General features: G+C 33.6%; 8 protein-coding genes across 9 annotated transcripts; 3 read left to right on the forward strand and 5 right to left on the reverse strand.

Moving 5' to 3' along the window:
* Positions 1-10,932: 10,932 nt before the first annotated feature.
* LOC129946130 (BTB/POZ domain-containing protein KCTD5) lies at positions 10,933-25,940 on the forward strand. The gene is made up of 5 exons (XM_056056184.1): positions 10,933-11,265; positions 15,677-15,862; positions 16,048-16,113; positions 19,461-19,651; positions 24,390-25,940. Exons 1-5 carry the CDS (start codon positions 11,071-11,073, stop codon positions 24,400-24,402), a joined length of 651 nt encoding a protein of 216 aa, XP_055912159.1. The 5' UTR covers positions 10,933-11,070; the 3' UTR covers positions 24,403-25,940.
* A 6,075-nt stretch (positions 25,941-32,015) lies between these two features.
* LOC129947077 (ras-related protein Rab-39B) lies at positions 32,016-40,156 on the reverse strand. The gene is made up of 2 exons (XM_056057510.1): positions 39,496-40,156; positions 32,016-33,053 (listed from the first exon to the last, which is right to left on the reverse strand). Exons 1-2 carry the CDS (start codon positions 39,601-39,603, stop codon positions 32,505-32,507), a joined length of 657 nt encoding a protein of 218 aa, XP_055913485.1. The 5' UTR covers positions 39,604-40,156; the 3' UTR covers positions 32,016-32,504.
* Positions 40,157-48,783: 8,627 nt separating this feature from the next.
* Positions 48,784-49,659, forward strand: LOC129945462 (protein C19orf12 homolog). The gene is made up of 2 exons (XM_056055229.1): positions 48,784-49,153; positions 49,273-49,659. Exons 1-2 carry the CDS (start codon positions 48,952-48,954, stop codon positions 49,491-49,493), a joined length of 423 nt encoding a protein of 140 aa, XP_055911204.1. The 5' UTR covers positions 48,784-48,951; the 3' UTR covers positions 49,494-49,659.
* On the reverse strand, positions 49,578-53,165 carry LOC129945461 (vacuolar protein sorting-associated protein 18 homolog). 2 transcript variants are annotated; one of them, XM_056055226.1, is made up of 6 exons: positions 52,797-53,165; positions 52,433-52,743; positions 52,260-52,307; positions 50,422-52,114; positions 50,207-50,358; positions 49,578-50,141 (listed from the first exon to the last, which is right to left on the reverse strand). In XM_056055226.1, the coding sequence occupies exons 1-6, from the start codon at positions 53,038-53,040 to the stop codon at positions 49,677-49,679; spliced, it is 2,913 nt and encodes a 970-aa protein (XP_055911201.1). In that variant the 5' UTR covers positions 53,041-53,165; the 3' UTR covers positions 49,578-49,676. The 2 variants fall into 2 exon arrangements, with proteins under 2 accessions (XP_055911201.1, XP_055911203.1); XM_056055228.1 differs by lacking the exon at positions 52,260-52,307.
* A 3,705-nt stretch (positions 53,166-56,870) lies between these two features.
* Positions 56,871-82,988, reverse strand: LOC129946075 (dynein regulatory complex subunit 4). Its single transcript, XM_056056102.1, has 5 exons — positions 82,849-82,988; positions 78,580-78,616; positions 64,846-65,010; positions 64,290-64,593; positions 56,871-57,981 (listed from the first exon to the last, which is right to left on the reverse strand). Exons 1-5 carry the CDS (start codon positions 82,849-82,851, stop codon positions 57,072-57,074), a joined length of 1,419 nt encoding a protein of 472 aa, XP_055912077.1. The 5' UTR covers positions 82,852-82,988; the 3' UTR covers positions 56,871-57,071.
* A 1,021-nt stretch (positions 82,989-84,009) lies between these two features.
* Positions 84,010-87,261, reverse strand: LOC129946074 (uncharacterized). The gene is made up of 2 exons (XM_056056101.1): positions 85,004-87,261; positions 84,010-84,685 (listed from the first exon to the last, which is right to left on the reverse strand). Exons 1-2 carry the CDS (start codon positions 87,138-87,140, stop codon positions 84,333-84,335), a joined length of 2,490 nt encoding a protein of 829 aa, XP_055912076.1. The 5' UTR covers positions 87,141-87,261; the 3' UTR covers positions 84,010-84,332.
* LOC129944822 (uncharacterized) lies at positions 87,142-89,597 on the reverse strand. Its single transcript, XM_056054483.1, has 3 exons — positions 89,402-89,597; positions 87,250-89,332; positions 87,142-87,196 (listed from the first exon to the last, which is right to left on the reverse strand). Exons 1-3 carry the CDS (start codon positions 89,595-89,597, stop codon positions 87,142-87,144), a joined length of 2,334 nt encoding a protein of 777 aa, XP_055910458.1.
* A 16,389-nt stretch (positions 89,598-105,986) lies between these two features.
* On the forward strand, positions 105,987-107,315 carry LOC129946076 (uncharacterized). The gene is made up of 3 exons (XM_056056103.1): positions 105,987-106,110; positions 106,177-106,632; positions 106,918-107,315. Exons 1-3 carry the CDS (start codon positions 106,000-106,002, stop codon positions 107,236-107,238), a joined length of 888 nt encoding a protein of 295 aa, XP_055912078.1. The 5' UTR covers positions 105,987-105,999; the 3' UTR covers positions 107,239-107,315.
* The last annotated feature ends 4,258 nt before the right edge of the window (positions 107,316-111,573 follow it).

Genomic DNA, 111,573 nt, shown 5'->3' on the forward strand with positions numbered 1-111,573 from the left:
AATGGAGTCTTCGGAGATTAAGAAGAACCAAGCCTCATGAGCTTATGGTCTAAAAAAACATGGGAAAGTATTAAAAGTTTAAACTTCCCACAAGGTGATTGTACAAAGTTAAGAAAGAAAAATCTATATTCGATCCTTCAAGATTGGTCCTGATGAAGAGGTGGTTTTTGTGGTTAAGAGTCCCACACTACTTGGTGTCGAATACTGCAAAGTGTCTGTCAAAAAAAAAAAAAGTTTTTTTGATTTATAAAAAAAAAGTTATTTAGATTTTTTTCCAAACATATATTTATTTGGTATCGCATTACCATATATAATATTAAATATAATTCAAGTCTCTAGCGTTATTGGTTCTTGAGATTTCTAGGGTTAACCAAATTTTTCACCTTTTTTTAAATTGCTATGGTAAAAAAAACCGTCCACGTAATTTTTTGAAAGTCCTTTCTGCATTATTATCTGTATAACAAAATTTATTTGAAGTCGATAACTCTTCTGGTTCTTGACATATGGACGACTAAAAAAACGTCGCGAACGTACGTTATGTATTTCAATTAGTCATTAGTTTAACAAAACTGTCTTTTTTTTCTTTTAACTTTTGCTATTTTTGGAACTTTTATATTCTTGAAATTCATGTTTAAATCTCAATTCTAGAATATCCAAAGGAAATTCGTCTCAAAAACTACAATTCTTCAATTTATTAGGATTTTAAAAATTGTTATTATTAGATAATCACTTACTTACACTTTTAATTTGCGTCAAATAAAATAAGATAGAATTAAAGAAGAATTTCAAGGTAGCTTAAAATCAAATTGTCGATCTTTTATTCAAGATGCTTTTCAAAAACCTCAATATTATAGCTTTTTTTCAAAAAAGCATTTTATTCAAATAATTTAAATTAAAGCGTTATCCGTTTTGTGGTTTCAAAAGTATGGGGCTGGATTCCGACATTTGTCAAAGTAAGTGTCTAAACCATTTTTTTTTGTCAGTTGAAAGTTTGACATTTACGAAAATGGATCGCTTAATTATAGCTAAATGCATACAAATTGAATAAAACCTATTACAAAAATGGTAATTTTGCCATAGCTCGTGCTTTAAGGGGAGATTATTAATTGTCAAACTATTCAAGCAATTAAAAAAATATTGAAGAAATTTGAAGAGACTAGATTGGGAACAGATATTGTAAGGCTTTGGCATCATCGTTTAGCTCGTTTCACTGAAAATATCGATGCTGTAAGGGAAAGTGTTGGCGGGTCTTCGGGTGTGTCGATTCCTCACCGTTCTCAGGAATAAGGACTGTCTTAGGGCGTATTATGGCGTATTTTGCATTTGGATCTACACCTACTTCCAACATCCCTATAAAGTCCAACTCACACAACACATGAATCCAGCTGACCATTCACAACGTCGTCATAGATATGTCGAAAGGGTGCTTAAACAACAGGCGAGGCGGTGGGTGGCGAGTTTTTGAACACAATTGTCTTCAGCCACGAAGCACTTTTCTCACTAGGTGTTTATGTTAATAAACAAAACTGTCGTATTTGGGGTTCTGAGAATACTTAAGTAATTAAAAAGAAAGGACATTACATCCAAAAAAAAGTCACTGTTCGGTGCGCCCTTTGATCCGAAGGTGTGATTGGACCTTACTTCTTCGACCACTGTTACCGTCAATTCAGAGCGTTATGGTCATACGATAACCGACTGTTTTTGCATTCTATTAAATAATAAGACCTAAAGAATATGTGGTTTCAACTGGACGGTGCCACATGCCACACAATTAGGGTTTTATTGCAAGAAACATTTCCTGGCAGCGTAATTTCTTGTTGTCACAATATCAACTGGTCACCAAGATCATGCGATTTAACACTCTGGAATTTCTTGTGGGACCAAGCGAAAGACCTAGCTTTTGCAGATAAACCTTTAACTCTTGAGCACTTAAAAACCAACATTCGTTAAGTTATGGCTGAGATACTTCTACTAGATATGTGTCAAAAAGGGATAGAAAATTACCTCAAAAGAATCGGTGCTTGCAACAATTCGCGTGGTGGTCATTAATATGATGTAGGGCTCATAATGTCAACGTTCAAACTTTATAAATAAAAAAGAATTATTTTACTTTTAAAACCGCAAAATCCTGTTTGATATTTTTTTTAAATTAAAAAACTTATAAAATTATATGTTTTTTTAGTTTTTAATAGGTAGGTAAATTCATTTTATATAAATATTTCTTCTCTCGAAAAATGTTTTAGTGGTTCCTAAATCTCTACCACCTTGGTACATGTACGAGGAATTTCGAAAATCCCTCACCTTTAAAAAAGAATAATCTGAATATTTAAATATTCCTTTAATTTAAAAAAAAAAATATTTCCGTTGATAACACCTTCACATACCCGCAGGCACCTCTGCCTTTAAAAATGGGTAACTCCCCTTAAATCCATATTCATTCAACTAAAAAAAATCAAGCAAGGATATTTATTTCGTCTGCCTCAAGAACAGGTATAGTATTATTGGTACAGATATCGATTTTTGATTCTATCTAGCATTTATATTTTATTTAAGTCCAGCTATATACATACACATATTTATTTTTTGCTATTGAAAGGGGTGTTGCATTCTTGGTGACGACATTATCCTGTTGTATGGAATTCAATTTACAAAATTCCTTACAATCCTGTTGGGTGTTGATTTTTCTATTCCCTTAGAATAAAATGAAATAAGGAAAAAAAAGAAAACTTTTAACAAGGACACTCCAGCACGTTTTGTAAGGCAAAATTTTTAGCTGATATGGACATTGCTTATGTTTAGTGGATATGGATATATAGGTATATCTATATAGAGAGAAAAATGTATATAAAATTCCTTTTCAATGCTCGTTCGTAGATATTTTAATGATTATCAGATATGAAATAATTTAAGAAGGTCAATTGAATTATTCAAACAAGGAAAAGTTTATTGGTTTTGTTGAATTAAAATATTTCAAAAACAAACATAACACAATATGACAACTTGATTAAATTCGATTTTTAATTAAATGATTAGAAAAATTCAAATCATTGTAAAATGCCATTAACAATGGAAAAGAATATCACCAATTCGAAAACATTTGCTTCTGATAACTTCACTAATCAGAAACATCGGATGAAGTGTGGCGTACGGACCTCCACATGCTAACACACCATCAATAAAAATAATTTACTTAATCCCGGAACGCATTTTAGTTTTAACACAATTTTGAAATGACCAGAGTGTCATGCAACGCGGCTCTTCTAACCAAAGTAAAGCACCGTAAGAAATTATTTATTTTATTTGTTAGCTGTCTGGCGGTAAAAAAGGCTGGTATTCTGGTTTCGACTGCGACCGCATCACTTTACCACATTGGCACATCCCAGAAAAAGAATTGTATTTTTAAAGTAAATTCCTTTATTTTTGTACTGTAAATTAGGTAATAGAATAAATTAAATAAATTAAAGTTTTGTTCACCAAAAGGAGAGAAGAGGATTATTTTTGGTTGGGCACAAAAGCCCAAAGAAGTATCGCTTTATGTTTAGAAATTATACAAACCAGTGGAGAAGTTGGTGAGCACATGTAGCCCTGGAACTTGGCGATATTTTGTCTGAAATTCATGATTCACTACTTATTTTAACGGTTATTGAAAGCATTAATGAAAAATGACTATATAACAAAAGAAAAAGAATTTGAGACACCACGAAAAATGTTTTCGTCTTTCATATTTCGATATAAAATTCACTAGGGAACGCATTGAAGTAGAGGTACGGTTAATAAAGAGTGAAAGACGTCGTGCGTACCTCGAAAAAGTCGTGTACAACTTTGAGCCGGGTTATATTATACTATATTGCTGCTGTTCGCGATAGTTTGGCTGAAGAGCCGTTCATCTCAACTCTTCATCGTGCAAAACAATTGCATCTCTCAAGCTCATCTTAGATGAACATTATGCATACCAACTTACATTTACATGCTCACAAGGTGCAATTGACTCAAGAATTTAAGTCTCCTGACCATTTCAAGCGTCGCGTCGTCCATAGTCAGATTGGTGGCTAGAAAGGGGAACACCAGTGAATGACCAATTTTTGAAGACAATCATCTTCAGTGATGAGACACATTTTCATCTTAGTGGATTCGCCAATAAGCAAGCACAAATATCGCATTTGGGCGAATGATAATCCAAGAGTGATTTTCGAAAAAAAAACAATGGACCCACAAAGAAATGGGGTGGCAGCATCATCGGCAGTATTTTTGTCGAAAATGAGGCTGGTCAGGCAGCTATCATGAGATGATAAAGAGCTTTTTAAGCACCGAATTGGAAGAAATGGACTTAGACGGTATGTGGTTTCAACAGAACCGTACCAAACAGCTAACGAATTATGCCTCTTACTTACTTACTTAAGGTGGCGCTACATTCCAGTGTGAACTAGGGCCTCACCCAATAACAGATGTCTCCAGCTTCGCGCTCCAAGTTGGGTGAGGTCACTTTCCACTTGTGCGCTTCACTTCCGCAGTCTTCCTATACGGTTCTGTCCCTGTGGGTGTGGATTCGAAGACTTTTCGGGCCGAAGCATTGGTTTCCATGTGCTCTACGTGACCCAACCATCTTAGTCGTTGGATTTTTACCCTTATGGCTAAGTTCCACCTTCTAATCCACTCCCCTTCGATGCATACGGGACCGTAGATCACACGAAAAACTTTTCTCTCGAAACGACCCAAGGTGCTTTCCCACTTTTGTCATAGTAAATGGTTCTGCACCGTATAGCAGGACGGGGATGATAAGGGTCTTACTTATCGACACTTTTGTCCTCAAGATAGGACTTTGCCACTCAATTGCTTTCTTAGCAAAGAAACAGCGGTTACCAAGAGTTATTCTTTGTTTGATCTCAGCGATGGTGTTGTTTTCTGCGTTTACAGCGGAACCTAAGGTAGACGAAGTCCTTTCTTGAACAGCATGTACTTTGTTTAAGTCTCAGCATCATCGAAAATTATCTTTAAATCCTTCTGTCACAAATAAAAGTATAGATTGATTGCGAGCAAGAAGTATAAGAGCAACTTGCACAAAACCAATGTTTTAGTTAGGAGTGAACACAGTATTTTTAAATTGAGTGAAAATCTGAAAAAACAAACGTTCCTGCAGTTGTTGTTGTACAAATTTGGAAAAAGCACCAATATTATTTCCTATAATTTTTGGGTTTTTGTCTATGGTTTCGAACATTAACTTTCTATATAAAGGGAATATCCCTGAACGTAGAATAAGTGGAGGAAATTTAATTTCCTAAATTCAAAATAATTATAGATAACGAAACATAAATAATATGATTGCTTTCAATAGTTTTAAGCTTTTGCATTTAAGCTTTTTTATAACATAATTACATGACTGCTATAAAAAGACATGAAAAGCAGTTCTTCTAAATCTATGTTCTGTCGTGATGAAAAGTTGGATATGGCAACACTATTTTTCAAAGCTATTCGCAAAATATAAAATATGTAAACCATAATAATATATTGTGTAAAGTTTTATTTGTTATAAAGGGTGATTTTTTAAAAACTATAGCAAAGTTTTTCAAAAAAAAAACACAATGCGTCAACTGAAGCGGGATTGTCTGTATAGACATGAACTTTGATATAAGACCAAACAAATAGTCTAAAGGCGTTAAATCGCAAGAACTACGAGGCCAATTGACCTTCCCCGAACGTGAAATAAAATGTTCACCGAACTCGCCTCTCAATAATCCATTGTTGCGCCAGCTGTGTAGCATGTAGCACTGTCTTGTTGAAACCACATGACATGCAAGTAAAGCTCTTGCGTTTTGAACAAAAAAAGTTGGATATCATCTCACGGTAGCGCTCACCATTCACAGTTACGTTACAATTCGCATCATCTTTGAAGATGTACGGTCCAATGATGCCACCTGCCCAAAAACCGTACCAATCTCTGGATGCATTTGTAGCTCGACAATTCTGCTTATTTAAGTACCCATTGAGCCAAAAATGAGCTTCGTCCCTGAACATAATTTTTCGTTAAAAAAGTTTTCCTTTTTCACAGAGTACGCATTTTGATAATAGAATTCAATAATTTGCAAGCGTTGTTCGTTTGTAAGACGGTTAATGGTAAATTATAGACCAAACTGAAGATGCTTGAAAGTAAAATAAAACACGAAACGTGCGTCAGCTGTTTAAACCAGTGTTACCTAAAATGCAATAGCTTAAAATCACCCCAGAACATAAGTTCCTGCACGAAACAAAATGCGTTCTTCGCTGAACTCCGTCAAAAAGCCAGTGAAGAATTTATAGGGACCAAGCCTTTCACTACGGTGAACTTCAGACGAGGGGGTTATAGGCTTCCATTGTTCCTAGTAACATTATCGCCCAAAGTAAGATTAAGAGTTTGTGGGAAATTACACGTCTCGACTATCAATCTATACGTTGGGAAACATTGAAAAGGCACAGTGTCATTCTACAATTCTTCTGAGCTGGGGCAAGTGCTCTGAAACTCACATCAGAGGAGAATGCAAGCTTGAGGATTTAACCCAAAAGTTCAAATGTTCACACTGTGTGGAAACCAAAGGCAATCTGCTTATTATAGGGGCTGTCCTAAGTTTCAACTTACTAATCAAAAACAGACCAGTCAAAAAGCTGAAGAAATTCGAACAGTTCGATAGGCTCTCATATATAAATTCGCAGATCTCAAATTGTCCCTAATGGTCTCAGGGAATGGGAACACTAGACAAACTCCACCAACAGTTGCCCCCATGTTCCATGTGCCTAAGGCACCACAGGTGTAGACTGACATTGTAGCCTTGTTGTTAAGCATTCAAGGCCAACTAAGGGGACCGCAAAGTCAGATAAAGGAGTAAGGCAAAAGAGAAGATTATCTCTACTCTTTGTTGCCTGGTCTGGGACAATTTAGATCATAATGGGCGTGCTGGTGGAGACGCGTCTAAAAGTCTTCTCTGCGAATGTGGATTCATTGATAAGGATATAATGTGTTTATGGCTAGCGAAACCAAATTAAACCATAAACATAAATTGATTCAAATCAAAACATGAAGATTGGGGATACGATTATAGTAATGCCAAAGGTAACCATCTTTTTAATTTGATGAATCTTTTCAGCTTTGAATATTCCGTCGACCCGCTGGCTCCTTTAGGATCTTTTAATAATAATTACAGACAAAGTTAGTAAACATCTTCGACACTGCTTACGAACAGTCTAGTACAATATTGATCACTGTAATGCAGATTCCAAACGAACGAGTGGAGTTGGGGGTATAAGCAAAGCACTCTTATAATTACAGTAAAATTTGCTGCCTTATTTCCCAAATGTCTTAACGAGAGATTTTCAAAAAATACAAAAATTGACATTGACATTTATAAAAGATGGATGAAAATTTAATTCAGTGACCCGAGTAGAGTATGTTTAATAAAATCAACAAGATATTCAGGAAAAAGAATTATAATGACCTTTCGGGTCTGAAACTCTAAAGAACTGAAGAGAACAGAGACGTAAAAACTTATGGCAGCGCAAATAGATTCAGAAGAAGCCATCTTTGACGATGACTTTTACATAATTGAAGATAAGAAGGAAAAGGTTGAGGCACTGGGAGCTGAAATGACACAATGAGACGATCTGAGAAGAACCGCGGTTTAATGCAGTTCAATGACGATTCCTTGGGAAATGTCATGATCGCAGAACAAACGGAAACAATTACCTTGTTAGTGACGAAGATCGAGCTGCAGGTGTCGATGGTATATCCAACGTTGAACTAGGACATTTATACCACATTCTTCAATAATGCACTGAATAATGCATATCCAGTGCAGTGGTGGTTCATCCTCTCCCTAAAAAGGGAAATGATAACTCCAACCAAGCATCAGTAAAGTTTTCGAGAAGTTCATTAATAGGGTTCAGACTAAGAAGGCTGCGTAAAGGCAATGTAACTTCTACTACAAAACCTAGTGGCTAGCTGTTGCAGTTTTATTTTTTACTTAACTTGTGTAAGACTATCAACGTTATATTTTCCACTGGATCTACAACCTTTCCTAACTGACAAGCAAATTTAACTTTTCTGGAAATTTTTCATGGACAAGTCTGAATCTAACAATCATCACAAACAAGGTTGTTGTTGATAACAAACGTCATCGACATCAATATTTTTCCAATTTCAATCATGAAAACCAATAATCAATTTAACTTAACATTCTATATTTTCCCAGCTCCAAAAACAACAATTCGGCTTATTAAAGTTGCTTCTGACTTGAAAAAGGGTCGTATCAATAAGATGATTTGATTTTTCAATCAAAATCCGAATCATTACGATGTATTTCGAGGAACCTATGTCTTTATGCAAAAAATGATGTTATCTTTATACATAGAACCTACCGAATTATCATTGTTTTCCTCCGTAGCCGTAATATGTCGCTGTAGGTTTTATATACAAAGATTAAGTGAAACAAACCGCTAGAGCTAATGTCACTAGGTGCCACCCCCGTAGAGTCTATGGATGATAGAATATAGTTTATTATACAAAGGTGTTATGTCGGGTAAAGCACTAACCATGATGCCACAGGCTATGGTTCGTTGCCCAATTTTAAAAGTCACAATGACATTTGGTTTAGTTTACCAAAAAAAAAATTGTATAATTTTAGTCCTTGGATAATCCTTGGAAATCTTTAAGCAAATTGTGTAAGTCCATATATTACAAAATTTGACAGTTCATTACCAAATGGTAAACTTATACAGCCAAATTAATAATAAACGCTTATTCCACTTTTATTTCGCGAGTTTACTAAACCAAGGAATGACAGTTAAGCTGTATGTTAAAATGTTCAATGAATAAAACCAAATTATACGTGGAATAGTAAAGTGACGCTAACCAAAAATCTTTTAGGAAAATCTACTACAATAAATATGATTCCTGTTTCTTAATTCGAAATTTCCACCAAGTTCCGCAAAATGGGGTTCTTTTTGTATGGGTTTTGATTGCAAATTATAATATTTTATAAACACACCTAAGAATTCTCTTGTTTATATGTGTCTGCTTAAACTATTATCATATTTCAATTGTTTGGATTGTGTCTGTTTTTTCCCCCTTTTATGTCCCTATTCAGGTCATCTTCAACCATCGCAATAAGTTTCCTCATATTCCTCTTGGAACACACATTTTTTTCCTGAAATCCTCCTCGCTTAAAGCACTTGTGCTCGATCATACCTGGTTTTGCATAGTTTTCTGTTTCTATTAGTTGATGGCTGATTGTCCAATAATTGGAAAACTCGGCAAATTTAACACATATTATTAAAACAAAATTGAATATTCCCTTATTTTTTTATTCCAGAATAAATTTGAAACATTTGAATCTTTTTCCTTCACATAACCACCTTATTCGGCGATTTAACTTAGTAAACGTCACTTATAGGGAATTTTGTTTTATTCATAACATGCACCTTAGTTTATGGAATAAGACCATACTCTTGCTATTCCACGTTTATTAAGTTATTGATAACCCCGTAATAGTTAAATCGAGTGCAAGCACATACGTCAAACAAATCCTTATTAATAAAATTTGTTTTAACCAGTTTAGTTACGCCCTGCTTATGTCAAATATAATATCAAAAAAATGACCAATATAAGCCTTTCTCTTTCATTCTTTTTTTGAAATATCAAAATGACATTTAAATACTGAAACGGCTTTAATAATCCTAGGAACCAATTTTAGCATATTCCGTCTATAATTATCATATGTTTATTTTATTTAAAAAGAATAAATAAAAAAGACATTGTAAAGTCGTCATAACTTAAAGCAGTAGATAAAACTAGTTAATACAAATTTCTGATATTTCTGACTTTTCAAATCTTCAAAAATCAACCACTTATTTGAAAACCATTAAGGCCCAACTATAATAGGCATAAGTAAACGTGAGAATACAAAGAATCTCAATACGAGTGAACATAATGGAGTCTAGCTCCGTTTCGTTCAGTTTTTCTCAGTTTCGTTAACTTAAGCAAACCTAAAGGCCCAACTATAATAGGCATAAGCAAACATAAGCTTATGTCAAAAACCCAACGATAATTCACTTAAGTTAGGGAAATTACTGCATAGCCATAATGCAATTTTGCTCACGTATCTAAATGTCAGATTTTACTTATGCGGCGAGCGACTGGGATCGCTCTTGCTTAAGTGTGCTTAAGTTAACGAAACTGAGAAAAATTGAACGAAACGGAGCTAGACTCCATTATGTTCACTCGTATTGAGATTCTTTGTATTCGCACGTTTACTTATGCGCGCATATGCTAGCTTATGCCTATTATAGTTGGGCCTTTAGTCTTAAGCACTATTCACATGAGCACGACCAACGACCAACGAATATTCGTCGATTTTGACATTTCTTTCAAATGAGAGTTTTTAATTCGTAGCGAATGAAGTTTGACAAGGAGCCACAGCCAAACACTATTAACACTGAAACATAAACAAGAATGATTTTTTTAGGTTAAGTACGCGCGATTATTTTATTCGTTGCAAGTGTGGATAATGTGGAACGCGAATAAAGTTTGACAGTTCGTATCAACTATAATTTTTTTCGCGACTAATAAATTTGTTTTCTCAAATTTATTAATATACGTATCATAAATCAAATAGACACTAAATTGCTATCGTTTTGTTAAGAATTTGTCTTCAAACGTATATAAACTCACATTTTGTAAGTCATTCGCCGTTCGTTGGTCGATCTCATGTGAATGCTGCTTAAGGGGGCCTAATATCGATAACGATTTTATTTTCACAATTCACTCAGCACCATCTGACAGTTTGGTTTTTTCCTTTCACTATTCATTATATTTCATATTACATGCTAGAATGAAACAACTATACACTTGAATCATTAAAATTTATTTTCCTCTTACAATTTTGCATTTCGTTTTCGTTTTTCGTTTTGCTTATGGATTTGGATTTGGTTTTTCTTTGAGTCTGAGAGTCTGACATCGCGTACAATTTATTAGATTATATTAAAATAGGTTTTTAATTTTAATTTATAAGTTTAAGCACAAGCAGTTGTTTAACAATTGAGCATTTAATGTCCAAAATGACTACCGTAAATATAAACTCAAGAAAAAGTCCAAACATCCTAAAGAAACAAGGCACCGACCAGTGGGTTAAGCTAAATGTTGGTGGGACATATTTCCTAACAACCAAAACCACATTATCCCGTGATCCAAATTCGTTCCTGTCGCGTTTAATTCAAGAAGATTGTGATTTAATATCCGATCGGGTATGTGTGTGTCAAGTGCTTTTTCAACAAATTTATATTTATTTATTTATTCAGTAGCTATATTTTGAATCGCCCCTCTTTAACCTGACCTGGCACTCTTTTTGATCCCTTCCTTTATTTTTAATATTGCAATCGGTATCATCGTTGTTCTTTGAGTGGGTGTGATTATTTGATGATTTTTCATTTATTGTTCCTCTCTATTTTCTGTGGAAGAATATTTATATTAAATTGTTTATTAGTCAACATAGGTTCCGACTTTTAAAAAACCATTAACCCTCTTTAAATTGAAGGAATCCTGGAAGTCAGCATAAAGCCAGTAAGAGTAAAAGTGTTTGTTTTAACTTGAGCTGTATAGTTGATATATCAAATTGAAGCCTTGCAGACCAATAACTACAATAATAGGTGTAGGTATATGCCTAGATACAGGTCGATGTTATTTCTTCTATTTTTTAGTACAAGGTGCCCCAAGTGCTCCAGTTTTAATGTAGGTTATACAAAAATCTATTGTTTTTTTTTGCTTTTTTTGTTGTGTTTCAAATTTTGTGAGTGTATCAATTTGTAAACAAAATAAAACTCAAATAAATACATAGCTAAAAGTAGATAGGTACACAAATTTATAGGAATTTAAGATACCAAAATAATCCACAAATTGATTGATTAAGTAAATTATATTTGACTAATGTTGATAAGATTTGTATTGTATGTTAAATGAATGAATCAGGTATTGTCTTCTCTTCAAAATCAAATCAAACAATTAGTAATAATATCAATATAACTATGTATGTGCTTATTTAACAATGTTTGTTAATAATCAGGGTACTTTATTAGCGTCATAAATTGGTAGAAAATGACTATTAACAAATATGTACAATAAAATATTATTTGGTAATCGCAAAGAGTGAGCCAAATACAAGATTCTCTTAAAAAATGCAATACAATTTTTGATTTGATTATCACAAAAAGCGCATATTCCATTAATTGCGGATCAAAACACGGTTTACAAAGACCTTGTTGATGTTTTTAGTAACAAGATAACAGTACAAGTGGTGAAGTGGTTAATGCGTAGGAATGTCATGATGTTGGACTCAATCCCATCAAAAACTCTTATCACGGGCAATGCTACATGCTTTCTCAAATCAGCTGTTCAGATTCGGCTTAAAACTGTAGGTCCCCTCCATCCCTAACAACATTACTCGCACACAAAAATAGTTGAGATTAGTAAGTTTCTAGTCCCTAGTTCTCAACGGATTGTTGCTCCACTTTGTTTATCTGTTGTTGATAATTTCACGCTGTAAGATTGTAGCTCCAAGGCAGCCAACTGTTGGAATTTTGTGAGCAAAATATCTATTGTGTCACTGGCTGTATGGTGAGCTTCTCTTCAAATTCTTTGACTAAAACTTAGTTCAAAGCCTGATTTTCACTCTCTGTGGATGCATTGGTTTTTTAAAAATAACGTGCAGGTTTTCAGAGTCCTAGATGTGGCAATTGTGGAAGTAAACACAGACGCCGAGATTAAAATCCAACTCATAAGAACGTTATCTAATTCAAGATGATTTGAGGCACAAACTGAGACGTTAACGAAGCTGATTTGAGGCACAAACTGAGAAGCGTTAACGAAGTGAATAGACCCACGGTCAAAATAATAACAACTTAAGCTTCAGATCGTTTAAAGTTAAACCTAAAAAAAGAGATTAAAGAATGATTCATTACTCGAAACCGGTAGGGAGGTTTGTTAGATGTTCAAAAGCCCATCTTGAATGCCGCATATTTTTTTTTTTATAAGCGTACACTCAAGGGGATAATATTAGCCTTATTATGTAGACACAGTGTGAGAAGCGCGCGATCGAGGAGATAGAGGGATGTCACAACAGGAATGAGGTTCGTAAATTTTACTAAAAGGTAAAAAAAAAACCTCCCAATGGTACCAGCCACGAACCGAAGCCTGTAAAGACGATCAGGGGAACATCGTAGTAGAATCGCAGTCGATGCTGAGAATATGGAAAGATCACTTCTCCAAATTATATAACGGCGATGACGAACCGAATTCCGCTGTAAGGGAGATAGAACCACTCAACCTCGGCGACGCAGGTCAACAATTCCGCCTACCCGACCTTGACGAAGTGAAGATTGCTATATCTTATATATAACTTAAGTCAAACAAAGCTGCTGGAGCTGACGGCATCGCTGCCGAACTATTCAAAGCAGCAGGCGATGACTTGGTACGGAGCATGCACCAACTCTTCTGCAAAATATGGTCGGAAGAAAACATGCCCGATGAGTGGAATCTCAACATAGTGTGGCCGATACATAAGAAAGGAGACCCTCTAAACTGCGCCAACTACAGAGGCATCAGTCTCCTTAACATTGCGTATAAGATCCTCTCTGCCGTATTATGTGAACGTCTGAAGTAATTCGTCAACAACCTGATTGGTCCTTATCAGTGTGGCTTCAGACCAGGGAAGTCCACTATCGACCATATATACACTACGTCAGATCTTGGAAAAAACCCAGGAGCTTCAAATCGATACCCACCATCTCTTTATCGATTTTAAAGCCGCGTATGACACCATCTATAGGGAAGAGCTCTACCGAGCAATGTCCAGTTTTGGCATCCCTGTCAAACTTATCCGTTTGTGCAGAATGACGATGGAGAATGTACGCTGCTCTATCAAGGTCGGAAAAGATCTTACCGATGCATTTGATGTTAAAAAAGGTTTTAGACAAGGCGATGCACTGTCATGCGACTTCCTCAACATCGTTCTGGAAAGAATTGTGTAAAACTCAACCGTCAACACTAGAGGCACAATCTTCCAAAGGTCCATCCAATTACTCGGATACGCAAATAATATTGACATAATTGGGAGATCAAAGCGTGATGTCAGTTGAGCGTTTTTGAGCATTGCGACGGAAGCGAAGAAGATGGGTTTAGTGGTCAATGAGGGCTGTCATCAAAAAAGGACACTAAACGACGACGTCTTGGACAAAACGTCACCATGGACAGCTATAACTTTGAAGTAGTTAAGGACTTTGTCTACCTAGGCACCGCAATTAAATATACAGGCAACGACACCAGCGCTGAAATCAAACGAAGAATAACTCTTGCAAGTCGCTGCTTCATTGGACTTAGAAGGCAATTGAGAAGTAAAGTCCTCTCTCGAGCATCTAAAATTACCATCTATAAGACACTCATCATCCCGGTTCTCATTTATGGCGCTGAGGCCTGGACCCTGTCAAAGAAAGATGAGAGCGTCTTAGGATGCTTCGAGAGAAAAATTCTTCGGGTGATTTTTGATCCCGTACGCATAGATGGAGAATGGGGGAGAAAATATAACGACAAACTGTACGGGCTGTAGACCTTGTCAAGGCAATATAAGAACATTTTAGGACGCTATATTTTGGTTTGGGATTTTTGGTCCCTTCTTAATGGATGCTGAGTGGAGAGGAGGAGAGGAGAGTTAAAGATACAACGATGAGCTTTATGGGCTGTACAGCGACACTGACGTGGTTAAAAGAATAAAAGTCCAACAACTTAGATAGGTGGGTCATGAAGAGTGAATGAACATCAACGCTTCAGCTCTTTGGGTTTTCAAATCCAATCCCGAGGGACGACGCAGTAGAGGAGGACCATGACTTGTGTGGCACACGTAGGTGGGAGACCACCTCAATCAACTTGGCGCGCGAAACTGGAGACGGCTGGCTAAAGACGCATGTTGGTTGAAGAACAGGTCCTTCTCGGACTGTACCATCCCCTTAAGTAAGTAAATAACCTCAACGTCAGGAGCTCGGCACATTGCCAAAATATTGCAGTATACCAAGGCCCATGTTGGACAGCTCTTTCAGGAATGATGGAATATCTTCTAAAAGTATTAACAAAATATGTCTTGTATGGAAATGTGCCTAAGTATATGCGAAAAATCGTTAAACATGGTGAACCTAGTAGCTCCTTATCTTTAAGAGGCTCCCTATGTTAAGGGGTACTTATACAAAAAAAATTGGATTGAAATACCATGCTGGGTTGCGCAAATAAGATAATGCCCAAACCCCGAAAAACAAATGCAACAAAGCTAAAGATTGTTCTGGAGTTAATGTCTTAACTGGCCTCTTCAATAACCTGTAAACTCGAATAAGATCCTTTGCCGCCAATATTTATGTTTGGTTTTGATTGATTCTACAAAATCTACATGTAAAGCCTTAGGTTCTTATTATTTGTTAAAACCAAAAGTAAACGATAGAATTTGTCCTTCCTTTTTTTCTATGAACTTGTCAAGTTGTGACACAAACTTAATAAATTTTACTCCAGTTCATGGTTGCATTGGTTTTAACCCACACCACATTCTATAGAACTTTACACATCTATACATTTTATTAATCTTTATTATTTGTGTTTATTTTTTGTTTTTATTATTTGTAGGACGAAACAGGAGCATACTTGATTGATAGAGATCCAAAATACTTTGCACCAGTGCTGAATTACTTACGCCATGGAAAACTGGTACTTGATGGTGTCTCAGAAGAGGGTGTCCTTGAAGAGGCTGAATTCTATAACGTAACCCAACTGATAGCTTTATTAAAGGAATGCATTAATCATAGAGATCAGGTATGTTCAAATACGCACCCCCACCATACTTGTTCGAGGCTGCGGCGCGGCCGGCGGCGGCGGTCGCCCGTATTTTTTTGCTTGTGTATACCTACGATTACGATACGATAAAACTAATAAGATTTTGTTTACAAATTCAAATTGAATTATTTTGATATGGCATTCTGTATAAATTTATTTTGCAGAGACCGCATATGGACAAGAAGCGTGTATACAGAGTTTTGCAATGCCGTGAGCACGAACTGACACAGGTATTTGTTTTTTTCTTTTTTGTATTTTTCATTCTTTATTTATTTGTTCTTTATTATTTATTATTTGCTTTAATTTTTGTGTACAATGTGTGCACATTCCGTTTTGATTGAATGGATGGTTCTTTTTAGTCGCACATTGTTCCAATTATTATTGTTTTTTTTTTTTCAATTTTATTTTTAAATGCAAAATTAATAACAAAAGAATTATAATTTTATTGAAACAAAGAACATTTATATTTATATTCATACGATGAATTCTGAAGGCAGTTCACGTTCTTATGTTCTGTGAATTTTATCAATTAAAAAGGTAATGTGCAAAGTAATTAATATGATGATGATGAGTCGCGAGATTAATGAGAAAGCGAAATTCTTGAGTTTTGAATAATACTCTGAACTTCTTTTTCAAATATTTTTGTTTGGTATTCATGTCAGATAATGGTTAACCTTGACTAATTTCGATTTTGTCTTGGTAGATAATGACAAGCTTTGGAAAGATAACTCATTTGTCAAAAACAGCCACTGTTCGTAGAGGAACTGATTTGTAAGATAAATTTACTTCGAATCCCTTAGACCAAAAATTTAACGTGAGCTAAACAAAATACTAGAAATGTAATGTTAAGGCCACCAATCGAAAGTCATCAGATTGATTGTTAGCCTGGATCTGTTGCTTTTAGACCCGATATCTTGAAATTGCGTATACAACATCATTGTCTAGATGAGCTATACTCAACCTGCGGCCCTCGAGCTTATAAAAGTTGTCCCGCAGTGTGGTTTAATAAATTTTTAAAATATCGAGTGACTGCAGGAAAATGTGAGAAAAATATATCCTTTTGAGTTTTCACATTGGAAGCAACACTAGAACGTACATCAGCGGAAAAGTGGACATCGTGTGTTTTCAAAAAAATATTTTAGATGTAACTCCTTTCAACGCCATGAAAAGTTTTCACAACTAAATAAAAAACAGATGTCGCTGAGTATTCCTTACTTTTCTTGCCATTGCGAAATTGAATTGGAGTCATTTTATTCAAATTTTGAACGGAAAATTCATAAACATAGCAGTCCAGACATAGGAAACTATTTTGCCAACATACCTAGTTTTGATGATTAGGTACTTACATTTTGAATTTCAGTTAGTGCGGTTGCAGTGAATTTTTGTAAATAAAGAATAATGGCAGGAATTTCTTCGAAACTAAAACGAAATATATCTGATGAAAATAGATCATTTTAAGAACGAATGGGTTTTGAACAGAATATTTTGTTATGCCAAGCATTTTAAAAAAGTATAATATTGGTCGTCATTTTAACACAAATCTTAAGTCCCAAGTGCCACAATAACTCTTAAGTTTATTAATTTGAAGCTGTAATGTAAGGGGGTTGTCCGTTAAAATCACTAAATCATCTTCATAAAGGAGTGTTTTAATGTGTGTATCTCCTACTATGACTGCGACCGGCAAGTTTTCAGATACATCGTCAATGAATAGGGCGAACAAAATAGGACTGAGAACGCAACCTTGTGGAACTCCAGTTTCAGTAACAAAAAATTCTGACTTATTACTACCATTCCAAACTGCAGCTGAAGTGTTCGCAATTAGTTTTTTGTAAACATTGAGGAATTTCGTAGAAACACCTATCAAGCTAAGCTTGTATATAAGTGAGTTTCTGTTGACAGAAACAGAAAAATGCTCTTGCATTTTGGGCAGAAAAAAAGTTGGATATCATCTCACGGTAGCGCTCACCATTCACAGTTACGCTAAGATTCGCATCATCTTTGAACAAGTACGGTCCAATGATGCCACCAGCCCATAAACCGTACCAAACTGTAATTTATTCTGGATGCATCGGTAGCTTTGCAATGCTTCAGGCTGATATTCACTCCAAAATCAACAATTCTGCTTATTTACGTACCCATTGAGCTTCGTCAACGAGCTTGTCGCTGAACACCATAAAATGGAATAAGCACGCGATGAACGATCTATGGTTAAATCAGAGACCAAACTGAAGATGTTTGACAGTGAAACAAACCAGTAAACCAGTGTTGCCAAAAAGATAATAGTTAAAAAATAACCATTTATTAAAGGCCCATTTGCTGAAACGAAACTTACAATACATATTTATATTCCACTTAATCCTTATGTTGTATTTTTTCCTCTAAGTAAACTGTCATAAAAGAGCTCATGTGTTACTTAAGATTAGTTTCAGCCCTGAGGCCCTGAGTTAAGTCTAAGGATCACTGAATTCCTTTAGAATTCCTAGAAATACATCCTAGTATAAAACTAGCTTTAGCTAATATAAAGTCAATATAAAGGTCTTTTTATTTATCTGTTCTGCAAAGAGATCTGTCATCAATTTTATAAGAATGAAATATGGTTACGAAAAAAATTAACTGATTTTTTATTTTTACTTTGAGAGATTCAAAAAAAAATACTGTACCACTTACTAAGTCCATTAAGGTCTTCGATATAAAATTATTGAATACAATTCAAAATATTGAAATAAATGCCTAAATTTTCTAGCTTTCGCATCATAATTTTGTGGTTAACTCGATCAGAGGCTTTGTGGCGAAGGCCATGTTTACATGTTATTTATAACATTACATTGTGACCCAGTTTCAAAACTGACCGTGTTTTTTTAAGAGAAGAAGAAGAATTAACATCCGAGATTTTGTTATTTTAATACCTTATACTTTTTTTCTTTGGTTCCACTTAGAAAGGCATGGTTAATGTCAATGCTCCAAAATCGATTTAAGGCTTTAAAGATAGAATTTGTGAAGTTGTCGAGGAAATACAATTGCAAATGTGCCTATTGGCCATACAAAAATGATACTGTGCTCCAATCATATTCATTTGGTGTAAAAAATTCGGCTACAAAGTTAGTGGAGAAAGATTTTGACGTTTCAGAATCAGCTGCTCAATAAAGACACACGACTTCAAAATGAAAGAAATCGTTCAGTATTTAAATAAAAATGTAAATAATTCAAATTGTGTCTTAGATTTGGTTTTATTGAATTTAAAAACACAAAAGATAAGTTAAAGTTATCAAATCAAAAAAGTTTCTTATTTTATATATTTACTTTTATCAATAATAAGGCAGTTCCAGGTTGGCTAGCATTCACAAAGCTAGTTGAGTTTTTACTACGTAGCCACTAGCTTTGTGAATGCGACCAATGTTATACTCTCCTCTTTATTATAAAATTAAACTTCTTATTCGAACGCCATGTACTGTACATTTCTTTTTAATAACGTTTAAAAGTAAAATCAATTGTTTTCGATTTAATATTAAAACAGCTTTAATCAATTACAAAACATATTTTTTAATGCGCTCAATATTTTTCTTGTATTTTATTTTAGATGATATCAACTCTCTCAGATGGTTGGCGATTTGAACAATTGATAAATGTTGGCATGCAATATCCCAACTATAGTCCTTTCGAAAACAATGAGTATCTATGTGTTGTTTCGAAGGACTGTCTAACGCCAGCCGGACGTGAATTGGAATTAAATGACAGAGCTAAAGTTCTACAACAAAAAGGCTCTAGAATGTAAGAATACATTTAAAATTTAATTCTATTTATTATTATTTTCTATATAAATTTAATTTAATCTTAAGGTTAATTTAACGATAAAATTAACATTAAAAAAATAAGACAAACACAAAACTGAAACAATAATAAATGAAAGTATTTTCAAAATTTACTTTTCTATAAAATAAATATAAAAACTATAATTAAAAATATTTCGAAAACGTGATTTAAAAAAAAAAAAAAATAAAAATAGAAAATATCTTTACCCGACTTAAACCGGCATGTATTTATATTTTTATTGTAGATTTTTATTTATTATCGCGATTTATAAGACAAACAAACAAAAAAAAAAGAATATTTATATATATAACAAGAAAAACATAGAAGTGGAATTGAAAAATCACATCCCACTACCCACCGACCAAAATAAGTATGGTTTGGAAAACAAGGTGGGCTATATTTAATATATAATTTAGATAATACAAGCAACAACAACAAAAAGAAAATAATATTTATATCGGAATAAATAATTTAAAATAAGTAAATAAAACAAAATATTTATATATATACATTAAATAGGGAAATTATAAATTAATTAATTAACACAACCGTTAAAAACAAACAAAAAATAATTAGAAATTATAAACAAAAACTGCGCACAAATCGACGTACATACATTTATTTTATTTTTTACAAATCATTCTCATGTATAATATTCAAATTTCTAACATGCAGCATTACCATTCAATAAATTTGTTACAATTAATTAAATTTTGACACTTTTGTTATTTTTGAACTTTCACTTAAAAAGAAAAATATCCAATCTTCTTTTTGGATGCATATTGTTTTTTTTTTGCATTTTATTTAATGAAAATACAGAAAACTTGTTTGCAATTTGTTGAAGCTTAGAAAGACACTTAACGGTTGTACAATCAAATTAATTCTTCTGTTGGATTAAGATTTACTCTTAGCATATTTAAGCTTCATCATTCGTTTGATATTTTTTTTTACTGAAGATGAATGGAAACCAACCTTAGATAAACGAGTATTCACAGCGAATAGGTTTTAAAGGAAAGGCATTAACCATTCTTGTAGTACGGTAAAAGAACTTATCTGCATTGTTCACAGTGCGAGCGTTAATCTGTTTAAGAGGAGGAATGAAACTAGAGCTTAAAGAGCATAGTCCGTTTTTAATAATGGTTAAAAATAATGAAGTGGAAAGGCAATAACCATTCTTGTAGTACGGTAAAAGAAGTTATCTGCATAGTTCACAGTGAGAGCGTAAAACTGTTTAAGAGAAGGAATGAAACTAGAGTTTAAAGAGCATAGTCTATTTTTAATAATGGTTAAAAAGAATGAAGTGGAAAGGCATTAACTATTCTTGTGTACGGTAAAAGAACTTATCTGCATTGTTCAGAGTGAGAGCGTTAAACTGTTTAAGAGGAGGAATGAAACTAGAGCTTAAAGAGCATATTCCGGTTTTAATAATGGTTAAAAAGAATGAAGTGGAAAGGCATTAACTATTCTTGTTGTACGGTAAAAGAACTTATCTACATAGTTCAGAGTGAGAGTGTTAAACTGTTTAAGAGAAGGAATGAAACTAGAGCTTAAAGAGCGTAGTCTGGTTCCAATAATGGTTAAAAAGAATGAAGTGGAAAGAGATGAACCATTATTGTTGTACGGTAAAAGAACTTATCTGCGTTGTTCACAGTGCGAGCGGTAAACTGTTTAAGAGGAGGAATGAAACTAGAGCATAGTACGCTTTTAATAATGGTTAAAAAGAATGAAGTGGAAAGGCATTAACCATTCTTGTAGTACGGTATCTGCATTGTTTAAAAGAAGGAATGAAACTAGAACTTAAAGAGCATAGTCTGTTTTCAATAATGGTTAGAAAGAATGAAGCAAGAAACATAATGACGATGTTCGAGTGATTTATTTGATGTTATTATTGTCACCAACCATTTTGAAAGCTTTTTTAGATATAACATAGATATAGATATATATTACACGATAAAGTAAATAACCTGAGCACTGAAAACATATAATCGTATATTTTGTAGATTGTAGTGAATTTAGAAGGAAAGAAAGACAAATTTCTTGCAGCGTTGAAAAAAACCCCTCTCGTTCCTTTTGGCAAAATCGCTATTTTTCCTGATTTTTTTTAAGAACAAATGACAACATTGCATATGAACCTTAGTCAACATAAAGGAATAATGTGATTTCATTTATATGCGTTCGAGTTCCCGAAATTTGTCTCGATTTTCTCTGTGAGTTTGCTTGTTTTCAAGAATCATTTTAAGGCCAGAAAGCATATACGCTGACTGAGAGTTCTAGCAAAAGAAGGCCAGGTTAAAGAAACAAATTCTTCGTCATGTGTCTTAAGGATTTTCCAATAATAGATTTCATTTTGATATTTTTAATAGAAACCAATATATGTTCATTTCAATATATTTGTCCTCGATAACTTCACGAATTCCATCTTAAAGGTGTTGAATCGATTTTGAAGCACTGACATGAATCTTATCTTATGGGTAGGCGCAAAAAAATAAATCTACATGTGTTCCATCACTGGACCTCGTTGGCTAATTGTAATAACACCTTCAAGAAAAATAACGTTCAGCCTCATGGTGAAAGATAGAGAGTCGTTTCAACATCAAACGTAACAATTTATATCAAATGGACATATTTTATTCGCTGGACCTCGTTGGCCAATACTTGATTTTTTTTAATGAAAGTCCTGATACCTTGTTATTAATTGGTTTCAAAGATCGACCAAGAATCCATAAATCTGGGATAAAATCAATATACGGATTACAGCAGCAATAAACATGTCCCAACTATTTAAATTTTCCCACCACTTTTAATACTGCCGGACACATGTACTTTTACACAATATCAATACATTTTTGAAGCGTGTATAGCTCCATATTTAGTTATTGCGTAGTTTTTATTTGTTAAATTTTAAAAGATGAAAGCTTAAAAATTCACTGCTGTCAAAATAGCGGGAGTTTCAAAATGAAATCTCTTATAGAAAAACCCCATAAAGTATGCAAGTTAACCTGGTATTCCTGCTACATAAACTTTTGAAGACAAAGAAAATATTTCTCATAAATGTTGTTTCTACGTACCTTTCTCGACCCTTTTTGTCCATTTAAAAGACAAAGGGACAATCTAGAAGGCTTATTTATGTTGATCATAAAGATCTGACATAGAAACTATCTAACGATGCAGGAAAAAAATCCCTACAAACATGTATTAGCTCCGATATTCGGCCCTTGTTGTTGTTCTCGAATTACTGCCAAGGAAAACAAATAATTTTTTATTTGGTGGGGCGTTTGCATTTTTGTCAACACGATTATGTAAGGATAGATTAAAGTGACTGTCCGTGATGTAGAAGGACACACTTGGGCCAATTGTTGGTGTATTTTGATACCACATGAATCTTGGTGCCTTCTTTTAAGCTCAATGAAACCAATTGAAGTTACGTATGAAAGATGAATGACTATATTATGATAGTGTTTTTGTGAACGTTATAGAAAATTCTTGAAGGTAGTGCTTACGCTTTTGAGCGATAGCAGAGCATGCAAAGAGGAGGTACACGATTATTTTAAAATAGACATATTGAGCAGTTTCCAGTTATGACACAATTTATCAAGCTTCTATGCAATTTGCTTGGAAATATCAAGCACCATAAGCGCTTTGAATCTAAGGTAGGTGATGTTTTTCCTCAGTTTTTACGGAGTAAAATCTCTTAGGTCTTAATTTTTTAAACATGATATTCAGCAGAGAATTTCCACTGCTTACAAAATTCTCTAAGAAATAGCTTTGAGCTTAAAAATTGCTATATGTTATTTTTGCACAATTTGTGTTAGTCACTTCAGCCCTATTCTGCTTTACGTTTACTCCAGATCGTTCCAAAATTAAATATAAACTTTGTTATAACGAAAGTTTTCCAATTCGTATACTACTTAAAATTTAACAAATACAATATAGTCCAGCAAAAAAGGATGTCACCTTGGCATGAGAGATAGTAAGCTGGTAATTCTCTAATAACTCCGAAACAGTTAAGCGTATGAAAAAATGATTAAAATAAACATTTTAAGCAAATTGTTTGCTTCATAATTTTGCTAAACGTGTTACCACCATAAGGCCTTTAGACATGGGTTTCGCGACTTTTGGAAGTCCATAAGATGACGACGTGGACACGAGATCCTATATTACTTTAAACACAATGCTCAGAAAACCAAAAAGATGGTATATAAACATTTTCAACTTTCTATCTCTCATTCCGATGTTGACGCCTTTTTTGGCCTTAAATTACTGGACTGATGTTGATAAAAGTTGGCATTCGAAATAATCATTCGAATCGGAAAACAGAATAGTTCTGAAATCTAACGAATGTAAACCAAAAGGAATCAAAACCAGGATTTAAAAACACTAAAGTGATATTTTTGCGCATATGATGCACTCTTTTATGGCACCCCTTTTTATGTTTAATTCAATCTTATACTACCTTTTTGAATTTAAAATTTAAGTACAAACAAATGTTCAATCAATTTTAACAACAAATTATAATGTATATGTATGAATTTGTATTTTAAACAAAATTAAAAAAAACACTCATTCCTCATAAATAATGATTGACAAAACTCATCATCAAAGAATCATAATATCAAACTATTATTCATTTCATTCGAAAAATTATTAAAATTGTTTATTGTTTTTTTAACTATATTTTCTTTGTTTTTTTTTGCAGTCTTGGAATTTAAACATTTACAAAATGTTATTCACAATAATTTTTTTCGCAACTATACACAAAAATACATAAATAATATTAATTATATAAGAGAGTACTATTATTGTCATCATAAAAATTCTTATTATTTAATTTTCTAACAAAATATAAAGATTAAAACCAACACGACAAAAATGTTAAAAAACAAAAAAAATATAAATTTAAATTAACAACAAAACAAAACAAAATGCTTACAACATAGTAACAAATTTCATGTTTAAGTGCAACTTGTAAGGCATCTTAAACAAAATTGCAAATTTGAATTTGTTGATTAAAAATTAAGTTAAAATTCATATCTATTTAAATTTGTTATGAAAAACAATCAAAATGTAATTCATTTATCAAGATTTATGTAAACATTTTTGTTTATAATTTGGACATTTATTTAAAACACAAGACAAGTCAAAAATTGTCTTAATTTATCATTATAAATATTATTATGTATATCGACTCTGGAATTAATGAAGCATTTTTTTTAGTAATAATTTAAACAGGTATAGTAATATAAATAAATTAACAATTTTTCTTAAACAAAAAAAGAAGTATACAACAAAAACTTGACACAAAATATATTTAACAAAATAAGGAAAATAAGGAGACGAACATAAATTGTTCAATGCAACTTACAATTTGTAAGAAAGTTCATTATTATGTTAAGTTATAAATTAATATTATTATATTTATACAATAACCAAATATTATATTCTGTCACTTTTCACTAATGTGAAAACAAAATAAATCATACTCACTTTCACTTCACATTCATTTTTACACACTCAAAAATCACAAACAATCACTCATCAACACGTTCACAAAAGTTAAAACACAAAACATTTAAAAAATTCGTAGGAGGATCAAATTTAAAATTTAGTATTAAAATTAAGTAACAACAAAAAATTTAAATTTAATAAATAAACAATTCTTGTACACATACGATTTGTTAAATGTGAATAAACAACAAAAAAAATAATAATAAATAAAGTACCGAAAAAACATAAAATAAAATTAAGACCCATTTACTGAAACTTAACGTTGACATTTTATGTAGGGAGTAAGTCATTCGAAATCGACAGCGTTTTTGGGATAAGAAATAAGATCTTAGAAGAGGCTTTAAGTTGCACTTAAATTACTAATATATGTAAGTGCCGATCAGTAAGCGGGTCTAATTCTCATACTCTTAAAATATTTTAAAATGAACAAAATTATAGCAAAACAAAAAGAAATTATTTCACAACAATAAAAACTTTAAACTATTTAAACAATTAAATTAAAACAAAAAAAAGAAAATAATAAAGAAATCGAACCTGGTGCTCCAAGCTTTCGATCATTCGCTGCTGATTGAAAAAATATGTTGTGGTGCAAGCGTTGTATTTCTTTTAACCATCGCAATTTAGGGCACTCATTATAAAAAGTGTTATAATAACAAAAACTATACAACAACAAACAAAATATATACACATACATTTTTCCTACGGACCTTAACCAAATAAATTTAAACTTAAAAAACAAAAACATATTCAAAAAAAATTAAGAAAAAAAATATATAAATAAAATTGAAAAGTATAAAGTTACGAGAGCTTGTAAAACTAAAAAATACAAAATAATACACAATCATGTGAAATTAGTAAATGAAATGAAGTTTTCTAAAATAAAAAAAAAATAAAAACAAAATAAAATTGATTTGCTTGTTTTTACTTATCAAGGCTTTTTCTACAAGAGGTTTCATTTTGAATAGCCCGCTATTTCCACAGCTTGACATCTAACAAGTGAAAACTTCTTACTTTACTTTAGCTGGCACTACAGAGTGTAGCGTGAGGTGTTTCTAGGCTTCAAGTATTAGATTCTGCCATCTTACTTGATCTCTAGCATGCTGTCTCCTATTTTGAATCCAAAGCCGGCGTGTATTAATTCTTCGTCTGCTTCTTCTTTTAGAAAATATCGAGAGTTTTTTTTTCACATTTTGAACATCTGTGCACAGATAGATGGATTCTTTGACCATCTCGAAGTTATACCTATCGGTCACGTTTTGAATAACTCTGTTGTGGGAAACGACGCTATTTGATGACAGCAATAACTTCGTGACAAGACCCATTTTGTGCGTTTCATAGTCGATACTGGAAAAGGAATCCGGTAACTTGAAACCAGTTTCAAGACATCCGTTTTAATTCAAGTACAGTGCATTACTGTCCTTACAGCTTGAAAAGTAGAATGAATGAATCACCTAATTTGGGATGACTATATGAATATTGCACCCATGCTAAATCAAACACTTAGTGCAGTGTACCCATAGAGAACGGGTATTCACAAATAGGTATTCATAAAAAAAGTATACACTACACTGAGTGCACTAAATATTCGTTTACTTCCTTCTGTTTCAAGTCAAGTTCATAAATGATAGATTTGTGAGAAATGGCTGTTAAGAAAGGCAACGGAATAAGACATAATTTATAATATTAGAAATTTATGAATGTAAAAAAAAAAAAACAAATAAACTTCATTTTTTTGTTCAGTTTCTTGAAAAAAATCTTTTAGGTTATTACACATTTCAATTTTATTTATGTTACAATGTAAAAACATTATTTGGTTAACTAAAATTGGGTCGGATCCAAATTGACTTCGTTTTTCCGAAATAAGCATTCTAGCTGAAGAAAATATTCGTTCAGAGGCAGCACTACTTGCCGGTGTAGCTAATATTTTGCAGCTGACTTTAAACAAAAGTGGAAATTCAATTTTGTGTAAATGCCACCACTGCAAAACATCAAATTCTTCGTAAAAATTACGTTCACATTTTCATATGCCAGTAGTTCATTGTTAATTTTATCATTAGAATTAACAGTTTCTACTGGTTGAATAAAGTCTTTCAACAAATCATTACCATCTATTAGGTAATCCAACTCTTCATTTAACAATCGTTCAATGATTTGAGAATCCGGTTCAGAAATTTCACTTGCATAATTTTGCATAATTTTTTAGCATTCATCCTTAATAATCTTTTTTTTCGGCCTCATCAAATTGGATTAACTTGTTAGTGGAAGGGAAAAGAAAAAGACCAATTTTATGAATTTTTGTCAAGTTTTGTAAAACAATGGTACCCAAAAAGGTGCTTAATTTTGATTTGAAATTTTTTATTACATCTAAATCTTCAGGATTAACAGCACATATTTTTTTTTAAACGATGGATATGAACGATTGTTAGATGAAGAGTCGGATAGTTTTCACCTTCTAACACTTTTGACGTTTCCTCAAAGGACCTTAAAATTTTAACTAAGCCACTTATGTGACTTAAATTAATATTATTAATTTTTTGTAATTCATTTTTTTCCCGCAAAATATTTGTGATTTCGATCCAATTTTTTTCTATGGAAAGCAATAAATAATAAATTGTATTAAATTTAGTACACACATAACTTTTTAAGGATGTGTGAAGAGAACAATTTACACCCAATTTTTAAAATATTTTACAAGTTTAGTGCAAATATTACATATCTCAGCTATTTCAGGGATTTCTTTTATACTTTTTTCTATTATATTGTGTAGTAAATGATTAATGCAAAAAATATGATCAAATGTACGGAGTGCAGCAATCATATTTGACCCCCTGTCAGTCAACAGTATGGCCTTGTGGTTTAAATTTAATTCAAATTCACTTAAAAGTGTTGTGATTTTCAAATAAATGTTTTGTCATGAAATTTCAATGGAATGTTCGGTTGCACTTTAGACAATTTTAGAAATAATCACCGTTACATGATACGCCCTTCATAGATTTTAAACCCAACAGTCTGGAAATCAATTTTCCTTCATTGACATAGTGAATTGTCAATGATAAGTATGCAGTTCTTAAGTAATTATCTGTCCAAACGTCCGACGTAAGTCCATATCCAATATTTTGTACACTTATTATATCAGACCTCACAACTTTTAAGTATTTATTGTATACATTTTGAATATTGCGTGAATATGTTGTAGGGTGTGGTAATAATTTGCCGATGTTAACATTTTGTCCATATTTTGCACCAATAGAAATTAAAAACTCAGAGACATTTTTAAACCACAATCCGTTACAATATTAAACGGTCGGCAGTTTTCTATTGTCCATTCCGTTATCAACAATACACTTTTTTCTTATCTTCAGAGTCTACTTGTTTTGTTTTTTCTGTTTTGTTATCAGATTTTTATTTTTTCAAAATGTAACATTTGTGTTTTACTAAGTTGGATGTACTTTTAGAGTTAATTTTGTGCACCGAAAAACAATTTTTTCACGCCGGTTTCATTTTTTATTGTTTCGAATACATCCCATACCTTACTTCGGCCTCTTTTATTATTAATATTAAATTCACCATTGATAATTTTTGATTTGATAACGAAATTCTTCAACAAACCACTAACACTGGGCATTGAGACATCGGAGTCGTTTGTTATATCCTAGTTAAATATCAAACTTTAATACAAATAGAAACATTCTATAAAAACATTAACTTACATCAGTAATTTCCATTTTATTATTTTTCTGTAACTCTACTTTACCTACATAACCAAACTAAAGCTAGAAGCCAACTAAGCTTTGTAATCGAATTATTTGGTCCACTCAGTATATTCAGTGTATTTTCAACAGTTATAAGTTATAACAATTAACATTGCACACGATTTGCTCACAGTGCACTCATTTTGCCATCAGGTGATCGGGCATTGTACAGTTACTGTCTGTGATGTGGTATTCTATTTCACTGTACACTTTATTGATAATGCAATGAATATGAATACACTGAAGCACTGCACAAGTTTAGAGAGAGCAATTGAATGCATCCATGCAGGCCTCTGGTAGATATCTGTTGAGTTCCTACTAATTTTGACGGAGCAGCGAGCATTGTCCAACGTCATTGTGGTAAGGTGCATCAGCTTGGCAGGAATACCAAAACTCGATATGGCACGGTATAGCTCTTCCCTGTTGACATTGTCATAGACTGCTTTGAAATTGACGAGGTGGCGATGTGTATCGATTGATGTGGCATTCTTGGATTTTCTCCAGGATTTGAGGTAAAGTGTAGATTTAATAGATGATAGATTTTCATTCATCAGTAAATGGCCTAAGTCGTTCACATAATACACTAGGCAGGATTTTGTATTCGATATTTAAAAGGCTTAAAGCTCTATCGTTAATTATTTTTCGGCTACAAGTTGGTGTATGCTTCTTACCAAAAGTTCCGGCTGTGCTCATCAACACTAAAAGCTTAATTCGACTTCAGACTGGTAATAGCTATCTTGATCTCATTTAAGTTGGGTGGGTAGAACTCCTCATCAGATGGATTTATTGAGTCTGCTGGTCTAAAATAGTTTTTTTTTTTCAGATCTTAAGCAAACACCAGTGGTAGGGTTAATAATTAGTTGGCAAAGACTGTGGTAGTCTTACAACATTGAATTTTCTCCCTGTCGTTGGTGCTCCCCGGTGGGCCTCCATAGTTATTCGCACGCGCAATTTAGCACCAACAAGGAAGTGATCTAAATCCACGTGGCTGATCTATAAGTGCGAACGCGAAGTATGTTAGAGGAGTGCCTTCCATGGATAGCTTCATGATCAATTTAGTTACATGTACGATTATCAAGAGACTGCCAAATGCCCTTGTGGATATCTGGTCGTATTGGGCATTTGTCAACACCAAGTACTCTCTGCTACATAGTCGATAAGCCTGATTCCGTTTTTACTTTTTCAGATATGATGTCGTGTGGACTATGTCTTCCGGTTGACCTATCAAGTATGACTTCCTTAACAATTTTGGCATTAAGACCTCCAAGCAGTACCTTTATATTGTTTTTGGGAAATTGCTCAAACATTTTGGCAAGGCGCTCGAAAAATTGTTGTGTGGCCTCAAGTGATGGAATTTGACGTCTTTTAACAACATACTAATTTTTAAATTAAGAAAATGTTAAAATAATCCCTTCGAACCATTTTTATAATAAAATGTTTAACAGTAACTTCATCAAAAAATTTAGAAAGCAAAATTTAACTCATTTGTGGTATTATACTGTTTTCTTGACTTATCTGCACTTTATCCAAACTTAAACGTTCTTTTTAATGGTCAACAGAGTATAGGGACCTTTCGATTAATAACGCATTTCGACCTTTGGTCCACTTTTTCACAATCCAAACGGTATGAATATACACATTTGCTACAAATCTTGTAAAATAATAAAGAAATGCTGAAATACCTTTTTTATACAATCTAGAGTCGGTGATAGCAACATTTATTGCACAACGGGCTTTATCAAAATTGAATTTATTTCATCAGAAATAACTAATCGATTCCACTAGTTTTTCCACATCAAAAAATGATCAGCTCGTCGACATACATATTTTATTTCACGGAAATAATTACATCATAAATTTAGCATAAGCTGAAACTTAAAGAAGCTCGGCTGCTGACGTGCTACGGCAAGTTCAGCTTCCATGCTTCTTTTGTAGCCTAACCGGAGACGATTCTTTAGTATAAGAGGTTGGATGATTTCCGATTCTCTAAAATATTGCAATGTCTCTTTAATTTGGATTAGATTTTCAGAAATTGAAACAAATAATATTTATGATAATTTCAATAGCAATTCGATATTGAATACTTCGACGAACTGTGCCGATGTGAAAAAATATATTAAGGCTCTATCTAATTTTTACAATGTTTAAAATTGAATTTTATGTCTTGAAGTGTAAGTAGTTTTAAACAGGTATTACCGATGCATTCCACATGAACTTTGAAAAAGCACTGGATTCAAGTATATGATCGGGAGTGTATAATCAGGCATATCACGAATTCCATTCCAAGTTTCCGATTGCGAGGGCATTTGTGATAGGGCTGCTTCATATTCAGCACACACAGAATATAATTTTTTGAAAATCCTAAGTCAATCTCGCACTTTTGAGTTTTATATTCTTTAAAACCGCAGTAATGCACAGAAATGCCATGCACTGTTGGTTGATTCACTTTATTCCACTTATTTCATTAATTCTTAATTTTTAAGCTAAAGTTTCTCTATCTAATATTTTGTTTGCTTTGTGAAAAAGTTTTAAAAATATTTAAATGTATACTTTTCCAACAAAGTAAGTATTGGAACAAGAAATTATTAAAAAAAACTGGGTTGCGCAACGGTCCGTGCAGAACTAGGGCTTAGTGACTTACAACTCTTAACCATTCTTGTGTGCGAGTAATGTTGTCAGGGGGGAGGGGACTTACAGTGTTTTTAAGACGAATCCAAACGGCCAATTTGATAAAGCACTTATCATGACAAGCCTTACTCTTGGAGAATTGTTCAATTCCTCGCAAGTGGCAGTTCGTGAAAAAACCTTTAATGGCACGGGCAGGGACCCAAGACCTCTTGCATGACAGTCTAACGCACTAACCATCATGCCACGAGTACGATAAGATGATATAAAAAATTAATCGGCCTTATAAACAAATATTTTCCTACACGACAGAGCCTTCGATTAAAAAGAATAGATCAACGTACATTTTATCCTCTTAACAATAAAATAACACAAATTTTGTTTGATATATTACAAATATTTTATTGAACCAATAAAGACAATGGAAAATTATTTATTTTATTGTGTATTTCTGTAAATGAATTTATATCCTGTTATGAATATTTACAAATTAGTAAAGAGCACACAAAATCAATGATTTTCAATATCATTAAATTATTTTGTGTTATTTTTTTAACTATAAAAAACTACAAACAAATAATAAATGTTTTAAAATTTAACCTTTTCACTGGTTTTCATCTGAAAAAAAAAAAAACAAAAAAATAAAAAATTCTAAATTAACTAAAACTAAAAAAACATCTGTTTTATGTTAATTATGTCCAAAACACTTCAATCACAAACAAAACTACATAATTCCAATTAAAAATTAAGGACTACATTAAATGGTAGAGCCCCCAAAAATAGGGATATCAACAATTAAAAAATTAATTACTCGTAGTACTTTATTTTGTTTTTAAACTTTTTTTGTTATTACTTTTTTTTGTTTCTTTTTTAATAGTAAAACTTGGTTTAAAATTTTAATTTTATTATAATTAGCCCTACGAAACATATCAACAACACGAAGATTTTTCAGGCTCCGCCACAACCAAATTAAAGTCCAAACTACTGGGTCGTGCGAAACCAGTCTTAATGCCATCCCAGCCGTCTTCGACTTTGTATTCGCCCGAACGAATGCGTGAGTAAACTTCTTGTGTTACCATGCGAAATGCTTCTTCAACATTAACACCACTCCGTGCTGAAGTTTCGACAAAATGCAGTCCGTGTTGTTTAGCAAATGCTTGAGCCTCTTCTGTACTGACTTCGCGATGGCTTCCTGCATTAACTAAATCGAGTTTACAACCGACCAATGCAAAAACTGGCCGATGTGGCTCAATATGTCGTTGTGCTTCCATCATCCATAGCGGGATGTGTTCGAAGCTGGCATGATTTGTTATGTCGTACACAAGGAGTACGCCAACTGAATTGCGATAGTAGGATTTTGTAATTGACCGGAAGCGCTCTTGGCCGGCGGTGTCCCAAAGTTGGAGTTTAATTTGTGTGCCGTCCTTCATTTCAATCAATCTGGCAAAAAAGTCAACACCAACTGTTGGATCGGAGAGCTAAAAAGAAACAAAAAAAACATAAGTCATTAGTTTGGGTTCGATGGAGGTGTTGGAGAAAGTGGAATATTGTTTAATTTCGACTATATGTAATTTATGAAATTGTAATTATTCATTAGTTGGAATTTGAAAAACGCGTCTAACAGCTTGTTTATTAACCCTCATTAAACATTTGCATCTCTTTAAATTCAAAATCTTATCATGTATTTTTAGGCTGCTTCTGTTAAAGGGCCTTGCATACGAATATGAGACTTGTTGTGGAGAAAAGACGATTCTCTATATACACAAAAACTGTCTTCAAGGAAATATTGTCAAAAAAACTCGTAAGTCATTGGGACTTATGCTAAAGCATGGCACCATAGAGAAAAACAATCATATATGGTTTAACATCAATTCTGACAAAGCAAAATCAGGCCAAAAATGTATGCTCACAAAAAATTATTTTCTCTAACATTGTTTAACATTGTTACCATGCATTTTAAGCTTGAAGTAGAGGAGAAGGGGACAATTTTCTTGCCATGTTGAAGTTCCTGCTTTACCAACATCACCCCCAGGCAATGATTAGTTTATCCCTATATACGTAACTTAGCTAAAATTGCAAGGGTGAAGTTTCCTGACTCTTCAGGATAGGTTACGGAGATAAGCACTCTTCGTAACTGAACTCCATTCTAGTATGGAAACCGAAATTACTCTTCGAATAATTAATAATAACTCGTTGACTACTTTTGGCTATTGTTCCCGGACAAAGATTAGTTTCTGGAATGTAAAGACGCTTCTAGACTCAGGAAGTGAATGTCCGCACAATGCCAGATTCCTCCAATTAGAGAGAGAATCTATACGGTACAGGATAGATATCTTAGGGTTAATCAAAGTGCGATGGTTGGGATCGAGCAAACACAAATCACCGACACGTAAAACTGTACTCTGGTCATGATCCAGGAAACGCTCGAGAAGCTAGAGTTGGGTTACTCCTTCCAAAAACGGAAACCAGAAGCCTTATTTCGTGGAAGCCCCTTGGGGATACGCTTATCAAAGCTAGGTTTCAGAGTAGAGTACGCACCGACGGAGCTCGCATCTGATCAAGAAAAAGAATGCTTTTTCAGTCAACTAGACAACACTCCTCGCTGAGATTTTATTTTGGTTATGGGTACCTCAATGCTAAGGTTGGCAGTAACAATAACGGGTTAAGGCATGTGATAATGGTGAGAGGTTCATTGACTTCTGCAACGCCAATGGCCTTGTGATTGGTGGCACTATGTTTGAATTAAAACTGTGTCATAAAATTAGCTGTGTCTCTTGGATGTCCGAAACAGAATAGGCGCCGACATGGAACTTGCCCGTGACCACTACTTAATGGTAGCTACCTTTGACTACGTCATCATCATCAGGTCCTCTAACCCCGTATGGGGCATAGGGCGTCAACAAAACGTCTCCATCCTTCTCGACCTGCAGCTAGATACCTTAACTATGGCCACGTCTTTCCCTGGGAGTTAGCTTCCGATAGCACTGCAGATTTCCATGTTGTTTTTGGTCTTCCAACCTGCTGTGACCCCTGAGGATTCCATTCAAAGGACTGCTTTGCAATAACATCGTTTGGTTTCCTCAGTGTGTGACCAATCCATTGCCGCTTTCTGTTGTCGATGTCCAATCGCCTCTAACCTGTCCTACGCCACAATTCCTGGTTAGATATTTTTTGTGGCCAGCGAATTTTCAGGATGTGACGCAGACAGAGGTTCACAAAAGCTTGAGATTTTCTGGAGATGTCGGCCGAGACTTTCCATGTTTCACAAGCATATAATAGCACGGATTTCACATTGGATTCGAAGAATCTCAGTTTAGTGCGTAAGGAGACTTGACTGGATTTACAAATTTGGGACAGGGCACCAAAGGCATCGCGAGCTTTATTTATTCTGCTTTTTACGTCCAGATCCGCACCACCATTTGCTGATACAATACTTCCGAGGTAATTAAATTGTTCGACCTCAACAACGGGCGTGTCATGCAGAATAATACGATGTTGTGTTGGGGGGCCTGTTAGCATTATTTTTGTCTTTTTGCTATTTATTTTAAGACCGCACGATTCTCCTTTCACCCGTAAAGTTTCACACATCTCGTTCAGCCCACTGATGTTATTTGCCATGAGACATATATCGTCAGCATAGTCTAAATGGCTAAGCCTTTCAAATGTTCTCCATTGAATACGTTGCCTCTCAGTTGTACCGACCCTGGCCGTCAGAACATCATCTATCGCTAGCAGAAAAAGAATTGGCGATAAAACATCCCCTTGTCTCACACCCTGACGCACTTCGAAAGAGTCGGATAGCTGCCCATTATGCAACACGAAACCCCTTGCATTGTTGTAGGACTCCTTTATAATGGCAACAATTTTTGGCGAAATTCCTCTCCCAAGAAGTGATCTCCATATACATTCTCGGTTAACTCGGTCATAGGCCTTCTCAAAATCAAACAAACATGAGGTTTAGCGGTGTTTGAAATTCTGCAGACTGCTCAAGAATAATGCGTAAGGTGTTGATATGGTCAACGCACGACCGACCGCTGCAGAAGCCACACTGATTCCTCTTGAGTGTAGTCTCAATTCTAGCGTTTATCCGTTCGAGGATTAAAGTTGAAGTTGCAGTTTTTGCGATCACCTTTTTTTGGTACCTTAAAAATCACTTCCATTCCCTGGGAAAGGTTTTGTTTTCCCAAACAGTTTGTATAAGCGGATGCAAGATACTAGCTTCTGTGGCAGGATCAGCTTTCAGGAATTCCGCTGGTACTCCGTCAAGCCCGGGTGTTTTGTTGTTTTTGAGGAGATTAATCGCTGTTTCAATTTCCGCTACTGAAGGGAGTTCGATGTCAATACCCCTGCATGATCTGCGCATCTCGTTAAGTTGGGGCACTTCAGCACTCTGTTCAATGGGGTCCTCATTTAACAGGGTACAAAAGTGATCCTTCCACCTGCGAAGTTGATCTTCAATTGATACCAATAGTGTGCCATCCACATCCATTACAGGATGATTAATGATGTTTTTTTTTCCCGACAACTTCTTTGGCTATTTGGTACAATTCTCGGATATCTCCTCTTCGTATAGCGTTTTCAACATTATCACCGAGTCCATCTATCCTTACCCTCCTGTCACGTCTCACACAATGATAGACCCTCTTGTGTGCAATCCGATATTCGTCTCGCAATTCATCCTTTCGTTGCGGCGTTTATTTGCAGCTTCAACGATTTACGAACCTCGATTTTTTCCCAGGTGTCTTGGGATATCCAAGACTAACTAACTCTCGTACGCCTAGGTACAGTCTCAGATCCAGCCTCCATAAAAACACTTCTAATTTCACCCCACATCTCGTCAACATCTGAGTCAAAACTCGCATTTAATGACGAAGCTTGTAGTTAATGGTGTTGAAATAGCTACGACTTGGGATCACTTAAAGCATTCGTACTGAATTTTGGATTTCTTGCTGCATTCTGCGATTGTCTAAATACAGCCGCGGTTTTTAATTTGGGACTCATGACGACCAAATGGTGGTCGCTTCCCACATCGGCATTTCGTATATTTCGGGCATCACACATAGACTTCCTACATCGCTGCTGAATCATCATGTGATCAATTTGATTTTCGGTATGACCATCTGGGTGCACCTATGTGACTTTGTTGCACGTCTTATGTTTAAATACAGTCCCACCGATTACAAGACGATTTGCGTTACAAAAGTCGACAAGCATGTCCATTTCATTACGTGACCCCAAACCATTTTTTCCCATAACTCGTTCCAGACCTTAATTGTCTGCACTACCTTGAGCGTTGAGGTCTCCCATGACGATTATGATATCGGCTCTCGGAACACTGCTGTAAACCGAGTTAAGATGAGTGTAAAACGCGGTTTTGTCTTTTTCGGTCGCTTCATAACACTGAACGATTGTCATTATTCTTTCAGATATTGGCGCCCAGGAAATAAGAATGCGCCTAGCTACTTCGTTCAACATAATTCCAACACCATGCAGCCTTTGACCACCCTCTCTTTCATCCTCTCCGGAATACAGCATTCTCGTTTGTCCAGTGTCAGATCTGTATTCAGCTCATTTCTAACGGAATATCATGAGCCTCCAAATTCAACATCGCCAGTCTAAAGGATGCCACGACTCGTCAACAAATAAGGGAAATGCTGTGAAAAATGTTTTCATTTCAGGTGCTGACAGAATAGTCGGTCGGAAAAAGGAAGCAACAACACTTGGCTTTCAGAAGAATTTTGGGCACGGGCATATGAAAAAGGCAGAGGTTCAACGCAGCAACAGCATGTCCGGTGGATGAGCAAGTTAAAAGATGGAAAGAACACTTTTCCTCGGTTTTAAACCGAGTTTTTGCAAACAACGTGTAAGCGATAGATGATTACTGAATTTTGTGTACATCAATTAAAAAACTCGCTTAACTCATTCTCTACAGAAAAACACCAGTATTCCCTTGACATATGATCACTAGCTCCAGAGTCTAATTTAAACTTAATTTGTGTACCAAGATCTTTCATTCCTCTTGATTGGTTACGATCTGACATCAAACAGATGCCCTTCGTATTTTTGTAGCATCTTTGATTCGGCCCAACGTCATTTTTCCGACAGTCTTTTGATAAGTGCCCTATCTTGTTACACTTAAAGCATTTACCTTCAAACTTAAAGGTTTTCTTTGGGTATTTCTTCCCAGCGAACGCCGATTTTTCATGAAAAACTTCACCTTCCCTATCTTCTAATTTCGCTTCTTCCAAAAGTAACCTATCTTTGACAATACCAAACGTAAGTTCTCCACCCGTTAAGTTTTGTAAGGCAGTAGCTAACGGATCGAACTTTTCAGAGAGTGTTAGGAAGAATTGAGCCAACATATCGCTTTCGTCTAGTGATGCTCCAGACATCTTCAGTTGCCTTTCCAAGTTTTCAAAAATCATGATGTGGTTAGCTACTGAATCACCATCATTCATACGAAGCTTCATTAGCTGCTTCTGTACCAAAAGTTGGTTAACAACCGATTTTCTTGCAAAAGATGATTGAAGGCATTCCCACATCTCTTTAGCAGTATTCTTTTCACGGATATAACTTAAGCTGTCGTCTCTTCTAGAAAATTCTTCATATCCTGCATTAGTAGCCTCAACGACTTTCGTTAAAACATTAGCCAAATTAAGCGAGTCCAGATGTGTTCGAACTCTGAACTGATAATCAAGGAATCCGCTTCCATTGAATTGCGGAATTCTACAAAATGGCTCTTTTGACTCGCCCATAAACCTATAGAGTCTGCTGGTTTTACAAACAGATATAATATATTTATTTATATAACAAAGAAAGATGTTGTTCAACAACGTTTGATATCGGAATTTAGAAAATTTGTGACAACTAATTTTCTCATAATATTAAATATTAAAAAACGATTGCTTATGTTTTTCAATAGATTAAATATTCAAGTAATGAAATTTCATATAGTGTCATTATATTTTAGTACCCTTGCAGTTATCGACAATACATCAAACTACGCCAAGAAAAGTTGTTTTATGTTTGATATTTGTAAAAAAAACTACTCCCTCACTTCAGCTTGTTCCAAATTCTTAGAAATCACAAACATCTCAAATATTGTGTAATTAACCAAATTAGTAATAAATAAAATAGCAAAAAGTCCTTAAAAAGCAATTATTGAAAGACTACAAAAATACGAGATTGTCTCATGAAATATGGACAAATGTACACAATAGACTAACGTCTTAGCAACATAATGAAATTGAATGAGAAGGTAACCAAATATAATTGTTGGCGCCTAAGAGCAATTATTATGATACATTTTCAGAACTACATTACTAAGGTCAAAAAATGTTAATGACTCAGTTTTTGTTCAACAATATGCACATAATTGTTTTTCTTTTGAGTCATAAACATTAACCATAGCTACTTAAAACTCATTATCAGATGATAACGTTTATAAAGTCCTATTGATGACAACTTAACAATTATGATAATTAATAAAACATCTAGTATTATAACTATCCTTGATTCACGTTTTAATATTCATATTTTTTTATTTGCAGTCGTTCTCAGAACAAAAACGCAAACCTATCACATACCAATTACATACGCATATCTCACTATACGAGGGTAAGCTTACTATCAATAAAGTTATTTGTTTACAAATTGATTTGTGAACTTTAGTTAGTGGGTATGTATGTCATCGACATCGAATCGACAATGTAAATTAAATTAAAATATAGAGCGTGCCTTATCAACAACAAACTCATGCGATGAGACGTTCATGAACCTTTTTTTTATTATTATTTGATATTTTCTTCGTAAATTATATAAAGCCTTTGTTTTATTTTATTGTTTCATTGTTTTAAAATAAAATAAATTGTATTTATTTAAAATATTACAAAACAACAACATAACAAAATTGAGAATTACCTCAGCAAATTTTCCATCTGTGAAAAATTTAAGCAACGAACTCTTCCCGACTGTGCTATCACCAATCAGGATCAAACGAAATTGATAATCGAAAATAGGCTCAACCATGGTCTCCAATTTGCAGAGATTAGTAGCTTCTTCGGTGTTTGATGAAATTTGTTTTTAAAAAAGAAAAGGAATTCGTCTTTTTATTTATAGAAGAAGATGCACTTTGGAATTTTTGTAGGAATTTGTGTTTTTCTTGTCCGATTTATTTTTGATTGAGTAAACTTTTGTTTTTCTTTCTTTAATTCTCTTTATTTTTTCGTTGATTTGTCGCTTTGAATAATTGTTTTTGTGTTTTTTCTTCTATAATTCGAACCAACGACGCAAAATGTTGTAATGACAATAAATTGATTTACATTTTCTTATTAGAATTTATAGATTCTGGATTTGGATTTCAATAATTTTTATAAAAATGACTCGAGAGAACACTTGTTGGCTTCTTTTATTATTGAATTCAATTGATTTAGTTTTTAAAACGAATAAGAAAGATTATTTCTATAAAAAAATTGTTTTAGTTTAATTCTTGCATCAAAACACTTTTATTTTTCTTTGCAAATTACTTTTGTTTTTCTACGGTGGAGATGCATCAAATATGAATAGACCCGGATTAGGAAGAAAAAAAGTGGTTGGCCTCTAGAGAAATGTCATGAAACGTCAAATAGAAATAGATATGTTCCACATTTAATACATTTTTGAATACCATGGTATATTCACAATAGTCTTCGGTTATATTAGGCGATTTTGCACGTACATTTTTTTTGAATAAAGATAAAATTTCATTTCAGTTCCTTCGTTTAATTGAAATTCGTTTCTAATTTTTGTTTTTCTAGATCACATTCTGAAATTATCTGCTACAATTGATTTAGCTAAAAAATATGTTTTTTTATCGAATTAATATTTTATTTTTTCATCGAATTTGAAAAAAAAATCGAAATTAGAATGGACAAAAACTAATAGTGCATGGAATAAATGTACTTAGTTTTAAATAAAGAGTGATTTGTTAGCTATTCTCTTTTTGGCAACGCTTGTTTAAACAGCTGACGCACTTTTCGTGTTTTGTTTCACTGTCAAACATCTTCAGTTTGGTCTATAATTTAACCATGAATCGTCTTCATCGCGCGCTTCTTCCAAAAAATTATGTTCAGCGACAAAGCTTATGTTTGGCTAAGTAAATAAGTAGAATTATCTATTTTGGAGCAAATATCAGCCAGAAGCATTGCAAGAGCTACCAATGCATCCAGAAAAATCCGCAGTTTGGTTTATGAGCTGGTAGCATCATTGGACCCTATTTATTAAAGAAGATGATGCGAATGGTAAAGTAACTATGAATGGTGAATGCTTCCGTGAAATGATATACAACTTTTCTTTGCCCAAAATGCAAGAGCTTGACTTGCATGACATGTGGTTTCAACAAAACTGTGCCAACTGCCACTTATTATTATTGAGAGGCGAATGCGGTGAACATTTTATTTCACGTTCGGGACTTAACGCCTTTAGACTATTTTTTTGTGGGGCTATGTTAAGGCCCACTTCAATTCACGCATTGGAAGACAACATTGTAGCATTTATTTGTGAGATACCGGCCGTAATGTTGGAAAGAATATGACAAAATTAGCTTTAGCGGATGGAACATTTCCATGAAATAATCTTCAAACATTAAATTATATGGACCGTACTATAGATTCAAATAAAGATTTCGTGCGTTTTACTGAATTATATGTTTTTTTTTAACAAACTTCTTATAGCTTTGAAAAAATCCCCCTTATCACTTAATTGAATAAAGAAACTAACATTTTATAATTTGCCCTGACCCTATGGTATACCATATTCTATAACATAACATAATACTAATAAATGTTTTTGAACTATTCTTTCCATTTATCTTCACTACCCGCACGCTCATTTATTTAATTTGCTTAATCGAAAGAAAGGAAAGCTGATTATTCAAAATTTATGAATCATATTCTTGAACGCGGGAATGATTCTATGGGACCAATCCATTTTCGTACTCGTATTGTGGCGAAAGTTCGTAAAGATCTCAACATTCATAAATCGGCTGTTGCGAATGGTACCCCCGCTATTATTCTCAAGAGGTGTTCTTCCACGCCGGCACAACCACTGAGTAAGCTTATTCATTTGTCCTATTCTCCTGGGCTCGTTCCGAGTAGTTGGAAAACTGCATTTGTTCAGCCAATCCCAAAAAGAGGCTAATCTTCTTCTCCCACAAATTACCGACCGATAGCACTAACGTCCCTCTTTCTAAGGTCATGGAAACACTGATTAACTATCAGCTTAAGAAATATCTTGAAGAACGGAGGCTTCTTAATGACCGGCAATACGTCTTTCGTATCAATAGGTAAACTGATGATCTCATGGTTCATCTCGCCGAACAGTGGAACAAATCTTTACATTGTTTTGGAGAAATTAAGATTATTGCACTTGATATTTTTAAGGCATTTGATAAAGTCTGGCATCTTTCTCTTTAATCGAAAATGTGTGCTTTTGGTATTGACGAATCTCTTCTTCGTTGGATTATAAATTTTCTTTCGAAATATTCAATACACGTTGTTTTGGATGAATTCAAGCATGAAACCCATAAAATAAATGCTGATGTGCCCCAAGGGCCCCGTTTTGTCTCCTGACTTTTTTTTCATTTTTATAAAAAAGATCTCCTGTCTGCTACTTCTAATCCAATATTGTATCGCTGACGAGAGCACTCTTAGCTCTTCATATTTGTTTCCAGGCTCACAACCCTCCTCTCCGGATGTGGAACCGCAACGGCAAAATATGATAAGCTCATTAAATTCCGATCTACACATCATTGTACAATGGGGAATAAAAAACGCTGTGGAATTTAATGGTTCGAACACATGATGCTGTTTTGTATCGTTAAAGCGAGGTACATAAGGTACAGGTACATACCGTACATTAAAGTACGGTGCTACCAAAATTACTTGGAATACAAAAAAAATATTAAAGCTGACCAACTGCAAGTGTCCTACGACCATACAAGGATACATTTTCTTATGAAACTGCAATAATGGTGTCAGATAGATGTTGCAAAATTGCAGAATGCAGTCAATTTTGCAAAACGTGCAAAAATGGCGCATCAAAACAATCAAACTAAATGAAACAAAATAGAAGCAAATACATTTTACAAGCAAAAAATAAATAATCAGCCCTATCATGAATTCCATCGTTATCGGAAATTTTTACGAATCCCGAAAAACTGTATCATGAAATCCGTTCGTAATGCAAAATTGTATGAGATTTTCCACTACGAACGGATTTCATGATACAGTTTTTCGGGATTCGTAAAAATGTCTCATTACGATGGAATTCATGATAGGGCTGAATGTACTAACTACTATAGACAGTACACAGAAGATCTTAATTTCATACTGCCAAATCCTTGAAATGATTTTTAATGCAAAGCTTAACTAGAAAAAGCAAAACTGGAAATACAGAAGAATGTAGAATAGGAAAGAGATCTGCCCAGAAAACAAAAATTCTTTGTCGATCATTTAAAAATTAGTCCTGACTAGCCGATGGTTTTAGTGCGGTAAAAGTCCCACACTACTCGGTACCGATTCTTTCCGAGTCGTCGCCTGGATAAACTATTGTCGTATGTGCAAACTTGAGGTTTTGAGATTTGAATGCAGTTTTTTCAATTTTTCTGTAAAAATCTCTGAAATCGTTTTTTCGATATCTGTCCTAGTTTCCGAGATAATCAACTTGCGTTTTGTAGTATGTGTATAGGTTTTAATCGTTTTAGTAGTTAATTGTCGTATGTGCACCAAAATGCTGCAACAACAATTCAATCTCATACAAAATCTGTCATTTTTTCGTTCGGTAAACAATTGTCGTACGTATGCAGAATATTGATAACAACACTGCCAATTTGTTATACGATTTGGAAAACGTTTTTACATTACCAAGAATGTATACTTCCAACTTTTGTTATAAAAGATAACTTTCCGTTTATAACCTAACTGGAACGCTTATTATACCTGGCTTTGATAAAATTACATACTGTGTTTTATGGAATAAGACTGTAAGCGGGCGATCTGGAAATGATATCGCAAGTGCACTCATAAAAATTTTGGACAAAGTTCTTTATGTTTACCGAAATATAAAAAAAATTATTTTGTGGAGTGATTCATGTGTTCCACAAAATAGGAACAAAATCACTTCAACTGCCATCCTTCAATTTATTCATGACTGTCAGAATTCGGTTGAAGAAGTCATACAAAAATTTTCTGAGCCACGGCATTCTAGTTTGCAGGAAGTTGATTGTGTGCATAGTGTCATCGAAAAATATTTAAGAAATATTGAAATACCAAGCCAAGTGACTCTAATTCGACTTTTTAAAAAAACTTATTTTTCTAACGTGACATTAATAATATTACAAATGAATCAAAAAGATTTTAAAATCTATGCCTTGAAATCGGTTAACCTAGTTTTTAAACAATTAAAGTATTTTCAAAGCAAATCTCTTATCTAAAACAAAGATGGTTTATATAAATAGGGATTAAAATTTCATTCAAAGACTTAACTTACATCTACTACAATTTATCCCAACAAGAAAAAGGACGCTTTTCAAAGAAATGCAGATGGAACGACAATATAAAAGCTTTTATCGGGCTATTTTAAAATTTAAAAAAATTTTACCTGATACCTGTACTGAATTATAAATTAAAAATATTTATTATAATAATATATTATTTTTTTGTTAAAGTTTAAAAATTGAATTTTGCTGTGAACTAAATGTGATTTTTTAATTTTTTCGTTAAAACCATAAAATATATATTTTATGTATTGAATTAAATGTTTATTTACTTTTTTAAGAATTAAAAGTTTAAGTTTTTTTTATTGAAAGTACCTATCAAAATAAATTTTTAACTTTTTATAAGAAAAAGGTTTTACTCTGTTTTTTTTTTTTTCATATGTAATATATTTTCAGTGTGTCGTATTTTAACACTTTTGTCGTATTGGACTTGATTATTTTTTGTCGTATTTGTCATAATTTTGTCGTATGTGTTTGAATGACAAATAATTTTGGTGAAACCGTTACATACGACAACGGCATATTGGAGAAAATCGCCTAATATTTGTTTCTGCATTGTTATATTAAAATAATTGAAACCTTTGTATATTGATTTGAATAGTATTATCATGAAACACAAAATTTTGGTACGAAAGGCGGACCATGGGGGCGCTTCCTATACGAAAATTATGTGTGGAATCTAAGAGCGACTGGAAGTATAAAAATATTGAAATAAATAAAAAAAATAAATTACTCAAATGTAAACAAAAATCAGTCGTTGCCAACGTTACCTGAGATTTGTTTTATTCATACTTATCAATGTATAGAAGGTATGCATATACAATACATTTAGTTGTATGTGTTTTAGATTTGTTAGCAGAAAATTGTATTCATTTGATTTTAGATTTTGTATTTTTGTGAAATCTGAAAATTTAAAAGCAACGTTTTCAAATTTTAGTTTTGATACAATGCTACGTTGCCATATTTCGAATTTTTCCATAGCAAATACATTTGATGTAGGTATTTTTTAAATTTGTTTTTTTTTTTTTATTATTGTAATGTGGGTAGTGGGTGGGTTGGGTAGGTATGTAGAAAAGTAAGTATTAACCCTAAAAAGATAATCATATTTTTTAGTGCGTGAAAGATAATCATACGTCTTAGAGACGTATTGCACTTATTAAGCGCGTTTAAAGATGACAATTGATTTTTCATCATTATTTTGTATTTTAATTCATTTTAATTGGGTTATTTTAAGTAAAATGATTCAATAATTAAGTACAAAAGAAGTAAAATTTGAGCAAAATTTATAAAAAATCTGAACCACCTTTGAAAACAGAACGAATAAAATTCTTTATTTTTTTAAGAAACCTTTGAGTTGACTTTGAGTCTTAATATTTGGTAAATTAGTTCATTGAGGGGTAAGCTAACTATAAAAAAAAGTTTTAGTAATTTTTGAAAAAAAAAGTTTTTTCTCCATATACTTTTGTTCAGTGCACAAAAGTTTCATAAAAGATAATCATACGGCTCCCAGACGTATAACATAGTCATTACTGGCCCTTATGCATCTTCAGCGTAAATTTTAAGATGCACCATGCAAGCTCTGACCTAGTCCTGAGCAAATATAAAAAACTAATGTAATACGGCTTATAATTGAAAAGATATAACAATTTTTCCCCGCGCCATACGTCCCGCAGACGTAGATTATCTTTCTAGGGTTAAGGAGGTTGGTGTGTATTAAGATGAATTGTAAGGACTTAAGTCGTTTCATATTTGGAGTTAAGTCATGACTCAAGCTAGAATAAAACAATCAACTTAAAGGGCCAACGCGTTGAGTCTATGACGTCATAAAAACATATAAATATTCTGTGTCAACGCACGCACTGTCAACGTTCACAGCGTCAATGCTTAAGATGTTGAATATCACACGATTAGAAAAAATAATATTTATTTAAGCCAACGTTATTTTTATTTTTTTTTCATATTAGGGTGTCAAAGAATGTTAAAATTGGTACAGTGTAAGCATATTCATATCTATTGTGTAGTTTTAATTGTAGATCTACAAATGACGTCTTTTTTACGTCAAAGAGCCAACGCGTTGACCGTTTACGTTGACCTTCTAATGGTAGCATCAGACTTTTTTCTAAACAGCTGTGTTAGAATTGGAAAAAGAGAATTTATGCATGTTTACCTATTTTAAAACATATTTTCTATATTTATAGTTTTGGAGTTAAAATAGGTACATGAATAAGTACGACAGTATTTATTTAGGTTGGCAGGTTGTTGCGTAGACAAAAATGTAGGGAAGTTTCTAGGGAATAATTTTGTTAAATTAATGTATTAAACCAAAAAGGTATTACTATTCTTCTCACCCTCATTTTGGTAGTTTTAAAAAACGGACAAATGGCTAAAGATTACTACACTATCTTCTTCTTGCTTATTGCGTTCTTAGGAAAAAGGTCAAATGGTTTTGGTTTGTCAGGTGTAATTAATTATTTAAGTTATCTCGTTTTAAAAATGACATTCTAATTTTAAGGAATTTAATTAAGGAATAAAGATAAAAAACCTTAACATTGAAGAAATACACATCAAATTTCAAATCAAAATTAAATAAATTTTTTATTTCCAACAAAATCTTTGTCAATTTTAATCTTCACCTCAATTACTATTGATTCATTTCCACGGTGCTAACATCAAATTAACTAAAAAGAGTTTTTAAATAAGTGACCATTAAAGCTGTTATTTTAACATGAGTATATTTTCAATGTAGCGGCTTGGACGCAACTCGCACTGATAACTTCCCATTCCGATTAACTACTTAACTGTTGGATTTTAATAAAAATTATGTAAATGTGGCAAATAATATTTTCTGTGAGATAAAACTAATTTAAAGCCAATGTTTTTAATTTTTGAAAATGTATTTGAGTTAAAAGTACATTTTTACCAAGTATCAGTATTGTTTTTTTTTATATTTTGTACAAAAACTGTCAATTAAATTTTTCTCATAATTTTACCAGATGTCAAAAACATTATTTTTTGTTACATAAAATTGTTTTGGAGATAAAATCATTTTTTGTTCGTATAATTTTCTAGGCGAACAATATTTTGTTTTTCAGTTTTTTTGATTTATAAAAAACGTTAATTAGAATTTTTCAAAAAATATATTTCTTTGGTATCGTCGTGAGATATTTAGGGTTAATCAAAATATTTACCCTTTTTTCAAGTTACTATGTCAAAAAACCACCCATGCAATTTTCTTGAGAGCCCTTTTTGCATCTTTCTTTATTATCTGTCGGTATAACAATATTTATTTGAAGTCGATATCTCTGATTCTTGAGCAATGGATGACGAAAAAAGTTCCCAAACTTACGGATGCACGAACTGTATATACGTACACGCACAGACAACTCTCTAAAAATCTTTTATTTCGACTCTAGGGAACTTGAACGTCGAGAAATGTCAAAATTTTGAATTTGACAAATCGGACTCATTACAATACTTCCTATGTTAAGTTAAAAATGTTCGCACTATTATTAGCATGGTTGAAAAATATTTGTCTCATTTGAAAATGATTAGAAAAAAATAGGGAAAACCTTAATTTTTCTAATTGGCAACCACAAAATGTTTGTATTCTAATTTTTCTTCTATTTTTTGTCCTGTGTGTTTTTTTAAATGATTTCATTGCCAATCAACCAATCAAACAATCAAAATAACAAATTATACAAAATATAAATAATAAATTATAACAAAAATTTATTTTCATTGACTCCCTCGAACTTTCGCTGAATTTGTATACATTCTTCTCTATCTTCTGTTTTTTCTAATAATCTGGAAATTTATTATTTTATTTGGAATTCTCGCTCTTTTTTACTCCCACCCCAATACATTCCACATGCAAAACATGTGGAACGAATTGTTTAGGAAGTCGTAAGAAGATGTCAGGTCGAGCGTTTCTTCTTCATGATAGTACTATTCAATTATATATACAAAGTTGAAACATTATTCAATTCACAAATGTTTCTGCATATATCATGTAATTTTCAATAAAATCCACCGTCGGGTTTTCGGGAAAAAAATTACATTTTCCCAAAAATAGTCGAATGTAACATACGACAATAGTTTATCCAGGCGACGGAGTGTTTTTTGAAGATCTTAACAAACAATTACTAAAATTGTAATCGTTGGATTTTATATTCGCTTACCGTTAAACTGGGTGTAATTTTTCTTATATTATAATATAATATACTATAATTTTATCTCAGTATCATGATTATCTTATCGGTTTTCTAAATTTTTAGTTATCTAAGCAGCTTGTAACACCCTTGAAGTATTAAATAGCTTTATAGATTTAAGGCATAAACGAAAACTGAATTAAAAGCAAATTTGGATTTCTTTAATATTTGAAAAATGTGCTTATGTTTCGTTTTTTACAGAATTTCTCACTTTGTTAGGAAGACGAACAATGTTGTATGTTCATTTTTTGTTACACTCCTGAGAATATAGAAATCTCCGATGTCTTAGAATTATTAAACGTGCCAAATGTGAACACAGCCTTGACTCCACTTTTTGACAACTAGAAAAAAGTACTTTTTTAATTGTCATTTCCCTTAGAGTTATACAAGAAGACAGCACTGCATATTAAAATTCAAAATCTGATAAAAAAAAGAGAGAGAAGAAGAAAAAAGGGCCTTTCCCGTTTAGCGAAACATTTTAGAGCCCATAGAGGACAGTGAGCCAGTGACAGATGTGTTTTGAGAATTACGATTCAGATTGCCAAAAAAATAACTTGTTCAAAGTACAAAAATTATCACAAAATCGGAAGTGAAATACCGTGAATTCTTAACAATAAAAAAACAAAAGCCATCATCATGCCAATTAACAATAGAGAACTAATGAGGGCAATTGCTCTTGTCTCGGACAATGCAAATGTCCGAGTGTCTGTAAAACAATCTGGAAAAGGTGCATTTGTTTGCGGAGCTATGTGCATGGCAGGAGGACTGCTATTGGGACCTCCTGGCCTAGCAATTGGTGGAACCCTCGGAGGATTAACTGCATTCAAGATGTCATCAGGTGAATGTGCCTAGATTAAGCAAGGCTGACGTGTTTTTGCGTCATTCGCTGTGTGAAACATTTGTATAAAAATAGAAATATAGCAAAATTATGATTTGTTTGTTTTGTCTTTTTTCTAGGCACTTTCAGACCTATTGGTGAAATACTCATGAACGATCTGACGGAGCAGCAACAAGAACAACTCGTTCAACATGTCCAAGCTGCCGTAGCCGATGTTGGTGTCTCAGATTTGGCGCTCTTAATACCTCTGCTGGCCAGAAACACCGACATCCAGACCGCCGTTCTGAGAACAGTCACTTCCTTTGTGACGAACGAACTTCGTATGCAAATCATTGACTGATCCGAAGTCTTTTTAGGTGCGATACTAAATTTCCTCAAGTAATTGGGAACATACATTTTTTTTGGAAACATAAACAAGTGCAACTTATAGTGTAAGGTTTTCTATGTATTTTAATAAATATGTTTGTATTTTTAGGCTTAGATAATTATGATAATAACGACAAACATTTTGTTTTTGTTTAACTTATTCCCAATCGACATTGACTTGTTCCCAATCCTCTACGAATGGCTGATCGATAGTATCGATCATGACCCCACAATACAGGCAATCGGAGGCAAGGATGTTTTCGATCTCAGTTTTGATCTTCTCACGGCTTAGACGTTGTTGGTTGGTTCGTTCGGCTATAGCAATCGATGTGGTTAGAATATTTTCCAGCTGTTGCTTCAAACTGGACAGACGACGACTTTGCTCGGATGTGAGCATTGGAATGATTTGTTTCTCTAAGCAGTCGCCGTGAAATTTGTGTCCACAGGGGAACACAAAGAACGGCTTGAGAAGAAGATACGACTCACAAATGGCACACGGCTCTTGAGCACCAATGCGAACCGATCGATTGCGGAGTCCCTGCAGATCGCTGCGAACACGTTGAGCCTGTTTGAAAGATTCTGTCATGTCGGCTTGGAGGGCTTGAATTTGTTCATTGTAGTTCTGTTGCGGAGATAAATTGTTTTGAAAATTAAGTTGACCACCATTTTGTTAAATAATCTATTTACCTTTAAAGCAGTGCAAATGGCTTCCTTGAAGTCGTCGATTTTTTCGAAATCTGAAAAGAAAGGCAGAAGGTCTTCGATTCGCAGCAGTTCACATTCTTTTAGAAGTTCTAGAGCTTTCTTTACATCGTTCGTTCCTCGAATATCGTGCTGAGCTGTAGGCATTTAAAATAGAAACAATTGCCAACGTATTCCTTCTCCAACAACAATCAACTTACCAATTCTCAACCATAGCTTTCTCCTGGTCTCCTCATCCGCAGGTTTCGAAGCAGTTACTTTAGCCTGTTGAATGTTAAATGTCAATGCCAATTCCACCGCTGCTTCCCACATCTCCAGAAGGCACTGAAGAAAAACACAAGCATTCTTTGCCTCGTGCTCCAAGCAAACCCGCAACGCATACTTGACTTCGTAGTGGACCAATGTTATATCAGTTCCCTCATTCTCCAGATACTTGTCCAACTTTTCGGGTTTGTATTGGGCGTATAAGCGTAACAAGTAATTGTGTAACGCCTGTTTTTGCTCTCCCAAGGAATAGACGGCGTATTCAAGATACTTGATGATTTCTTCAATATGCACCTGACTGTCCAAGCAGATTAGCGTGGGTATCAATCGTTCCAAATTTAGTTTCTTTCCCTGTGCCATGAGAGCAGCTACGGTTTCTTGGGGTAGTTCCTCCATTAGAATTGGTGCGTATTTGTAAAACATCTCTGGACTTCTTTGAGTTCTTAGAACGCTCAAAGCTTGAGGAAATTTCTGTTGGTTAATATGCTGATTGATGACTGATTCATAGTCGTGATTCACAGCGGCCAACATTGAAAGATTGTGACTGTCGCCATGGGAAGCCATCAGGTCATATATCACCGAGCGATTGTTGCGAATACACTTGTCCACTCGAGGTGTTTGCAGGAAACTATCGAACTCCGATTGCCAGTCCTGCTTCTTTTGCTCATCCAGACCTGGCCAGGAGATTTCGGTGAGGTATAGTTCCACCAACCACACAACCAACATGGTTATCTGGGTAAGATCCTCGTTGCGCAGTTTGTCAAGGCGATTCTTCACGTAAGTCATCAAAGGACGTTTGTCTTCTAACGAGAGGAACTTGAGACAAATCTGTTCGAAGTTTATTTTCGTATTTGAATATATCTCCGCACTGCGGAGGTACTCCTTTTGGTCGAAGGAAACTTCTGCTTTTCGCGCCAGCACTATGTCCATTTGAGCTGGGTTCTCCGCATTCTGCTCGGCTAAATCGTACATACCCTTCTGCAAGTACAACTGCCATAGGTTCCGTTTCTCGTGGGTGACCCGATAGTGGAATATTTGTTTGGGGGTGTAAGCGTAAATGGAACCATTGAACGGATCCATCACGATGTCCAGCAACTTACCAAACTGATCCGAGAAATACTCTTCATAAACGGGCTCTTGGTTGAGCAAGCACACGCCGGTTATGTGGTCGGGATAGAGAAGCAACGCATGGAACTGTGTGAGCATGATGGTTTTTGGGACGAGCTGTTTGCGTTCCTCCACCGAGAGTGGCTTCAAATCTTGAGAGAACGGAATGTTCTCTTTGCCGAGAATGAAATTATCTTGCGTAAGGTCCTTGGAAAGCTCACCAAATCGGATGCCGTTGCCATTTAACCAAGCATACCGAGTTGGCCACTGAGATTCTACGTGAAATCCAAGAACCGAGTATTTCAAGTCGGTTTTAATCTCTTCCGCGAGTTGAGCTCGCATGCCATTGACGTAGGCATTGAAAATGGTCTGAAGCGAGAACTTATCGTCGATTGTTTCGTGGAAGCCATACAAACAGTCTGGCGTAGCAGCTAGAACCACATACTTGCTTGAACCGGGAACTCGAAAGAAATCCAACCCATTGATGGGATACTTCATGCGACCCAGGCCAAGGTCATAGATCTGTTGGACAAATTTTAAATGAATTAGCAAGCATCTAGAAGTTGTGTCATGGTGGGTATTTTTAAGAAGCGGTGTGAATGAGCAAATCAAGAAGAAATTGTTGTGTGTGTTTCAGAAAAGAAAGGGGATAATCATAGCCATTTACCAGTCCATCCAGTTCCCTCAGGCCGTAGAGGGGAATGTATGAAGGCAGCTAATTGATTTAATTTAAGGTCAACATGTTTTTTTTTTTAAAATTACAAGATGAAAAAATTATGAATATGGAACGATGATAGATAAATGCATCAATCATTATTTAAAAAAAAAGATTTTGTTTACCTGTTTTCGATACGATCTGTCGCCATCTTGATTGAGATCGATTTCAAAAATTAATCCTCTACTGGTTCCAATTAAAATTGGCCCAGTTGAGGATTCGTCACCTTGATAGACATTGAATCCGACGGCGGTGACTTCGTGGTCTTTGAGTTTTTCGATTCTCTTCACTTTGTTTGTTTTGCCATTTACATAAATCAATTCCGGCGAAAGTCCTGGAGTCTTTGAGGCTAGCGTTATAAGCAAGTGTTGTCCGGTGTGGTCGAGGAACATCTTGGTAATCGTATGTCCATTTGAGTATTTGTCCAATGGGATTTCTGGGAGCGAATGTTATTAGTGAGTTCAAAAATAAAGTGTCATTAATACGAACCTATTGGTGGAGATGCCTTCGGAAGCTGATACTTGAGGAGAACCTGCTGTGAGACGAGGCAGTAGAGCCAGTTGTGAGAGACGGTTAGGTGCGTTATATCGGAGTATGATTGAGGAATATTTAGAAGCATCTTACGCTTCGTAAAGATGGGTTGTTCCTCCTGCATTCTATAAGTAATATAACCCGAGCTGGGCGGATCATTGGAACTGCTGAGGAACTTCGCTTTGGACTCAGGCTGACTCATTTTTTATGTAGAATCAAGAACTGAGGGAGAGTATTGCAAAAGGAATACGCTTATTTCTCGTAAATGTTTAATGATAATATTTTTGCTGCTTAAATTATTCACTTCTTTTAGTTTTTGATGTTTCCTTTCTTCTTATCTTTTAACTTTTCCAACAACAACAACAACAATAACATATATCTGAAGCTGTCATTTGTCAAATATTGAAATACGCACTGCCATCTGACGGTTATAAATTAAATGTTCGGAACGGAAATGTGGAATAAAAGCGACCGTTAAATTTGAAAATAACCTCTAAAGATGGAAGCTGAATCTTTAAACAACCATACAAATACAAAAACTTGGTATGCTTTGAATCTTTAGCAAAATAGTAAAAAGTTAATAAGGATATTAAGAGTAACTAAAAGTTAAATAAATGTCAAAGTTAAAATCATTAATATAAGAGGGTCATAAAACATAAAATTATTTATAACAATAAAATTATCTTAAATATTGTTTGAGTTCAGGCAGACATGTTTTTTTTGTTTTTATTATCTAAAGAAGTTTTCCTTGTTTAGCTCCGAAAAGGGTTCTTAACGGAGGAATTATTTATTTCCTTATTATTTTTGAAACACAGCTACTGAATGCTTTGTGAATTTACTTTTCATTACCCGTGTTTTTTTGGCATTCTATAAATAGTTTAGTAGAGAATTCCCAATAAAACGCATCGGCAGTACCAAGATTTTTGTATTAAAAAATTGGTACAACTGAACACAAATAAGAAAAATCGAATTGACAGTTTTTTTTAAAAAAAATTAAAAACCTAAAAAAAATTTAATAAAAGTTGGTAAAAAATTGACTTTCGACTCAAATAGCGTTTCAAAAATTAAAATTATTGGCTTTTGTTAAATTTTTTTTAGGTTTTTAATTTTTTGTAAAAAAAACTGTCAATTCGATTTTTCTCAAAATTTTATCAAATGTCAAAAACATTATTCTTCGTTGCACAGTTTTGGAGATGAAATCATATTTTAGTCGTAAAATTTTGGAGGTGACAATTTTTTTTTCAGTTTTTTTTTTATTTATAAAAAAACCGTTAAATGGATTTTTTTTCAAAAAATATATTTCCTTGACATCACGTTACAATATATATAAAATTTAATTCAAGTCTCTGGCGTTTTTGGTTCGTAAGATATTTAGGGTTAACCAAAATTTTCACCTTTTTTTCAAACTGCTATGGTAAAAAAACCACATACGCAATTTTCTTGAGAACCCTTTCTGCATCTTTATGCCTTATTATCAGACATCTTTCTAAAAATCTTTTATCGCGACTATAAGGACCTGGAAACGTCGAGAAATGTCAAAATTTTCAATTTGACAAATCGGACCCATTACAATGACTTCCTATGGGAAGTTAATAATATCAACAGTAACAGATTGTTTTATCCAATTGAAAATACATGATTCCAAATGCACAACTACTCAACGAACACAGCCATCGAGGTACAAATGCAATATCAATAGTACCAACATTTCAGAAAGAAATCACATTTGATCCATTCGAGACTCGTATAAATGTCAAAAACCCATCCGTAGTACGATTCTACTTTAACTTTTATCGGTAGTATTCATACTGCTTAAATTGTTTTTGTTATTCGTGTAAAATCCTATTATACTATTGGTAAATTTTCCAACAAAACACGGTTAATTATAATCAAATAAGCATTCATTTTCATTCGGATGCTTGTGTCCAGCATTTATCTCGGACATTTTTTTTATTTGACAGTTCGGGCCCTGCTCTGAACAAAAAAAGACCCTTTAAATAAAAGCAATTCATTTCGTGATTTCAAGCTGTTAGTTATGAAATTTGTAATTTGAAGTGTCATGATATTAGATTGATTTTCCGTTTTCTTACCATTTTTGTGTTGGCCTTTTAAGATATTAACTTGGACGATATGTGGTTAAAACAAGACGGACAAATAATTTACCTTATCTTCAGCAATTTCTGTTGAAATAAAAATAAAAAGCTGACTTTTCTTTACAAAGCATTTTTGTTTAATTTGTTTTTCTGATCTTCTAGATCTTAGAAACACAATCTGACCTATTTTCCTTTTTACACCACTTACTGTTATGGTGGAGTTCACATAAGCATTAAATATAAGTTCAGTAAGATATTTGTAATTCATTTGTAAATACAACCGTTTTTAGAAATTTTAGTCTTTCTTCAATATTTTCAAGATGCATACAAAAAACGGTCTTTAAATATTTTTGCCTTATTTCTTTATCCCTTTATAAACATACAACAATAGACAACAAAAAAAAAAAAACAAAAATTAAAATTGAAGCATCGTCAAAATGAGCAACATCAAAAGAGTTTCAAGTTGGTCCAAGTTATTCTGAAATTATATTGGGATGTCAAAGCAAGGTAATCTTGTTACTTAGGAGTTTTGACATTCTTAAATATGTTTGACATATACATCTTGATGAACGTATGACAGATTCAAACGATTTACATTCACATTCTTCAAACATGCTGTCAAATATCACTTTCCATTTTAATTTGACCGATCAGTAAAATATGAACATTTTTTTTATTAAATTAAATAAATTTGTGTTTGCCACGTTATTTTCTAAAACAATCTTTAAATGCTCCTGAAATATCTCTTTGCCAGTAAAAATAGTCTACATTTGAAATGAGATTTACTTCAGGTTTGAAAAACTTGAGTTTATGAATATTTTATTTTTAAATATGCATATTTGATAAACCGTTTAGTAAATTAAATTACATTTGTCAAAATTATTTGACACTATAAATATGCAAAACGCACTCTAAGCAAAAACTGCTCTGCACGTTATCTGAACACTAAGAAACATAATTTCTTCAAATCTAGAAATAAAACAATATCGTCACCGAATTTCTCCATTTAAAAACTGACATTGAATTTTTTAACAATTAAATTTGATATTTACCCAAATATTTATCACAAAAAGTACGTTATTTGCTATCTTTAATCGCCATTTAAGTTTGGTTTTAAGATTGTTAATACACGCTCACACGCTTGAATTTTTTTATTGAGATTAGGTTTTAAGTGAAAACGCTTGGTTTTAATTTTCCGAGCTCTTTACCTGTGCTTGGACAACTTTGATGCTCGAAATTGACTGAACAAAAAAGGAACACAATTTTGAGTTTGGCATTTCAAATTCTGGTCAGAACTTAAAAGAAAAACGCAAAACATATCTAATTTTCTAATAGGGACTTCATAACTTTGAATTTTTATTACTGAACGCACCCTTTCACTTATCATCGAACTGTCATTTTCAATTTATACAGTAAACTCAAGACTTCTATCGTGGTGCAGAAAACACAATTTGTATGAATTTCTGAGTTTGGATTAAAGCCAATGGACCACTCGAAGGGACACTAAGTACTTTTTCCGATTGAACAAGTTGTCTAGTCCTAATTGGAAAACACTTTCAATAAGTTCAACATTTCATTTATCAAAAATCTATAAATTGACAGATAAAAACCCACAAGCAATTTAAAAAAAATAACTGTCAATTTTAATTAATATGACCGGACATTTCCTATTTAGGACTTCATAATACTGATTTAAACCATTTTATTCTTTCTTTAAAAATCTTTGTGGTACATCTTTTTTTCAAATATAAAATTTACTTTCTCTTACTCTTGTCGGAAATTCTTGTAAAAAAGAACACGACTGCTCCTTCTAATGCACTTCCTTATTTCTCTGCCTAGCAGACATAATCGTTCATTTAAATCAAATCAAAAGCAGTGTCTGAGAAACAAAGAAAACACACACAAAAAGAATTTCGCAAGAAAGAGAAAAACGAAAGGATAAAAAAAAGTCGACTACAAAAATTTATTTCATATACTTTATCCTCTCACATTCATAGTTTCACAACCAGACAATCAGGCTCTTTGCCATCGTCCTTATTCCACCCACTTCCTGTCACAGTTCCACTACCACATCCAAAAAACCCGACCATAGACCAATATAATAGTTAAAAGTCCACAGCATTCACACTTCATCTGGCTGTTATTGATTTTTTGCCACTAGCCCAGCAGGACCTGAGCCAAATTTTATCTTGCCCGCGGTCCGTAATGGCTCAAAGCCCAATTCATCTCTTGGTATTCCGAATTGTACCAATTTAGCTTCGTACGTTGCTAGTAAATCATCGTGTGCCTTGCACACCCGTGCCAACTCATAATGCAGCTCCTGGATAGTGTTGTTCTTTACCTTAAGCAAACTGTCAATCTTTTGTTTCATATTATCCGGGCTCAAACCTGAGGCAGCAAAGGTTTCATTGAGTAAAGCTTCGCGTTTTTCGGCATCATTCTCAAGTTGTGCTATCTTACGTTCGAGAATGACATTTCGAAGACTAGTCTTTTGCTGAAGTTCGACAACCACTTCTTCAAATTTCGACTTTAGTTTTTCGCGTTCTTCGACAAGCGTATCGTTGCGCAGAATTAAAGCCTCGGATTCCCATTTCAGTTGAGTCAGTTGTTTTTCAGCATTGACATTTCGAGTCTTTAGCCTTGACAGTTGGTGGCGATCTCTGTCATAGTGTTCGAGCTTGCGACGCATATCGACTAATTCAGAACGGGCTTTGCTCAGAGGCTCTACGAGTTTTTTGTTCTCTGATAATGTTTCGGAATAAAGTCGTTCACTTCGTTCAGATTGTTTTCGGAGTTCTTCCATTTCCTCCTTAAGGCTGCTTATCAAAGATAGATTATTGAGTGTAATGTCATTATAATAGTTCTTCATGTCATTGAAAGCAGCATCATGGGCTTCGTTAAGTTTTTGGATCTGGGTGTCTTTGCGTTCTTCAACTTCGAACATTTCCATATGATATTTGATTTCCATGTCATGACGTAATTGTTGCATCTTTTCTTGATGAAGGCGAACCATATCCCTTGCCTCTGCTTCAAAACGTTCCGTAACTTGGCTGTTTTCGAAAAGTAAAAAATAGTGAAAAAAACGTTATAACCATATCAATTTTTAGTCATATAATTTAAGGGTAGTAATTTATACTTTAAAAAGGAATAACCCGACCCAAGTGCGGATAGAAGCCATCATAAGTGAGTGGAAGCAGAATGGTGGTGCACACTTTATTATCATTCCCTTTTGCCTCTTGTACATGCTGTGGAATATTTTGTTATGTTTTTTTTTTTTTGTGATGATAGTTTAAAGTTTTTAATTGTTCAAAGGAATGTTTTCGTTTTAGTTGTTGTAATAACAGCTATTAATAAACAGAGAAACGACCGTCGATTTAATAAAGTTAAATAATATTCTGGTTGAGGATGATGGTCTTTATTTTGAAAGTTTGTCTTGTCGCATATTTGTTGCATGAACTCATTTAAATTTGAAAAAAGCAAAGGAATTTTAAACAAAGTGATCTGAAATGATTAAAATTTGGAAAACTTTATTCCCTTATGTGAGAAGCTTGGATGAATTACAGCGAGGATGCCACATTTCTTAATGCAAAATTGAAGAAACTTAAAGTAATTAACTTTTTTTAAATTCCTATCTAAATTTTAAGGCAGTAGTCACATTTTTTTAAATAAAGTTGTTAACATTTCAAATAGTGGAAGTGAGACAGGCATTAACCATTATGTTTAGGATATAGAGTGAGAGCGATAAATAATGAGACGTCAAAATGAGTTATCATTAAAATTCGAATGCAAACGTCTAAATAGTGAATTATTGGTATAACTATAAGAAAACGGGTTTAAGTATATCTTTTGCAACTAAAGTCCCAACTATAATAGACTTAACCGAAAGTAAGCTAATGTCAAAACCGAACGAAAAGTTATCAGAAGTTATCGTCAAAACGAAAAGTAACCATAATGGATTCAAGTAACTTAAGCAAATGTCAAACAAAATGCGTTTCAAATTTGACATTTGCTTAAGCTCGAGCCATTTAAATGGCTCATGCGGAATTGTGCGAAAGTTAGTGAAATTTAACGAATCTGAGCAGCAACGTCTACTATGGTTAGTGACATATAAGGCTGCGTATTGGTTCGTTCCCTTAAGCTGGCTTAAGCTCGGTTAAGTCTATTGTAGTTGAGGCTTAAGAGTTAGCACTAAATGTCACTTTGACATTAATAAGTTTTACTTTTTTTGTTTTTATCAGCTAGACGAATTCAGAATCAATTTTGAAAATTATTATAGTATGGTGTGAGTTAAAACTTGTTACAATGTATGTAGGTACTAATTGTTAAAATTGTGAAATGAAACAAAATGTGTCTAAATGTCATCTGAAAAACGTATAAAGTTGGAAGAAACATGTCAATCGCTTTATAGGGTACAGTTGAAGTTATTTTTGGTTTTCATAATCCAAAGTAAACATTGAATATTATTTGACAGGTCAGTTATTCATTATTCGAATGTCTTTCAGCTGAAAAAAGATTATATAAAATTGGGCAGGCTCATACAACATTAGGGACTTCATTGGCAGTGAATTGCATTTAAAAAAAAAAAATAAGACCGAAGCAGAAGTTAATTTTCCAGGTGTCATAAATTTGAAACTTAAAACTTTACATGACTATCATTTACTTTCAGAAAGTACCAAAAACATTATTGTTGTTTACCAATATGTCTAGGAACCCTTTGACATAAGACTTTAAATAAAATTGCTGACTTAACAAATAAATCCAAGGTATCTGAAGTATAATAGTTAAATGAAAAAACATATCAGCAGACAGTTTGACCTTAGAAGACTTGACTTGGTAATAAAGAGCTAGCCCATACAATTTGCCGTATGTGTTGCGGCAACTAATCAGTAGAAATTGAAGTTCCAAACGGATTTGGGTAACCCAATGAATACGTTGTGTTATTTTGACAGCATAATTTAATTACTATGTCTGTTGAAATTCTTAAACCCAGTGTGCACTAAGAATGTTAACAAAAAAACATACACAATTTTAAGAGAAAGTGAATTTTATTTATAAGCCCCTTAAGTTATATTTTTGTTCACTAGCTTCCAGTAAATTTTCCAAAAAAGTTGCCTTAATTGGAAGGCAATTGATTGGCAGCCGGCCGTGTAAATGAAGAAATTAAATAGGTCGTGCGACAGCTCGTAGAGAACCAACGCCAAGTGAATTAGAACTTCTAACTATTCCTGGGTGCGAGTAATGTCAGTGATAGAAGGGATCTACAGTTTGTATGAGGAATCCGAAAGCACAGATAATAAATTTATACATACCCTGGTTACAAGACGAGATCGAGGAATCGAATCGAATCGAATTGAGATTTCGATCCAGGTATATGGTGGCACTGAATCGAGGAATCGAATTCAAATGGAATCGAAATGACATTTCGGTTTTATTTGTGTGCGTACTGCTACTTTTAAATAAACTTAAAATTTTGGAACAATGCTCTAAACACAAAGACGAGCGCCAAATTAAATTCAGCTTAGAACCAAAAATACTCCATTTAAATGGACTATTTTTGCTTAGAACAAACAAGAGGGAAAAAACTTATCGCACGCACACAAGCAAAACCTCACACACCAATAACTCGATTCCCCGATTCGGGTTTACAAACAAATTTTCGATTCGATTCACCTCTTGCAGTGGGATTGGATCGAGTAATCCTATTTCGATCCGATCCAGGTCTATACGGCGCTAAATCCTGATTCAATTCGGATTCAATTCTCCTTGTAAACGCGGGTAACAGATGTCTCATCCCAGCAGGAAAAAATGAAACATTTTTTTCTCTTAACAGACAAGCCTTAACAGACAAGAGCTTTTAAAAATAAAGCTGAGAAAGCTCTTTTTGCCTTGCATATTTTTTTTTTCGTTTTAGAAACTTTTCTCTTCTCATTTGTCATTTTGTTTGAGAACGAATACAAAAACAAAGTTTGATCCGTTGCAAACAAATGTATATCTTTTTTTTATGCGCGTTTTGGTGCGTAAAAGAAAAAAGGGGTGATAATGTTGGATCTTTTTTTTGTTTATTTTTTTGTGAATGTCGATTGTTAGGTGTCCGGTAAGGAGAATAGAAGAAGTTGCTTGTGTATTGCTATATGAAAATATTGTGTGGGCAAGTGAATGTGCAGATGATTTGGTTTCTGTGTTTTACGTTCGTACGATCGTACGTTCGCTACGTTTTTCTCGTCATCCATAGCTCAAAATCAGAAGAGATATCGACTTCAAATAAATTTTGTTATACAGATAAAAATATATTTTTTGAAAAAAATCCAATCAAAGGTTTTTTTATAAATCAAAAAAAACTAAACAAAAATTTGTCACCTCGAAAATTTTACGAATACAAAATTATTTTATCTCCAAACCAATTTTGTGCAACGAAAAATAAAGTTTTTAACATCTGGTAAAATTTTGAGAAAAATCTAATTGACTGTTTTTTTTTTTTATAAAAAATAAAAACCTGAGAAAACATTACTCAAAGTTTTTAAAAATTGAATTTCGACTCAAATATCTTTTCAAAACTTTTAGATATTTACTTTAAACTACTTTTTAATTTAAAAAAATATGCTTGTCAACATTCAGTAAAATTTTGAGAAAAATCGAATTGACAGTTTTTTTTACAAAAAATAAAAAATTAAAAAACAACTCAATAAAAGTTGGTAAAATTGATTTTCGACTCAAATATCTTTTCAAAAATTTGAGATCATGGTTTCCAACCAATTTTAATTTATAAGGAATATTGTTTTCAACATTCTGAAAAATTTTGAGAGAAATCAAATTGACAGTTTTTTTAACAAAAAATAAAAACCGAAACAAGAAAATTAATAAAATTTGGTAAAATTTGATTTTCAACTCAATACAATTTTGAGAAAAATAGAACTGAAAGAACTGAACTACATATTATATAAAGCAAGATAAACCCAGGGTTGTCGTTACTCAGTCGAATTCTGCATTCGACTTATCGACAAAAAATGAGCCAATAAAAAATGTTGGTAATATGGTAGATAGAGTATGTTGGTACATATCTACTTTGATTTTATTTTCAATTTTTGAATAGCTCAACAAAAGCTACTCGCTTAAGCCATGGTTGGCCTTACTCGCGTTTTTATATATATTTAACATTTGAAGTAAAAATTTCAAGATTTTTGAGCTAATCTGGAAAATGCGTGAACAAATTTTAAACCAGGCATGAAGATTAGATTATTGAGACATCTACTTCCTTTTTCAAGCTCACAGCGATTCCAGTTCGACAAAACATCTCTAAAGGATTTTATTGTGCTTTCTTGGAATTCGGTCCGGAAATTCCATAACCTAAACTTACTAATATTTTTACTTTTAAAAGTCAAAGAACTCATCTTAAAAATTTAAGTTTGGGACCGAATTTGTAATGAGCATTGAAATATATGTTGAAGTATAAATGTATATTTTTTTAATTCTTTGACAACAAAAAGTGCAGTTATTTTTTATGGGCAATTCTTTTTGAAAAATTAAACTGCAATAGACCTGCGTTAAAGTGACAACGCTGGATAAACGCATATGATGAAAAGAATCATCAATATGATAGTATTTCATGATCATATTCATATGATCAGTATATGATGAAAAATTTGATATAAATTCACATTCTGCTTGTTAAAACATTCTATTTTGTTCATAAATCTGAAAAATTAGTTCATGAAAACTCCATTCCATGCACCCATCCATTTAAATTGTGCATATGACAAAAAAGTCTGTTTATGTAATATGTTGGTTCATAATTACGATAATTAGTTCATCAAAAAGATGAAAAAGTCATCAATATGACTATCCATTCACATTCTGTATTATAAAAATAAAAGGCTGTTTATTTCATTGATGTGATGAATTAGGTCATCAGTAAGATGATCACGCATATCGATTCATCTTCTCCACATGATAAAAAATAAGTCTGTTTTGTTCTTCAATATAATGAATAAGTTCATCAATATGATGATGATTAACATCATTGCACTTTACATGAATAAAATTGAAGTCCATTTTTGATGATAGTCTGCATCAATATGATGAAAAAAAAATGACCTTTAATCCATTCATCAAATTGAAATTCATTCATCCATATGAAGAATAAATCATCAATAAGATGAAAAAATATCTTAATTCAACAAAAAGATGCTTTCATCATATTGATGAAAAGTTTTGATGAAGTGATGAACTTAATTCATACCAAATTATGCTAAAATATTCCCAAAAAAGTTGATGAATGCACTTTCATCTTATTGATGATGCGTTCATCCGTCATCAAAAAGTTTTCATGAATTTGTGAATCATATGCATGAAAATTTCATCTTATTGATGATTTTCAGTTGATGAACGCCATTCTTCAATATGATTCTTTTTTTTTCAGTGCAGTCAACAACACTTCATTACGTTTAAAAACACATAAAACAGAAAAATGTATTTATGGAGATTTTACAAAATTGAAGAAAAAAGAGGAATTTATAACAAAAATCCACATAAATGCACGCAACTAGCATTAACACATCCGATTATAAAAACTCTAGCTATAAAGACAACCTTGTCCTAGCTTTGTTTCTATTTCCAATGACAACTGTAAATATTTTTTTTTCTCGTCGTCGACAAGCGATCAACTCTCCTGCACCTATATTTTCAACGCATCACCACCAGCCACACCACACCACAAAAAATCAAAATAAAACAGTTTTGTTTTCATTTGTCAAGAATGATCTTGGTGTGTTATGTGTTACTGTGCATTAGGATTATGAGAGGAAAAGAACATACAAAAATGATTTCAGATTTTTCCTTGCCTTAGTTTTCATTCATAGGAAAGAAGACGAGCAACATAGCTTTCGTGTATTTTTTTAGTGAATGTGTTGAACTTTTTGAAAAAGCTCTTTTTTTGGTTGATTTCAGTTTCATATATCATTTCTCACCATAAGGGTGAGACATCTGTATATTTATTATCTGTGCCGAAAGGCTTATTAAAAAGGCGCCTTTCTAGACAGGAGTTACTCTTGGAGAATTTGGTTATGTATTATGAAGAAAAGAAACAGAAATCTGTGGATTCAAGGATAGTTGACGAAAGGTTATATAAAAATAATGTCACCATCGACGACTTATTCCAAAAGGAAATAAAATCAAATATTCGTCGTTTCTAAGGAGTTACATAAGCACTACAAGTACTGCTGACTATTCTATTTTATCACCTGCTAACTTCACAGTTGTGAACATAAAACTGACATTTGCCGCCATTTGCAAAAATAACATATGGAATCTTCCTATGTAATGAATTTATAGCGGCACCTGTTGCTTATACTAAGAAACTCACCATATTTCCTCATTGTTCTTCATTTTAAGCTGTTGCAATTGCAAATCCGTAGTTTCATCTTTTTCACGCAATAAATTCTTCAGCTCCCGTTTATCATCCAGCAACTCTTGTTCTTGTCTAACATGTTCTTCTTGAGCCAACTTTAATTGTGTCATAGCTTCCGCTCGCACTTCACCAATTTTCGTACTATTCTCATATTGCAAATGCTTCATTTGCTGAATAACATGTCGGATTTCATTTTCGGCTTTTTCTTGAGCCTCTTGAACTTCTCGATCCTTGTTATGTATTTGAGCTCGAGCTTCCTCTTCAAAAATTGCAATTCGCAGTGTGACACACATTAAACAAAAAGGAGAAGAGAGGGAATGTCATTTTAAATCGCAATCAATATTGTAAACCCATATAATAGTAATCTAATTGTTTCATTTCGAAGATTCAATAAATGATAATATGATTAGTGCGATATGTCTTTGTGTGTCTTAAATACCTTCAATGTAGAGACAGCAGAGTTATACTATATACAAAATTCACTTAAGACTTTTTGTCACAATTAAATTACCTAATTGCTCTCGGGCGATTTCCCAAAATGTTCGTATTTTATCCCGTTCCAATTGAAAGAAATTCCTTTCCTCTCGTTCACGTTCCATTTCGGCCTTAAGCCTCAAGGCAAAAGCTTCAAGTTGGTCTCGATTCATGGTGGAAGTGTCCACTCCATCGATAAGGTCTGTAAAATCAAATAGGAGTTTAAAGTAGATACATATAAGAAATGTATGTACATGTGTATGTTTATATGTTAAGTGTAGTGGTTGAACTTAAATACAAGAATTTCAAAGCGAGATCCAATCTATCTGAACTGCTACTGACTTCAATATGATAATCAATTGAATTTAGAATTTTAATTGAATAAAACTGAGATTCTATACGTATTGTGTATAATATCTATAAGACAGATATTGGTTCTGTAAGCTCAAAAGATTGGGTGACTTTAATGGAGCATAAGTATATTTATTATACGTACAGCTATGTCCAAAATAATAGGAACATTTTTAACTTCCCATAGGAAGTTATTGTAATGGGTCCGATTTGTCAAATTGAAAATTTTGACATTTCTCGACGTTTCAAGGTCAATATAGTCGAAATAAAAGATTTTTAGAAAGATGTCTGTGCGTGCGTGTGTACGTACGTTCGTACGTCCGTACGTCCGTACGTCCGTATGTCCGTACGTCCGTACGTCCGTACGTCCGTACGTTCGCGACGTTTTTTTCGTTGTCCATAGCTCAAGAACCAGAAGAGATATCGACTTCAAATAAATTTTGTTATACAGATAATAAGGCAGAAAGATGCAGAAAGGGCTCTCAAGAAAATTGCGTGGGTGGTTTTTTTACCATAGCAGTTTAAAAAAAAGGTGAAAATTTTGGTTAACCCTAAATCTCTTACGAACCAAAAACGTTAGAGACTTGAATTAAATCTTATATAATATATTGTAACGTGATCTCAAAGACGTATATTTTTTGAAAAAAATCTATCTAACGGTTTTTTTTATAAATCAAAAAAACTGAAAAAAAAAATTTGTCACCTCCAAAATTTAACGACTAAAATATAATTTCATCTCCAAAATAATTTTGAGCAACGGAGAAGAATGTTTTCGAAATCTGACAAAATTTTGAGAAAAATCGAATTGACAGTTTTTTTTATAAAAAATAAAAATTTAAAAAAAACATTACTCAAAGTTGGTAAAAATTGAATATCGATTCAAATATCTTTTCAAAAACTTGAAATTTAGGCTTAAAACTTATTTTATCTTATAACAAATATTGTTTTCAACATTCGATCAAATTTTGAAAAAAATCAAATTGACAGTTTTTTTACAAAAAATAAAAACCTAAAAAAAAATTAATAAAAGTTTGTAAAAATTGATTTTCGACTCAAATATCTTTTAAAAACTTTTAGATATTGGCTTAAATTCACTTTTATCTTTCAAAAAATATTGTTGTCAACATTCAATAAAATTTTGAATAAAATCGAATTTACAGTTTTTTTTACAAAAAATTAAAAACCGAAAAAAAATTATTAAAAGTTGGTAAAAATAGATTTTCGACTCAAATATCTTTTCAAAACTTTGAAATATTGGCTTCAAACTAATTTTATCTTATAAGAAATATTGTTTTCAACATTCGGTAAAATTTTGAGAAAAATCGAACTGACAGGTTTTTTTTACAAAAAATAAAAACCTAAAAAAAATGTTTAAAAGTTGGTAAAAATTGTCTTTTGACTCAAATATCTCTTCAAAAATTTTAAATATTGGCTTCAAACTAATTTTATCTTATAAGAAATATTATTTTCAACATTTATTAAAATTTTTAAAAAATTCAAATTGACAGTTTTTTTTACAAAAAATAAAACTCTAAAAAAAAAACAATACTAAAACTTGGTAAAAATTTACTTTCGGTTCAAAAAGCTTTTCAAAAATTAAAAATATTGGCTTCAAACTTATTTTATTTCACAGAAAATATTGTTTTTAATGTTCAGTAATTTTCATAAAGTTTTTTCATAAAAAATAAAATCTACAAAAAATAGTACGCAAATTTGGTAAAATTGATACGAGTACATGTAGACAAACTTTTAAGCAAGACAAATCGACAGACGGGATGGGAAGTTATCAGTGTGGGTCGCATCCCAGCCTCTTTTTAAATTTTGAGTTTACCTGTTTTTTTTGCAAGTACATGCATACAACTAACAGGTCATGAAAAAGCTACATATATATTAAATTAGCGGTAAATATGTAGTCAAACTATTCAATTAAGAATTATATCAGAATTCTATATATGTATGTATTGTACGATTACGTATTGCACTTGCAGTGCACTTAGCTAATCAAGATTTCCAATTTGAGGAGAGTTTCATTGTTAAAACTAATTATTGGAATTCCTTCTTTGACAGTTCACTGCGTTTGAAAATGTCTGCCATTTTGTTTTAAGATTTAAAAGTGATGAAGAGATTCAAAATTATTATGTTTAATGAACCTGATGAGTCGTAGATTTTTTTACAAAACGACATTTTTTATTCAACCCAGAACTTTTATTTCAATTCATTATACAACTTATTCTTAAAAGAATTGATAAACAGGATTTGAATATCAAAATGCTAGCGAAAAGTCGCTCTTAAAAAACAATGATGGACAGAACACTTAAAATCGCTACACGGAATGCAAACGGTCTTATACAACATTCATCCGAATTAAAAATCTTTTTAGATCTAGAACATATCGGTATTTGCCTGGGGTCCGAAACTCATTTCTCCAATGAGTATAGTCTAGATAATGTAATAGAAAACTATTCATGTTTCCACGCTCCACATTCAGCTGACAAGGCAAGAGGTGGATTGGCGATTCTTATAAAAGATAGCTTAAAACATTATGAAGTAGCCAAGTTTACTAGTGAAAATATGCAAGTAACAACTATTAGTATTAGTATGAAAAAGAAAGAGTTTAAGACAGCAGCTATATATTGCCCACCATGGCGCTCCCCGACAGAAGAGACTATACAGATCTATTTAATCTTCTTGGGCATAACTTTCTTGTTGGCGGAGACTTCAATGCGAAACACACCCATTGGGGTTCAAGACTTATATCAACAAAAGGCAAAAGACTTTTCCAGGCAGGCCGTAAATACAATTGCGAATTCTATTCTTCCAGGTCGCCAACTTACTGGCCTTCCGATACTAACATGATACCAGATCTTATTGACTTTTCAATAGCTAAAAGAATAAAACGAAATCACATTAGTGTCGAAGGTAATTATGACCTGTCATCAGATCATACTCCAGTGATTCTATCACTAAGTGAATCAGAAGTACTAGAAAAAAGTAATCCAAAGCTTATAAATAAAAAAACAAACTGGAATGATTTTAGAGAAAGGCTTTTAAGTTTTATAAATTTAAGATCTCCCTTGGATACAATCGAGCAAATTGACTATGAAGTGGAAATATTTATTGCTGATGTGCAACAGGCCGCTGAAGAAAGTACTCCAACGTATTTTAATAGAAGACAAAATGAAATAAAATATCCTTTTGAGATAAGAGAGTTGATAATAGAGAAAACAAGAGCTCGAAGAAAATGGCAAAATACTAGAATTCCAGATGAAAAAACAACATTTAACCTATGAACAACAATCTTAAAAAACAAATGTACACATTCAAAAATGATTCACTCAGTACATTCCTAAGGAATTTAATGACTGATGCTTCAACCGATTTTTCGCTATGGAAAGCAGTCAAGCGCCTGAAAAGACCACAGTAACAAAACTCGCCCTTGAAATCTCAAGATGGGAAATATATCGGTAACCCAAAAGAAAAAGCTAACCTTTTCGCTGAACATCTTGCGAATGTTTTTAAGCCATACTCATCAAACGCGGCTGAAAATAACTTACAGTTTGTTGAAAAATAGATGAAAGTGAAATAATAATTGTAAGACTTAAAGAAATAAAATGTATGTGTTTACATCAACTACCAAATAAAAAATCACCAGGTTACGATCTAATTACTGCTCAGGTTATGAGAGAAATGCCATTGAAAGCCTTCATAAAACTCCAATATATAATAAATACATGCCTTAAGCACCGGTATGTCGCGCACCATTGGAAAATTTCTGAAGTAATTGTCATACCAAAGCAAGGTAAATCACCTACAGAAGTGACGGCTTACAGACCAATATCGCTTATACCAATTATTGCAAAAGATTTTGAAAAACTGCTTCTGAAGAGACTTAGCAAAATCATAGAAGAAAGAAGGTTAATCCCAAACCATCAATTTGGCTTTAGAAATAAACATTCCACGATAGACCAAGTTCATAGAATATCGGATGTAATAGAAAAAGCATTAGAAGGAAAACAAGTATGTTCAGCTGACTTGAGGGACTTGAGTACAAACTGCAAAGGGATCTTTCCAGGCAGTACTTTGAAATATTAAAATCGTACATCTCAGACCGATTGTTTAGAGTCAGGTACGATCAAGAATACTCGGAATTGAAGAAAATAGAAGCCGGTATACCACAAGGAAGTGTCGTAGGTCCTACCCTGTATTTACTATACACAAGGGATATTCCAGTTGGTAATCACACCATAATGGCTACTTTTGCAGATGATACCGCAGTTTTGGTACCCTACAAAATGTGTATCTAAGGCAGCAGTAAAACTACTAAATGCCGTCGACACAGTAAGTGTTTGGACCGAAAAATGGCGTATCAAACTCAATAAACAAAATCTTCACATATAAGCTTTACAAATAAAAAGATAAACAATATTCCAATAATCATTAATAATCAAGCTGTACCTTACGCCAATACGGCCAAATACTTTGGAATGACTTTGGATGCAAATCTTAAGTGGAAAGAGCACATCAAAAAGAAGAGAGAAGAACTAAACTTGAAATATAGAAAAATGTACTGGTTGCTTGGTAACAACTCTGATTTATCAATCCAAAACAAAAAAAGAGGCTGGGATGCGACCCACACTGATAACTTCCCATCCTGTCTGTCGATTTGTCTTGCTTAAAAGTTTGTCTATATGTGCTCGTACTAATTTTTACCAAATTTGCGTACTATTTTTGTAGATTTTATTTTTTGTGAAAAAACGGACTGTTAGATTTTTATATACAAGTAACTGAATATCGAAAACAATATTTTCTGTGAAATAAAATAAGTTTCAAGCCAATATTTTTAAGTTTTGAAAAGCTATTTGAGTCGAAAGTAAATTTTTACTAAGTTTTAGTATTGTTTTTTTTCAGAGTTTTATTTTTTGTAAAAAAAACCGTCAATTCGATTTTTTTCAAAATTTTATCAAATATTGAAAACAATATTTTTTATAAGATAAAATTAGTTTGAAGAAAATATTTCAAATTTTTGAAAATTTATTTGAGTCAAAAATCAATTTTCACCAACTTTTGGTATTTTTTTTAGGTTTTTAATTTTTTGCACAAAAACTGTCAATTCGATTGTTTTCCAAATTTTATTGAATGTTGACAACAATATTTGTTGAAAGAAAAAAGTAATTTAAAGCCAATATCTACAATTTTTGGAAAAATATTTGAGTCGAAAATCAATTTTTACCAACTTTTATACTTTTTTTTTATGTTTTTATTTTTTGTAAAAAAAACTGTAAATTCGATATTTCTTAAAATTTGTCCTAATGTTGAAATCAATATTTCCTATAAGTCAAAATTAATTAGAAGCTATTATCTCAAAGTTTTAAAAAGATATTTGAGTCGAAAATCAATTTTTACAAACTTTTATACATTTTTGTTTAGGTTTTTATTTTTTTGTAAAAAAACTGTCAATTCGATTTTTTTCAAACTTTAACTGAATATTGACAACAATATTTTTTGAAAGATAAAAGTATATTAAAAGCAATATCTCAAAGTTTTAAAAAGATATTCGAGTCGAAAATCAATTTTTACCAACTTTTATTAATTTTTTTTTAGGTTTTTATTTTTTGTAAAAAAACTGTCAATTCGATTTTTCTCAAAATTTTTCAAAATGTTGATAACAATATTCCTTATAAGATAAAATAATTTTGAATCCTAAATTTTAAGTTTTTGAAAAGATATTTGAATCGATATTCAATTTTTACCAACTTTGAGTAATCTTTTTTTTAGATTTTTATTTTTTATAAAAAAACTGTCAATTAGATTTTTCTCAAAATTTTATCAGATATCAAAAACATTATTATTCATTGCACAAAATTGTTTTGGAGATGAAATCATATTTCAGTCGTAAAATTTTGTAGGTGACAAATTTTTTTTTTCAGTTTTATTGATTTATAAAAGAAACCGTTATATTGATTTTTTTCAAAAAATATACTTGTTTGGTATCACGTTACAATATAAAATATAAAATTTTATTCAAGTCTCTAGTGTTTTTGGTTCGTAAGATATTAAGGGTTAACCAAAATTTTCACCTTTTTTTCAAACTGCTATGGTAAAAAAACCACCCACGCAATTTTCTTGAGAGCCCTTTCTGCATCTTTCTGCCTTATTATCTGTATAACAAAATTTATTTGAAGTCAATATCTCTTCTGGTTCTTGAGCTATGGACGACGAAAAAAACGTCGCGAACGTACGGACGTACGGACGTACGGACGTACGGACGTACGAACGTACGTACACACACACGCACAGACATCTTTCTAAAAATCTTTTATTTCGACTCTAGGGACCTTGAAACGTCGAGAAATGTCAAAATTTTCAATTTGACAAATCGGACCCATTACAATAACTTCCTATGGGAAGTTAATAATGCTGTATAATCAAGTACTAAAGCCTGTTTGGACCTATGGAATCCATTTATGGGGCTGTACAAAGAAAACAAATACCGAAATCATCCAAAAATTCCAAAACAAAGTCCTTCGTGGAATAGTTAATGCACCTTGGTACATAAGAAATACCGATCTACATCGTGACTTACAAATAGAAATGATTACAGAAGTTGTTAAAAAATATGCTGTATCGCACAACCAGAAACTGCAAAGTCATTCTAATTCTGAAATGGAGTCCGTCTTGATTATAAGCAACCATCTTCGGAGATTAAGAAGAACTAAGCCTCATGAGCTTATGGTCTTATGGGAAAGTATTAAAAGTTTAAACTTCCCACAAAGTGATTGTACAAAGTTAAGAAAGAAAAATCTGTATTCGATCCTTCAAGATTACTTGGTGTCGAATACTGCCAAGTGTCTTTTGAAGATTTCCTCCTGTCAAGTGTCAACAAAAAAAAAAAAATTCATTATTAATTTTTCAATGATGAAATCGTTTCCAATGAACAGCTGATTCTTCAGTTTATAATTGGAAATAAAATCGTTCCACTCAAACTTTGATCATTTTATGTCAGTTTTTCTTTTAATGGCCAAGTTCAGTCGACATTAAACACTTAAAAATAAGGAAGGTTTCTAGTATCTGATTTACGAGCTGCCAAAAAATTGCCTTATATTTAGGGCAACTTCATTGGAAAGTACGCTGGAAAGTTAGCCATCAAAAATCTCCCTAATTATCAAGTCAATTCCACTTGTGTCAAAATGACGCGTAATCACGATTGTTAATTTAAATAAAAGCTGAACTTTATTACTCTGTGATTTATTTATTTATAGGATTCCTCGTAACATTGGTATTGAAATAAGAAATATTTATTTAAAATAAAAAATACAAGTCGAGATAGACTTGTAGCTTGCTTGAGAATTTGTTTGTAGAAAATTATGTTTCAGTAGTTTTTGCACGATTAAAGGTTGATGAAGTAAAGTTCCGAATTTAAAATGTATGACGCCTTATCAACTAACTAGTTGCCTTGGTGAAAGTTTACGTCTAATTGTTGTTTTTTTTTTAAATACAAAATTAGGAAATTTAAACTCCAAAATTGGCAACCCTTTTCATTTACGTTTTACGGGGAATCCCTTCATTCCGTCATTTTAAAAAAATTATAAAAAATGAAATTGTTTTATTTAGTATTATTATATTACCGTAAAGGCAATTAAAACTATACCAATGATAAAATCTGTAACATACTTTTTTGCGACTTTGGGGTAAAAATAGTCACTTGGTTTGTACAGAGAAACGTTACGGTGCGTTACAAGGGGACGAGGGGTCAAAAATCTTCAAAAATTGCTCTGCGTAATACTTGAACGCTCCCTAAGGAGAGCAATAGACTGCAGTTGTCTTCGTCCCTTATTTTGTCTAAACTGGCTCAATTATCAACTCTTAACCTCAAATGATTGATTTCAATGAGGAAAGGTTTGACTTCAATCTGGAATTTTGTGCCCAATGTGAAAAATTTGCAATGAAAGCTGAAACCAATGATGAAAGCCATCAATTATGAAAATCAATTAATATGAATATTACAAATATGACAAAAGCGATAAAGAGCTTTTAAATCTCAAAACAAATTTTTACATAATGAAAGCTAATGATAGCTATAACGTCCCCTAGGTTAGGTTAGGTTAGGTTATAGTGGCTGTCCAAGATGGAAACGGACACACTTAGGCCAGTTTAATGGCCCATTGTGATACCACATGAATCTTGAGGCTTCCTCCTAAGCTCAATGGAACCAGCTTGAGTCCCTTACGAAACGTGAGAGGCTGATTATACCGATATGATTTAGATCGTTTAGATCGTTAAAGAAGAATTCTCGTAGGTAATTCTTGCGTTTTCGAGCTAGAGCAGGGCATGTGCAGAGAAGATGAAGAACCGTTTCTTCCTCTTCCTCGTCCATACAGCTTCTGCAAAAGTCATTTGAGAATACGCCAAGTCTCGTGGCGTGCTTTCCTATTAGACGTGTGCGGTTATGACACCTATTATCGAGCTTATAAGCGACTTTATTTAACTTATCCCTGGTTTTACCTTTCTCTAAAGCAGTCCACCATACTTCCACACCGTACGTTAAAATCGGTCTGATTACCGATGTGTATAGCCAATGCGTGATTCTGGGTTGTAAACCCCATTTATTACCAATAGCTTTTTTGCAGGAAAAGAGAGCTACAGTAGCTTTTTTGACTCTTTCCTGTACGTTGCGTTTCCAATTTAGTTTTTTGTCTAAGACAAGACCCAGGTATTTAGCCTCGTCTGAGAATTTTAATTGGATTCCTTTAATATAAGGAGGGTTGACAAATGGAATTTTGTATCTCCTCGAAAATAAGACCAAATCGGTTTTGTGTGGGTTAACACCCAGTCCACACCGATCAGCCCAAAGTATTAGTCTGTTCAAGGCATTTTGTAAGAGTTCTTTTAGGATATTAAGATGCTTTCCTGAAACAGCTATAGCAACGTCGTCCGCATATCACTCTGAAACCCTCCGCATACAGACTAGTTAGGATTTCATTCACCAAAGGAGAGGGAATAGAATACCACCTTGCGGTGTCCCTCTACTACAAATCGTCTACTAGAAGAGTTGCCAAGTTTTGAGTTAATTATTCTGCTAGTAAGCATTAAATGAATTAACTCCCGAAGCGAACTCTCTACATTTAGAGATGTCAGTGCAGATGTGATTGCACATGTCTCCACGTTGTTCCTACGAACACCTACGATGTCAAGGAAGGCAACCATAGTGACCTCTTTTAGAATCATGTCAGTACCAAGTTGGCTCTAAGAAAAATAGAATTATTGCAATTGAATTAAAATAATGATTTTTTACTTAATGTCGAATTTTATAAAGTAAGTTTTTTTAGACGTGTAATTTCCAAGAGGAAAGAAAACGTATACAATTAAAAGTTAAGTATGGCTAGAAATTTAGCTTTATTAAAATGAGATATGGGCTTGCCATTATGTTATAAAAATGATTTCAGTAGAAAGGTCCAATTTTCCACCACTTTTGTACCTATGTGGTCGCTTTTAATAACAATATTCTCTTCCAAGGCGTTAATAATCCTAAGCATATCCTACAAGAAACGTCACCTCACCCCAAACTAAATAGTGCAGCGGTGTCCGAGACCACAGGCCTACGACGCGAGATAATGGGGTTTCCAAAAGTTATCTTAAAGAAATCGATTGTTTCGTTGCGCCGCCGGTGCGAACCGATTATTTTGGTAACAAATTTGCACAATTTGGAAACGTCGTGTTTAAAAGTAAGTTTTTTTAATTATGAAATAACAAATCTATCTTAGCATACTTTAATAATGACAGATGTCAAAAAGACAGCTCCGATGAAAGTATTGCCCGATGGAAAATCCAAAAAATAACCCTTAACAAAATATTTGCTCCAAAATGTTGCTCCAACATAATTTTCAAAAATCAATTCTTGGTGCTATTATTTTAGCCATGAATGTAATGTATTGTATATGTTTATGTTCGTAAAGTAGAGGTATACACGTTTAATTGATTTATTGGATTATCCAATTTGGTGTTGTAGATTGTAAATTTAATGGGAACTTTGATGTTTTGACTGACGTACTCAGAACTTTACTTAAATAACTATAGGGCTAAGCTTTTGATACTTTTGATGAATATTACAATCAATAGATCTATAGAAAAAGACACCTTTTTGTAATGTCATGAATTTTCTTGTTAATTTCATCAAATTTAAATCTAATAAATTAGAAAAACTAAGTTGAAATTTTCAAAATTAAAACTTTTTTAAATAGAAGCAAATGCTTAAAAAACGATTTTGTTTTTATTTATGTCACAAATTTTGTCAGGTAGAAATCGCGGAATTAGGACAAATGGTTTTTATTTTTGCATTGACAAAAATATTCTACTGTTTTACTCGTAGTTTTAAAATATTTTCTAAAAATTTACCATGCAAAACTATGATTTAATGGTTTTGTGTGTTTGAAACAAAACTAATTTCATGTTCCCTTAACGTGGAGGAAGAATTTTTGATGTTTTTGTTTCAAGTAGAAATACAATTCAAATATTTTGAGCACATAATTTCGAACTTAAGAAGTTTAATGTTGCGTTAAATTTGTCTATGATATGGTTATTGTATATATTAATTATAAGTTACCGTAACGACGCACGACGACTACGTCGACTACAGACAAAGACCGGAAATGCAAGGACAACCATTAAAATGTTCATTTTCCAGACATTATTCCAAAGGAGAGTGCAGTTTTTACGCATACGAGTATTCCACATACTATAATGTAGTTTAGAGGTGTATACTTTTCCCCTATCCCCTGCATCGAAATAAAGGACCTATGAAGTTTTGTTGTGAAAAAAAGTATATAACTTAGACGATCCGTGTGGCTGCACTATAAGAAGTACCATTTAATTGCCTTCTGTTTGTCCAATTGCATTGATAGCCCATGGACTCACTTTGTCGTTATAATTTTGTTCCACTATCTTCATCAGGAGCAGGAGAATGCTCGTTCACTGTCTATAGTTTCCGTCCAGTGTCCTTTTAACAGCTCTTATCATTGGTGGTATTTTCTCTTTCCTTAGCCGTTTTTGTGGTGTATGTAGCTGTGGGTAGTTGAAAAATGTAGCTAAGGTAGCCGCTGATGGTTGTTGTTGACCATGAAGCAAACAGCTATAATGGTCACCGTCAAAGTTTTGTCTACGCTTGGCAATACACAAAGAATGCATCTGTTGGGTTGAGATTGAAATATAAAAGGCAACTAACATGCATGTGGAACGGACATAAGAGTTTTGTTTTAACTTCTCTTGGCGACGACGCCATGCCATGCCACCGCGGTCCCATTTAGTGTATTTTTCGAATGCCAGGCAACCGACGACGACGCCAGCTAAATGGTATGTGCCAATTGGAGCGTCAACAGGGTGAGCGGGAGATTTAAAAAAAAAATTTTAATTGAAGTAATGAAATTTCGTTGCGATGCGTGCTTATAAGTGAATTTAATGACCGTTTGTAATAAATGAAGATGGCTTTACAAAGGCACAACATAAAACCTATAGAGAGGCGAATATGTATTTAAGTAAGCCATAAAAATACAATCAGCAACAATGTTTATTCCTTAGAACAGAAATAGAAAAGACTAAAGAAGGATAATTATGGATGCTTTTTCTTACAAAGATGAAACAGTCGGATTTTTTTTTCCATATTTTCGAAACAAATTTCAAAACATCATATAATGTATACAACTAAAGATTTGAAGATCCTTTTATATCATTTTTTTTTTCAGTTAATAAAAAAACAGATAAAACAGGTCACTAAGTCCCTAAACTTTTGGACGACATTTTTACATAATCATATCAAATCAAAAAAGAGGCTGGGATGCGACCCACACTGATAACTTCCCATCCCGTCTACTCGTATCAATTTTTACCAAATTTGCGTACTATTTTATGTAGATTTAATTTTTGATGACTGTTGGATTTTTATATAAAAATTACTGAATATCGAGAAAAATATTTTCTGTGAAATAAAATAAGTTTGAAGCCAATATTTCAAATTTTTGAAAAGATATTTGCGTCGAAAATCAATTTTTACCCAATTTTGTTTAATTTTTTGTACAAAAAACTGTCAATTAGATTTTTTCAAAATTTTACTGAATCTTAACAACAATATTTTTTGAAAGGTAAAAGTAGTGGTACCCGTGGCATGATGGTTAGTTCGTTGGACTGTCATGCTAGAGGTCTTGGGTTCGATCCCTGCCTATGCCATCTAAAGTCTTTTCACGGGTACTGCCTCTTGCGAGGAATTGACAAATTCTCCAAGAGTAACTATTGTCATGAAAAAGTGCTTTCTCAAAATTAGCCGTTCGGAGTCGGCATGTAAACTGTAGGTCCCCTCCATTCCTGACAACATTACTCGCACACAGGAATGGTTGAGAGTTGTAAGTCACTAGGCCTTGGTTCTCAACGGACTGTCGCGCCACCCAATTTATTTATTTATTTTATTTTTTTTTAAAGTAGTTTAAAGCCAATATCTACAATTTTTGAAAAGATATTTGAGTTGAAAATCATTTTTTACCAACTTTTGTTAATTTTTGTTTGGTTTTCAAATTTTTTGTGAAAAAACTGTCAATTCGATTTTTTTCAAAATTGTTGACTACAATATTTTTTGAAAAATAAAAGTAAATTAAAGCCAATATCTCAAAGTTTTAAAAAGATATTTAAGTCGAAAATCAATTTTTACCAACTTTTATTCATTTTTTTAGGTTTTTATTTTTTGTAAAAAAACTGTTAATTCGATTTTTCTCAAGATTTTTCAAAATGTTAAAAACAATATTTCTTATAAGTTAAAATAAGTTTGAAGCCTAAATTTCAAGTTTTTGAAAAGATATTTGAATTGATATTCAATTTTTACCAACTATTGAGTAATGTTTTTTTTAGATTTTTATTTTTTTATAAAAAACTGTCAATTCGATTACAAACGTACGTACACACGCACGCACAGACATCTTTCTAAAAATCTTTTATTTCGACTCTAGGGACCTTGAAACGTCGAGAAATGTAAAATTTTCAATTTTACAAATTGGACCCATTACAATAACTTCCTATGGGGAGTTAATAAACCTGACATAATAAAGTTCTTTTAACATCATTGAAAAAGGTCACTTGGGCATATGTGGAATATTATTAAAATTCTATTATCAACTTTATATTTTGTTCATAGGAAGTGATATCAATTATCAGTTAATTGTTTTAAATACATGGAACCTCTAATAGGAGCTTTTATTTTGATATTCATAATGATTGATATTTAATTTTTAAAAACAAAGGTGTGGCATTAGTAAAATGGAGATTATGTATTTCTCGAAAAAGGGAAACCCAAAAATCTGCATCAGTTTTTTTAACGAATTTAAAAAAATTTCAATACGTATTTAAAAAATTACATAATAATGTTAGACTAAAGTATACTTACTTGGACCTTTTTTTCCTTTCTTTCCTTTTTTTGGAGGCTAAAAGAAAAAGAAGAAATTTTATTCTCATTTAAAATATAAATTAATAAATAAATTGTAATTAGAACCTAATAAGACTTAAGACGATGTTAACATTAAATACAAATTCAATGTTAAAAGCACCCAAGTCAATCGAGAAGAAATGTCACATCAGTGGTCACAAAAACAGCGCTAGGGAGGATTACCATTTATGCGTGCATGAAATAAATTTATTATTTTAACAAAATAACTTGATATAGATTTTCCAGCAGGGACTTGAATTTAATTTGTGAACGTAGCCTTTAACTAAATACACTCGTAGACAAAACTGCGTTTTTTTTCTGTAGCACAAACAAAACAATACTTTTTTGAATTAATTAAGATGTCCTTAGTTTGAATTTAAGCTTTAACTTTTTCTACCACATAAGCTTTTAAAAATATGCCCCTCTGAAAATGCTAAGCACAACCAAAAACAACAAAAAATTGTACATGAAGTTCTTATTCTTTTGAAAAACAATTTTTTAACAATTTGCTGAAGTTTTAAAAATACCCGTATTCACCTTTTATATATTTTAAATATATATTTCAAAACTTTGATATAATAAAATTGTCAACACAACAGATTTGTTACCGGAACACAAATAAGTTTTCAATCCGTTTTGACTGATTGTTTTGTTAAGGAAAAATGATTTATCGTTTCTTGTAGATTTTTGTAAGACAGGTGATATTATATGAAATACAAAATATAAATGTTTAAGCAAGAGATTATAGATTTGGAAAACCATCACGAGTTTTATTAAATAAAAGCTACGTCATAAATTAAGGTAGCCTTAAAAAGATTTATATATGTGTTTTTTTTTATCGTACTTCAAAAGTAATAAATCAGAAATTTGATTAGAATTTGGATTTAAATTAAGGCCCTCAAAATTCATTGGAAGAATGCAATTTTATTGACTGTAAGACAACATTGTCGACTAAAGCGTTAACTCCAATTTTATGTCGTAATTATCACCCAAGTAGATAGCAGAGTTATAAAGATTACAGTCTTTTGGGTAAGTGCATTCAATTAAGTCGCAGATAATTAACTAATTTTTTGAATGTAAGTTAATACTGCGACTGGGAAATTTAACTGCAAAAAAAAACACCCAGCAGTCAGTAGTTACTTTTTGACTAGGCAGTTAAAAAAAATTAATTGACTAAAAGTTAATTAACTGCAGTTCTTTTAACTGGTTTTAGTCCTTTAAGCCAGTAGAAATTCTTTTGTACTAGGGTATTAAAAGTTTTAGTTAGTAAGTCTTTTTACTGCAGTTAATTAACTTTAAGGCAATTTATTTTTTTTAGTAGGGATTTTGAAAATAATATGAAATTTGTATGAGGTACCTATGCAATGAGGTAACAATGCTGTTTGGCTCATAACAAAGAGGTTTCCTATATAATGTATGCGAAAAAAGGAACAACACTTTTAAAGGCGTTTTCAAAACGCATCAATATTCAAACTTTTTGAATATACTCTCAAACGACGTACTCTTAATATAAAGAATAAAAGAAGTCAAAATACTAAACAAAAGTTAATTGACTTAAAGTTAATTAACTGAAGTGAAAAGACCTACTGACTAAAAATTCTAATACCTACCCCAGTACAAAGAAATTTCTACTCACTAAAAAGACTTAAACCAGTTAAAAGAACTGCAGTTAATTAACTTTTAGTAAATTAACTGCTTTTTTTTTAACTGCCAAGTCAAAAAGTAAGTACTGACTGCTGACTGTTTACTTACAGTTAAAGTACTTTTGTAAGTAAAAATACTTAAGAAAAAAAGTCTTATTAGTGACTTAACTGCAGTCCCAAAATGACTGCAGTTTTTACAGCTCTGGAGGCAATAATATGAGTGTGCATATCCATCGCGTGATGATGCCGTGCCAGCATAACAATGTGTTGGTCGGAGTGTCCAAAATATCGCTACCGTTCAGCGGGCTCCACAGCAAACGAACCAAATCAGTCAAATCCACAGCGTTCTCGAGAATTGGGCATCGCTCAAACCACATTTTGGGGTATTTTGCGTATTGATATCCCAAACAATATCAATCTGACTCGAGAATTAAAGCCGATGAACCATTTGAACCTTAGTACGTTCTCTGATTGGGCTTTGGAAAAGAAGCGCCAGGATGTAGAATTTTATTCCAAAATCACTTCAATGGCGAAGCTCATTGCGTTCGTCAATAATCAAAATATGCGGGTGAAAATTTTCTTCTTTGAATCGAAGTGTGACTTGGACACATAACAAATTACTTTCGATTTATTGAACAGTAAGTTTGATAAGCATGTTATCTTAAGAAATGGGACAGTCGATTGCCAGTCTCGTTGATACTTTTTAACGCCTCTCGACTATTTTCTTTGGGGCTATGTTAAGTCCCATTGCATACTTCACTCTTTATGCTGACTTTCATTTTCAAGTATAGTATTGCAAACCTATCAGTTTTTAACTTGTGACATATACTGTCAAGTTTAATATGACTGAGATTTTTGAGATCCTTTGAAGTTGAACCTAGACCTATGTAATGTCTACTTTATGCAGAACTGATAAATACCAAATTGCACATTAAAGGCTTAAAGCTTTAATTCTAACCTTAAATATCCCTCAGCTCTATTTAACTGCATTGAATACAAATTCATTTTTCTGAACTCTTAATTTTTTAAATTAATTGCCCAATAAAAAAAAAGTATTCACATTAAATATTGAACATTTTGTGTTTTCATAATAAATATTTATTCCATCCGTCACTTCCACTCCAACCGCCACCAATTGCGATTTATTACCCTCCGAAATGGTGCAGAGGACAAAAGAGGTGAACACAAACAAATTTCAAAAATACGAAAAAATATGTGGGAGCACATTTTTAACACCGTTTATACGTATATGTCCTTGTTCGTATAAAGTACGCTTTTTTGTTGTTTTTGTTTAACGTGCAAGTAATGGAGTCTACCGCTCTTTCCTCTTAATATTTATGATGTAAATGTTTATCGGTCAATAACCACTTCTTGACACTGCTGTAGCTGATGCTGATACCGAATACCCGGCCGGCCGATGCTATTCGGTGTGATGATGCTCTGGAAGGTCCCCATTGTACCGGAGTTGGGGTTGCCCAATTTTGAGTGGTTTCCATGAAAATCGGCACAACTATACACCACTCGTAGGTATATCGATTGCATTAATTGTTGGTTGATAAATAATAATAAAATATATAAAATGCAGCCATGTAGCCGTGTTTTAAAACGCTCTGCCATCGCCGACGCCTCCGGGACACCTCACATTGACCCCAAGTGTCAAAAGTTAGCGACAAATTGCGGGAAAAATTTTAAAATAAATAATAATAAAATAAAAAGTTTTAAAAAAAAACGTTAAACTGCCAACCAGCCGGCTGGTGGTGGCGACTAGCGGTGGCTATGAAGGTGCGGTGCCGAAAAATTGACTTGTCTGTTTTGTTGATGAAAACACATTAAATTTTGCGGAAATTATTGCACCACGCTTGAATGCGATTTTCAGTTTTACGCTTTAAAAAAGGGCCCCACCGTGTGAACTAGAGCCATACAGTACCGCGCGGCGCGTCGTAATGTTTGAAAGAGTACTCCTACTTGCTGCTTTCTGTTGTTGTAGCCTTTCAACAATAATACCGACCCTAGGCGCGGGTGAATGCTTTGCCTTTTGGCTACCATTGCCACTGGCGGGCGGCATCACAAAAATACACAAATAACAAACGGGTTTAAATAATGTGATGGCGGCTTTCAAAACAATTTCGCAACATCTGTTGGCTTATTGCATATTTTATGACTGCAAATTATTCACAACACAAAAACCTCCCCTCAGACAGGGGTCTTCTACTTCTCGTATATGTACGATGACGATGGGGGCCTGAGCTTCAACAGTGCGATGCTAAGCTAAATCCAGAATCTCGTTGTAGTTCTGCATTTCGGGAGAAATGATATTTTTGAAAAATTGCCACCAGATTTGTGCATAGTATTTCCTGTTAAATACACATAAGGCAAACGCTCAGTCCGTCGTCGTCGTTTCGGTGGGCCCACCGAAATGCACTGCACAGGCATATCACAAGCTTGTTCCTTAAGAAACAAAAAGAGGAAACATCCCAAAAGATTCACCCAAGAAGAAAGGGATATAAACGTACAGAGTGTGGAAGAGCCTTGGTAGACTTTTCTGGAGGATTTTATTCAATATTTTTGTTGATTTTGTAACACTTACCATTATTCAAACTAAAGGAACGGATACAGAAATTGAAGAATTTAAATATTTCTTATAACTTGAATGAATACAAAAATTAAAACAAAATATATTTGATTCTAATTTTTTTAATTTGTAGATTGTGACTCGAAGTTATGTCAAGAAAATTTCGTTTGCGATTAAATTTCAAAATCTGATTTATCGATTTAACAAACTCAGTTATTGGGGTAACTTTTAACAACATAGTTACAATTTGGAAGTAAGACGACGAAATCTATAGTTACCTAAGGCTGTTACTACATGACAACGGCTTTTTTGTTTGTTTGAAAAATGTTGCATTTAAAGCGCATCTTGTCGCACTCGTGTAAGCGTGTTGTTAAGTTTAAAGTAGAGGACCAATGTGGGTATGAAGAAAATACAAAGAGTGTAATTTGACAGATCTGTCAAAATTAAAAGTAAAAAAAAAGAATCATTGTTCAAGGGAAACCGAAGTTGATAGAAAAAATAATATTGTTGTATAATAATACAAAACATTTTTATTTGGTTTTATATAGAAACAAACAAATATACAAATGTTGTAACTTTTGATGTAGTCATTCACTGTTTCATGCAGATCTGAGTTTGAGCCGAAATCTCTCAGTTTGAAATTTGATTATATTTTACTGGGGTCAAAATAATCAACTTTGATCTTTGTAAGGTGAAAGTCAAATTGATACTTTTAAAGCTATCACAACGAAAATATAATAGTCATTTTCCTACAAATGTATCGTTTCTGAAAAGAACCAGTTACCTTTTAAGGTTGAAAAACACGAACAAAGCTTACGACATTTGAAAAAAAAGGCTGGAATGCGACCTACACCGATAACTTCCCATCACGTCTGTCAATTTGTCTTGCTTAAAAGTTTATCTAAATGTACTCGTATAAGTTTTTACCAAATTTGCGTACTGTTTTTTGTAGATTTAATTTTTTATGAAAAAACGGACTGTTATATTTTTGTATAAAAATTAATTTTTGAAAAGCTATTTGAGTCGAAAGTAAATTTTTACCAAGTGATTGAGAATTCGAAAGATTTAATTAAATCGTTATAAAGTTTAATTTTATTGTAAAATGGAACAATGTAATAAGGTTTATGTTTTAATTGTATAATGAAAAATGTTACCAGTTAGGGCTTGCTTGGAAGATGTGTTTACGGCGATGGTCAAACAAAAAAGGAAAGTTTAAAATTGTCTTACATCGAATGATACCTACATAGTGGTTTTTTTTCTATACCAAATCATCTAAATACAATGCATTACAATATGCAAATTATTGGCCTTGGATGAGGATTAAGCGGATTATAAGTTGTTTGTTTTTAAGTAAGTACAGTGAGTCGCGCGAATAATCTTCCAAACAGGGTTTTCTTACAATCAAATATATTACAAAACTAGAAATGAAATTAATTAATGATTTGAGTTTAAATGTAGTTTGATTAATCCTGAACATTCCGGCCCCCCTGGAACGAGTTTCAGGACATGGGTACTCGTGCCAGTTTGGTGATTGGACGGATAAATGTTCCGCCAGCGGTCTTTACAGTAGCAACTCGTGCTCGACCATCAGACCCTTGAGTTGTTGCTTCGATCTTGCCAAGAAGCCATTTTGTTGGTGGAAGATTTGGCTCCTTTATAATAACCAGGTCTCCTGGATTAAGGTTTGGGGTGGATCGTTTCCACTTTGGACGTTCTTGAAGGGTGGTGATGTATTCCATATGCCAACGTTTCCAAAACCCTTGGACCATATTTTGGAGGTGATTCCAATGAGAGAGTCGGTTGACTGGTGTTTCCAAAGTAGTTGGCTCTGGGATTGCAGTAAATGGTTCACCTATAATGAAATGTGCTGGGGTTAGTGGGTTCAAATCAATATCTGAAATAACACATAGAGGACGAGAATTTAGAACAGCTTCGATTTGAGTAAGAACCGTGTATAGTTCTTCGAAAGTAAGTATGGTTGATCCAATTACACGTCGTATGTGAAACTTGACGGACTTGACACCAGCCTCCCACAAACCACCAATATGAGGTGCCGATGGGGGGATAAAGTGCCATTCGACACTGTCCTTTGCAAGTGCCGTAGCAACGGCTTCATTGTATGCTTCTGACAGAACCAACTTGTGCATCTCGTTGAGACATCGACGCGCACCTTGGAAGTTGGTTCCATTGTCCGAATAGACATTCGAACAGAGTCCACGTCTCGAAACAAATCGACGAAAAGCGGCGAGAAAGGCTTCAGAAGTGAGATCACTCACTAGCTCGAGGTGAATAGCTTTGGTGGCCATACATACAAATAAACAAATGTAGGCCTTTGATGTTTTTGGATTACGATTTCTAGAAAACTTGATGTTAAAAGGCCCAGCATAATCACAACCTGTATGTGAAAACGGACGGCTTTGTGATATCCTTTGCGATGGTAAGTCACCCATTAGTTGCGTAGTGGTATCTTTTCGCAGTTTGTAACATCTATTGCAGCCAAAAACAATCTTACGGATAATGTTACGAGAGCCCAAGATCCAAAACTGTTGTTTTACAATGGCGAAGGTTGCGGAAACTCCTGGGTGAAGGTTACCTTTGTGGATATCTTCTATAAGAAGAGCAGAAAAATTGTTATTAGGTAGAATATAAGGATGTTTTATGTTATAAGATATGTTAGCATTTTTTATCCTGCCTCCTACTCTAAGAAGACCTTTGTTATCTAAAAAGGGAGAGTATTTTAGAAGTTTTGATTTTTGGGGTAGATGTTTTTTGGTTATTAGGGCACGAATATCTTCACTGAATGAATTTTGTTGGATGGATTTAATTATAGTTGTTTTCGCGACGATGATTTCCTTTAGGGTTAAGTATGAGGTTCGACGATTAGGTTTATTAGATTTTTCACATAGGTAGTTATAGATGAAACGTATGACGTAAGCGAGTATCCTTTGCATACGAAACCACGATGATGTTTTATTAATAATATGATCAATGACATCAAACTTGTTGGATGACGTTAGAAGAACTTGAGGTGGAGACAATCTTTTTTCGAGTAAGAGTTCGTTCTCTTCCGGGTTAAAGTTCACGAGTTTTGGTTTTGGCCATTCATTTTCCTCAAGGGATAACCATGGTGGACCAGTCCACCAAAGGTGATGATTTCGAAGATTTGACGGAAGAATACCGCGCGATGCGCAATCAGCTGGATTTGACTCGGATCGAATATGGTTCCAGCAACTCCTTGGAGCAGTTTCCAATATAGCAGAGGTTCTGTTGGCAACGAACGTAGTCCAGCGACGAGGAGGTGAAGAGAGCCAATGCAAAACAATTTCAGAATCACACCAAGCTACAGTTCTGGAAAATTTAAACGAAAATGATGATTTTATGAGATTGAACAAACGAGTTAGCAGCAAAGCCCCACAAAGCTCCAAGCGAGGAATCGAAATCGGTTTTAATGGAGCAACCTTTGTCTTTGCTGCAATAATGTTGACTTTGTATCCTTCTGTGGTCTTACAACGAGTGTATAAAACAGCACCGTAAGCGAGTGAGGATGCATCACAGAACCCATGAAGCTCAACGTCATCGAATGAAGATGCAAACAAGTTTCTGGGGATACGAACCTGCTCAAAATCCGAAATCTCTTGTCTATACTTTGCCCATCGTTCCGCTAATTCTGAAGGCAACGGGTCGTCCCATCCAAGATTTAAGTTCGATGACCAGAGTTCCTGAAATAGTATTTTGAAGAGAACGACGGATGGTGCCAGTAGTCCTAATGGGTCGAATATTCGCGACACTTCTGACAGTAACGAGCGCCTAGTCAACAAGATGGTTGGAAGATTTTTTGACATGCGGAATGAATATTCGTCATATAAAGGGTTCCAATGCATGCCGAGTACTTTAACAAATGACTTTGAGCGTTCCGTATCGAAAATAGAGTATTCACATTCTTCCTTTGGGAGCGAAGCTAGAAGAGTAGAACAATTAGAACTCCATTTTCGCAGCTGAAGTTTGGCCAAGGAAAGAAGAGCTACTAATTCAGATTGTAGTTCCATAAGTTCCTTCTTTGATTTAGCTCCTGTCATGACATCATCGACGTAGACATCTTCTAGGAGAACTCGGGCTGCGTTTGGGTAGTCTGATTTATAATCTTCAGCAAGTTGTTTCAGAATACGAACAGACAAAAATGGAGCGGGTGCAGTACCGTACGTCACAGTACGTAAACGATAATGCTCGATTTCTTTCGAAGGAGATTCACGCCAAACAATACGCTGATAGTCAGCATGTGAATCATCAACCCAAATTTGTCGAAACATCTTAACAACGTCTGCAGTAAACACGAACGGATGTTGACGGAAACGTAAGCACACACCTATTAAATTGCGTTGAATAGGAGGGCCTATCAATAGAGTACTGTTTAAAGACTTTCCCGTTGAGTCCTTAGCTGAACCATCAAACACGACACGTAATTTTGTGGACAAGCTGTCCGGCTTCAACACTGCGTGATGAGGAAGATAAAAACATCTGCCATTAGGAATAGCGATTTCTTCACGAGGAATCTGAGTCATATGGCCTAAATCAATATATTCTCGCATGAACTTAGAATATAATTCTCGCAAACTGGAATTTTGATTGAAACGACGTTCCATTGCATAAAGACGCGAAACAGCAAAAGGTAGAGTTTTTTCGAACGATGGATTTTGTGTTTTGAATGGAAGTTGAACGACATACTTCCCGTCAGGAGACCGATAAAATGTTTGGCGAAAATGTTCTTCCGCCTGGTCGACCACAGCTGTATTATTTGCTGGAGGAACTTCTTCGAGTTCCCAGAATCGGTGTAATAACGAATCAATATCGACTAACGAATGAAAAGACGTGAAATAATTCGATTCTTCTGGTTCAAAGAACTGTCCCGTTATGATCCAACCGAACGAAGTACTTTGAGCGATTGGGCACCCATCAGGACCACGAATTTGTCCATTCCTTAGAATGCTCCAAAGCTTATCAGCTCCAAGAAGAACATCAATGGGAGCAGCGCAATTGAAATTTGGATCAGCAAGTTCGAGATTTTCAATATATGACCAAGAAGACACGTCTATCGACTTAGATGGTAAATTCGAAGATAATTTATCCATTATAAATGCATCAACGAATAATTGAGATGTGTTGAAACGAGAATGGAGGTTTAACGATATACTCCCTTTTGTATATCCTATTTCCGTAGCCGATAAACCGAGAATAGGGATTCTTGAATGAGTTCTATGAAACCCGAGTCTTTGAGCGAAAGATTCAACAACGAAAGTAGATTGTGACCCGGAATCTAGTAGCACACGACAGTTTAGAAGATTTCCCTGAATATCTTGAATTTTAGCCAACAGGGTTGGTAATATTGTTTTTTTTCGACAGGTAAATTCAAGCGAATGGTTACTAATTATCGAATTGGGAGCAGTAGTTGTAGTTGTAGATGTAGCTGTAGAAGGTAATAACGAAGGTTGAGATTGATGCGAAGATTTTGAAGAAGCGGATTGAGATTTTTCATATGCATCTTCGAGATGCACCAGCGAATGATGGCGTGATTTACACACCCGACAACGAAACGAGGAACGGCATTTAAGCGACGAATGGCCAGCACGAAGGCAATTAAAACAAAGTAAATTTGTTTTTACAAAACTTCGACGAGAGTCAATGTCTAGCGCGACGAATTTGGCACACTGCGGAAGGATATGATCCTCTTTACACATTGCACATTTTGATGACGTAGCTGAATCTGAGGGCCCAGCTAAATGAGCCCGAATGCTAGTTGGTTGCTTTGTACGCGTTGTGACCGAACGACCATTAAGAGATTGGCATGCCTCAAGAGCATCGCACCGCTCTTCTAAAAATTCTAAAAATTCTGCTATGGTGCAGTCTTCACGAGAACCGATGTGTTCTGCCCAAGCTTGTTTTGAATCGGGATCCAGTTTGTTCAATAACAAATAAATGAGCCATGGGTCGCGACTCGATTTACCCAACGCACTAAGCCCACGCACAACTTCATCGGCACCATCAGAAATTTTTCTTAAAGTTTGAACATTGCAAACATTTGTAGTAGGAAGCGACAAAAAAGTTTCAATAAACGATTGAGCGATTAATTGTCTACGATCATAACGCTTTTCTAAACGATCCGATGCTTCAGCATAATTAACATCGGATATGCTAATGTGCTTTATGAGATTAGCGGCATCATCACGTAGATACGATTTCAAATAGTGGAACTTATGAGTTGGACTAAGATTCGTCTTAGTGTCAACTGATCCGAGAAACAAATCTCGAAAGGATGGCCAATCCTTATAGCTTCCGCTAAACGGTGGCACAACGATATTTGGAAGTTTGGTTGTATTTGAATTATTCGGCGAAAACGAAGACGAATTATTTAATTTTTCCAAAAAAACCGATTGCTGGTCAACTAACCGATCTATAGCTGACTTATTTAACGAAAGTTCATTGGAATTTACCCTTTCGCGAATTGCTTTAATTATTTGAGCATTGGTAACAAAATATTTTGTTTCATATGTCGAAAACTCATTTTCAATTTCACCGACTTGACTTTCTTGAGATTGTTCGAGAATCTCGTTATGAAGCGAAGAAAATTCTGACCACGCGGTCTCAAGTTTATTCAAACGTATCTCAAGCATTTCTAGAGTTGTGGATTCATCTATTGTTTCCACAAATGCTGCTGCCCGCGTTAAGCGCCCTTTTGCGTTACCACATTTGATTTTTAATGCATTCGCCATGTCGAAAAGCACAATTAGATTTTTATTAACGAAACGATAAAACGATGCGAGATCAATCAAAAAAATTCGTATGAATACACGGTATCACATATGCGGTGCATGAATAGCTTCGAAGGACATATATATATAGATATCATACAATCAATATATTATATATGCAATTCGATGTCTTTAAAAAAACACTTTTAGAAAAATTCTTTAAATTCGGCTTAGAAGGACCACTTTTTTATGATTGAGAATTCGAAAGATTTAATTAAATCGTTATAAAGTTTAATTTTCTTGTAAAATGGAACAATGTAATAAGGTTTATGTTTTAATTGTATAATGAAAAATGTTACCAGTTAGGGCTTGCTTGGAAGATGTGTTTACGGCGATGGTCAAACAAAAAAGGAAAGTTTAAAATTGTCTTACATCGAATGATACCTACATAGTGGTTTTTTTTCTATACCAAATCATCTAAATACAATGCATTACAATATGCAAATTATTGGCCTTGGATGAGGATTAAGCGGATTATAAGTTGTTTGTTTTTAAGTAAGTACAGTGAGTCGCGCGAATAATCTTCCAAACAGGGTTTTCTTACAATCAAATATATTACAAAACTAGAAATGAAATTAATTAATGATTTGAGTTTAAATGTAGTTTGATTAATCCTGAACACCAAGTTTTAGTATTGTTTTTTTTTTTTTTAGAGTTTTATTTTTTGTAAAAAAACTGGCAATTCGATTTTTTTAAAGACTTTATTGAATATAAGATAAAATTAGTTTAAAGCCAATATTTAAAATTTTTGAAAAGATATTTGAGTCGAAAATCAAGTTTTACCAACTTTTTTTAAAATTTTTTTTCGGTTTTTAATTTTTTGTACACAAAACTGTCAACTCGACATTTTTCAAAATTTTACTGAATGTTAACAATAATATTTATTGAAAGATAAAGTAGTTTAATGCCAATATCTCAAAGTTTTGAAAAGACATTTGAGTCGAAAACCATTTTTTACCAACTTTTATTAATTTTTTTTCGGTTTTTAATTTTTTTGTAAAAAAATGTCAATTCGATTTTTTTCAAACTAAAACTGAATGTTGACAACAATATTTGTTGAAAGATAAAAGTAAATTAAAGCCACTATCTCAAAGTATTGATAAGATATTTGAATCGAAAATCATTTTTTACCAACTTTTATTAATTTTTTTTTAGGTTTTAATTTTTGTAAAAAAAAACTGTCAATTCGATTTTTCTCAACATTTTTCAGAATGTTGAAAACATATTTCTTATAAGGTGAATAAGTTTGAAGCCTAAGGATAAAGTTTTTTAAAAGATATTTGAATTGATATTCAATTTTTACCAACTTTGAGTAATGTTTTTTTTTATATTTTTATTTTTTATAAAAAAAAATTGTCAATTCGATTTTCTCAAAATTTTATTAGATGTCAAAAAAATTAGTTTTCATTGCACAAAGTTGTTTTGGAGATGAAATCATATTTTAGTCGTAAAATTTTAGAGGTGACAAATTTGTTTTTCTGTTTTTTTGGATTTATAAAAACACCGTTAAATGGATTTTTTTTTTTCAAAAAAATATATTTCTTTGATATCACATTACAATATATTATATTAAGTTTAATTCAAGTCTCTAGCGTTTTTGGTTCGTAAGATATTTAGGGTTAACCAAAATGTTCACCTTTTTTTCAAACTGCTATGGTAAAAAAAACACCCACGCAATTTTCTCGAGAGCCCTTTCCGCATCTTTCTGCCTTATTATCTGTATAACAAAATTTATTTTACATCGATATCTCTTCTGGTTCTTGAGTTATGGACGTACGGACGCACGAACGTACGTACACACGCACAGACATCTTTCTAAAAATCTTTTATTTCGACTCTAGAGACCTTGAAACGTCGAGAAATGTCAAAATTTTCAATTTGAAAAATCGGACCCATTGCAATAACTTCCTAGTGGAAGTTAATAAAATGTTCTTTGGACAACTCTGCTTTAAACGTCAAACAATACGAGTAAGTAAATTCCCAAATCTGCAACCATACAAAATGGAAAACACAAATAAATTGTAAGTTGTAAATTAAATATACTTATCTCGTATTGAATTTATCAAATTTGATTTTATTTTGAATTGAAGAAGAATTTGGCCTATCAAAATGTGGAGAATTGACATATGAAGCGTATGAAAAACGTATACACAATTTCTAAATAATTTTGTATTTTATTGAGATGATTTGGAGGCGTATTTTCGTCTGTTGAGGAAATGGAACTACTCTTTTCATCTAGTAGTGCGTACAAAATTTGACGAGAGCGATTCATCGCTTTCAAATAAAAACTACAAATATGTACATATGAAAGTTTATTATAAAAAGACAAAAAAATAAATACATACTTACATCAACCACAACAGCTTCCATTTTCGGGTTTTGATTGTTTTTTTTTTGCTTTATTTTGAAATGTCACTTTTGAAAGAACGAATTTGACACTGTTACCAACCTTTGAATAATACAAAATATGATGATTGAATGCTGTTTTATTATCACCATGATCTGATCCGGATCATCTATTAGTAACGCTTTCACTCTCTTCAATTGTCATTACAACTTAACCGATTTTTTGCGTAGCCCGTCAATTATGACGAACATAAACGGTAACGCGCAAAAGTTCGTTACGTTTTGACAGGTGTCAAGTGCAACCAACTTCAGTCACTAAATGAATAACTCAATATTATGTGAAATTTGGTTCCATTTTCTATTGAAAGTAGTTGTGGTTGATTCAAAATTCAAATTCAGAAAAATTATTTCTTTTCCCTAGAAACAGAACTGTCATTTTGGGTGGTTTAGAAAGTTTTTATGTCACCACCGGATAAACCTAATAAAAATAAATAAAAATAAATTGGGTGGCGCGACAGTCCGTTGAGAACCAAGGCCTAGTGACTTACAACTCTCAACCATTCCTGTGTGCGAGTAATGTTGTCAGGAATGGAGGTACCGTGGTACCCGTGGCATGATGGTTAGTGCGTTGGACTGTCATGCTAGAGGTCTTGGGTTCGATCCCTGCCTATGCCATCTAAAGTCTTTTCACGCGTACTGCTTCTTGCGAGGAATTGGCAAATTCTCCAAGAGTAACTATTGTCATGGATAAACCTAATAGTCATTAGAATTTTGGCAAAAAGTTCAAGTTTAATCTTTAAACAAATTTATTTTAAATGAATAAATAAATAAATTAGGTGTAGCAACAGTCCATGAAGAACCAAGGTCTAGTGACTTACAACTCTCAACCATTCAGAGATGGAAGGACCTACAGTTTATGTGTCGAATCCGAACGGCTAATTTGAGAAAGCACCCTTAATGACAAGAATTACTCTTGGAGAATTTGTCGATTCCTCGCAAGAGGAAGTACCTGTGAAAAAAGTTAGGTGGCAAAGGCAGGGATCAAACCCATGACTCCTTGCATGACAGTCCAACGCACTTTTTTTTTTAAAATTCATATTTATTAATTCATTCTTAAACCTATCTTAAAGCTAGACAAAAATTCATAAAACTAGCCTAATTATCCATAGCTTACAACTAACTTAATGGTCCCACACGGACACTCTAAGTTAAACTATAACACTAACTACTAATGCCTTTCGGCCCTAAGATCTATTTTACTTTAATTTAAATTTTATTTTTTTGTATTTATTAGAAAACTTTGAAAAAACTAATATCAATATCCTTTTTTATTTTTACTTAGAAACTACTTAAAATAAGGTCCTTAATATAAAACTTAAAGCTACCTTAAACTACCTATTCTACCCATAAACTACATAAAGCTAGAACAACCACAGCAGAAAATCTAATTGTTTTTGTTTTTAAATTTTATTGTCTTTTTTTGTATGTTTTTTTCTTTTTTTATATTCCATGTTTTTTTTTTATTTTTTTTTGTTTTTTTAATTTTGTTTGTATTTTTTTGCCACCATGCCTATTCTACTTAAAACTAAACCCTAAAACTATAAAACAAGTATGTAAGCGGCCAAGGCTTAAGACCCCATCCCGACTACCCACTATCAGGTGCCGATTGAAGCCACCAAAACTGTGTCTCCTGCTTCACCCTATAAGTTTGGTCCCGTTCGGACAAAGCCCTACTGAACCGAAGGAGCTCTGCTCCGCCTTGTGTAATTACGTCCCGATTGTACAGGAGTCGCCTATCCACGGTTCTTCGTCTGACGTGGTAGATTAACGGAACTGCCAATCTATGCTGTATCAGACCGCATTTTGCTAAAAAGAGGAATGCCTCTGGTGGAATGAAGCCGCTCGAGCGTGCAGTTTCAAAATACTCGTCGTTCGGATAGAACGCCCCGAAAATTAAATTGTTAGTCGAAGACATAGCTCTTGCAATGTGACCTCGAACGAGTTTTATCACGAAATTGTCAATTCTGTTGATTCGAGCTCCGTTGTATAGGACCTCGTTGGAAAAGTAATGCACATAAGAAAATTCGGCTGGATATAAGCCGGTACAGCGTCGTAAACACTGCCGCTCGAACACCCGAAACTTCTCCATCTGGGAAGGGGCAACGTTGAACCACCCAGGACAACCATAAACGATCATCGGCCGTATGAGGGCCATTTAGCAAATTACCTTCACTCTGGGGTTAAGCCGATGCGACTGCTAAAAAACAGCCGTTTCGTCAGAGCGAAGGCTCCTCTGGCCCTAGTTAGAGCAGCATTTATATGTCTGTCGAAATATAAATACTGATCTAACCAGATACCGAGGTACTTTACTACACTTTTAATCACTAATGGCTGCCCGTGAAGATCAACGATGACCATCTTACGCCAATTCTTACACGTATCCCTCGTGGCCCCAGCCAACGGAGTCCGGAACAGAACTGTCTCCGACTTCTGGACATTTATTTTCACTTTCCAGTCGTCGCAATATCGCTGAATCTTGTCGAAATCACGCTGCAAGAGAATTCTAATAACCTCAACCTTTCGGGCCGTTCTGTACGCAATTAGATCGTCGGCGTATGCAATTGTCTTTGTAAGACTACCTATCAGATCGCTGGTGTAAATGCTGAAGAGAATCGGTGAATTCACCGCTCCCTGTTGAAGACCATTTTTAATTGAGAATGTTGTGGTAGAAGTTACATTGCCACTTTTGACAACAAACTTTCTACCGTCAAGCATATCATAAAGTATTTACAACAATGGCTTGCTTATGCCAAGCCTGCTCAGTTTTAGGTAAAGACCCTCTAACCATATGGTGTCAAAGGCCTTTTCCAAATCAACCAGAACAGCACCTGTGCATTGTTGTTTTGATTTATTCCATTGGATATCAGAAACGAGTTTAGACGCAGCATGAATTGTGTCATGACCCGCCTTGAACCCGAACTGTTTATCCGGAATTATTTTGTTGTCCGCAGCCCACTTAGTCAGAGCCCTATTAATGATTTTTTCGAAAACTTTGTTGATGCTCGGAAGAAGACTTATCGACCGAAGATTTGACGGGTTGGAGCGGTCTTTCAATGCACTGGATAATATGCATTATTCAGTGCATTGTTGAAGAGTGTGGTGTAAATGTCAATTGCTTCCATTGGTAAATGTCTTAGTACAACGTTGGATATACCATCGATACCTGCCGACTTTTTGTTTTTTATTGAGTTGAAGATGAGCTGAAGCTCAACCTCCGTCACTAACAAGGGACTTGGTCCCGTTTGCTCGGCGATTATGGCATTTGCCAAGGAATCGTCATTGAACGGGATGAAACCGCAGTTCTCAGATCGCCATTGTGTCATATCATTTCGAAGGTAAAAGTGATTAAGTAGGGCTCTGTTTTCCAGGTCGTGGTTGGGGCGAATGCTAACATTCACCTTGTACACTTGCTGGAAAGCAGCTCCCACCGCCTCCATTTTTTCCTTCGGATCTTCAATTATATAAAAGTCATCGTCAAAGATGGGTTCTTCTGGATCTATTTGCGCTGTCCTAAGTACGTCTCTGTTTTCTTCGGATCTTTGGAGTTTCAGAATCGGAAGGTCATTGTCGTTCTTTTTCCTGAATATTTTTTTGATTTTAGGGAACATACTAGGGTCACTCGAATTAACTGACCTAATCTTGCGAACCCAGTACTTTTTAATTGATAACCTGTAGTTCTCCTTAATCAACAGATTGACATTTTTTATTGACGACTTCAGTGTCCTAACCTCTAAGTCATGTTGGTCTGTAAGCCGTCTGTACAAGTTTTTGAGTCTTGCAAGTAAGCCACTCTTGTGCCATCGCAGTGAGTCAATAGTCGCGTTTCTGTAAGCGTCCATTTGGTCCCGTTCTTTGTACATTGGTATTGTCCGTTCCATCGTTCATCACGTTTCTGTTATTTGGTGGGGCTATGTCACTCGAACGAGTTCTCTAACTAGGGCGTTGGTGAAAGAGGCTAACGCATCTTACTGTAATTGTAAGAGTGCGTTGCAACGTATTCCTCCAACTCCATGCGTTCGTTCAGAATCTGCACTAGAGCAGCCAGTCCGTTGTGATTACTATCGTACTCGAATGTCTGTAAGCAGTTTCGAGGGTGATTACCAACTTTGTCTGTTACTGTCAGTCTGGTGTCGTAGAGCAAAAGATCCAGAAAGGAGCCGCTTCTTGGATACGATGGCTTTTCGGTAGCCAGCAGGTCGACGTCCACCGCACTAACCAACACTAATTTATTTTATCGAAGCAAAAAAGGGGGAATTAAGAATGAAAAAAAAAGAAGAAATTAGAATTTTTGATTGATTAAAATCAAAAACGTATTGATTTATTTTTCCAATGAAAAAACTTTTGGCAGAAGTAAAAGTTGTCCTTATAAATTTTTTTTAACAAGTTAAACAAAAACAAATAAACAAAACATGTTTTCTAAATTCCCTGAAGAGATTTGTCTCAATGCCAAATGTGCAAAGAAACTATATTGACCACATGCTGAGTGGCATTTTCACTATTCCAAGCATCCAAATGTATCTTTATATAATTGTTTTGCTTTTTTCCCGTCTATTTTTGGGTTTATGTCTCCAAAAAATAACCACATGACATGATTCAACTACTGAGTGTATAATCATCAAATAAGAAAAACAAAACAAAGGTTCCTTGAATTCTTCCTCCAGACCTAAAGGACATAAATTACTACATAGTTTGTCATTAAAAAAAGCACACACCACACACAAGAGATACCTCTAGGTACCTTCTATGGTTCTTTATACGAGAAGACCAAGTCAGAAGATCCTTATAAAGGATATAAATGTATATCATTCGCATGTATGTACATAGTGATAATAGTTTCTCTGTCTAGATGGGTTCACTCTCTAATATTCAAGGACTCTTCTTAAGTGGACTCAAGTTTGAGTAAATAAAACAGACAACTATTCGAATTTCAATGACGAGTCTTGCTCCATACCAATTAAGAAGATATAAATCAAACAGTTTAAGGGAGAATCTTATAACCGAGAGTCGAGAATGAAAATACGAGGAGGTAAGCTTTATATAGAAGATGAAACTACCCCTACTGACTGGGTTGGTGGTGGAAATTCCACTTTAAAGTGGAATAAAGTCTCTATATCGTAGCATGTGACGATGACAAGTTTTTGGTGACACACTATCTTAGAAGACTTATGTATATAGATAGTAGGGTAGGTTTGAGTATGTATATGCGGTAAAGTTGTTGGCTGTAATTTAAGACAGAGGATACTATGCTGTGCCCAGAATGTGGTGACATGGCATTTGTTAATCAAATTCCCGAATTGTTTTTCGTTGTAAATCGTTTGTTTTCCAGAAAAGGGTTATTATAAATGCGTGTTGTTGTTCATGTGGATTTACATCTGTGTGCGGCTATAGAAGGCAGACAACGGCGACAAGGACGAACGAAGTCAAGGAGACAATATTACTTACGATGACAATTCTTAGTTCTTGTTCTTATACAACTTCATTTCAGTAAAATTTTTTTTTGAAGTTTTGAAGTTTCGTATTTCCATATTTACTTCAGTGAATTCATTTTCCACTTTGATCTTGATGAACCTAGACTAAAAGTCATCTTCAAAACGGTACTTCAAGAAAAAAGGAGTTAAGATTCAAGAACGACGATTTTGTTATCGTTTCGACCAGAAAACGTCACAAGGACTAAAAGTTGGCGTTACCAACACTGCAAATTCTTTAGAAAGTGAGCAATGATTCATGAGTCATAAGCTTTAGCAGGAACTAAACGATTCTGAGATTCTGTGTTTAATTAATGTAAATTAAAATATCTCTGCTTATTTAGACTGTGTCTGTATTTGCATATTTAATTTAAATTCAACAAGTATAACTAAAAGCGTATACAATTTTAGAAAAAGAAGTGAGGCTAACAGTGGGTTTAAGATTTAACATGCATTTGGATGAAAAGCGATTGGAAAACTGTTGAAAGTTGGTTTAAAGATGCCTAGAAGTTGGAAGGAAAAGTGTGCAGTCCGATGAAGCGAAGATTAAATCTTATGAAAATTATATCTTATCACCCAACGATATATAACCCGAATCATAAAATCACTTAAAGCCCAAAAATAGAAACTTCGTAGAAAATATCACTAAAAAAACGTCACAAAGCCCAAAAAAAACGTCAAAGAAAACAAACCAACTTTCAATGTCGTAATGCCCAAATTTACAACCGTCATAATGCCCAAAACATGTTTGGTGGTTGGGCTGTGAGCCGCGTATAACCAGTGAGGTATGTATGGGGGCATCCTTGCCCCTGATGCTGGGTGCTAAACTTTGACCAAGCAAAACATTTCGTTTAGTTAAAAATTGGCCTTATTTCGCTTTCTGAAAGTAAAATAAAGCCAAATATATTTGCTGCACTTTCTTGACGTTCGAGTTCTTGGGCATTCTGTCATTATTCGTTTGATGTCAAAATGTCGTAGTACCCAAAATTAAAAAAAAAAAAGAGGATGGGATGCGACCCACACTGATAACTTCCCATCCCGTCTGTCGATTTGTCTTGCTTAAAAGTTTGTCTATATACACTAGTATCAATTTTACCAAATTTGAGTGCTATTTTTTGAAGATTTTATTTTTTATGAAAAAACGGACAATATTTTCTGTAAAATAAAATAAGTTTGAAGCCAATATTTTTAATTTTTGAAAAGCTATTTGAGTCGAAAGTAAATTTCTACCAAGTTTTAGTATTGTTTTTTTTAGAGTTTTATTTTTTGAAAAAAAACTGTCAATTCGATTTTCTTCAAAATTCTATCGAATGTTGAAAACAATATTTTCTATAAGATAAAATATATATATACTATATTTTATAGTTTTGAAAAGATATTTGAGTCGAAAATCAATTTTTACCAACTTTTGTTAATTTTTTTTTAGGTATTTAATTTTTTGTACAAAAACTATCAATTCGATTTTTTTGCAAAATTTTACTAAATGTTAACAACAATATTTTTTGAAAGATAAAAGTAGTTAAAAGCCAATATCTACAATTTTTGAAAAGATATTTGAGTCGAAAATCAATTTTTACCAACTTTAATTCATTTTTTTTTTAGGTTTTTATTTTTTGTAAAAACACTGTCAATTCGAGTTATCTCAAAATTTGTCATAATGTTGAAAACAATATTTCTTATAAGATAAAATAAGCTTGAAGCCTAAATTTCTAGTTTTTGAAAAGATATTTGAATCGATATTTAAATTTTACGAACTTTGAGTTATGATTTTTTTAGATTTTTATTTTTTATAAAAAAAAACTGTCAATTCGATTTTTTCTCAAAATTTTATCAGATTTCAAAAACATTATTCTCCGTTGCTCAAAATTGTTTTGGATTTCACCTTTTTTTTAAACTGCTATGGTAAAAAACCACCCACGCAATTTTCTTGAGAGCCCTTTCTGCATCTTTCTGCCTTATTATCTGTATAACAAAATTTATTTGAAGTCGATATCCCTTCTGGTTCTTGAGCTATGGACGACGAAAAAAACGTAGCGAACGTACGGACGTACGAACGTACGTACACACGCACGCACAGACATCTTTCTAAAAATCTTTTATTTCGACTCTAGGGACCTTGAAACTTCGAGAAATGTCAAAATTTTCAATTTGACAAATCGGACCCATTACAATAACTTCCTATGGGAAGTTAAAAATAGGTAAGAATGCCCAAATTTTGAAACACATGACATCTTTTGGTCGATATGTCAATTAGCATTATGATATTTAATTTGATTTCTGAAAAGTATTTTTGGTTAGGAGGGACATTTGTGGGCGATTTGAAATTTTTAATATCTTGGCGTTATTTTATTGGGCAATAAGACCAAAGGCTTCTTTTGATTTCGAAATTCATAAGACCCAACAAAGTTTTAACGCCTAAAGGTTCGGTAATTCTGCCCAAATCGTACAGCAACAAAATGTTAACTTATGTTTGCTAATTTAATTACTTGTGTTTTTTTTTCTAGTGAGCTGAAAAACCAACTTTTATTTAATCTTTTTTTTAAATGCATATTTTCAATTCTTGTAAAGGTAAGATTTTGCGGTGACCCCGGATCAACTGTTGTACGAATACTTTTCAGATTGAAACCTAAAAACTATCTTGGTAACTCATTAAAAAGTCTACTAAGTTTTTAATTATACGGAAATAAACATATTTACGCTTTAAAAATAAATTAAGTGACAGTCCGTTGAGAACTATGGCCTATTGAATGACAACTCTCAACCATTCCATTGTGCGAGTACTGTTCTCAGGGATGGAGGGGACCTACAGTTTTAAGCCGAATTCGAACTGCTAATTTGAGAAAGCACTTTTCATGCCAAGAATTACTCCTGGAGTATTTGTCAATTCTGAAGGAATCATAGGCAAGGATTGAACTCAAGACCTCTAGCATGACAGTTCAACGCACTTACCATCATGTCACGGGTACAACGCTTTAATATTTATTTTTATTTTGCAAGAAGTTAGTGCCAACTGTCAACATATAAAGCGCCATTTGTTCAATTGGAAGACCTTAATTTGCCAACAAACCCCTCGCCTTCAGTTCTTATTTAATTCCGATTAAATTTTAATAATGGAAAACAAAAAACAAATTAAATAAATTATTTCACATTAAAAGTCCGATGGAAGTCGATGGAAGTCAGAGGGAAGTCCCGTGAAAATCGGATGGAAGTCAAATAGTACTCCGAAGGAAGTATTGATTATGTTGATGGGGAAATAAAAATCCGTTTCCTAAAACCTAAAATCGTTTCAAGTATTAAAAAGAACTTAAAATCTATCCTTTTATAAATGTTAATTTTTTTGTTTAGAGGACAACAATCAATGGTAAAGTTAGTTCCAATAAAAGACACAGAATATAAACCAACATTATACCTACAAATAATTTACTTAGCGTGCAACTGATTGTTATCGAAAATAAACTCAACGGTCTCTAGCTGTTAACATTCACATTTTTTCTGTCTATAGGTATTTTCAGGATTCTCAGACTTTACTGCATTAGCATTCCTAGTGCATAAAATCCTTTTTGATACTCATATAGAACCTTTGTTGTCTTAAGGCTCTGCATTCTGTTTGGGTAGCCAGTCACCACCGCCACTTCTTTGCTATTTTTCAAAACCAAACCCGAAGAAAGAAACTGACATTACTTGGTTTAGCCTGTCAATATACACACACTATTCCAAGGCACTATCTTCAGCTGAGCTGTCCATGTGTTTATCTTTAGTCTAGCGGTTTACATTTTGGGTGGATTTTCACTTCCGTTCAAAAAGATCTTTTATACCTCCATAGAATAGGAAACAGTAATATATATGTACTCATAGACTCAAAAACAACAACTTAAGTATTCGTTTTTATTTCAAGGGTTGAGAAGTCTGGTTTAACACGAAACGATTTTTCTTAGGTTTCATTCGAGGAACGCGAATTGCGGATGCCTTGCTTTGTGAAATTAAAATAAATTTAAAATTTTTATACTTCCTACTATGAAAAATATCCCGCAAGAGGAATTTGTACGCCAACTAAAACAACAACAATAACTGCCAAAGGCAGAAAACACTGAAACAAAATCTTGTTTTCAAAACGAAGGCAAATTTTCTTGCCTTCCAGCTTCGTTTGATTTACTTTGGATTTTGTTGTCTGGCTTAAGATAGAAACCTATAGAAGGCGAATGGAAATTGAAATAATTTTTCAGGACAGCGCAAACAGTTACAGTTATAGGATGTTATTTTATGATAAAAATTCAAATCAAAATATTTTTATATGAAATGTATATAATAAATTCCTTCTAAGGATTTTGTCCAGCTATAGTTGAAGTGGATAGGTCAGTGGTTAAGGATAAATAAGTATCTATGTATGTATTAAATAATATATTATGACCTGAGCGTAGGCCAAAGGCGTATTATAAAGGGTTTTCCAATAAGATTTTTTTTGAATCGACTGCTATTTGACATTTAAAAAGAAAAAACTGCGTCATTATTGAAAGTGCAACGATAAATTATTCAATAAACCATTGAAAGTGTTGCCGAAACCTCATCAGTTTTGTCGATTCCTTGACAATCTTTGGTATTTTTTATAATAAACACACACTCAAGGGGATATTACTACCCTTACTATGCAGGGGCACAGTGTGAGCACAAGGAAGAGGAGAGAGGGTTTAAAGGATATGTAGTTGCACATTGGTTTTGCTTTCCTGAATATTGAAATGACTAGGAAAGACAGAGTGTGGTAAGGCATTCCACATTCGCGTAGTACGGCTAAAGAACGAATCTCTGTATTTGACAGTACGGCCAAAGTTGGGCTCGAGGGTATACTGATGACCATTCCTAAAAGCGCGAATATTTCGGTTGAACTGTTTAAGGGGAGGAATGCAACTGGCTATTTCATTCGAGCATAAGCCGTTAAAATAACGGTAAAAAAGGGTCAGACAAGAGACCTTACGACGATGTTCAAGCGAAGTAAATGAACTTATGATGATATTATCATCTATCAATTTAAATGCTCTACGTTCAATACTATCGAAGAGGCTTAAGTAAATTGCAGGAGCACCAGCCCAGATATGGGAGTTATACTCAAGCTTTGGACGTATATAAGTCTTGTAAATAATAGCCAGATCAGAGGGGGAGAAAAACTTCTTGCATCGCCTTAGAAAACCCAAACATCCTGCTGTATTTTTGGCGACATCGCGTATGTGATCATTCCACAAGAGGCGGTTGGTGACACACATACCGAGAATATCGAGGTGTTCAGTCTCATCGATGCAAGTGCCATCCATGGATAATTGCAATGGGGGTATATCTCGCTATAATGATACAAGACAGCATTGGGTTTTCGAAGCATTAAATCCCTATTGAACAATGCTGTTTAGGTCTGAATTTAATGATTTGTCGTTGCAGTTCCACATCCGAAGAAGAGGGGTGTGAATCTGAAAACGAATATGAAAAGCTAAGAGTACTATCGTCAGCGAAACAATGTATTGGATTAGATGTTGCAGACAGAAAATCATTAATAAAAATGTGAAAGAGTGTTGGAGATAGAACAGAGCCCTGGGGCACACCAGCATTTATTTTGTGGTTTTCAGACTTGAATCCATCCAATACAACTTGTATTGAACGATTCGAAAGGTAATTACTAATCCAATGAAGGATTCATGAAAACCGAAAGCACGCATTTTCGATAAGAGAGTCTGATGCCAAACCCTATCAAATGCTTTTGAAATATCAAGTGCAATAATCTTACTTTCTCCAAAACTATGTAAAGATTTGTTGCACTGTTCGGTGAGATGAACAATGAGAGCACCAGTTGACCTATTGCTACGAAAGCCATACTGTCGGTCATTAAGAAGGTTCCATTCTTCAAGACATTTCTTGAGCTGATAATTAATCAGCGTTTCCATGACCTTGGAAAGAAGGGACGTAAGTGCAATCGGTCGTTAATTAGACGGTGAGGAAGATTCGACTTTTTTGGGAATATCCTGGACAAATGCGGCTCGGAACGAGACCTGAGGAGTAGGACAGATGAAAAAGCTTACGCAGCGTTTTTGCCAACGTTGAAAAACACCTCTTCAGAACAATAACGGGGATACCATCCGGACCAGAGGCACTGTATTTTGCATAAGATTTGAGTCTCAAGGCTTTTAAAGCTCAGTTAAGAACCAATCAAGAGCAACGTTGTATATTTCGTGATTGGATCATTGAAATGCACAGATATCTCAATAAAAATCTTTTGTTTGTCAACATTTTCAATTCGACAAATAAGACCGTTGTTGGAAAAAAGCTGTAAAAGCTTTCCTCCATTTTGAACTTTTGTAATTTTTAAGAAAATTCATCCTATTTTATATTGCAATTACCCCACTGTTTGTTTAATAAAACCCCAAGTGCACCTTGTTTTTGATTGATTTGATAACATTTTCGTAATACATTTTTAAGTGGCGTTTTTAAAGCTTATCAGAATTTATTTTGGTTACAATTAATAAACTTGTAATTTCCTAAATAAAAGTAGACAGCATACACTTTATTTCTGGCTCTTATCTTTATCTCGATAAATGTTAAATTAATCATGTTAAATTTAAATAAAGACTGAATACAAATTTTATCAGTTTAGATTATTTTATTGTTATTATTATTTTTCGGAATTGTACACTGACAAATAAACAATCTTTTTCCGGTCTTTCAAAAAGTACCTATCTGTAGATAACAAAGCAGTCATAAAATGTTTGTTTATAATTTAGCCGACTGTCTAATTCATAATTCCTAGAACTTGGCACATTCAATTCTATCCAATTCATGAATATAATTAAACAGTGCACAAAACAAACACAGATTGTATACACAATTTAGAAATATTAAGCCAAAGTCTAATTAATAGGATTCTACATGGTTTCCAAATAAGAAGTTTCATTTTGACATTATAAAACAACGAGTATTTGAAACACACTGTGGTTGGAGAAGCTTTTCAACAATGGCTCTTTGATTTTTCGAGCCCTAATTTGCAATAATTTGGCTTTTTGACGTAGAGGTAATGGGCCTTATCTATAAAAGTGATTGTACGATGAAAATCCGGATCATGTTGACCTTCGCTTTTATGAAAATTGTAGTGTTTTGTCGTTTGTGGAATGCTTTATTCAAGACCTCATTCAGGAACCGATATTCTCTTGCTATTAAAAAGATTGCTATTTTCGTATAATATTTCCTCAAAAATTGTATAACAATCAATTGATTAAGTTTTTTAAGAATTCTTTAACTATTTTTAGATTCATTGGGAAGAAAATATTGCAAGAATACTTATAGATTGCAAATTAATGCGAAAAATGTTTCAATTCCAGGTAGCTTTTCAAAGCTATCAAAACCATTATCAATTTTTGATTTGGAATAAATGGATTGCATGTTGATAATAAACTTTGATGTCCAAGTGCCGAAGTGGGGGCAAGATTGCATTAAAAAAAGCTTCATTCTTTCAAAACCTTGAAACATAATCACATGCAGCAATATTACAATACTGTATCATATTTTATTTAAAAAAATTAATTTCACACTCTTACAATTAAGAATATTAAAAAAATTCTTTTTCTTTAACAAAAACTGATGACTTTTACATTTTAATAAGTTTCTTTGTCTTTTAAAGTAAAGAATGAAAAAGAAAATTTCAATGCTAATTATAAATCTGTCAGATATTCCATTATCATGTGTCACTTTTATCAAAGTCATTTTTGACATTTATCAATAAATTATAGAGGGGGATATAAAGGGTGGTTACATTTTAAGGGCCGATGTGTAATGTGAACCACACCTAAACGTTAAGCTTCTTACTGCGAATAGTTTGACATTTTTCCATTTTAGACTAATTCAATTTGAACCCTCTGATGATACGCAATCGAGCACCGAGTTAAAAACACGGTCCAACTATGACACCTATAACGCTCGTCGTTGATGAACATAAAGACTTCCATTTGTAAGCTTACAAGTTGCAATTGACTTAAGAACTAAAGCCTCTTGACCATTTTAAGTGTCGTGAATAGTCAGAATAGTGGCAAAAAATTGCAACGGTGGATGATCAATTTTTGAAGAAAATTATCTTCAGTGATGAGTCAAATTTTCACCTAAGTGGATTCATTTTTATTTGCATTTAATTGTAAATTACCCCAAAACACATTTACTTTCCTAAAAATGATATCCATTGAAACATATTTATTGGACTTCTGAAAATGCATTAAATACAAGGGGATTTTATAGTCTTTGTGGGTAGAAAAACAAATGTTTATTTTTATCAAGTATTTTTGGCATAAGAGCTTTATAATTAGGTATTTCTTCGCAGAATTTTTTTTTTGTTGATAAAGCAATAACTTCTTGAGATATAAATATTTTTATCTACGAAGGATTGGTAATTGCCTCTAAAGCTTTTTTTAAATCTTAATAATTCTTATGTACTTTATTATTAAGTTCTTATAAATACTGAAGTCAGAGCTATGTTCCCTTATTATCAATCAGTGTGTTCTCGCGATTTTTTATCTCCTAATAAAATGAATATTGTAGTATGTTTGGTTATCATGGGAGTCTTTGCTGGCTCGAGTTCTGCGGTAATGAAGACATTTTTGTTTGTTCAGCAAAAAAGAATAAAATTTAATTAAGACATATTTTTTAAGGCAAACTTAACAGTTACAAGTGCAACAGCTGATTATGTGGCCCTTATGAACAACAATAATCAGAATGACTTAAAAGCTTCCAGAATGAGAACGGAATGTGTTGAAGCACGCGGAGCAGATGCCATAAGAATAATAAAAGATCAACAAAAAGAAACTCTTGAAGAAATAAAACGCTACGAAGATAGTCTTGTTCCAATGGAGGCTTTGAGTTTGATTCGAAAACATTGTATTCAAAAATACAAGGGAATGTTGGTTTCCATGGGGACGATTTCAACCAATTTTCAAACTTGCATAAAAACAGCACAGACACGGTTAGATTCTCTCACTGTAAGTGCAAAATCTTCCCAAAGTACAGCCGAAGCCTATGCCAATGTAAACTTACCAGATATGATTAATAACTGCTATAAAACCAATACGAATAATGCAAGTAAATTGGAATCATGTGTTGTTGACAATGTGAGTAAAATTTCTTAGTTTTTGTTTGTTCGTTAAGGGCGAGTGTCAAGAAACTGTTGACAGATGATAAATATTGACATTCGTCCTTTATTTTTTAATGGATAGCAACTTACGTACAGCATTTTCTTGTTTTTTACAACATTCTGGAACATTCTCAGCTATCAAAAGTCTTATAATTTGGCTGGTTAAGATGTTAAACTTAGATATTTATCAACTATCAATTGATAATTGACAATTGCAATAGAAGTAAAAATTTAACTAATCATTTTTTTATTTCTTATGTAGGTTACGGCTTATACAAATACAATTCAAACATATTTGAGAAATGTTGAAAAGAGTCTAGATGCTAGTTTGTGTACTTCAACTGATCTTTCTCGTGACGCAATTCAGTGTTCTTACAAGATTGAAAAAAGTGTGTTAGTAACTATGGGAAAGGTGACAAGTTTGATTGATAATTGTGTAACACAAACAGAAACTGTTTGCCCATGTGCTAAGGACTTAATGGTTGAAAGTCAAACACCCAAGAGTGTTCGGAGTCTTCTGACAGAATATCGACCAAAAAATGAAACCAACACATTAACGCAGTCTATAAATAGTATAAAATAATAAACTTTGTAATTAGTTAAACAAATGAATGTTTTGTGTTTGTCAATAAATAAAATAAAAACATTAGGGAGAAATTATTTGGAATTGCTTTTCACGCGTGTTCTGTTTCACAGATTTGTCAATTAGCTTGATTTAAGTTAAATAATTTCTGTTTTGATAAATAAAAAAAGATAATTTATTCATAGTAACAACAAATAGAACAAAGAAAAAAGTTATTACATGTTTGATGTCATAATCTCTTAAGCTGTGTCTACACTATGCTCATTAATGTTGTCAAAAATGACAATAGACATATGGAAATTTTATTTCCTTTCTGTTAGTTCTACCGCAGCTTAATTAAATTTCATAACTTAAGATCTGACTCTTTTTTTTTGGAAACAAAGGCTGCTTTGGTGAGCATTTGGTTAGTTAGCTTCGGTTGCTTTTCAGACAGAATTTCAGTAACTTTTGTCACTTGCAATGGAAGAATTTAACAGTGTTTGCGCTGTCATAATGAATTAATAAAGAATATTTTTGAAGTTGACTTTAGGGAATAAAATCAACAATGTCTCTTTTTATGAATACGATTTAATAACATTGACTAATAGGGGGAGCTCTCAGTTTAGGCAACTAAGTTGGCAGAACTTAGATTGGGAAAATTCTGTGCAACTTAATTTTGTCTGTAGTTTTTGCTGTTGGCAACTTAATATTTAGTATTTATTTATAAAATGTATTAATTTGTTGATTTAATGTGTTATTCATGCAGTAAGTTGGATATTGGTTGACAAAATGCAACTTAAAATTTACAAAAAATATAAGTCAAGCATTCCAAAATAATTCCCAAAGTTGCCTAGATTCTTAATGGGCTCAAAAATAATAGTATAAACTTGTGATGATATTAGTTTATTTGACTTTTTAAATTTTTGACAAACTTAAATAATAACACCGCAGTTGAAATCTTATTTCCAAATGTATTCAATTGTATATTATTTAAAATAAAACAATGATGTTTAATTATCAAACAACTTCCAAAGCAATTAAAAATTGTGTTTATACAAAATGTTATTTAAAGAGACTAATTGTTTAAACTAGCTTTGCGCGTGGATCCAATTGAATAATGTTTGTTCAGAATATGATTGTTTGCTTTGAACCCAAGCGGCACATAATTTTCTTCTTTGAATTGGATTTTTTTAGAATCATAACACTTTGAGAATTATTTTGTTATTAAAAGAAAGAGAATTATTAAAGAGATTTCAATGGATGTTTATTTCATTCTAAAGTGGAAGATATGCCAATAACAGTGTCAAAAAGTGACCGAATCAAAAGTGACAGCTTACCAAATTGAATGGGAAATTTAAAATATAAAAACTTGTCTCCATAAATATTGTAGATGTGAGTCTTTTTATATTGACTAATTTTAAAGAGTTTAACAATAGGGACGAGTTGATTTTGACTGTTCATGGCAGCCATATTGTTTCCTTTACTTTCTGTCAAAATATCTTCTCTTAATCAGTCACTGAAGATTGAGATAAAACCTAACTATCAAAATGTGTGTTGTTTAGTAGCGTTGCGCCCCCTTTTTATGGCCCACACGCGTACTTCAACGAATTTTAAGATCTGAAACTAAATTTACAATTTTTGACAGAAGTTGGTCTCAATTTTGCTCCAAAAATCATTTTTAGGGATGAGGCCCATTTTTAATGAATGGATACGTGAATAAGATTACTGGATTTGGGACAAGAAAAATTCTCTCGAGATTCATGAGGCACCAATGAATCCAAATAAAGCTACTGAAGGGTGTCCATTTTGGGCTTGAGGCGTCATCGGTCGGTATTTCTTCGAAATGAGTACGTGAATAATTAACACAGCCGGATTGGGAAGTGCCAAAAAAAGTTACTGTTCGGTGTTGTATTAGAGCTGGAGGTGCGATTGGTCCGTATTTCTTGTCAGTTTAACGCCGTCAACGACAATTGCTATATTTCTATGGTCATCTAATTTTTGAAGCCTGATTTGGATGATATGGCTTCATAAAAAGGCGCTTGTTGCACCACATCCCAGGACAAAATCGATATTCTCAGTGACCGGTTTCATGGAATAATTGTCTCTCGCTGATGAGATGACGTGAGTTAGCCACGAAGATCGTGTGTTTTGGCTCCTTTAGACTTTTTCTTGTGGGAATTTCTTGGATTGCTTGTATGTACATGCAAATAAGCCACATACTAACATGGCCCTCTTGGAAATTTACATCAGACATAACTTAAAACCATGTCTCATTTCCACAGGTCAAAATGCTTACTCTAAGGGAAAATCAGTAGAATCAGCACTTCACTCGCTGGTACGTACTATTGAACATTCCCTTGAATACAAAGAATATAACCTGGTAGCGTTCCTAGATATTGAAGGAGCTTTCAACAACGTCAGTTACCAGGCGATCACAACAGCAATGGATAAGCTGAAATTAGAGAAATCACTCATAGATCTTATAAGTCTCATGCTAAAAAGCAGGTCAATAACTGAGAAGATTTACTACCACCAGATCGGTGAACCAAGGCACTCCCCAAGGTGGGGTCCTTTCGCCTCTTTTATGGAACATGGTAGTAAACGTCCTACTAACATCATTGAAAGCAGAGGTTTCATTGTGATTGCCTATGCTGACGACGTTGCAATATCTGTATCTGGGAAACACCCCATGTTCTCTCGGAAATAATACAAAACGCCTTATATAGGCTAACAAAATGGGCTTAGCAATGTGGCTTGGACGTCAATCCACATAAATCAGAATTAATACTTTTTTCGAGAAGATATAAAATTCCTTAGATTAGGCCACCCAAGATTAAAGGAATACCATTAAGTTTTTCCGACCAAGCTAAATATTTAGGCCTCATTTTAGACAAAAAACTAAATTGGAAGGCAAATATTGATGAAAGAGTAAAAAAGGCTACTGCATCGCTTTTTACTTGTAAAAAGGCCATAGGATCAAAATGAGGCTTCTTCCCAAAAATAACCCACTGGCTATACACTTCGATAATTAGACCGATACCCATTTATGGAGTTGTCGTATGGTGGACAGCACTGGACAAGATGTTAAATCTAAATAAGCTCATCATAGTCCAGCGGTCAGCAGGTATGTGCATCACAGGAGCATTTCGCTCAACACCAACCGCAGCACTTAAATCTCTCGCGTCTGTCTCCACAAACTCTCAAATAGTCCACGATTGTCGATCATCTCTAAATGAGATGACGGAACAGTTTAATATTCACCTCATTTGGGTGCCGGGCCACAGAGACATTTCGGGAAATTGCAAAGCCGATGAGCTTGCCAAAAACGAAACACTTCTGCCAATGTTAGACAAAAGCATATCATAGGAACACCACTTGCTACACGCAAATATCTTCTCAAACAATATGCTCTAGAATCAACAAATGCTAGATGGTCACAGGGTACCACCTGCCTAGCAACCAAGCAAATATGGCCAAGCATAGGCTTAAAACGGTCAAAAAGCTTGATATCCCTGAGCAGACAAAGTATAAGCTCTATACAATTGGAGTAATAACAGGACACTGCCTCATAGGAAGACATGCTCTGAGGCTAAGGGTCTATACAAATGACTTCTGTAGGAGCTGCATGGACGAGGAGGAAGAGGAAACAGTCCAACACTCCAGACTCCAAAGGGCTCTCAATTAAGATAAAATTAATGTAGTCTTTTGCTATTTAAACCGTTTATTTCTTTTTCGAAAAAAAATCGAATATCTTAAGAATAAAGAATAAACTCCTAAAACTCTGCATTTATTTTCCTCTTACTTGGATGAGAACTTAAGTAGTGAGTGAACTAAGTGTATAGTATTTGTGTGATTGCAACTCAAAAGAATGCATGCTTTTTATTGAATGTAAACTATGTCAAACAAAAAGGTTAGTGTTTATATAAATGTTTAATACAATATCAATAAGAGATATTTTAATTTTCCCCTACTTCTAATGGAGAATGTTATATTTAAGTTTTGAAATAATTCAGAAAAGCTATTTTGACCTTCGTAATTAAATACTCATCATCTTTAAGTTATTCTTGACCTTTTCAAAACTTCTGCCAAAGAACTCAAAACCCAATTTATTTATGCTTCAAAATTTTAATGACTATACCATGCCGCGTGCGTCGTCGTCGTCGCCGCACCGTCATCGTCGTCAAAACCAACACCCATCGTCATATTTTCCTTCTTCTTCGTCGTAACATTACCCCACAGCACAGCGTCTCTCTAGTCAGTGTTGTAAATTTATTCAATTAAAGTAATTTGGCGGTCGGAAATATGCCCAATAAGTATTACCATGTTCAAAAAGTTACAACTATAACAGCCCACCAA

This window comes from Eupeodes corollae, chromosome 2 (assembly GCF_945859685.1).
Source record: "Eupeodes corollae chromosome 2, idEupCoro1.1, whole genome shotgun sequence".
In the NCBI taxonomy this organism is placed as follows: Eukaryota; Metazoa; Arthropoda; class Insecta; order Diptera; family Syrphidae; genus Eupeodes; species Eupeodes corollae.

Bases quoted from the DNA above. Each gene is read 5' to 3' on its own strand.
- LOC129946130 (XM_056056184.1), top strand. From the start codon at position 11,071: ATGTCCAAAATGACTACCGTAAATATAAACTCAAGAAAAAGTCCAAAC. The intron at 11,266-15,676 runs GTATGTGTGTGT...TATTATTTGTAG, and splicing joins GTGATTTAATATCCGATCGG to GACGAAACAGGAGCATACTT. The intron at 16,114-19,460 runs GTATTTGTTTTT...ATTTTATTTTAG, and splicing joins GTGAGCACGAACTGACACAG to ATGATATCAACTCTCTCAGA.
- LOC129947077 (XM_056057510.1), bottom strand. From the start codon at position 39,603: ATGGTTGAGCCTATTTTCGATTATCAATTTCGTTTGATCCTGATTGGT. The intron at 33,054-39,495 runs GTAATTCTCAAT...GTTTCTTTTTAG, and splicing joins CAGATGGAAAATTTGCTGAG to CTCTCCGATCCAACAGTTGG.
- LOC129945462 (XM_056055229.1), top strand. From the start codon at position 48,952: ATGCCAATTAACAATAGAGAACTAATGAGGGCAATTGCTCTTGTCTCG. The intron at 49,154-49,272 runs GTGAATGTGCCT...TCTTTTTTCTAG, and splicing joins TGCATTCAAGATGTCATCAG to GCACTTTCAGACCTATTGGT.
- LOC129945461 (XM_056055226.1), bottom strand. From the start codon at position 53,040: ATGAGTCAGCCTGAGTCCAAAGCGAAGTTCCTCAGCAGTTCCAATGAT. The intron at 52,744-52,796 runs GTTCGTATTAAT...ATTCGCTCCCAG, and splicing joins GAAGGCATCTCCACCAATAG to AAATCCCATTGGACAAATAC. The intron at 50,142-50,206 runs GTAAATAGATTA...TCTCCGCAACAG, and splicing joins CCATTTGCACTGCTTTAAAG to AACTACAATGAACAAATTCA.
- LOC129946075 (XM_056056102.1), bottom strand. The intron at 65,011-78,579 runs GTAAGTATACTT...TTGATTTTACAG, and splicing joins GAAAGGAAAAAAAGGTCCAA to ACCTTATCGATGGAGTGGAC. The intron at 64,594-64,845 runs GTAATTTAATTG...CAATTTTTGAAG, and splicing joins AATCGCCCGAGAGCAATTAG to AGGAAGCTCGAGCTCAAATA.
- LOC129946074 (XM_056056101.1), bottom strand. From the start codon at position 87,140: ATGTTTCGACAAATTTGGGTTGATGATTCACATGCTGACTATCAGCGT. The intron at 84,686-85,003 runs GTGCGCGTCGAT...ATTTCATTATAG, and splicing joins CAATGGAACCAACTTCCAAG to GTGAACCATTTACTGCAATC.
- LOC129944822 (XM_056054483.1), bottom strand. From the start codon at position 89,597: ATGGCGAATGCATTAAAAATCAAATGTGGTAACGCAAAAGGGCGCTTA. The intron at 89,333-89,401 runs GTGAAATTGAAA...AAATAATTAAAG, and splicing joins ATCTCAAGAAAGTCAAGTCG to CAATTCGCGAAAGGGTAAAT. The intron at 87,197-87,249 runs GTCTTTAAACAG...GCAATTTAATAG, and splicing joins GCTAAGGACTCAACGGGAAA to GTGTGTGCTTACGTTTCCGT.
- LOC129946076 (XM_056056103.1), top strand. From the start codon at position 106,000: ATGTTCCCTTATTATCAATCAGTGTGTTCTCGCGATTTTTTATCTCCT. The intron at 106,111-106,176 runs GTAATGAAGACA...ATATTTTTTAAG, and splicing joins TTGCTGGCTCGAGTTCTGCG to GCAAACTTAACAGTTACAAG. The intron at 106,633-106,917 runs GTGAGTAAAATT...TTTCTTATGTAG, and splicing joins AATCATGTGTTGTTGACAAT to GTTACGGCTTATACAAATAC.